Source organism: Euprymna scolopes, chromosome 19, assembly GCF_053919585.1.
Source record: "Euprymna scolopes isolate OS-2025 chromosome 19, ASM5391958v1, whole genome shotgun sequence".
NCBI classification, from domain to species: Eukaryota; Metazoa; Mollusca; class Cephalopoda; order Sepiida; family Sepiolidae; genus Euprymna; species Euprymna scolopes.
In genome coordinates this window covers 140,448,501-140,576,100 of record NC_136500.1, presented here as the reverse complement: position 1 = coordinate 140,576,100, position 127,600 = coordinate 140,448,501, and the positions used below count along the sequence as shown (strand labels likewise).

The 127,600-nt window shown below is 34.9% G+C and overlaps 2 protein-coding genes and 1 pseudogene across 7 annotated transcripts in view; all 3 read left to right on the top strand.

The window, feature by feature from the left end:
• Nucleotides 1-6,861: 6,861 nt before the first annotated feature.
• Nucleotides 6,862-79,749, top strand: LOC145240007 (transcription elongation factor SPT5-like). The gene is made up of 15 exons (XM_080103603.1): nucleotides 6,862-6,982; nucleotides 21,628-21,722; nucleotides 24,075-24,153; nucleotides 29,287-29,419; nucleotides 30,890-31,015; nucleotides 33,569-33,668; nucleotides 39,433-39,567; nucleotides 45,604-45,720; nucleotides 51,892-51,993; nucleotides 57,519-57,592; nucleotides 61,477-61,582; nucleotides 66,295-66,361; nucleotides 72,209-72,333; nucleotides 72,825-72,977; nucleotides 78,675-79,749. The coding sequence occupies exons 2-15, from the start codon at nucleotides 21,657-21,659 to the stop codon at nucleotides 78,792-78,794; spliced, it is 1,503 nt and encodes a 500-aa protein (XP_079959729.1). The 5' UTR covers nucleotides 6,862-6,982; nucleotides 21,628-21,656; the 3' UTR covers nucleotides 78,795-79,749.
• Nucleotides 65,856-65,982, top strand: LOC145240494 (U2 spliceosomal RNA; annotated as a pseudogene).
• A 42,896-nt stretch (nucleotides 79,750-122,645) lies between the features above and the next one.
• The window catches only part of LOC145240003 (E3 ubiquitin-protein ligase HUWE1-like), a 232,954-nt gene continuing 227,999 nt past the window's right edge, over nucleotides 122,646-127,600 (top strand). For all 6 annotated transcript variants that reach the window (XM_080103595.1, XM_080103593.1, XM_080103591.1 and 3 more), the window contains exon 1: nucleotides 122,646-122,882. The gene's annotated coding sequence lies outside the window, so the exon portion shown is untranslated. The remainder of the gene's footprint in view (nucleotides 122,883-127,600) is intronic.

Below are 127,600 nucleotides of genomic sequence, written 5' to 3'. Positions count from 1 at the left end.
AACCCTTATCCCTGAGTGGCTTCCGGTCCTTGATAAGTGGTGATCACTGTGTAAAAAAAAAAAAAAAAAAAAAAAAAAGGCATAATTTGTGAATTTTTTTAAAAAATAGCTTTTTATAATTTTGATTTTTAAATTTTTTTTATGAAAAATTGTTGATTGAATTTTTGCAAAAAATTTAAAACTCACTACCTCCCCTATTAACTCTCCAATTCGTATAGGAAAATTTTGAAACCCAATTGTTTATTTTACGAATGTCTTTTTTCATGATTAATTAATTTTTTACCTTATCATTTTCCCATAAGTTTTGGATGTGTTACTATTTGTGACATGACAATTACGTAGATATGTTTTACTTGAAATTCAATATTTATTTTGTTATTTTAATATAGAAGCACCATATATTTTGTTTAGTGAAGCCAACAACCGGTAAAAAAAGGGTAAAACAATAAAATCTATATATATAAAAGTGAAAATGTAGGTATGTGTGTTCGCTTTTTGTGTATGTCCAAGAAAGGTTTTTTTCAGAGAAGCGGTCGGTCGCCTAACAACTTTTTAAAACTTTTTATATCACATGTAAATCGTAATATCTCACAGTTAACAACGGAGCTCGCCTGTCTATTTAATTTGCTCGACTTCGGGAAGATAAATATTCAACAGCTTTCGCTCGCCGCATGTGGGTTAGGCCTTTTCCTATAATAAAAGCGACACTAATTGTCTAGGTATTTACCCCGCAGTCAAAAGTTGACCTCATTAAGTCATTAAAACGTGCACCTGCTAATTTAAGTAACTAAATAAATTCAAACGTGTTTCCGTTAGCGTCTCGCGGTGGCCCAATGGTTAACGTAGCACTCTTTTTTTTTTTTTCACACTTTAATTTCCAACTTTGCCTCAAGGGTTCGGGTTCGATCCTCATACTTACCTACCAAAACAGTTTTTTTTTTATTTTAAACCCCCCCCGAGTTTTGATTTACCCAAAACCACACACATCTCCAAACACTCGGGCAATGCTGGGTACCCCTCGCTAGTGTACAATAAATAAAAGTTACTTTTCTACCTGCATTCCCTTTTTTCTGTATTTCATCAGTTATTTCCTTTTTACGAGTTGGTAACTAACAAGATGGCTGTCAACATTCTTCTTCATGGAAATCTATATGGCTCTATAATTTTTTTTGTTTTTAAGTAGTTTTAAATGGTCTTTTTTCATCTCAAATATTCATTAAAAATGTCAGCAGCCATCTTTTTTGGTTAATATCTCGTATAAAGATATATTTAAGATAAAAAAAAAATGGCATTTAAAACTACTTAAAATATTTTTAAAATAAAGTAGTTTAAATGCCCCTTTTTTTAACTAAAAGCCTATCATATAACAACATGCTTTAAAGATGCGCAAAAAAGACGAATGTTACTGGTTAAGTAAAAAAAATATCAGTACTCAAAGTTAAGACGCCGGAAGTTGACTAGGTTTACCTAAATACATTTATTTTTTTTTTTTTACATGGTAGTCACCACTTATCAATGTTTAGGCTTAGCCACAGATAAAGAGTGGGGAAAATTATTGACAGTGGTTTCAGCCAGACGGGTGTTTTTCGTAAAAGATGAGCAGGGGAGACCAGAGATTGGAGCCCAGACGAGCACTTGTCATGGAAATAACAATAAAACAAAGATAGGCTCGAAACATCTCTTCTGTTTTTAGCAGCTCCTGCCCAGATGTGGCAGCAGTACTCCATCCTTGGATGTACTTGACTTTTATATAGATAGAGAATTGCATTAGCAGTGAGATATCTTCTGGAGCGGTAGAAGGATCCTACCATTTTTCCATCGACCTTGACAACAGATTTGATGTACATGTTCCATTTCAGATCAGGAGTAAAAGTCAATCCCAGAAGCTTGTCAAAACATGAGTCCTCCCCAAGACGAGAGCCATCCATTTCAATTGATGCCAGATGGGGATCAGAGCGTTGATGATGTAAAGATTGGAGCTTGGTTTTAGATGCATTAAAAGTAACCAGCCACCTCTTCCCTCACTGTACCACATGCTCAAGATCAGAGGAGAGAGAATCAGAGAGAACTTTGTCATTTACGGCCTTTGATGTGTTGCCATAGATGGTTGTGTCATTAGCATAGATGTCAATGAATGATTTAAGTATATGTTTTAGGAGATCATTGATGTAGATCAGGAAGAGAGCTGGGCCCAGGATGGACTCCTGAGGGACTCCAGCATTAATACTGTGGGCCTTTGATTTCTGCCCATCAACCACTACTCTTATGAGCCTATCAGAAAGAAACGATTTAATAATTGAGAAAACATTTCCAGTTATACCGTAGCTGGAAATCTTGTGAAGTAGGCCTTTATGCCATACCTTATCGAAGGCCTTTGATATGTCAACAGCAATTGCCCTAGAAAGGAAGCCTTTGTCAAGAGATTCACTAATCCTGTGAGATATAACCGTTAGCACATCTGCTGTATATCTAGCAAAATGGAAACCATATTGCATGTCACTAAGAAGGTTATTTCTGCTGAGGTGGTTGACTACTTCTTTATTTAATATGGATTCCAGAAACTTAATCATGATACACAGGAGATTTATTGGTCTGTACTGAGAGGGAGATGACTTATCACCTGGATTCTTAAATACAGGGCATACTGATGAGGTTTTCCAGGGTGTTAGGAAGTACTTCTCCTTAAGACAATGCTTAAGTAGTTTTGTAAGTATAGGGGTAAGTTCTGGTTGAAGCTTTTTCAACACTATAACTGGAATGCCGTCAGGGCCAGTTGCTTTACTGGAATCTAAGTTCTTGATTAGCTTGGCGACATAACGCACAGATATTTCTATGTTGCATAGCGTGTTGTCTGTTATAGGAGGAAATGCAGGGAGTTGATGACCTTTGTTGCATAGGGTAGAATTAGCTGCAAAGTTCTTGGCAAATAATTTGGCCTTGTCTGATGCTGACGAGATAACTTCAGGTCCATTGATGATGGTTGGGGTAGAACGCATGCTTCTATTTGATCCTGTTTGCTATTTGCCAACACTGGTGGGAACCAAGCCGCTGCTCAGCTACTTTGGATTTAACAGACTGAGCATATAGCTCTCTTGCATTTTTTATTACTCTTTTACAGTGGTTGCTGACAGTCCTGAAAGCAGCTTTAGTCTCAGTACATCTTGGTAGCTATGGGAAAAGTGATTTCTATGCGCAATGGCAGCAGCACATTCTAGGGAGAATCACGGCTGGCTGTTAGATTTTTGTTGGAATTGTTTGGATGGCATGAATCGGTCTATTCAATTATCCATTCGGTCAGGTCTGATACTATAGAGGACACATCCTTTTTAAACATGGAATGCAGAGGTAAATCAGATATGAATGTACGGTAGCTATCCCAGTCAGCCATAGAGTATCAATATACAGTACGGTGGAGAGGTACGTCTGAAGACTTATTACAGTTCATTTTTATCTTAACTGATACAACGGAGTGGTTGGAAGATTCCAGAGGAGATAGAACGGACCATGAACATAGCTCAGGGGAAGTTGTGAGAAAGAGGTCTAGAAGGCTTGCATACTGACCAGTAGTATCGGGCACACGGGTGAGTCGTGAACAATCTGAGTGAGGTCATAGGCAATGGTGAAATCATGACAGAACCTCCTCTCATCATCTGTCTTGCTTGAGTGGGTCAGCCATTCCACATTGTGGACATTGAAGTCACCACAAATGTGAATGTCAACCGAAGGATGACCAGACAGGATATGGTCAATTTTCTCAGATATACTCTTAAAGATAGTAACTCTGCTGTTGTGGGGGTGGGGGGGATAAAGGGCAAATATAATTGTGGTAGTGTAAGCAAGTGCAACCCAGAAGCACATACAAGGTAAATTAGGGTCTTCTCTGGAGATATCCCTACCACATGGAAAGCCATCTTTAATGTAGGCACATATTTCATGCCCACGGCGATCTTGGGGGTCAGATTTAGATGTTAAGTTAGAGTATCCATTGATTATGAACTGATCTAGGGAAGTGGTCGGCCCTATGCAAGTTTTGCTTAGGAAGAAAATGTCCGGTTTTGTCTCCTGTAATTGGAACTAAAAACCTGTCATATGACAACATGCTTTAAAGATGCGCAAAAAAGACGAATATTACTGGTTAAGTAAAAAAAATATCAATACTCAAAGATAAGACACCGGAAGTGGAGTCGGTTTACCTAAATATGGAATGTAAACAGCTTTTTGTTCAACATGAAACGAAATTTAAAAAAAAACATATGGAAATAATTTATACAATGAACTCTTCTCTCTTTCAACAAGTCTGTTTAATATTTAATCTATGTTTCCACACAAAAACATTTTCAGCTACTAACCTGTTTCTCTCCTACATTCTTACTAACGAAGATGACCCAAAAAGTTGCTTTTAAATATTAGAATTAGACTTCTTTTCTTGTTGTTAGTTCATGACTAAATATTTTCAAATAAGTTTTCGTGCTAATACCTTTTCTTTATATATCATTTTAAAGGGCGTTTTTTGCTCTATTTAATCACTTAAATTACAATCATTTTAAAACAATTATGTCTTCTTTTCAGAACATTGAATACAAGATGGAAAAAAAGCAAATTCACACAATTTTTTTTATTTCAATTCAAGCTAGGCCAAAGAGCTGCTGAAACAGCTCACAATATCAACAAAACATTTAGCCCAAGAACCGCTACTGAACACACAGCACAATGGTGGTTTAAGAAATTTTGTGGCATTGACAAGAGTTGACAAAAGAGTGAGGAATGTAGTGGTCAGCCATTGGATGTTGACAACGATCAAGAGTCTTAATGAAAGTCAATACATGCACAACTGTTTGAGAACTTGCTTCTGAATTAGACGTAACGTATATGACGATTTTCAACTATCTGAAAGGGATAGGAAAGGCAAAAAAAAACTTGATAAATGGGTGCCTGACGAACTGAACAATAATCAAAAGAAACACTGTTATGAAGTGTCATCTTCCCTTCTTTTACGCAACAAGAATGACCCGTTTCTTGACTGGGTTGTGACTTGCGCTGAAAAATGAGTTCTTTACAACAACTGGTGACATTCAGCTCAGTGGTTAGACACCGACGAAGCTCCATGGCATTTCCAGAATTGCACCAATAGAAAGTCATACTGACTGTTTGGTGGTTTGCAACCAGTCTCATCCATTCCAGTTTTTTGTAATACAGGCGAAACCATTATGTCAGAGAAGTACTGTCAACAAATGAATGAAATGCATCAGAAACGTCGACAACAACACCCAGCATTAGTCAACAGAAAACGCCCAATTCTCCTTCACGACAATGCCCAATCGTATGTTGCTAAACAGACCCTGCAGAAGTTGAACGAATAGGACTATGAAACTCTGCCTCATCCACCATACTCTCCAGATCTCTCACCTACCAAAGCAACTCAAAAACCTTTTTGTGTAAGAAATGCTTAAAAAATCTAAGCTCTATCAAAAACGCCTTCAGTGACTTCATCGTCACCAGAACGCAAGATTTTTACGTTACTGATATGAATACACTTGTTTTACATTGGCAAAAGTGTGTTGATTCTGATGGTGCTAACTTCAATCAATAAATAAGACGAGATATTTTCTTCTGAATTCAAAAGTTAAAAACCGCAAGACCTTTCTTGTCAACCTGATATTTTTACCCTTTCACGAATAATTAATTCTCTACCTTACCGTTTTCCGTAATTTTTTGATATGTTAGTATTTCCGACATGAAAATTACGTAGGTATCATTTGATTTACTTGAAATTCAATATTTTTTTCGTTATTTAATTATAGGGTAAATATCCAGATACGCTACTACAGAAGACCGACCACTCTAATTTGTTTTTTTATAGGTAATTGAGGTCGTTGACAACGAATCTGATAGTCAAACTTGGGGCAAATTTACCGTTTGCATGGTATTAACACCCGAACCCACGAATAACTTTCCACCATTTTGCAGCTTCCGTTTACGCTATGCGCGTGCGCTGCAGCATGAACAACGGCTTGCTTCACCTAGCAAACTGCCTTCTCACATGGCGTACCAATCAAAAAATTACGGACTGACATTTTTTTAATGACTTACAGTTAAAGAAAAGTACAACAAATTGGGGGACTTTTTTTTTTTTTGTCTCGCATAGTTTTTAATGTGGTTTACAAAAACATAAGCACCAAACATCTTTATGTTTTTCATTCTTTTTTTGCGGGGGGGGGGGGGTTCAATTATAGAACTTATGTGGCTTAATAGGTGCTTTTGCAGTTTAGTTAAACGTTTTTCTGGGGGCACGGATGTGATGTTGATGCGCGCGCCCCAACATCACATCCCCCCCCCTGCTCGCGCCCCCAATGTACACAGTAAAATCTTTGGAAAATGTTAAATGGTATTCTAATTGGTAAATGTCGGTGCGTTACTTTTTGAAAATTTGAAAATTCTATGTTCCAGGTAAAAAAAAAAAAACAAAAAAAAAACAGATAAATTACCCCTCCCCCCTACTCCAATTTGGAATGCTTTCCTTTTCTTGTTTTATTTCTTTTTCAGCTAATTTTAAATTTTCCATCCAAAAAAGTGCTATAATGTATTTTTGAAAATTAGAAAATTCTATGTCTTGGAAAAAAAAATCCCCTCCCCCATACGTGGTTTGCTTGGTGAAGCCGTCGTTTATGCTACAGCGTGCATGCGCGTCGCGCCGTCGCGTAGCATAAACGGAAGCTGCAAAATGGTGGAAAGTAGTTCGTGGGTTCAGGGGTAAATACCATACAAACGGTAAATTTGCCCCAAGTTTGACTATCAGATTCGTTGTCAGCGATCTCAATTACCTATAAAAAATAAATTAGAGTGGTCGGTGTTCTGTAGTAGCGTATCTGGATATTTACCAATTATAGAAACACCAAATATTTATATTCTGTAAAATCCGAAACTGTGGTTGTTCGTTCGCATAGCTTTGCTCATTTCGAAATCAACCTGAGAAAGTTTCTTTGTAAGTCTTTTTTGTTGTCCCAAATTTTTAATTTTGTAAAAGCTGAGAATGTCTGTTAAGACCGTTTTATATTCAACATATATTTAAATGAAAATAAAAACCACCTTTATCCTTTCAAACTAGCAACGGATAAAGGCGGTCTTTTTGCATTTAAATAAAACAATTGTGCACGCTCACGTATTTTTAGATGTTTACGAATTTTAAAGTAAAATTCCCGCGTTTTCCATTTTGATGAAGGGGGGGGGGCGTATAACGAAACCAGTACTTTTCTACCTGCATAAGTTCCTTATTTGGAATTACATTTAATTAAAAAACAAAACAGAAAACAAATCTTTATGATGTACGTACTTGTCATGGAACGAAGATGTCATATTCCAAAAATGACGGAGTTTGATCGGGTACTTTTTATATATTCAAAAATCATTGTTTTTCTGGTATTTTTTTTTTTTTTAACGACTTTTAGCGATTTTAAAAATAAATTGTAGCCATTAGGAGGCTCGGTAGTTCGAATTGAATTGTCTCTCCCTTATTAGTGGTAGATCAAAAAAAAAAAAAAATTGCGGATCAAAAATAGCGTCTCCCTTCGTAATAAAATTTGATTTTCTGAGTTTAAAAAAATACTTGATCAATTTATGTGATTTGTGGAATCTTCGGTTGTTTGGTTGTTTTTGTTTTACGGCATATCTACACTTTCAGGTTATTTAATGCCGAATCCAGTGATTTTAAAGAACAATTTTTTGATAGAGTATTTTTGTTGTTTTTTTTAAGTCGGTTTCTATTTGACCCATAGTTGGGACCCTAACAGGTACTACCAGTCCGAGTCCAGTAGGTGTGTCAGAATTTTTTGAAAATTTTTGACACCTCTAACACAAAACTGCGAATAAAATATTTAAAAAAAAACTCGTAATTTCTTTTTAACGTTAGTTGTTTATTTTCTTGGTATTTTTTTGGGTTAGGTCCACAAGTGACCTAGCAGTGTCAGAAATTTCGTGAAAATAGTGAATAATTCCACCCCATCTTTCCAAGCTTATAACTCCTCGAAAAATGTAATTCAAGCCCTAATTTTTTTTTTCAATTAAAGGAGCAAGGACCAAGGTTTAATTAAAAAAAAAAAAAAAAAAAAGACAAAAAAAACAAAACAATGTGTTCTTATAAAATAAGGTTTGAAACTTCGGACTTTACAGGTAAATTTCTAAAAAAGGGATTTTTTTTTTTGTTTTAAATTTGAATATATTATTTATTGACCTTTTCTCTTCAATTTGTGATATATATAAAACTCCACGACATAAATTAATTATTTACTTTTCAAGAGAAAGTTGAAAATGGGTGACACTTGGGGGGGGGGGGGCGTGAATTTAAAAAAAAACGTTTGTCTAAAATATTATATTCGGTTTATTGGAAAGAACATAAAATTTCACATTGACCCTGAAAATATCGTAAAAATAGAATCAATAGAAAAATTTTGATAGATTTTTAAAGTTTAAAAATTGAAAAATATTGAGTTCGGAAAATTCATTATTGTTTTTAAAAAAAAAAAAAAAGGTACTTATACAGTTTAATGACGACATTAAAAAATGGAAATATTGAAAAAAATTTTTTTTGTACGTACCTGTTATAGACTGAAGTTCTTCGAAAAAAAATTTCACTTCATTTGATCAAGTAGTTTTTTTTTTTTACAGCGAAAAACAATTATTTATCACGACGACGTCAACGTGCCCATTTTGGAAATGTACCTAGCAGAATACCTCCATTTTAGGCCAGATTTCGCAATCTAGCCTTTTTTTTTTCGCCAGAATGTGTGAGAAAATAAAAATAAAAATAAAAAAAGGAGATTGCTTACTTGGTGGCGCCGGCCTCGAGGGCGGAATTCTAATCTGAGTGGTTGAGAGAACGAGTCTCTTATAGACTTGGAGGAGTAGGGGGAGGCACTATTCTTCTGTTATAAAAGAATTGTGTCTCTGACTAGCACCAGTTCTGTTAACGACTTACTGGTGAACGGTTGGCACAAATTAGTTACTCGCTGCTCGCCGTACTACAAAACTTGTTACTCGACCCAGTAGGGGGGGTCGCATAGGGCATCCTTTGCAACCCCTCGGAGCTTACGCTATCACCGGGTAATCTACTTTACCCTCTAAATAGTTTTTTTTCCACATCTTGCAAAGGCTTTGCTGCTTACTCTTTCGTCGGTTAACTACTGTCATGAACGTCACGAAAGAGCAGCTCCTACGCAGAAGGGAGTCATTGACTCAGAAGATTCAGGGACGACTGAAGATGTGTCGTGATGGAGTTAGGCCATCGGCGTACTCATTCTTAAGGACGGAGATTCGACAATTCATTGTCGAGTTAAGAGACTTGTATCACACAGCTGGAGTTAGGCTCCTTTGATGAGAGTACACCTGCCGAGATTGAGGGTGCTTGGCTGCCTCAACTAAAGGATTATTATGAAGACTTGGGCGATTTGGATCAAGCATACCGACAGCCAGAGCCCAGCCCTTACTCGGAATCTGCCTTTGAGTTTTCAAGGGCTTCTGCAACTACCGGGAGAGGTTCTTCCTTCATTGTTAAACCCCCACGTATACAGATCACAGGGCCTACATTTAGCGGACAGGAAATGGAGTCCGACCGCATGAGTTTCAGAAACTTCTTGACTAGGTTTGAGAACTGCGTGATCGGCATGGCCAATGATGCCGAGAGGTTGAACTTCTTGAAGTGTTCACTCTCAGACAGAGCCTTGAGGCTGGTAAATCACCTGAGTTGCACTGACACCAATTACCAGCAAGCCATGGCTATACTGAAGAGGGAGTATCTGGACCTGGATGAAATCATTGACCAAATATTCCAGGATATTCTGGACTATGTACCAAAGAAAGGTGGAGCCCTTTTTGAGCTGGGGGACTTCGTTACCAGGACGGCATCGCTGTTGGAAGAGCTGGGGAATTCCTTTTCGTGTGACTTTTCTGTGGACGATTCAGACTGATGGCTAAAATTCTGTTTAGGAAATTTCCTCTCGAACTGAAAGGCGAGATAATAGCGCTAACAAATAGACGGGTGCCACCTTTGTCCTCCATATTGAGGCTAACTGGAGAAGCAATAAAGAGATTGCAGATTAAGGGCGGTGTCTCCACTGCATTTACATCAACAGTAAGACAGAATACGTCTCAAAAGTTTGGTAGGGGGAATGCTATTACTCCTTCTTTTCATGTGGATGTGAACAATGCAACTTCAACCGGGTATTCCAGCATGTTGCCACCCATTCTCTCAGTTACATTCTCTTGTGGACCAAAGACAGTGTCAGTGAATTGCCTACTGGACACGGGTAGCGGGCGGACATATCTGGCGGCAGATGTACTGAGAACTTTGTGCCCAATCGAAACCCTTGGTGTCAATTGTCAGCTGAGATTGTCTACCTTTCTAGGTGAGTGTCAGCGTGGGTTCACAGAGGTAGTCCTGGGAGTTGACTTGGGTTCTGGAAGGACTGTGACATCTCCTGTCTTGGTAGCCGATGGTATGGACTTGTCGGTTCGAGTGGCCAACCTGGAATCTCTATTGCGTGTCTTTCAGGATGCAAAATATGCTTTGGCCAGCCAGTTTGAGACCGGAAAGGATTTAATACCGATCAAGGGAATAATTGGGTTAGACCTGATTGAACACCTGGACTCATTAAAGCTGATCCCGTGTTTGAATGGATGGGCCTTTGCAACCCCGCCTGGATTGGTCCCGTTTGGAGCAGTGGACTCTTTTTTCTTGGAAGATAAGCCCCTCTCTGAGGTTACTCACCTCTCGTTTAATTCGGTAATGGAACATACCCCCCAGGTCGATTCATCACATTTATGTTTTGTCCTTGAAACACAATCAACATACCTGGATCCCATGGCGGAGTGCTTTCCTGACAGTATGGTACAAAGAGGACTAGAACAAATGTTTACGTTGGAATCTCTGGGGCTTCCCAGTCAGGAGGACTTTTCTGATTACGATAAAGTTCAGATGAAGCGATTTGAGGAAACGGTAGAGCTTCGGGATGGAAGCTATTATGTGGAGCTCCCCTGGCATCACGATAGATTAGCCAGAGTCCCCTCTAATCATGCAACTTCCTTGCATGTTTTAGACCGGGTAGCAGCAAACTTGACTAAAAGAAAAATATATGATGAATATTTGGAGGTGTTTCGTCAGCAACAGGATGACGGTATAATTGAAGAGATTTTTGTCTCCCCTCAGGAGTTCGACAAATATGTGTGGATACCACATAGACCAGTTTTCAAGTCGGACCCTACGGCAACTACCAGGATAAGACCAGTGTTCAACTGTAGTTTGAAGACAGGAGATGGATTATCGCTGAACGAAGCAGCATATTCTGGCGTTAACTTAACAGGGGACATCTTAAAGTTGTTGCTGGCCTTTAGAGCCAACAATTATGTGCTACTAGCAGACATTCGCCGAGCCTTCCTAATGATTCGGCTTAAGCTGGAGGCGGATAGGAACCGGTTTTGCTTTTTTCTTAAACAAGGAAATTGTTTGCGCTGCTTCCGCTATATCACCTTGATATTCGGGTTTACTTCCAGCCCATTTTGTGTTGGGGTGCATCTTAAAACTTGTTACTCGACCCAGTAGGGGGGGTCGCATAGGGCATCCTTTGCAACCCCTCGGAGCTTACGCTATCACCGGGTAATCTACTTTACCCTCTAAATAGTTTTTTTTCCACAAATGAGATGCGCACATCACATCTGCAATTTTTTTTCATTTTTATTTTTTATTTTTAAAGCAGAATACTATTGAATATGCCAAGAAATTGAAGAATGCAAAGAACTGAAGAATTTTTTACGCGATTATTTTCGAAACATGCGCAGTAGTAGTGTTTACCGATGTATTGGAAAATTCAAAATGGTGCCCGACACTCTCTTTAACATGGTAAGTTTGGGAAAAGGTGTTATAAATAATAAACTACACAAAATACTATTTAAAAAACACCGAATATATGTCAACTTATGTCACGGTAATATATATTGAGCGAATTTCTAACAGTACTTTGTCTAGTTTATTATTTATAACGTCTTTCCTGAAGTTACTGTGTTAAAGAGAGACTCTGGCGCCATTTTGAATTTTCCAATACATCGGTAAACACTGTATGCTTTTCGAGCTGAATAAACATGTTACATTGAATAAAAACACTAAAAACATATCCATATACAGTAATACAAACCCTAAGTTTTTTTTTTTTAATTCGAAAATTTCGGTTGCATATTTCTAATTTTTCTATTATTTTATTCTTTTTATTTTCTTTTGTTACAAATTAAAAAAAAAAAAAAAAAAAAACTCCAAAAATGGCATCTGTCTTCAAAAAAAAAAAAAAAAAAAAAAAATTTTCTTCCTGGTGGATAAAAAAGGGCTAGATTGGCCTAAAATGGAGGTATTCTGCTACGTAGGGCAGTTACCGGCCTTTGGGGAAAGTTACCTGCCCTTGGAGAATTCCTGGGCGCTGCAATAACATTTCCAAAATGGCCACCTTGACGTAGCCGTGATAAATAATTGTTTTTCGCTGTAAAAAAAAAACTACTTGATCAAATGAAGTGAAATTTTTTTTCAAAGAACTTCAGTCTATAACAGGTACGTACAAAAAAAATTTTTTTCAATATTTCCATTTTTTAATGTCGTCATTAAACTGTATAAGTACCAAAAAAAAATATTTTTATTACTTTTAAAACAACTGTAATAGTTTATTTTGGAAGTATAATCCATAAAGAAAATAAATAACCCACTTTTAACAGAGAAATTACGAGATTTTTATATTGTATTCGCAGTTTCGTGTTAGGGGTGTCAAAAATTCCTACAAAAATTCTGATACTGCTACAACACTCCACCACCACAATTTTCTTTTAAATAACAACTATTATAGGTTTTCGACTATGCTGAATACGAAAATCGTAGTGAAATTTTGCAGAAATAAGTAGTTACCGAGATATAAGAAGTTGTATTATGCATGGTGTTCTTTGGCGGCCATCTTTTTTACGCGCGTGCGCCATAAACAAATCTACTCATTTATGACACTGCACGCGCATAAAAAAGATGGCCGCCAAAGAATACAATGCATAATACAACTTCTTATATCTCGATAACTACTTATTTCTGCAAAATTTCAATGCGATTTTCGTATTCAGCATAGTCGGAAACCTATCCAAATTGTCATTTAAAAGAAAATTGTGTAGGTGGACCTATAGGTGTATCAGAAAGTGACCATTAAAAATGATGGTCAGAACTTTAATAATTCAACTTACTATTTTTCGAAGCTTATAACTACTTGAAAAATGTAATTCAAACCCTAATTTTTTTTTCAATGAAAGGAGCAAAGACCAAATTAAAAAAAAATAACAGGTTTAATAGCAAATTATGCAATTTAAAAAAAAATTTTTTTAAGTGGTTTTCTTTAAAAATTTGGACTTGCTTATAAATATATGTATATATATATAAATGCCAAAAAATCACTTACTTAAAAAATATATACTATTAAATGGGTAGTTCCATCCTTCATTGTTAAGAATTTATCCAAATTTATATTTTAAATTCCATGTATTTTTTAAATAAAAGGATTTTTTAAAGCGAGGGTTGCAGAAAAACGCATTTTCTCAACGTGTTTTGCGCGAAGCTGTAAAGAGCTGCTGCTGCTAAAATGAAATTTATGAAATACGGATTCGTCCAAAGGACATAAATAATGTCTCTTTTTTATTGCGTGTGTTAACCAAAATTAGTATTTTTCATCCTCCGTAGTTAAAAAGGAAACGCACATTCATTTATAAGTTTTTCCCCTAGAACAAAAAATCCGCTTCGATTTTTTTTTTTTTTTTCTTTATAATTCTTTTAATGAAATATACGAGTTTTTGATTGATATATTGTAATATTTCTTTATCGACTAAATTTTTTTTTTAAATATCTAAAAAAAAAAAAAGGAAACGTTCAATGAAATAGAAATATTTGCCGTCAGCGTCTGGTATTTACTTGACGATGTAAGCATAACATGAGCTTTCATTTAAAAAAAAAAATCAATATGTTTTTTTTTTAAAAAAAAATAAAAGGTTTTACACTTTGGACTTTACAGGTGAATTTCCAAAAAACTATTCTTTTTTTTTTTTTTTTTTTAAATTAGAATATTTTCTTTATTGATCTTTTATATTCAATTTGTGATATATAAAACTTTGACACATAAATCAATTATTAAAATTTTCATAGACATTTCAAAATGAGAGGGGAGGGTATTTGAAAAAAAACGTTTCTCTAGAATATTATATTTGGTTTATAGAAAAGAGCATAAAATTTCACATGGACCCTGAAAATATTGTAAAAATTGAACTAATAGAAAAATTTTGATAGATTTTTGAAGTTTAAAAATTGAAAAATATTAAACTCATAAAATTCTATTGATTTTATTACGTAAAAAAATGGCTGCATTTTGTAAACATTGTATTTTAAAAAATAAAAAATAATATTTCTATTATTTTTTAAACAACTTTAATAGTTTATTTTGGAAGTATATTCCATACAGAAAATAAACAACCAACTTTAAACAGAAAAATTATGAGTTTTTTATATTTTATTCGCAGTTTTCTGTTAGGGGTGTCAAAAATTCCTCAAAATTTCTGATACACCTAGCAGACCTAATCTGAAAATTTACCCTATTGGTTCAATTTTTAAGATATTTTCAGGTTCAATGTGAAATTTTATGCTCTTTCCAAATAACCGAATATAATATTCTAGACAAGCGTTTTTTTTTTATTTCACGCCCCCCCCTCCCATTTTTAAACGTCTATTAAAATGAAAATAATTGATTTTCTCACCTCAAATTTATATATCACAAATTGAAGATAAAAGATCAATAAATAAAATAAGCTAATTTAAAACAAAAAAAAATAGTTATTTGCAAATTTACCTGTAAAGTCCAAAGTGTAAAACCCTTTTCTTTTTTTTTTTAAGACCACATTGAATTTTTTTTTAAGTGAAACCTTATAATCTTGTTATGTTGTCCAGAAAATTTTGTACAATTACGACAATTCTTTCTATTTCATTCAATGTTTTTTTATTTATTTATTTTTTTTTTTAGATATTAAAAAAAAATTCACTCCATAAAAAAGACATAAAATATATTAAATCAAAAACTCATGTATTTCTTTGAGAGAAGGAAAAAAATCGAAAATTTGTTGAGTGTTTTTTTTGTTTTTTTTCTTTAAAGGCAAAAACTGATAAGTAAAATTTGATCATTTTTCATGTAAGGTGACCAATATTTTTTGACTAGATGGCTCACATGTATGTGTTGTTTTTACATTTTATAGCCTTTTTATCCATTCGTATTTCAAAACAGGAAGAAAGACAAGAAACACTGGTTTGCTAATTAATCACTCCTTTTTTAATGGCGACTTCTAACATACCTACCAGTTCGGGTCAGAGTGGACCTGGGAGCAATGGCAATTAAACGGTGGCTCCACACTCCCCAAAGCCCGCAAGCTGGGGCCTCACGATCAGATATAGTTTAGGGTCATATCCAAGACCTTGGAATTTTCGTTCTATGACATGTATGTACATTAGGCATCCCCACGGCATTGTGTAAAACGTCAGCATTGTACACATTCACAGCAACGTCATCATTTTGTGTGTTTGTCAATTTCTATGGATAGGCATTCATGTTATAATGGTTAATGGAAGTAACTTTTTTTTTTTTTTTTTTGCTATGGATAAAAAAACAAGACTTACCTTTTGTAAAACAAGTAGATTTACATTAACGAACTACACAGACTATACAGTTAATAAAATACAATTAATTTTAATGTCTTCTGTTGACACTTATGTATTTAAAAATAATGTTGCTTACAGGTCTCCATACTTGTTTGAAAAAAAAGGCACAAAAAAAGATCACCCTCTGTCAATTTAAATAATAAAATCAAAATGAATTTTTTTAGGCCGATTTTGGATTTGCAATTTTATCTCAAGAACCATATATTAAAATATATGAATATATTTTTTTTATTATTGGAAACCTGTTATGAAAAAAATCCTTGTTTCAAATTCATGTTGCATAATATTTGAATTTAATATCATTTAAAGCTTTTTAAAAAGAATTATTTTTTTAGAATTCTGTTTTTTTATTGTAATTTAAATAATCATATTACTGAGAAAAAAAATTATCAAGAAAGTGTTTTTTGGGGTTTTTTTTTTGTAACATAATATTGATTTTATGTCCCATTTTATTTACAACTTTAAGGTAAGTGAAATTAATAACGGGATTTTATATATATATATATATATATATATATATATATATATATATATATATATATATATATATCTATAACTATTTTTTAATTATTTGATCTTTTCAGCATTAAGAAATGTTGAAATTTTTATCAACCTACATTTATTTTGTTTAGTTTTCGTAACATGAAACATAGGGGAGTAGAACACATAAAAACAAATATTTCCTCTAATATATTTAACAAAACCTACTTTTATCATGTAAGTTTATTTAATAATGAATAAATATAAAACATTTCAGGAAAATATGACTTATTTGATTGTTGCTAGATTTTTAAAACATGGGTGTGTTTACGGCTTCAAAAACGTCACTACATAGGAACGTTGTGTTAAAGCATCTATAATGTAAACACGATTTTTGTCTCACGTTTTCATTATTTTTGTATGCTGTAAAAATTTTTAAAAAAATATTAGTTTATTTTAAGCTTCTTCTTTTAAATGGTAAAAATGTTAGAATGATAATATTAAATTAAACTTACATCGTGTTACATAAAGGGGGGGGTTAAAACTGTGGCGTGTGTTGGAGGTACCTAATGTACATTATAAAGATTTTTCGGTAAATCTTCACGTACTTTCCACCTTAAGAATCACCTTTAAAATGGCAACCTTCGGGGTAACGCAGATTCCATGAACAAAGCTTCTTTCTTAGAACTGCACGCCTGTGGAACTGTTTCGCCTGCCTGCTTCCCACTTGACTACAACCTGGATGTCTTCAAGTCCAACGTAAACAAATTCCTGATGAACCGCCCTCTTAAGGAGACACTTTAATAAATCTTCACACTAACGTACTGTACTTACAATAACCCTTATCCCTAAGTGGCTTCCGGGCCTTGATAAGTCGTGATCACCTTGTAAAAAAAAAAAAAAAAAACTGAACAGTTTTTATTTTAAAACTTAATTTGTCTCTTAATTGGTTTATTTTTGGGTGGAGGATATTCCATTTTAAAACTTGTGCATTTTAACATTCCAAAACAAATCTTATGTTTTTTATTTATTTTTGTACTTTTTCCAAAACTTTTGTTTGCAAACATTTTTTACACAATACAAACAGAGCTGCTGTTTAACTAGTACAAACAAAACAAAAAAAATTAAACAAGTGAGGGTTTGTTTTACAATCCACAAAGATTCGAAAAAGAAAGAGTTTGAGGCTCAATTACAAGGAGGTGGAACTTGGATTCCTTAGAGAAAAGAAAACATCAAAGAAGCTGCAAAGAATGGGGTATCTGAGAGACAAATATTTGTCTTCAGAACCGAGACTTAAATTCGACAATGTGGTCAATAAAATTGTACATAAATGACCACTGTCCTATTCCCTTTTTAGACAGTTGTCTTCTCTCAACCTAAAGCTGATGGCCAGATAGAATGTGGAAGACAATTTAAAAGTGTATTAAACATTCTTGTGCACAACAGGGAGCTAAAGGAAGAGGACTGTGATCCATCCATAGCCTCGACCCCCTACGGGGCATAGGCCATCTACAACTTTGTAGATGCTTTTGTAGCGACTGAGTTCTTTTTACGGGGTGAGGGTGCAGAAGGTACATACAGTGCCTAGCTTTCCCAAATGGTCACACATCTGGTACTGGCCAGGTTCAACATTGCTTAACTCCGGTTATCTGATGAGAACCGATGTGTATACGTGATTGTGCCGTACCATTGATAGTGTTATGCAACAATATATCACCTTTCTGGAGCAGATACCTGTGTAGAATAAGTAGTCGACAAACGTTTCATGTTTGCCATTACATTGGAAGTCACCAATATATAGAAACTAGCGGGGGTCCCCCAGCGTAACCCGGGTGTATGAAGGTGTAGTAAGGAACCCACCCTGTGTGTTGGAGGGGGGATAAAAAAAAGTGGTAGTAGCGGGGGAGGGGGTATCAAAACAACAGTAGGCAGTGTTTGGGTGTAGTGTTAAAAAAAAAAAAAGGTAGTAGGTAGACAGGTTGAACCTGTAACATGAAGGAGGGGGAAAAAAACGTAACGTGTTAGCCGATGGCTCTATCGCACAACCGGAAGTGACAAGCGTTGAATTTAAGCGTAATCAATAGTATGGAGACGATGACTTGCTAAAATGTCGGGAAAAAAAAAGCGACCACCTCCTTGTACAAAACGGTCGAGTTGAGGGTGAAGGAATTAATGTTTTGGGCCAATTTTTTTATATTTGTCATCCGAGACATCGAGCTTCAGAAGGATACTGATCTCGTGAGGATCCATCGCATGTGTCAAAAGTTTTTGGGACACTTGCACACACACACATTTTACCTTTTATATATTAGACGAAGAAAAGCAATCTCATTCTAACAATTAAAAACGGTCCTGGATATGACCTAAAACTATATCCGACGGTGAGGCCCCACCTTGCTGGCTTTGGGGAGTGTGGAGCCACCCTTTAATTGCCTTTGCTCCCAGGTCCACTCTGACCCGGAGTGGTAGTACCTGTTAGGGTCCCAACTATGGGTTAAATAGAATCTGACGTAAAAAAAAAAAATATACTCCATTAAAAATCGTTCCTCAAAATAACTAGATTCAGCATTAAATAACCTGAAAAGGGTTGATATGCCGTAAAACAAAAACTACCAACCAACAATTAAAAACAACTTTATTAGTTATCTTCATTAGTAAGAATAATGAAATGCGTAAGTTGTTAAAAGAGTTTCTGTGAAGAGACGTTGAAAGAGAAAAATGTTCAGTGGCTACATGTTGAAGTTGGTAGTCGTAGCGTGCATCCATATATGGACTGGTGCAAAAGATTAGAGAGTCCTGTAGAAAAAAGAGTGTGTATGTGTCGCATGTGGAGATAGCCATATTGGCTAGTTTGCATTTCGTCATAGTTGAATCCCGAGCCTGTAGGACGGATGTTGACTTGTTGAGTCCCAAGAGAGAAGCTGAGGGTGACAGGTCTGTTCCACGTAGAGTTGTTGTCTATCCAAGATCTGGGAAGAAAAAGAGAGTGTTGCCAATTTAAAGTTTTATAAACTCAGTCACATGACTGAGAGCTGACTTCTGATTGGACAAGCCAGGAAGGAAGTGTATTTCAAAATCTCCAGCCACAAGAATTTGCTCCTGTTTGTGTTTGTTGCACTTTTTCGTCTGCTGCGCCTGTCATTGGATCTGAAAAGTTTGTGTTCAATCACAAAAATTAGAAGCTCACGGTATTAATGCTGAAGTCCCTCAGGGGTCCATCCTGGGCCCAACTCTTTTCCTGATCTACATTAATGATCTTCCAAATCACATCCTTACATCATTCGTAGAAATTTATGCTGATGACACTACCATCGATGGTAGCACATCTAAGACAGTAAACGACTAAGTTCTCTTTGATTCTCTCTCCTCTGATCTTGAGCACATGGTACAATGGGGAAAGGAGTGACTGGTTACTTTTAATGAATCTAAAACCGAGCTTCTTTCTTTACATTATCAACTTTCTGATCCCCATCTGGCATCAACTGAAATGAATGACTCTCATCTTGGGGAGGCCTCAAGTTTTGACAAGCTTTTGGGCTTTACTCCTGATCTTAAATGGAACACGTACATCAAATCTGTTGCCAAGGCTGCTGGAAAAATGGTAGGATCCTTCTATCGATCCAGTAGATATCTCACTGCTGATGCAATTCTCTATCTATATAAGAGCCAGGTACGTCCAAGGATGGAATACTGTTGCCACATCTGGGCAGGAGCTGCTAGAAAGGACTTGTTCTGCCTTGATAGAGTTCAAAATAGACTTCGTAGCCTCATAGGAGATGTCCTTTTCTCTTTGCTGCAACCTCTATCTCAGAAGAGATGTTGCAAGTTTGTCTCTGCTTTATCGTTATTTTCATGGAAAGTGTTTGACTGAGCTTCAGTCTATGGTCCCCCCTCGCCAAACTTTCACAAGAAACACTCGTCTAGCTGAAAACACTATCAATAATTCCCCCCACTCTTTATCTGTGCCTAAACCTAAACGTAGATTCCATGAGCAAAGCTTCTTTCTTAGAACTGCACGCCTGTGGAACTGTCTTCCGTTTTCCTGCTTTCCAGCTGACTACAATATGGTTGTGTTCAAGTCCAACGTAAACAAGTTTTTGATGAGCCGTTCCATATAAGTTAACAAATTTACCGAATTTCCATTACTAACGAGTACTATATTGTCCAATTGACTACTGTACACTCTTAACCCTTATCCTCGAGTGGTCTCTGGGCCTTGATGACAGGCTTGACGAACTGTTCACAACCTACATAGCTTTGTTATGTCAAGCTGCTTCAAGTTGTGAAAACTGTTCGGGTGCTCTCTCATGATCAGGCCAGTATCAAGAGAAGATTCTCTGTAAACAAGGAAATAGATGTGGAGAATATGAAGGATGAGATTGTAGTGACACAGAGGATCATCTGTGGCCAGGTCAAGGCAGCAGGAGGGGTGTGTCAAGTCTTGTTAACCAATCCCCTCATCGTTTCATGCTCTATGGCAAGATAAAAGTATGACATAAACCTGGAAAAACAAAGAGAAAAGAGACACAGACATAAACTCAAGAGGAAGGCAAACTTTAAGCAGAAAGACTAAATAATAAGAAAGTGAGAGTAGAAAATGACATGTTTTAACTATCGGCAGATGTCGTTGCTCTGAAAACAGAATTCTAGGAATTTGAATCCGTTGACAAAGTCAAATGCTTTCAGAAATTCATCCTCTAAAAAAAAAAAAAAAAAAAAGAAAAACTGAACTGGCTAAGCTCAAAGAAATGCTTCAAACAATGCTTTAAACAAGAAGAACTGAAAATTATTAAAAATCACTGAATGACAAAGTGTCGTGGTGAGCTTAAGTTGTAAATAGTTGATCAGTTCTGTTGCTCGTTAAAGAAGTTCATGTAAATAACTGTGACCTATAAACTACTTTGTGAAATAAAGGAATAACTGAAAATGACTTTTCCTGTTGTTGATTAAGTTTTTTGGTTTATTATTATTATTTATATATTAAATTTTCTTTTGAGAACTTGAATTTTGTCTGAAGAAGACCTTGAAAATGGACATTGAAAATCTGTGCAAACCCTGGGTGACCGTTTGAGAATACCAGCTGCTGTAAAACTACATTAAACTAAATATATCCCACATTACCCATTCTCACACCTAGCAGCTGTGCCCATGAGTTTAACTTGTACAAACAAGGGTAGATAGACAGAAACTTTGTTTTACATAGACATGTTTATATATAAATGTGAAATTTGATTAAAAGTTGAAATGAGATTATTAAGATGAGGCTTAATAACGAATAAAAATGTATTGGATGTTTGAAAGTCAATTAAATTATTTTTATTTACTCATGTTATTTTAAACTTTATAATTTATTGTTTTTTCTTTTCGCCTTTTAATTTTTTTCTTATTAGGTTTTGAACAAAGAAGACAATCACCAACCATGTCTGACAGTGAAGAAAGTATTGTGTCCGATGCTGTCAGTGAGCAAAGCCCTTCTGAAGAGGAAGTATGTGGACACTTTTTATTCAATTGGATATAATTTTATTTTACTAATTATTAAAAAAAGCATTTAAAAAAAATCTTATTTTATTTTATAGAATTTTTCTCATTCAAAAAAATTATGGTTAAAACTAAAGTGAAATTGAACATAATTTGATGAAATTCTTGAAATAGTAATTAAAAAAAAACATGCTCTGCCAGTGTTCGCAATAATCTATATATCTATAAAAGTGAGAATGTGTGTGTGTGAGGACACTTCTCAACCTATATACTCAACGATTTTTGGATCTACAGACTTGAAATTTGGTATATAGGGTGTTCAGATATGTGGGAAACTTTAATTCATTTTCATCCGGAAAAAATTGGGGGGGGGGTCAAATTTTTATCAGTTTGTCAATTGTTTCATGATTGTGCATGTGTGAATGGTTCACATGACAGATTCCTTATACTAAGAATAAGTAGGTTTGAAAACACTTTTTAAAAATTGTGTTATGTTAGCCTAATTGTTATCGTACTTGACTCATTGTTATAATACTCGCATGCACATGTCTCAGTTTTCGTTTTTTTCTTTTTAGTTCATCTTTTTTAAAGGAATTTAATGTTACGTTTAATACCTACGGTATTTTTATTCATAATAAATAAAGAATCTGCATTAATTAAAATATAATATTTATTTTAATATTATCATCCTAACTTTTTTACCATTTAAAAGAAGCTTCAAACAAACTGCTAATATTTTTCAAAAATTTTTTACAGCATACAAAAATAATGAAAATGTAATACAAAATTTGTCTTTGCATTGTCAACGTTTTAAAATAATGATCCTATGTAGTGACGTTTTTGAAGTTGTGAACATACCCATGTTTTAAAAATCGAGCCAAAATCAAATAAGTCAAATCTTCCTGAAATTTTCGATATTTATTCATTATTAAATAAACTTACATAATAAAAGTAGGTTTTGTTAAATATATTAGAGGAAATATTTTTTCTTAGGTGTTCTACCTCCCCTTATATTTCATGTTACGAAAACTAAACAAAATAAATGTAGGTTGATAAAAATTTCAACATTTTTTATAAATAAAAATTGCAAATCCAAAATTGGCGTAAAAAAAAAAAAAAAATTTGTTTTAGTTTTATTATTTAAATTGATAGAGGGTGATCTTTATTTTTTTGTGCCTTTTTTTTTTTTTTTTTTTTCAAAAATAAATTATGGAGGCCTGTAAGCAACATTATCTTCAGATACATAAGTGTAAACAAGACATTATAATTAGTTTTCTCATCTGTATAGTTCGTTAATAAAAATCTATTTGTTTTACAAAAGGTAAGTCTTATGTTTTTTATCCATAGCAAAAAAAAAAAAGTTACTTCCATTAACCATTATAACACGAATGCCCATCCATAGAAATTGACACAAACGCACAGAATGATGATATTGCTGTGAATGTGTACAATGCTGACGTTTTGCACAATGCTGTGGAGATGCCTAATGTACATACATGTCACAGAACGAAGATTCCAAAGTCCTGGATATGACCTTAAATTATATCCGATGGTGAGGCCCCAGCTTGCGGGCTTTGGGGAGTGTGGAGCCATCATTTAATTGCCATTTCTCCCAGGTCCACACTGACCCGGACTAGTAGGAGGGTCAGAAGTCGCCATTAAAAAAGGAGTGATTAATTAGACTTGCTATCTTTCGAAGCTTATAACAATATGAATAATGTAATTTAAACTCTAATTTTTTTTCAATAAAAGGAGCAAAGACCAAACTTTAAAATAATAAAAGGTTTTATCGAAAACTATAAAATATTTTTTTTAAATCGCTTTTCTTTAAAAAAGATTTCACAAAATTCAACGAATTTTAACTTAATTTAAATATAATAAATATATATAAATTAAAAAAAATCACTTACCTATATAAAATACTAATCAATGGATGCTTCCATTCTTCATTTATGAGAATTTGTCCATATTTATATTTTATATTCCATGTATTTTTTAAAAAGAATTTTTTTAAACAACCATTTGAAAAGACTGCCACTACATAAACATTAACCACAGAAATTGACGCAGGCACACAAAATGATGGCGTTGCTGTTAATGTGTACAATGCTGACGTTTTACACAACATCACGGAGATACCTACTGCTCACTGTTTTTCTCCTACCTGTAATCTTGGTCTTTTGAAGGCTAAGATCACTAAGTATTTCCTGTCTTTGCGATAATCATCTTTTGTTTTTATTAGCTCCTTACATCAAATTGCTTCACACCTTATCTGGAGTGTTTTCCATAAAAAAAAAAATTCTTATTTTAAATTTTTGTTAAGGCATTTTACTGATTTATTTTTCTTTGAACTTTTCAGGATTATGATGATGAAGGGGATGAAGATAATGACAAACCAAACAGAAAGCGGAAAAAATTAAGTATCTTCGATGCTGATGGTAACTTAATTTTCTCTTTTTATCCATTTTTTGTGTTGAAATTTTTTTCTTTTCATTATTCAGACTACTGTTCTCATCTTGAGTGTCATTTACACAATTCAAATCTTGTCCGTAGCTGATTACTTAATGCTTCGCTAGGGCTATCAAGGGTATTTTTTATCGTGACGCCATCACTAGATGGGTTACCTACCATGGCTTAAGATAGACCCATCTACCCTCGAAAGAAGGATAGACCGCACTAGTTTCCCAAGCTGGTATTTTACCTCATGATACATACAGCAGCTCACCTTCCCAAATGGTCATCCATTTGGGAAGGTACTGTATGTACCGTGCCGAGTCGTAGAAATTTCTAGGTTGGTATCTGGGGGCACATTTAACTCACTGTATCAAGATGGAAAGCAATGGAAAAGTACCATCTTTACTTGTTTTCCCAAGATTACCATGGCTCTACAGTTTGGAGAGCCATGATCACTGACACTGTAAAAAGAAAAATGCTGGGCCGCTGCTGCTAAAAGAATATGCCTCAACATAAATATCCACGGCAAGCAGTAAAATGTACATATATATGAGTATGAGTGTGTATACATATGTATGTGTCTATATATGTGTCTATGTGTGTGTGTTTGTGTACATATGTGTATATATAAAATATCAGTATATATATATATATATATATATTGGTGTTTGCAGAGATACATATACATGTGTGTATAGATATATACACATGTATGAACATATACACATGTGCACACCTATAGATAAGTATGTATACATATATATACGTATATATGTGTATGCCTATATATATATATGTGTGTGTGTGTGTGCACATATAATTATTCCACCATATTAACCCTTATCCTTGAGTATCTCTTGGCCTTGATAAGTGGTGATCTGTTTTAAAAAAAAACTTTTATCACTTTCATCTAATCTTTCACAGTGAATAATCATCTCGATATTCTGTTCATCTTTAAGCTTTCTTCTAAGTCAACTATCGAGCAACCTCCAACCTCTGTCGCATCGTCACAATGTTGCATACCTGTGCCTGTTTTACAAGTACTTTAATAGCATCTGCTCTGATGAACTCATAGCACTTGTGCCCCTTTAATATAAATATCCACGACAAGCGGCAAAATCCCACCTCTTCACTATAGAGGTCTCTAGATTCCAGAAATCCTTCTATTTCAGTAGTTTCTTCTAACGAACTGCAAGACTTTTGAATACCCTCTCTGTTTTCTGCTTCCTTGACTGTATCTAATTTTGAAATTAAAAGTTTTCCTTTTAACTGCCAAGTAACGTTAAATGTGCACGCAAAAAATAAAGGATCTTCTTCTTCAGCTTACAACACTCTCGGCACACAAAAAAAAATTGCCATTCCTTTTTCTCTTCCTGTTTCCACGTTCCTAGAAAATCCGTCTTTCTTTCTTTCTTTCTTCCCACTAACACGCGACTTAACCGTACGTTCGAACGACCCCAAGTCAACAAACCATCCTCTTCAATGAAAGAAATACCAGCTTTTTTTATATGCTCAAATTTGACCGTGCCTTAATTTGCATATGTCACCTTTTTGTTTCCCATTGGTTGGGTTTCGAGTTTGAATGTCGATGACTTTTTTCAATATGCACACGCCACCATTGGACGCTTGTTTCTATGACTGTTGTCACACTGTACTAATATGCAGAAATTTAAATGTAATGTGAACAAATATCTTGCTGTCCAACTCCCTACATAGTCCCCCTGTAGACATGGTCCCAATATGCCTTGTTTCGGTTGAATAAAAGTAATAAAAAACGAATGACAGAAGAACTGTAATAAAACTCATTCAGAGATATATATTATTTTAATTGGAATTCATTATTGAGATGAGTATTATTTATATTTATTTATTGCGGACTATTATCCTCATCTTTATTATTTGTTGTTTCATGACGTTTCGATCAACTATTCCTGTGCCCTTCGTCAGGTGGTAACCGCGACAGATAGGAACTTCGAATCTCCTGACTGCATCCACTGCAATTACTGCCCTCTGTAGTTGTTGTCGTTTCACCTTCGGGGCCCGTGGCGCAGTTGATAGACGTTGAATCTCTATGGTTCCAGAAGAGAATTGTCTGAAGATAGCCGTTTCGATCCTACCCAAAGCCGGCCAGAGGCTTACTTGGCCAAAAACGTGGTGAGACGACAACAACTACGGATGGCAGTGATTGCTGAGAATGCAGTTGGGAGATTCGAAGTTCCTATCCATCACGGTTACCACCTGACGAAGGCCAGAGAAATAGTTGGCCGAAACGTCGTGAAACAACAACTAATAAAGATGAGAATAATAGTCCGCAATAAATAAATTAATACCATTCAGAGATATTTTCTCTTTTTAAAAATAAGAACGAATGACTACACACACACACATAGGTGTATCTCTATCTATCTAATCTCCTCTCCTATATGATAAAATGACTGCAAAAATTTCTCTCTGGACCAAAGTTTCGTAGGCTTACAACAACAGATGCCACATACAAATTCAATAATCTAGCCTAATAGCCACTATCTTACATTCAGTCATGATAATAAAATGCTACATTGCATCTGATGAGCAGCATCATCACAATCACAACATCGTTGGAGGAAGGAGTTCCTATTTTTCTCTCTAAATATTTATTCCTACTACCATTACCAGTTGTCATCAGAACCAATTCTACATGTTCCACAAATACTGTGGATCACACCTACCGTAACTGGCTCGTCGATACATACATATAACATAATCTTTCCAATTTCCGTTCTTGTATGATTTCTCCAGATGAAAATTATTAGAAAATCTTTTAGGAATTTTTGATCAGCAAAATTAAAAATTGTTTGGCGAGACAAAAATTAAAAGATCTTTTATTTGTAAGAAATGGAAATACATTTTAATTAAAAATGTAAAATATATTCCTGAACAGGTATTTTCACTTTATAACTTTTCAAAGAAACATTTCGATCGATGAAGGAGAAATCCTACTAGATTGACACTGTTTTTATTTTTATCCCACTTCACAGTGACCAACTAATGCCCTTGTGGGGAGATGATTAAATAGGAACATTGAAGAGCTTTATTTGAAGAAAACTGTCGTGCTAGTTGAATAGCTTAAGCACAAACATGGATTCCTTTTTGTTTTTAAACAAAAAGATATCCATGTGTGTGTTTAAGCTATTGTGGACTGAAGGTTTTTTGTTATGCAAGCCACCTTCAAAACAACTAGAGACAAGAAAAAGAAAGAGTCTTAATTTTAGAACAATGCTTGTCAAAAGCCTATCCCCATTTTAGGATATCCAGGAGCAGGCAGCTTATAACATTATAATAATTAATTATAATGTTATAATAATTGTTCTGTTTTGTATTTGTCAATTCAAACAAGTTGTTTTAGTCACCTTGTCACTGGAACCTGGCAAATATTTGCAGTTTAATTTTACTATTCGATATCTGAGAAATGCCACCCAAATTTTTTCAAATTAATTTTTTGAAAAGCTGACAAGAAAAAAAAAAAAACTATTCAAAAATATGTTTCATTTTGATGAGAATTGGTAAAAGCTCTTAGTAAAATTTTGTAAAAGTTTGTCTCTATGCGAAATTTCGATTTTAATTTTTATTTCAATTTAAACTGGAGTGGATGGGGATAACCAGCCTTCCTCGGTTGTAAAATACACTTGAATATATTTTCATTCATACAGATTTTGTATTTATTAATATAGAGCCAATTCTCTATTGAATATTAAAATGTACCAAATATATAGTACTGATTTCAAAAGTTTTAAAATAAAATGACTTGGATGCCATCAGCTAGAATCGAAATCAAAACATTTAGCACTCCAGCAGTGTTCCCTACCATTTGAGCTATGGACAGATAGATAAGAAAGATTTAAAGTTAAACCATTTAAAGTTATAAATGAATTTATGCATGGGAAAAAGTAAAACAAAATGTTTAATGAACATTTTACATTTCAACTTGCCGACATATTTCTGTATGCATTATTCGTCCATCCGAACAAAGATTTTCCTTGTACACACATACATACAGTTAAAGCCAAAATTATTGACACCCTTTCAATTTTTACGTTTTTTGGAGAAAAAAACATTTTTTCACTAATTATTTTTATTAAAGTGTTGATGAACATTTATATCGACCATCTACAGATCTCCTGAAGCACTTTTAGTTTATTATAAAATATTCAAAATAAATATTATTAATGATAACAAAAAACAAATTCAAATTTACTGGCACCCTTTATCAATAGCCACTTGCAAAGCCTTTGTTTTTAATAACAGCTTCCAGACATTTTCTATCTGACATTACTTAATCATAATAAACAAGTATTATTTTACGTAAAATATTGTGAATTCTATGATAAAAATCATTGGTGCCAATAAATTTGTATTTGTCTGTTTTTTGTTATCATTAATAATATTTATTTTGAATATTTTATAATAAAAGTAAAAGTGTTTCAGGAGATCTGTAGATGGTCGATATAAATGTTCATCAACACTTTAATAAAAATAATTAGTGAAATGAAATAAACGTCCTGAAGTGGCTAAGTCAAAGTCCGGATTTGAATCCAATGGAAAACTTGTGGGCTGTGGTGAAGGCGAACGTGAGAAGAAGGAAACCAAGGAACCTGAGGGAATTAGAAGATATCGCCAGGGAAGAATGGTTTAATATTCCTGTTGATGTGTGTAGGAATTTAGTAATGTCGTACAGAAAACGTCTGGAAGCTGTTATTAAAAACAAAGGCTTTGCAAGTGGCTATTGATAAAGGGTGCCAGTAAATTTGAATTTGTTTTTTGTTATCATTAATAATATTTATTTTGAATATTTTATAATAAACTAAAAGTGTTTCAGGAGATCTGTAGATGGTCGATAGAAATGTTCATCAACTCTTTAATAAAAATAATTAGTGAAAAAATGTTTTCTTCAAAAAACGTAAAAATTGAAAGGGTGTCAATAATTTTGGCTTTAACTGTACATACATCTACTTTTTATTTATACAGACTAACAGAACTATCTAATGTTGCTTAAAAAAATAGAAGCGTTTCTTTTTGAACATCTCTTCATATACAAACTTTAAAGAAAAGAAAACATTTTTGTTTGCTTTGTTTTGTAGATGTCTATGATGAAAGTGGTGAGACTGGAGAGAAATGGGAAGAAGGTGACGAAGACATAATTGACCACAAAACTGTTCATGAGGGTCCAAGTGCCGAGTATGTGAAAGAGAAGCAACAATCAGAAGCAACAAAGTAGTTATTTAGTTTTTTTTTTTTTGTTTTTTTTTTTACTTTATAATGTTTTTTATTTTATTTTTTTTAATATTTCTACTTTTTATTTTAAAGATTTTGATTCCATTGGGAAATATTTCTCCTTTCCAAAATAAAACTGAAGAAAATTATTACCAAAAATACACAGAATCCCCCAAGGAATTTGGCCAAGTTGAAGAAATGGCCGATGAAATCAGCCAACAAGAACTTTTACCTGGTGTTAAGTTAATATTTCTACCATGTTATCTGAATTTTCCGGGAGCAAGGAGGGGAGTATAACTGATCTAATGGATACCATTATAGACTATGAAATCGATTGGCTACGTCAAGTTCAAATCCCGTCAGATCAATCGTGTTGAATTTAGCAGTAATACTGTCAGGTAAAAGTATAGTAACCATCTCCATCCATATATTTATCTTTTAGATATGAAAGTATATATGGAAGCAGGGAATGAATGTTTTTTTGTTTGCTTCGTTTCGTAGATGATGAAAGTGATGAGACTGGGGAGGGATGGGAAGAAAGTGCTAAAAACATCATTGATAAATCTGTTCATGAGTGACCAAGTGCCCAGGATATCAGAAAAACAACAATTGGAGCATATTAAGAAGTTGTTTTTTTTACATACTTTACAATGTTTTTTTGTCCCCCCCAACAAAATGAAGGTGGATCTGTAAATTCACCCTTGTCTGTTCGTCTATCTTCTGCACTTTTCTCAATAACTACGCCTTGGAATTTTTTTGAAATTTTGCACAAACATTAAACATGATATGAGTAAAAAAAGTAACAGAACGAATTTTCCGGGAAAACGTTCGGGTTAAAATGGCTAAAATCGACACTTTTGTGCTTATTAAAAAAAAAATTGATGCCTTGAATCTTTATAAAACTTTCTAAAAAGTTGTAACTAACTGATTTCTATATAATTTTGTTTGTCTATACTTTGCGATAACTCTTAGGTGTGCTCACGGGGCTCTTTTAGGGCTAATAAAAACATTCCATTTTTGGGACAATTTTACCATATTTGTCCAAAATTTTCTGTGTATGTCTATTTAGCAGTTTTGCATGGTGCTGAACTCAAATTTAAATATGTTAAGGCCTTCGGAACTTTTGGGGCTAAATGGGGGTGGGGAGTGCAAATGATGGACTTAGTCCTTTTTTTTTTTTTTTTTTTTTTTTTCATGGTGCAGAAGTCAAATTTACATATGTTAAGACCTAAAACTGCACCGTTTGTTCATTTTCATCAGGATTTGACGTTACCTGGGGACTTTTGGGGCTAAATGGAGGGGGGGGAATGCTGAACTTAGTCATTTTATTTTTTTTGTGCCTCGTTCACTGTGCACTCACAGGGAACCATGCATGCTTCACTTGTTTGTTAATTTCTGCTTTTTTATTTATTTAGATATTTTGATTAGCATTTGTGTCCATTTTAATTTGGAAATATTTCTCCCTTACAGCTGTGATAAAGAAGACAAAAGTGAAGAAAACTATTGCCAAAAATTCACGGAATCTCCCAAGGAATTTGGCGAAGGTGAAGAAATATCCGATGAAATTAGCCAACAAGGACTTTTACCTAGCGTCCAGTAAGTAAGAGTAACATAACTGATCTAATGGATGCCATCACAGACTATGAAATCGATTGGCTACGTCAAGTTCAAATTCTATCGGCTCTGTCACGTTTAATTTAACAGTGTTACTGTTGTGTAAAAGTGTAAATTCACCATGTCCATCTTTATAAAATTATGTTTACATATCGGGCAATGTCGGGTACATCTGCTAATTATATATAAAATAGCAATTTGTATTCAATCAATTGTATACATTGAATTGTTTTCAATATGTGTTGCTTTGGTAATAAGTAATTTCAAAAGGTTTGATGTGCCGTAAAACAGACAACACTAAACACAATAAAAAGGCAGAATATTCGTTTTACAAACGAAAAATTAAATTGCTACAATTTTTAAATGGAAAAGAGACTTCATTTATTTAAAGAATATTTTGCTGGCAATGACCATTATTTTTAAAGAAGAAATATTGGTACTTGTACAGTTTAGTCAAGACATTAAAAAATGAAAATATCGAAAAAAGTTTAAATTGTATGTATCCGTTATGGAACGAAGTTCTCCGAAAAAATTTTTTACTTAATTTCATCAAGTAGTTTTTTTTTTTTTTTTTTTTTTTTTTACTACGAAAAAACAATTTGTTATGATACCGAGCAAAATGTTCGATTTTTAGGAAGAAAAGCTAGTATTAAAGATGGGAAGGGGTGTCAGCGCTTTAACTGGAGTTATCTCCCTTTGGCATTTCTAAAATTCAAACAAAATCTTTTTTTAAATCCAAGATGGCTGCCTTCAACGCGCTCTCATAAAAACGTGTTTTTCTGCTGTAAAAAAAAACTACTTGATGAAATTAAGTGAAAATTTTTTTTTTTTCGGAGAACTTTGTTCTATAACGGATACATACAATTTAAACTTTTTTCAACTTTTTTCAATATTTTCATTTTTTAATGTCTTGATTAAACTGTACATGTACCAAAAAAGTAATTCTTTTTCTTAACATTATTGTCCCTGTTTTTATTTTCCAGCAGTAGTCTGCCAACATTTTCTTTTAAAAGGTTTCTTCATCATTTAAGTAGCCTAATGGAATCTCTCGCCATATTCATGCTTGAACTAAGATTCTCTGTAAAATTCTCAAAAGTGTTGCTGTGTGTACAAAAATGCCCACAGATGTTCTGTACTTTTTTGCAAGTGTTGCACAATGTTATTTTTATGGAAGGACACAAATAATATTTATTGTTTTATAAAAAAATTAAATTGCTTCAATCTTAAATAATTAAATAAATACGAATGTTCATTTGGTTTATTTCTTACGAATATTAATCTGACGATGGTCATTATTTTTACAGAAGTAGACATTTTGGCGCCTCTACACTATTAAGGCAAAATTTTGTAGTTTTCAGATAAAAATTCAGATTTTGTAGTCGATAAATGGAACTTTCAGATAAACAATGGTTTCAACTGATTTTTTTTTTTTTGTCAAATTACAATGGTAGTTTCCAAATTATGCAGTAGAAATTACCTGAATATTACTGAATTATTATACAAAACTTTAATCGTGTTAGCAGATGAAAAATTGCCGCCATCTTTGTTTAATTCGAAACGGAAAATTACCTCTTTTTTGAACTCTGCTATGTCTTACGATCGTTTTCATCAAATACTATTTTTTATTTTCTTTAATAATTTTCTATCTTGTCGATTTTCGTAATTTTGGGATATAATTATCTTAAAAATACGAGGAATACGTAGATATTGTTTTCATGTGAAATTCAGTAGTACGAGTTCCGAAAATCTCATCCCAATTCTGCAGAAGCGCCCAAAAAACATTTTCTTTGTGTTGGGGCAATTATTCATTGTTTTGATAATGTCATTTCAATTCGTAAACTAATTCTCAAATCCTTCATAAAATAATCAAATGATTATCCGAATGACTTTAATATATTTGTTTCTTTTGAGCCACGAAATATATATTTTTCAAACGTTAATTTATTTCAAATGGAAACAATGTATCAAATGAACGAATCGATAACGATTGAAATTACCTGAATATAACTGAATTATTTTTTTAAAAAAGACTTTAATCATGGTAGCAAGTGAAAAATTGGCGCCATCTTGTGTAAATCAAAACGGAAAATTACCTCCCTTTTGAACTCTCCTGTGTCTTACAATCATTTTCATCAAATTCTATTTTTTATTTTCTTTAATAAATAATTTTCTACCTTATCGATTTTTGTAATTTTACGAGGAATATGTAGATACCATTGTTTTCATGTGAAATTCAGTTTTACGATTTCCGAAATCTTGTTTTGATAGTGTAGAAGCACCATCATTTTTCTTACTTATTTATTATTTCGAAAGGAATATTATTATTAGCAATAAATTATATACAGATTAGTGCAGAAAGCATTGTTGAATTTCTATGGGTTTTATATAGTTATCTGTAGCATAACAACTTGTATTCTATTAAATGTATACTGTGAATCGTTTCCAGTGTTCTGGCATTAAATAACTCAAAAAATTTTCATATGTCGTAAAACAGACAACAGCAAATCCAATTACGATTAATTTTTTTCGTTTTAGGGATCCAAATATATGGATGGTTCGATGTCGCATGGGTGAGGAGAAATCAACAGCTATGTTGCTGATGAGGAAATTTTTTACATATCAGTTTACGGAAGAAGTGAGTATTTAGCCACTGGATGACTTATTTATAAATAGCAGATAGACAAACTTGGGAGTCTGCAATTATGTAGATGTTTCGTTATCTTAGTGACGAGGAGAAACCAGAAGTTATTTTGCTGATGAGGGAATTCATTGCTTCGCAGTTTAAGCAACGTTGCGCCTGGTCAGTACTAAAATGGGTGACCATATAGGAATTCCAGGTGCTGTATATACTCTCTGCTTATCTCGGCATTGTTTCCAGTTGTCTAGCACTTCTTGCCACTCGATTCAAGCAGTGCCGATTCAGAAGAGGTGTGGTCTGAGTGTTCAATAAACTTTGAGTGAATAAAGACGTGAAGAACATTAATTTTCCTCTTCCCAATTTGCCAGTTAATTAATCTAGTCTGGTGGAGTATTCAGCTTTGTGATGTTTCTAGAGGCAACACCATCACTCATAGAAGGTGCACCATTCCTTGTATGAGCCAGTGTGTAGCGACGCTAAGGGGATCTTATTTTGGTTTCAAATGTGATTTGGAATATTTAGTCAGGGTTTACTTGTAGGGGGGGGTGTATCTTTATACCAGGTTGTTCTGACAAACTTCCATACAGAGAGATCTTAGACACTCAAGAATAGTGTCGGTACTCCTGCAGTATTTTACCCACCGATTTCACGATCTTAGCCGAGCGTGGACGAACGCTTTCGGCGTTAACGCCGACGAAAGCCGAGAATTCGGAGCTACGGTGCAAGAACGCTAAAAGTATGTGAATAGCAACAACATTACAAGGAAAAGATATTACACACACACAACAAAATGGATAAAATTAATACAAAAAATTTGGATAAAATAAATCACAAACACTTACTGTAAGTGTTTTTAAAGTAAAATAAATTTATTTTGTTGAATATTTTTTTTTTTTTTTTTTTTGGTTCATTTTGTTTTCCGATAGCTTTTTTTTGGGGGGGGGGGTAAGCAACAGTAATAAACACTTCAATGTTTTTTTTTTTTTTTTTTTTTTTGTTTTTAACAAAACGTTATTAAACAGTAACAACAATGTTTTTTTTTTGTTTTTTTTTCAGTAATGTTTGTAAGGGGGGGGGGGGACAACAATTACTGTTTATCTTTAGTTCCGACTGGAAGATTTTCTACTGACTGTAGAGGCAAAGTAGGGAGCAAAGGGGTTTTCAAAGGATGTGGAAAGATGATCCTTCCCAACCGGGTAGCCTTCCGCGATTTGATATCGCTAAATTAAATAGCTGAAATGAAAGGCTGTGTATTTTTACTTTGAACAATAAAATAACTGAAATGAAACGCTATGTGTGTAATTTCAATGAAAATTATTCGTCTGCTGCGCGTTCGTTTGAAGCGCCCTGATTGGCTGATAGAGTATCGTACCGCTCGCCATGTTCCGGCGTTTTCCGACGGATGTCGATCAACGCTCGGCTAAGATCGTGAAATCGGTGGGTAAAATACTGCAGGAGTACCATAGTGTCTAGTATACATGAATCTAATAAAGGCGATATCTTTAGCAGAGCAAACTTTATTAAATCATTTCTCTCTTATAGGTCCATAAGAGTTGTGGTTGATAGGCAGAAATCAGAAGTTTACAGTATTAATGCTGGAGTCCCTCAGGGGTCCAACTCTCTTCCTTATCTATATAAATGATCTCCCAAATCATATCCTAAAATTATTTTAGACATTTATGCTGACGACACTACCATCTATGGCAACACTTCAAAGGCCGTAAATGACTAAGTTCTCTCTGATTCTCTCTCCTCTGATTTTGATAACATGGTGGAATGGGGAGAGAGATGGTTGGTTACTTTTAAAGCATCTAAAACCAAGCTTCTATGTTTACATCATCAATGCTCTGATCCCCATCTGGCATCAATCAAAATGAATGGCTCTTGTCTTGGGGAGGCTCCATGTTTTGACAAGCTTCTGGGTCTGACCTTTACTCCTGATTTGAGATGGAACACGTACATCAAATCTGTTGCCAAGGCTGCTAGAAGAATGGTAGGATCCTTTTACCACTCCAGTAGATATCTCCTGCAATTCTTTACTTGTATAACAGCCAAGTACGTCCAAGGAGAGAGTACTGTTGCCACATCTGGCCCGGAGCTGCTAGAAGCAGCTTATCCTGCTTTTTCATGGCAAGTGCTCATCTGAGCTCCAATCTATGGTCCCTCTCTGTTCTGACTTTCACAAAAAAAAAAACACTCGTCTAGCTGAAGCCACTATCAATAATTTCTCTCACTATTTATATTTATTTATTTAAACCTAAACATAGATTCCATGGACAAAGCTTCTTTCTTAGAACTGCACGCCTGTGGAACTCTCTTCCATTTGCCTGTTTTTCAGCTGACTACAATTTTGTAGTCTTCAAGTCCAATGTAAACAAATTCTTGATGAACCGTCCCCTTAAGTAATTAAATTTACCATATTTCCACTACTAACGATTACTATGACATGTTCCCTTTGACCACTGTACACTGATTAACCCTTATCTTCGAGTGGCTTCCAGGCCTTTATAAGTGGTGACTCCCTTGTAAAAAAGAAAAAAAAAATTAAATGAAGCTAGTCAAGAATATATCAATAAGAAAACAAACTTATCAAGATAGAAAAAGCTCAACACGGTTAAGAGGAGCAATTATATTTAATAAAAGATGACAAATCTGTACAAAGATATGTTGAATGCTCAAGCGTAGGGTCTAGTAGGCATTCTTTGATTTGAATATTCCACTAAGATTTCTATATGAAATAATTTTGTCTTTGAATATTTCATTAACTACTCCTTTACGTCTCGAGTGTTAGTGAAAAATATTAATTTTTCATTCACTAATTCACCAATTAACTGTTATCGCAGAGATACACCAGATAACCGTCCATTAGTGTTTCCTGCAATTTTGCCACAAATTGTATTTCATTAAATAGATGTGCACACTAAAAAAAAATTTTTTTGCAAAAATTTCTGTTGCGTCCCCAGGGGCTCAAAAGACGTCAAAAATGCCCCAAAATGGCCCATTTTGCCCCAAAATGGCCCATTTTGCCCCATAACTTTTAATCCGTCCATTAGATTTTTCTGAAAGAGCCTATTGTTCTTAATATAAATCTAGTGTGGGTGACCCTGGCAAAATTCTTTCCCGGGTTTTTTTAGTGCTAAAGACACCCCTTCATTGAGCTAACCATTAAATACTCCTTTACGTCTCAAATGTTAGTGAAGAATATTAATTTTTCATTCACCAATTAACTGTTATTGTATAGATTTCTTGTGATCTCTTGGTCTTGCCGAATTCCAAGACTAAAATTCACCTGGTCTGGTGGAGTATCTAGCTTAGTAATGTTACTATAGGCAACATCACTTGAAGATGCGCCATTCCTTGTATACACCAGTATTTAGCAGCCATACTGAAGGGATCTTATTTTGGTTTTGAATACGTTATTTTTAATATTTGTTCAGGGTTTACTTGTAGAGGAAGTATCCTCATACCATTTTGTCGTGACAAAACTTTGTACAGAGAGACTTTATCGACTCAATAGTGTCAGAAGTATTCAACTTCTTTCCTAATTATTATTTTTAATGTAGGAGCCATTTTGATATTTGAAATAACTTTTCAACTATAGAGAAAAGCTTCCTTTTTTCTCTTTTAATCTCATAAGATAGAAAAAATATATATCCTGTTTATTTCAATAAATGAAAGCTAAAAAAAGTTTTTTAAAGACTTGAAATAACTGTCCAAGAAAAACTTATGGCAATTTAAACACATTGTTACAAATTTTGTCCAAGGAATTTTTTCAAAAATTTACATGAAAACAGACAAAATGCTAATTGTATGAACTGTCGTGTTTGTAAACAGTTAAGATTTTGTTCTTGAATCCTTTAAATCTATTCAAATATCTTATCAGCTATTATGAAATTTCTCTTTTTTTTTTTTATTATTTTACTTCCGTAAGTTTTAAGAGATTGCTTCTAAGTATTTCTGAAGATTCTTTTTTATTAAGCCAGTTATTCCTATCACAACCGGCCCTGTCGGTGGGGCATTAGAATATGCCGACTGCCCCCCTGCAGAGAGTAAAAATCCCTCAATGGGGGTCCTAGATATGACCTTAAACTATATCCAGTGGTGAGGCCCCAGCTTGTGGGCTTTGGGGAGTGTGGAGCCACCCTTTAATTGCATTGCTCCCAGTTCCACTCTGACCTGGAGTGGTAGTACCTGTTAGGGTCCCAACTATGGGTTAAATAGAAACTGACTTGCAAAAAACAAATATATTCTATTAAAAAAATTTTCTTCAAAATCACCGGATTCGGCATTAAATAACCTGAAAAGGGTTGATATGCCGTAAAACAAAAACAACCAACCAACTAACCTATCACAACCGGTATAGTGTTTATTTCTTTCAGAGACCATGTTTTTAGATAATTTTTTAGGTGCTGATATTTTGTTATCGTTTCCCGTTCAGCTCTATTAAGGCCAAAATCATTTGAGACTGTGACATCAATAATGAGCGCAGTTTTTTTGGGCTTGTTCCATATTACAATGTCTGGCTTGATGGCCTTGTTTTTTATGTATCTGCCCACCTGTAAGCCTTTGTCATAGAATACTGTCACTTGTTCGTTTGATGTTATCAGTGGTGGTTCATGTTCCCAGATGTTCGTCAATCTGTCGAGTCGCATCTTTCCACAGATCTTCCAATGGAGGTACTTACATACTTTTTTGTGACGGACAGTGTAAAGACCAACAGTAAAGATTTTAAACCATAGAGCATAGGATCTAGTAGGCATCCAAATTTTCTCTCTTACATAAATGGATTTTCTCCATACTATGAATTTATCGTGTGCATATTTGATATGTGGGCACCGTTGCTAACTGTTAAATACTAATTAGATATTTTTATTTGGTACTCTTGCAGAATTTGACCCAGATCCTCTAGATTTTCCATCAATTATAGTTTGGGCTCGACCAGCAATCACCAGATTAAACCAAGCAAAATTACAGAACAGACAAATTTCAAAACAAACAAACCAGAAAAAAAAAATAGAAATAAAATAAATAAAGAATAACAAAATCCTACTGTAAATTTACTTAATATTTATTTATTTTTTTCAAAAAAATTTGCATTTTGTTACTTTTATTTTTTTTTTGCAATTATTTTTTCAACAAAAGTGTTTTTTTTTTTGTTTTTTTTTTTCAAGAAAAGATGTTTTTTTTTTGCCATAAATTGTTAGGTGGAAAGTACAGTGGGTTTTTTTTTTTTTTTTTTTTTCCAAGAAAATTTAATTTTGGGGAGTTTTTTTTTTTAAAGAAAATTGGCAGTAAAGTTTTTTTTTTTTTTTTAAAACAGGTGTTTATTTTTTTTTATTAGAAAAGATGAATGATTTTATAAAAACTGTAAATTGTTAGGTGAAAGTACAGAAAGTTTGTTTTCAAGAAAATTTACAAATTATATTTTGTCAACAAATGCTTAAAAATTAAACAGAAAAATGTAAACCCTCCCATCACTCAAAATATAATTTTAAAAATTACATTTTTTATACAAAAGACAAAAAAAAAATGTTGATTTAGTGTTTCAACATTTGACCAACGCTTGACTTAATCCAGTGATTGTCTGTTGAGCCTGAGCTATAATTAACAGAAAATCCTGAGGATCTGGGTCAAATTCTGCGGGGGTACCTCTTATTTTGTAAACATCACTGGAGTTAGATGTTAAAATAACAAAATAATTAATGCAAGCTGAAGTCATTTAACATGGGATTTTTTTAAAATCTTTTTTTCTCTTTGTCAGCTTCTTCAAATCAAATCTGTGATTGCAAAAGAAGGTCTCAAAGGTTATATCTATATCGAGGCCTTTAAGCAGACCCATGTGAAACAAGCAATTGAAGGTGTCGGTAGTTTGAGAATGGGCCGATTCCGACAACGGGTCAGTGAAAGTTTTTTTTATATTCCTTGTTCAAATTCTTATCACAAATTAAGGTACGTCTTTACAATCACACATCTATGAGGGCAGAGTTAGATACAAGGTCGGTTTTAAATGGGGAGAAATTCAACCTCTCCCTCCCCCCCTCAAAAAAAGGAGCACTCTGGATTCTGTGAGAGATTGTGGAGCCATATGGTAGTGAACAAGTAGGGTTAACTCACTATGAATGCAGCTTTGGAATTTAAATAAAGAAAAATGAAGAATGTGCAAACAGTTATGATAATCTTGGACATCAAAGAGTTACATAATTGCCTAATTTCGGAAGAAGTCAGTTTTAAAGAACACAAAAATGAAAGGGCTAGATATATAGGTAACGACAGGAGCGGAGAGAGAGAGAGAATCAGGGAATGGAAAAAAAACGGACATTCCAATCATGTAATCAAGCAACAGCTGAGAAGCACATCAAGTTTATGTAGAATCGGAGTCCTCAAAAAATTACATGTCAGTTTGCTGCTCGACCCAACATCATTTAAACCTGGAACAAAAGAAATTTTCTTGTGGTGTTTGGATGTTGGAAAGGTCTTTTATTCTAGCGTCCACAAGACGAGTAGGAATTAAAAGCAAAAAACGGCAATAAAGTTTTATTTGGTGTTAGCAACCCGTTTAAAGAACTACCGATGTTTATTATAATTTTAATTCATGAAGATTTTGTATTTATTTTCTCTATTGAATATATATATACAGGGTGTCCACAAAGTCCGTGGACACCCTGTGTGTGTGTGTGTGTGTGTGTGTGTGTGTGTGTATGTATATATATATATATATATATATATATAATATTTATTTTCTTCACAGGGAGATAACTCCATGTAAAGCACCGGTACTCCCTCCCCATCTTTAATACTAGATTTTCTTCCTAAACATCCAACCTTTTATTCAGTATCATAACAAATTGTTTTTACGCTGTAAAAAAAAAAAAAAAAAAAAAATACTTGATGAAATTAAGTGAAATTTTTTTTCTGAGAACTTTGTTCCATAACGGGTACATAAAATATAACCTTTTTTCGATATTTTTATTTTTTAATGTCTTGATTAAACTGTACAAGTACCTGTTTAATTAATCTCTCAATGTTATGCAGTCAATTTTTTTTTTGTCAGCCAGAGAAAACTTGTAACACTTCGTTTTTGTATAAAAATATAAAAACTTTTATTTCTGTTTCTTTCTTTATTTCCTCGTGTGCTAGAGACTGAGAATGGGAGGTGGGTGGATGAAGCCGCACTTGTGCAATGTTGATTGCCAGTTGACTGTAAGCTTTTCTCCCCTTTGCCTTTTTCTCTGGGCTATATATGTGATTTCCTTGACAGCTGCAATATGCATAATGCACACAAGCAAATCCGATTACCAGATGGTGCCTCTATATACACCGCAGAGTTACAGGCTATTAAGATGGCTCTTGAACTGGTCCAGGAGTCTAGTGAAAACAAATTCCTTATCTTCAGTGACTCCATGTCCAGCTTAATTGCATTGAAAGGAGGGAAAGTAAACCACCCGTACATACTGGAAATTATAGAAACATGCCAACACCAAATAAAGAATAATAAAACAATAGTACTAGCATGGATACCGAGTCATGTCGGCATAAGAGGAAATACAGAAGCTGACAAACTAGCTAAAGAAGCAACAAAGCTGATGCCTTCAAACAGAAAAATCCCATACACGGATAGGAAAAATAAAATAAACTACTACATAAAAACGAAATGGCAAAAACTATGGGACAAACAACTAAACAACAAACTTAAAGAAATACACCCAAATGTTGGGCAAGAGAGAACCATAATACCAATAGGAAAAGTAGACACTATATTCACCAGAATCCAAATTGGTCATTCAAGACTAACACATGAATACCTTCTGAAAGCAGAAAGTATCCCTCAATGCAGAATCTGCCAACAACCACTAACCATTAAACATATTAATGAAATGTAAAAAATATGAAAATATTTGTACGAAATATTTCAAAGAACAAAACCTTAGAACAATATTTGAAAAAGAAACACCTTACAAAATATTAGATTTTCTGAGAAAAATTAAACTTTTGGAACTTATTTGAAAATAAAGCAAACCACTGCCTAAAGTCTCAAATGAAGAATATTCTCTTCACCTTTTATGGCATGAAATGACCTATAGGGTTGATGTGCCGTTAAACAAAAACTTACCTACCTACCTTGACAGCTGCGTGCGTCAAACAGTTGACCTTTCATCACTGACAATATCAATTCTGACATCCTGACTCCATCCTTCAGTGCATTGGCTACCAGCCATCATGCGTGCATTTGCGCGTGTACACCTTCAACGCATGAAGTGTATCCATCATACGTACATGATAAGAAGACACATCGATACTAATATTGATATACACGACAAAACTAAAAATTGCCTTGATCTAGAAGGATTTCTCCTTCATTGACTAGGTCCTGGATATGACCTAAAACTATATCCGATGGTGAGACTCCACCTTGCGGGCCTTGGGGAGTGTGGAGCCACCTTTTAATTGCCATTACTCCCAGGTCCACTCTGACCCGGAGTGGTAGTACGTGTTAGGGTCCCAACTATGGTTTAAATAGAATCTGACTTAAAAAAAATATACTCAAATAAAAATCGTTCCTCAAAATAACTAGATTCGGCATTAAATAACCTGAAAAAGGTTAATATGCCATAAAACAAAAACAACCAACCAACCAACCAACCTTCATTGACTAAGGACAGAAAAACCTGACGTATAATATAAGAACAGATACTACATTTTGTGATGGGCTGAGAACAACAAAATTTGTGATATTATGAAAAATAATTGAGTTCAGAAATAAAAAAAAAAATTAAAGCATTTAAACAAGAGAATGAGTGAAACAACAATGAAAATGAGGATAACAGACCACAAAAAGAATGAATGCATATTTAAACATGAATATCATTGCAAAACTTGCTTGGCTGTTTAATGAGGATAGGAAGGGTTGGATTGGGGTTTAAGTGACAGAAATATGAAGTGTGTTACAATATTTTTGGAATATAATGGGGTATGATCCCGCATAATCGGGAGATTCTATTTATAAACGATGCTGCTAGAAACTGACAAATCGAAGTAATTCACGTTCTACTACCAACCAATCAGAAACCAAAATTGCTCCACAAATATTAAACTTTTCTGTAGCAATTTCACATATGTTTTCTCTGTCTCAAAATCAAGAACTGTTTACTGCAAACCAGTCACCTCTCAGGACTTGTGTAGAACAACGAACCATCGGAAACTGTTCTGAAACTAAATATGGCTTACACTTCTAGAAAGTGCATAGAAACTGACAAATCTAATAAATTCACGTTCTACTACCAACCAATCAGAAACCAGAATTGCTCCACAAATATTAAACCTTTCTGTAGCAATTTCACATATGTTTTCTCTGTCTCAACACGGGAAGAATCTGTTGCCCTGTGGATTCCAGGACTTGTGTAGAACAACGAACCATCGGAAACTGTTCTGAAACTAAACATGGCTTACACTTCTAGAAAGTGCATAGCTAGTTGGTCTAAGCCATAACTCAAAATAAAATTGTTCGAAGGAAGTAATATATTCGACCCAAAAGTTTCCAAGAAGTCGGTTAAGTAATAGTATAAGGCAATTATTGTCCTTTGTTTCTCTTTCGGTTGGCTTATGTGATGTAATTACGATGTGATGCTTATGTTAAGGTGCTGCAAGGAGTTAAATGCTCCCCTCCCATCCCCTCACTTTCTCATTCACTTATCTTTGTAATTACAGAACCTTAATGAGATGATATGCAATGTCGGGTCAGATCAGACTTCGCACTACTGATCTAGAACCTGACTCAAAGTTGTGTTAACATCTTGCTGGCAGTTCAGGTAAGCTGCTGGAAAGAAACAGTTAGCAATCAACTTTTGTTAGTAGAAAAAAAAACATACTTTTTTTTAAATATTTTTCTTGAAAAAGAAATTGTTTTCGATCATAGTTGTTTCTTGCAGATAATTTGATTTTCATTCATAGTTGTTTCCATGTTTTTGTTTAAAAAAAAAAAATCTTACTTTGGAAACGTTTGTTGTAAAAAAAAAAAAAGAATTCTTTTTTTGAAAAGAAAACTAAAAATAATAATTAAACTTATGGTAAATCTTATCTTGTTTTTTTTTTGTTGTTGTTGTTTTGAATATTGTTATGGTGTTAAATGGTAATAAAATGAAAGGAACACAGAACTTTTAGAAACAAACATGTATTCACATATATTACAGGCAAGGTGGGTTGAGCAATACCATTCCTCAACTGTTGGGGGTTTACACACAACCTCCTTGGCCACATACCAATCTCTGACTGCCGGGCACCGGTACTCATTACTGGAAGTGATGTCATGAGATAGTCCATTAATCCCATGGAGGGGCGTTTCCAACAAATATATTTTCTGGCAGTGTTTACGTCTTTTTTTTTTTTTTATATCTGGTTATTTATCATAAACTGCTAAAACCTTGTGTCAGGTTCTGGAACAGTATCAGTGCAGTATGTTGACTCTGATACCCTGTTAAATTTACCAAAGCTGAACAAGTTTGTAATGGTTTGTAGGGTACGTTGGTTTGGCCATGTTGAAAACAATGATTCTTGAATAAGAAAATGCAAAGCTCTTGAGGTAGGATGACCCAAGAAAACTCGACGAGGGTTATAGACAATGGAATTTGAATTAAATCAATCCTCAAAACTGCCAATCTTGGAGACTGGAATTGCAGGTTGCTGGAAGACATCATATTTTTGACCAAGGGAAATAAGACGATAGAATGAATAGGATGAGTTACTGATCCTGAACTTGACTTAAAGTCACATTGGCATCTGTATTAAAACTACCACACCACATAAGACTAACCTTATTTGATGTTTAGGTGCAAAAAAATAAAGATCTACAAACTCAAATGTCCAGATAATATTTAATACATCATCATCAGTATTGATGGAGAACCTATCCCAAAGTCACATCTGCATCTTCCGGCAGTTTACAATAGTCAGCCAGAAAAGTTCCCCGAAAAAGCCAATGCAGACACTGCTAGATGAAAAATTCAAATCGCTGAAAACAAGACTTTAACACAAAAAGATAAAGTTTACCATAAGTTTAATTATATGAGAGAAATTATTTTATTTATGTTCTTGAATTTTTTAGATGAGGACTTGGATTCTTCGGACTACTGTTCACAATGTTTCAGTCAATGTAACCCCCCGACCTTCTCCACGTGTATCTTGTCGAACTCGAGAATTTGAATGGAACACTTTAATTTACTTCATGGGGTCAGCATACTTTTGTTCTGTCAGCCATGACTGGATAGACGCCCTAAATAATTTGCAATTGTATTTTTCGATTGCCCACACTAAGAATCGAACCGTCAGTGTTCAGGAGAATATCACTTTTGCAATTGATTTTTTTCAAGTACTCTAACCACGACGCCACAGGTCCTTGTACAAAAAGGTCGGAGGTTACATCGACCGAAATGTTGTGAAAATGACACTCAAGATAGGAACAGTAGAATTCAAATAATACAAAATTTCTTTTTTTTTTTTAAGGACAAATATAAAAAAAAAAATTTTGCAATTTTTTTTTTTTTTTTTTTGTCGAGAAATAAGATTTTTTTTAGAAATAAATTTGTAAAAAGTTTTTTAAGACAAAAACATAGACCACTATGAACAACATTCAAATGTTTTGGTTTTTTTTCGGGAAAGTATCAAAAAGATGCACAAATATAAAAAACCACTTTTCTTAAAAATAATTGTTTTCTATCATAGTTGTTTCCATGAAAAAAAAAAAAAAACAAGGAAAATGTTTCTTTGATACTGCCTAATGGAATATTCGCACATAAAATTGGACAGGCTAAAAGAAATAAGGCACTTGGTGGAAGGAGTGGGGGATTATGAAGAATTCTATTCTTCTAATTATGAAATTTTGATTCATTCATTGATTCTGGAAGTTGTTCATTTCTAAATAAAAGCTTTTTCTTCACAGATGGTGCCTATCCAGGAAATAACCGATGTTTTGAAAGTAATACACGAATCTACAAATTTAAAACCAAAGTCGTGGGTGCGCCTCAATAAGGGTATTTACCAGCATGACTTGGCTCAGGTAAGATCATCAAACCACTAATTTTCTTTTTAAAGTAACAATATTCCACCATTGTCTGGGAAAATTGAGGAAACTGTGATGAAATGCTTTAAAAATTGGTGCAAACCTGATTTTCTGCAGCCTGTAATGTCTGATGGCAGACAAAATTAATAAAGAAAAAAATGCTTATTGGTTCTATATATTATGTGGGTTAAATTATAAAAAAACGATTGTCGAAATTAGTAACATATCCAAGAATTATGAAAAGTGATTAAATGTAAGTTATTGGATTGATGTGTTTATAATGAACTGAATAGCCCAGATATAGTCTTAAAGTTAATATTTTAGTAAGAGGGGGTCGATTATGTGGGTTACATAATTAAAAATGATTGTTGAAATTAGTAACATATCCAAGAATTATGAAAAATTATAAAATGTGAGTTATTTGATTGATGTGTTTATATAATGAATAAACAGCCCAGATATTGTCTGAAAGTTTTTATTTTAGTAAGAGGGGGTCGATTATACAGGTTAAATCTTAAACAATGATTGTTGAAATTAGTAACATATCATAGAATAATGAAAAATGATTAACTGTGAGTTATTTGATTGGTGTGTTCGTAATGAAATAGACAGGCTAGAAGATGTATCAAAGTTGTTATTTTTGTAAGAGGAACGGGATCATATCGGTTAATGAGGGGGCGATTATTTGGGTTACTTTATTAAAAATAATTCTGGAAATTAGTAACATATCCAAGAATTATGAAAAATGGTAAAATGTGAGTAAATTGATAGGTGTGTTTGTAATAAAAAAAAAAAACAGCAATACAATGTCTGAAAGTTATTATTTTAGTAATAGGAGGTGGCGATAATGTGGATTAACTCTTGAAAAATTATTGTCGAAATTAGTAACACATCCAAGAATTATGCAAAAATGAAGTTTTAGTTATTTGATTGGTGTGTTTATAATGAAATAAACAGCCCAGTCAATGTAGCAACTTTATGATTTTAATAAGAATTGGGCGATTATATGTGCGCGCTCATTAAATTTGATTGTCGAAATTCATAACATATCCAAGAATTATGAAAAAATGAAGAAGTGTGAGGTATTTTATTGATGTGTTTGTAATGAAATAAACAGCTGAGAAATGTCTCAAAGGTATTATTTTAGTAAGAGGAGATGAAAATGACGGTTGAAATTAGCAACATATCCAAAAATTATGAAAAATGATGAAATGTGAGTTATTTGATTGGTATATTCATAATGAAGTAGACATACCAGACAATTTATGAAAGTTATTATTTTAGCAAGAGGTGGCGATTATTTGGGTTACTTCATTAAAAATAATCGTCGAAATTAGTAACATATCCAAGAATTATGAAAAATGATATAATGTGACTTACTTTCTTGGTGGGTTTGTAATGAAATAACCAGCCATACAATGTCTAAAAGTTATTATTTTAGTGATAGAAGGGGGCGATAATGTGGATTTACTTATGAAAAATGATAGCAGAAATTAGTAACATACCATAGCCTATGTATCAATGTTTTTATTTTAATAAGAGTGGAGGCGATAATGTAAGTTAAATCATGTGACATGGTTGTTGAAATTAGTAACATATCACAAATTATGAAAAATGATGAAATGTGAGTTATTTGGATGATGTGTTTGTAATGAAAAACCAACCAAGACAATGTCTTAAAGTTATTATTTTAGACATGTGAGCGATAATGTGGATTAAATTGTCGAAATGTGTAACAATCCAAGAATTATGGGATTCAACGAGATACGTTAAGATATATACTTACAGATTACCAGGAGTCACCCTGGATTCAATGAGATACATGCAAATGTATGCAAGCAGAATACATTGTCAGTTGGGATGTAATGAGATAGATGCAAATATATACTAGCAGAATACTTGGTGTTTCCTTGGATTGAACTAGATTGATTGAAATATATACTAACAGAATACCTTGCGTCGCCCAGGATTTCATGAGATTGATTGAGATATATACTAGCAAAACACCCAGCGTTGCCCGGGATTGAATAAATAGGTGAGAATATATATCAGCAAAATACCTGGCATCGCTTGGAATTTGATGAGATAAATGTGTTGCATATTACCTGTCCTTGCATATACATGCTGTAAATTACCTACCCTAGGTAAGATACAATTATTTCATATGTGTAATACCCGTCTTATGTAGGTAAAATATTCTTTTGCTCGAAATAGCAAATGATACATAAACATACAAAAATTCCTCTCTCATAAGAATAATAAATATATTACAAAACCAAATTCAATTTTTTCATTGTGTATACGGTCCCGCGCAACGCCGGGTTGCCCCGCTAGTCTATATATATAAAAGCGAAAATGTGTGTATGTTCGCTTTTTGTGTATGTCCAAGAAAGGCTTCTTTCAGAGAAGCGGTCGGGCGGCTCGCAACTTCTTAAAACTTTTTATATCACATATAAATTTTAATATCTCCGAATTAACAACGGAGCTCGCCTGTCTATTTAATTTGCTCGACTTCGGGAAGATAGATATTCAACATTTGTCGCTCGCCGCATGTGGATTAGTTTTTTTCGTATAATAAAAGCGACGCTAATTCTGGCGGTATTTTCCGTCTATCGGCGGAAATGTCCGAAAGCAATCAGATTTGATCAATGTGGAAATATTTTCCTTATATCAAACAATTGCTATTCAAATTGGACAAGGGGAGCTGGTCCCCACCCCCCACCAACATCTTGGGGAAACAAAAAAAAAAGCTTTCCGCAGTAAATGAAATACTATCCCGCAAAGTTGACCTCATTAAGTCATTAAAACGTGCACCTGCCAAATCTAAGTAATTAAATAAATTCAAACGTGTTTTCGTTAGTATCTCGCGGTGAGGCAATGGTTAACGTCGCACTTTTTTTTTTTCACACTTTAATTTCCAACTTTGCCTCAAGGGTTCTTGTTCGATCCTCATACTCACCTACCAAAACTTTTTTTTTTTTTTTTTTTTTTAACTACCACCCCCCACCCCCACCCTCGGAGTTTTGATTTACCCAAAACCACACACACCTCCAAACACCCGGGTAACGCCGGGTACCTCCCTGCTAGTATAAAATAAAACAATAAAATACATTATAAAACTAAGGAAAAATATAAATTAATATAAAGATAAAAATATAAAGATAGCCAAGCTCCTAGTTACAAGACTGAAAGAGTAAACAATTGTAAATAAAACAATAATCCCATCAAAACTTATAAAGAAAATACCAAAACATTAATTTCATATATATATATATATATATATATATAAAGTAGATTGTAGTTTGCTTGAAGCATTGTTGAAGAAAATTATAAGGTAAAATTAAAAGCCAAGAACAATGCGAGATTTTTTTTTTATATAGAGTAAAATTAAATGAAAACAAAAAAAAATAAATTTCTTTTTTTGTTGTTTGTTTTTTCTTTTTCACACAAATTTCAACTCTAAACAACAGTAATTTTTTTTTTTCTGTTGTATTCAATATATAACACCATTGAATACAACAGAAAAAAAAAAAAATGACTGTTGTTTAGAGTTAAAATTTGTGTGAAAAAGAAAAAACAAACAACAAAAAAAAGAAATTTATTTCTTTTGTTTTCATTTAATTTTACTCTATATAAAAAAAAAAATCTCGCATTGTTCTTGGCTTTTAATTTTACCTTATAATATATATATATATGTATATACTAGCATGGGTACCCAGCATTGCCCGGGTTGACATAAAATTCCGTTTTGAACACATATGCTATACTACCTCAACAACAATTTCAAAAATAAAAGAACGGATAAAAACTTGTAAATGTAATTGCTCAAAAAATAATTATGTGATACTCTCTCCACCAGATATTTCGGCAGAAGGGATACAAAGAGGAGAAGCTATTCTCCAGATAGTGAGCACTTTTTGTTGTCCATGCGTTCGACCCCCCCCCCCAAAAAAAAAAAAATATAAAAAAAATAAATGAATCAAAACGACTTTTGTTTCAATAAAAATAGCAGCAAGTGCTTGAGCGACCTACAAAAAAAATCTTTTTTTTTAATTAGCCGCGTAGGCACTAAACTGAAATGCGAACGAAGGGAAAAGGTAATTTTCAAAAAGCATTTATCCGCTGTACCACGACGACTGATAAGCTCATAGACAGAAAAAAAATATTTATAAACAACTAGCAGGGGTACCCGGTGTTGCTCGGTTGTTTGGAGGTGTGTGTAAGGGGGAGGGGGATAAAGTTTAACCTAAAGGGGGGGGGGGGTAAAGTAAAGAATAAGCGGAGTAATAACCTTGTTTAAATATAAAAAAAAAAAAAACGATGTTAAACTTCTCTAAAAAAATCAGCAAAACCAAAACAAAAAAAACAGCGAACAAACGTAAAACTTCTTTAAAAAAATAATTGGAAAAGCACAAAGCAAAAATCGCGGAAAAACACAAAGCAAAAATCATAGAAAAACAAAAAAAACACAGCGAAAAGCAAAAAAATAAAAATAAAAAAATAAAAAATGGCATAAATAACCCTTTGATTCTGTTAAGTAAAATTCCATTCCAGTTTTTCTAAGCAACTATGAAATAAAAAAAAAACCCAAACCGGTGTTCTTTCATAACTGTCCCTTGTGGACGATCCTGCAGTGCTGTTAAGTGGTGGCAGGGGAAGGAGGAATTTATTAGAGAGAAAAGGTTTTACCACTTCCATAGATTTTAACCGAATTTGGCAGTGAACTCTCAGCAGAAAGAATATAGGAATCTACGATAATCGAGGAAGTGGAGAGGTAATATGCCTATAACACACCTCAGATAAAGTGCTGCAGTTTGTGCGTATTTCATTTGCATGAAATGTTTTTATTTTTAATCCTATTAAGGTCAAAATCAGAGGGGAAAAATGAGTTCATTTTATATATATAAATATATAGGGATAACGTGTACATGACATTTAAGTGAAGTTTAAGAAAATTCCTTTCACTGGCTAAAAACACAAATTCTGTCAGTTTATTTGTGTTTTTTTTTTGTTATTGTTTTTTTTTTTTGTTTAATTTTTTTTTTTTTTTTTCACGCTAGAAACTTAGTAAATTATTGGGTGAAGAGTTTTTACTTTTTATGTTTAGAAGTTTACAGGGGAAATAACTCTGTTTCTAAAAAAAATCTATGTTGGAAATAATAATCTTCTATATAAATAAAATGAACTCATTTTTTCCCGTCTGATTTTGACATTAATAGGATTAAAAATCAAGATATTTCATGCAAATATAATATGCACAAACGGCAGAACAATATCTGAGGTGTGTTATAGGCTTATTATTTCTCAAATTCCTCGATAATCTTAGATTTCTATACTTTTTCTGCTGAGAAGTCACGGCCAAAATCGGTTAAGATCAATGGAAGTGGTAAAATATTTTCTCTCTAATAAATTCCTCCTCCCCCTGCCACCACTTAACACCGTTTGGGGATCGTTCACAAGGAACAGTTGAGAAGAGAACACCAGTTTGGCTTCGTAGTTCTTTCATGTGAAGTTATTTAAAATCACTAAACTAAGCTGCAGTGTCTGTGGCGTAGTGGTTAGCGTGCTGGACAATTCACATTATATTTTCACGTTCGCGCCGACCTACCGTAGTCGTTTTATTAAATGTCAAAAAAAGACCTACCGTAGTCGTTCTATTAATGTCAAAATCAGACGGGAAAAAATGAGTTCATTTTATTTATATAGAGATAATAAAGTAATGGATTTTTTGTATATATTAATAAAATTGTGAACAAACAAACAAACAAGAATACAAATTTATATATATATATATAGATTACATAGTAGCCTAATGATACATAATATGCACTTATAGCTACGAATTTTCATTCCCAACTGAAAAAATACAAAAATATATAAATCATAAAATCATACCTACATTAGTCAGCTGGGGTGACTGGACACCCCAGAAGGACAAAGCAATGTCTACCTCCAAGGAAAACTGAGATACAATTGTGCCACACCACGTGTTCTATACCCTCAGTGAGTCAGGAGAGTACTAGGAAGGAGAAAAAGAAATAAGTTGCCAAAAAGAATTATGAGCACTTGAACAAAATTGGGGGTGGGGGTGACAAAACACCCTATGGGACTAACGCAGGGTTAAGAGCTGATTCTATACATTCAATCTGTTATTATAACTTTTTTCAGGTTGTTTATGCGGAGCCGGATATGAACTTAATCCATCTGAAACTCCTACCACGTATTGACTATAGAATTGACCGTAGTAAAAGGAGAAACCTCAATTCTTCAGTAAGTTTTATTTATTTATTTATTACTAGTATAGTCATCAAGCATTGCCCGGGATGGGGGGGGGTATAAGAGTTAAAAATTGTGTGTAACATCTTTCATTTAAAATTTTTCTCTCCCTATCTCTATCTATGTCTATCGTGTCCTATCCATTAACCCCTATATCCCTATAATCCGTACTCTCATTTTCTCTTGCAACTGGACATTGCCAAATAACATTAAAAAATTGTTTAAATGTAAACCCTAAGAGTAGACAATGCTTAAACCCCTGTGGAGTTAAAGTTTGGGAGGAAGAGAAGGGGGGGGGTTGTAGTTTGTCAACCTTACAGGTAATAATTTTACACTAGCGGGACCTGTGGAAATTCCACAGCAGACTCTTTCACATGTAATATATTAATGTTGGCATTCTGTGGATGTTCAGCATAAATGGAGATGCCCTGATATTATTGTAGCTCTTTTGTTAAAACTGCAAAAGTATTTTATCTAAGCTAACAGAGAGACTCCATGTAACCCGGTCATAAAATACACTTAAATATGATATTTTAATGTATGCAGATTTCGCATATATACTCTATATATAGAGTCAATTTGTTATCGATTTTTATATATTATAAAGTTGTGATTTCAAAAATTAAAAAAAAATATATATCCATATGATTTGGGTGCATCAGCTTGAATCGAAACCAAAACTTATGGAGAATATATATAACTTGAGATCCTTCAGCAATAATCGAAACTTAAACTAAAACTTATGAAGAATATATATAACTTGAGATCCTTCAGCAATAATCGAAACTTAAACTAAAACTTATGAAGAATATATATAACTTGAGATCCTTCAGCAATAATCGAAACTTAAACCAAAACTTATGAAGAATATATATAACTTGAGATCCTTCAGCAATAATCGAAACTTAAACCAAAACTTATGAAGAATATATATAACTTTAGATCCTTCAGCAATAATCGAAACTTAAACCAAAACTTATGAAGAATATATATAACTTTAGATCCTTCAGCAATAATCGAAACTTAAACTAAAACTTATGAAGAATATATATAACTTGAGATCCTTCAGCAATAATCGAAACTTAAACTAAAACTTATGAAGAATATATATAACTTGAGATCCTTCAGCAATAATCGAAACTTAAACTAAAACTTATGAAGAATATATATAACTTGAGATCCTTCAGCAATAATCGAAACTTAAACTAAAACTTATGAAGAATATATATAACTTGAGATCCTTCAGCAATAATCGAAACTTAAACCAAAACTTATGAAGAATATATATAACTTGAGATCCTTCAGCAATAATCGAAACTTAAACCAAAACTTATGAAGAATATATATAACTTGAGATCCTTCAGCAATAATCGAAACTTAAACCAAAACTTATGAAGAATATAAATAACTTGAGATCCTTCAGCAATAATCGAAACTTAAACCAAAACTTATGAAGAATATATATAACTTGAGATCCTTCAGCAATAATCGAAACTTAAACCAAAACTTATGAAGAATATATATAACTTTAGATCCTTCAGCAATAATCGAAACTTAAACCAAAACTTATGAAGAATATATATAACTTGAGATCCTTCAGCAATAATCGAAACTTAAACCAAAACTTATGAAGAATATATATAACTTTAGATCCTTCAGCAATAATCGAAACTTAAACCAAAACTTATGAAGAATATATATAACTTTAGATCCTTCAGCAATAATCGAAACTTAAACCAAAACTTATGAAGAATATATATAACTTTAGATCCTTCAGCAATAATCGAAACTTAAACCAAAACTTATGAAGAATATATATAACTTGAGATCCTTCAGCAATAATCGAAACTTAAACCAAAACTTATGAAGAATATATATAACTTGAGATCCTTCAGCAATAATCGAAACTTAAACCAAAACTTATGAAGAATATATATAACTTGAGATCCTTCAGCAATAATCGAAACTTAAACCAAAACTTATGAAGAATATATATAACTCTAGATCCTTCAGCAATAATCGAAACTTAAACCAAAACTTATGAAGAATATATATAACTTGAGATCCTTCAGCAATAATCGAAACTTAAACCAAAACTTATGAAGAATATATATAACTTGAGATCCTTCAGCAATAATCGAAACTTAAATTAAAACTTATGAAGAATTCTTGGTAAAACTATTTATTACAAGAAATGGAAGTACATGACAATTAAACGACCCGGATGCAAGCGCGACACAGAAAATAACACACATGCTATCGTATTAATATATAGATTAGTATTTAATGCAAAAATAAGCACAAATTCAACCATATTCAACCATCAATTTAGCATAAGACACTCCTACAGTTTTTAATAGGCTAAAAAGTCTAGTTTTAATCAATAATTTGTATTTTAAGTAAAATTGCTTCTTTTTTTTTTTCCACCCCAAATAAGGCACAGTGCTACTTGGGTGTAAGAGGCTATTAATTGGGACCAAATTTGCAGGAGACACTATGTAGGGAGTGAAGCAGCAGAATGTCTGATCACATTACACTTCTGAATGTTAGTACAGTCAGGGAAGCAAGAGACCGGGAAGGAATTCCAAAGTCTAGCAGTTTGAGTTAAGAAACTATTTGAGTCAAAGGTTTTCCGGCATCTATGGATTTATACAGTGTAGGGGTGGGATTTTGCTGCTAATGACCAAAGGAATTCAGATTCATTTCATTTTGATATCATTATATTATTGATATAATTCGACTTTATGTTCCGTAATTATATTATTATATTTTTTTGGATTATTATTATTATTATTATTATTACTAGCATTTCAGCCTGGCGTTGCCCGGGTTTTTGGAGGTGTATGTTGAGCAAAAAAAAAAAAAAAATCAATTTTTTTAACTTTGACCTCTATTATGACCCCTTAACATTTATTGTTTTGGGCTCAAATTGAGTTATTAAGTTAGGGCCATGTCCAAGGAACCTATATCTAAAATTTCAAGTGTTTAGACTTAAAATTGGCAGAGGAGTTTGGTAGAGTTCTCAAAGGTCAAATCGTTGAACTTTGACCCCCTTAACAGCCAAATTTCTGACCGAAAACCGATAACAAAGATTTTCCCAAATCTCAGTACCTTGTATATCAAATTTCAAGTCTGTAGACTGAAAATTGACAGAGATATTGCATAGGGAAATGTACACAGACACACATACACACGCACGCACACACACACATGCACAGAGACAGACAGACACGTTCACTTTTATAGATATATAGATTATTATTATTATATATCTATAGAAGGAGAATTACATTCTTAGTTGATGTTATTTTTTTTTTTTTTTAAATCATCACCAAAAATAGTCTTTCCGATCAAGGAGTAATATTTAAAAAAATTACATCATAATTAGTTTTGGTATTTTTAATTATTGAGGAGTAAAAATATTCTACTATCACAGATTATTATTGTTAAGGGTACTAGATTGGTAGGGATCTCCAACACATGCGACAGATTTACCCCCCCCCCCCATATGTAACACGATGTAACTGTTATATAATTTAATATTATCATCATAACTTTTGTACTAATTAAAAGAGGCTTCAAATAAACTAGTAATATTTTTGGTCCCCCGACAAAAGGAGGGTGGACCTGTAAATTCACCCTTGTCCATTCGTCTGTCGTCACTTTTCTCAATAACTACGCTTTGAAATTTTTTGAAATTTTGCACAAACATTAAACATATGAGTAAAAAAGTAACAGAACGGATTTTCCGGGAAGACTCTGGTTGCCCCACCCCCTTGGGATGCCATTCAGGCTAAAATGGCTAAAATTGACACTTTTGTGCTTAATAAAATTTTTTATCTATATAAGAGCCAGGTAGCTGAAAACACTGTCAATAATCCCCCCCACTCTTTATCTGTGCCTAAACCTAAACGTAGATTCCATGAACAAAGCTTCTTTCTTAGAACTGCACGCCTGTGGAATTGTCTTCTGTTTTCCCGCTTTCCAGCTGACTACAATATGGTTGTCTTCAAGTCCAACATAAACAAGTTCTTGATGAGCCATTCCACTTGTTAACAAATTTACCGTATTTCCATTACTAACGATTACTATATTGTCCAATTGACTACTGTACACTGTTAACACTTATCCTGGAGTGTTTTCTGGGCCTTGATAAATGGTTATGCCTACGTAAAAAACAAAAAAAAAAAAAAAGAAAAAAACAACTAACTGATTTCTATATAATTTTGTTTGTCTATAGTTCGTGATAACTCTTGGGTGTGTCCCAGGGGCTCTTTTAGGGCTAATAAAATGCTGAACGTAGTCATTTTTTTATTCACACTATCACAGTGTCATGTTGAAATTAGTATAAGTTCCAAAAATTACAAAAAATGATCCAGTAGAAAAATAATTACAAGTAAAAATAGAATTTCGCAAATTGTCGAGCTTTATCATATGTTTTAATGTGAGAAAATGGGCCGACCAATTCAGTATGACAAACAAGGGAGATAACCCTTGACTTGAGTTAAATTAAGGGTTCGCCATTATCAAACATACTATCTGGGAATGTAATTGTCACTGATAAGTACATGACATTGCCAAGACTGCTGCAAAGAAAGTTGACCCCCCCTCCCTCTCTACCGAGCTAGAAACTTTTCACCCTTGCCAGTATTCTATATACCATTTACCCATGCACGTTTGTCACAGTGCATCAACCACTAACCTCCCACTCTTCGGTAGAATGCAAGAACGAATTCTTAACGCAATATGTCCCACATTATCTGTCGAGCTCCAACCACTGTCACATCATCAGTGTTCCATTGCTGTGCTTGTCTGTCAAGTATTTTTTACAAACTGTGCTCTGACGAACATAGTACATCTGATTCACCCAACAGCAAAATCCCACCCCTTTCACTGTCAAAGTTCTTAGATGCTGAAAGATTTTCAACTCTGATAGCTTCTTTCCTCGAATCGTTCACCTTTGGGTTTTCATCCCTGCTCCCAGGTTTTCCTAACTGTACCAACATGCAGAAGTTTAAATGTAACATGAACTAAAATCTGCCCCCCCCAATCTGACCTCTATCACAGTAGCCTCTTTGCTTGAGTTACCAGATGCCTTGTTTGAGGTGAAAAAAAGTTGTCAAATTTCTTGTTCAGAAATCCCCCTATATTAAAAAAAACAACAACAATAAAGAAAAATATATGATGCGTGTACCTGTGGTGCTATGAAAATGTCATATCCCGAAAATCATATAAATTAATCAAGTAGTTTTATTTTTAACTAAAAAAAAATCAGATTTTATGAGTGTCATTATTTTGAAAATAATCTCCAAAAACACAGGTGATAACTCAACAATAATTCAAATTTGCAAGATTTTTTTTTGTTGTAATGCCTATGAATTCCTATTAATGGCTTAAAAATGATCTTGGGTATGTATATCATACACATTTTTATGTTTTAATATGGGGTGGGGATTCTGGACACGAACCAAAAGTTCTTCAAAGGATTTTTTTATTATTTTGAATTTCATTTGATTCAGAGAATCTACGATGAATATGTATGGCGTACGAGGCGACATGTAAAACAGAAACTCTTTGATGTTGATGCAATCAAGTAAGTTATTTATTTTTTTGTTTTTTTACTCATGTTCAATCCAAACAATGCATACAATTTGGAATCCAGTCTAACAGGAGATTCTGGGGAGTTGAGCAGCGAAATATGTTCACATTACATTTAAACTTCTGCTGCCTACTACAGTCAGAAAACAGGGAGGGAATTCCAAAGTCTAGCAGTTCGTTAGAAGAAACTCTTAGAGTAGAAGGGGCTTTCTAGCATCACGGACCTCAACAATAAAGGTGTGGGATTTTTCTGCTTGTTAGGTTAATCAGGAGTATGTACAGGGGCAATGGGACAGTTATTCTGTTTTTCAATCCCTAAAAATTAGATGTGTAGCATTACAAGGGTATGCTGTATTTTTGTGGACATCAGCAATATTACATACCTAATGTGCTTCAACAAGTCATATCTTTTTTATTTGTGGGTCAGTTTTTAAAAGAATTACATCGATGGAAAGAGAATAAAATAAGCATTCGAATTATGTTAATTTATTTTTCTTTTATGCGTTCAATGTTTTTATGCTCCAAGTTAAAAATGAAAAACCGGTAAAAAATGACGACGACAAAAATGGAAACTGTTTTCTCAATTTTTTTTCTCTCCCCACCCAAACTGCCTACTTTCCCCCCCACCCCTCCCAGCTACTACCAATTTATTTATTTTTTAATCCCCCCTCTCGGGGTTCCTTGCTCGACCCAAGCACCGCCGGGGAATCCTGCTACTGTACCACTTTTTTTTTTCTTTTTTTTTTTAACCTTCCCCCGGGAGTGGAGGGGGGTCATTACTCCACACACCTGGGCAACGTCGGGGAATCCTGCTACTACCACTTTTTTTTTTTTTTTAAACACCTCTCTTTCTTCCCCCTCTTCTGCCCAGGGTTCCTTCCTCCACACACAGGGTACCCCCACTAGTGAGATATAAAAAGAAATGCAATTTATTAATGTAGTTTTGTGAATTCATATTACCGTTCTCATCTTTAGTGTCATTTTCACATTTTAACTGATATAACCTCCAACCTTCTTCAGGTATAGCTTGTCAGACTCTGGAATCAGCACAGAATTTCAAATGGAAGCTCTCGTTCCGTCAGTCATGACTGGGTAGAAATCCTAAGTAATTCGCAATTGTATTTTGAGTGTCGCCCGCACTAAAGATTGAACCTTAACTCTCCAGAAGAGTGTAACTTTTACATCTGAATTTTTCCAAATACTCTATCCACTATGCCATGGATCCTTGCAAAACTGAAAGTAATTTTCTATTATCTTTTCGCTTTCTATAACATTAAACAATAGGTACCTCCAACACATGCCACACTTTTAACCCCCCCCCCTGTATGTAACACAATGTAACTGTAATTTAATGTTATCATCCTAACTTTTTTACCATTTAAAAGAAGCTTGAAATAAACTGCTTATATTTAAAAAAAATATTTTTACAGCATACAAAAATGAAAATCTGAGAAAAAAAATCGTGCTTACATTATTGACGCTTTAAAACAATTTTCCTATGTATTGAGGTTTTTGAAGCCATAGATGTACCCATGTTTTAAAAATCTAGCAAAAATCAAATAATCATCATATATTCCTGAACTTTTTTATATTTATTCATTATTAAATAAACTTAAAAGTAGATTTTGTTAAATATATATATTAGAGGAAATATTGGTTTTTTAGGTGTTCTACCCCCAACCCATATTTCATATTACGAAAATTAAACAAAATAAATGTAGGTCGATAAAAATTTCAACATTTTTTAAAGCTGAAAAGACCAAATAATTAAAAAATAGTTATTTTTATATATATATAAAATCCTGTTATTTATTTCACTTCAAGTGCTAATTAAAATTGGACATAAAATCAATATTATGTTAAAAAAAAATAAACACTTTTCTTGATAATTTTTTTTTTCTTGGTAATATAATTATTTGAAGTACCTAAACAAAAAAAACATTTCTAAAAAATGATTATTTCTAAAAATCTTTAAATGATATTAAATTCAAATATTACGCAATGTGAAGTTTAAACAGATTTTTTTTATATAAAAAGTTTCCAATAATAAAAAAATACATTCATATAATAGAATATATGACTCTTGAGATAATAAAAATTGCAAAAGCAAAATCGTCTAAAAAAATTTGTTTGGATTTAATTAATTAAAATGATAGAGGGTGTTAATCAATTTTTGCACCTTTTTTCTAAAAAAGTATGGAGGCCTGTAAGCAACATTATCTTCAGATACATAAGTGTAAACAAAAGACATTAAAATTAGTTTTCTCATCTGTATAGTTCATTAATAAAAATCTATTTGTTTTACAAAAGATAAGTCTTATGTTTTTTTTATCCTTTTTTTTTTGTACATTTTATTTATTTATTAATTGTAGCGCCATATAGGAATTGACCTGGACTATAGAAAACACACAAATTGATGACGTTGCTGTTAATGTGTACAATGATGACGTTTTACGCAGCAGTTTGGAGTTCGAAGAAGATAAATTTAAAAACGCCATTTGCATTCTCTAGAATTGAATCTTTTTCAATCTCCTCAAAATCGATCAAATATAAGGAGATAGCATTGGTAAATGACTAATAATGCAGATTAATGACATTAGTGTACTAAGTTTGAATCCTGTCAATTTCATAGCACTATTTTAAATTTCCGATGCTGGCAACCTTCATGTTATTCCGGCTGTAAGTACCTGATTCTAAAAACATCCATAATTGAAAATGGTGTTATGGAATTGACTAGATTCGAACTCTGTAGACTCAAATTGTCGATCTGCATCGCTATTTATTTTGCCACAGGCGCTTTTTATCGTAGAAAAAAAGCAATCATGTTTCTTATAACTTTTTACTTTATTTTTGTTTCTTTTTTCCAATAAATTCTTTAATAATATTCATCATTTAAATTAATCTCCCAACAATATTTCATCAATCTTATGTTCATTCTTGAAGATTTCATACTAATAAACATTTATTTGCTTCCCCACCAGAGCAGAATGCGACACAAGGTCGTTCTTAATGTGGAAGAAAACCAACTCCCCAAAAACGGGCACTCTGGTAGTAGGCAAAAATAAAAATTGCCTTAGTATAGAAGGGTTTCCCTTACATTGACTAAGAATAAAACGAACTTAAGTGTAGTATCAGAACAGATACTACACTCAGATCTTAGCCCGAAGGCCAGATCAACTTGCCAACATATTTCTGTACGGGTTAGTCATTCATCCAAACAAAGATTTTCCTTGGTATAAACGATCCTTGGTGTATAATTACTATTTCGTCTTAATTTCAGTAGTTTTAGAGTTTATCGGTTAAATATTTTCACACATGCACACATACATGCATCTGTTCTATTTATATAGATTTTTTTGTTTTTATATCTGATCCAAATGAGTCACTTGACATTCTAGTATCATTTAAGTTTGCTGTTATTCTTTCTCATTTCTTAGAGCAATTTTAATTAGCTAAGAATTCAAGGGAAGTAACTCTCAATCTCACATTTTTTTTATTTCACAGTTTTTATAAACATTTTTTATAAACATTGTTTTTTATGGTACTTGTACAGTTTAATCAAGACATTAAAAAATGAAAATATAAAAAAAAACGTTTAAATTGTGCGTATCCGTTATGGAACAAAGTTCTCTGAAAAAAAATTCATTTAATTTCATTAAGTAGTTTTTGTTTTACAGCGAAAAAACAATTTGTTATGATACCGAGCAAAAGGTTCGATTTTTAGGAAGAAAAGCTATTATTAAAGATGGGGAAGGAGTGTCGGTGCTTTAACTGGAGTTATCTTCCCGTGATGTGCTCCATAAGTTTCATAATTGTCTGTCATAAAAACGTGTTTTTCCGCTGTAAAAAAAACTAATCTTAATCTTTTTCATTTCTTAGAGCAATTGGTGGTAAAGTGACCATCAATGGAGACTTTTTCATTTTTGAAAGCAATCGCTACAACAGGAAAGGATTTCTCTTTAAGAGTTTTGCCATGTCTGCAATTGTAAGTTATCTCAGCAATTTCCCTTTTGTATTTTTCTCTATTTTGCAAAACACGAACAAAGCTTCTTTCCCAGAACTCCCTGCCTGTGGAACACTGTTCCGCTGGCCTGCTTCCCAGTTGAATACAGCATGGTAGCCTTTAAATCCTATGTAAACAAGTTCTTGTTGAGATGGCCCTATAAATAATCAAATTCTATACCATTAACGATTACTACACTACCACCTTATATTCATTAATTTTTATCCTCGAGTGGCCTTCGAGCTTTGATCAGTGGTGACTTCCAAGTAAAATATTAATTTCCAAAGTTCTGAAATTTTTAGATGAGAGCCAATTGTTTATATTGCTTGTATTGATTGGACTATTGTCCTCATCTTGAGTGTTATATGTGCAACGTTTCTGTCAGATTGCCCTTTGCCTATCTTCAGGCATATTGGTTGATGTTTAGAGAAGAAAAGAGAAAAGTTACTGGCTCCGTAGATATTTTCGTATTCTGTGAGTTAGTATTTATTTTATGGTTTTGGCTTCAAATTTGTGAAAAAATTGGTTGGCAATATTGGTTTCTATTTCAGAATATTTAAAAACTTTTATCATCTGGACTATGATTTTCCTCTCAGTTGTCATTTTCACAATGTTTCGACTGATGTAATCTCTCCACTTTTTCAAGCGCATCTTTTTAAATTTGTGAATCTTTATGCGGAACTAGGGAACCTATACAAAATTTCAAACTGAACACTTTATCTAATGCATGGAGGTATATTGTTCTTATTCCATCAGCCATAACTCGCTAAAAGTTTTTTTGTTTTTTTTTACATAAGCATCATCACTTACCAAGGCGAAGAGGCCACTCGAGGATAAGGGTTAAAAAGTGTACAGTAGAAGTTGGACAATATAGTAATCGTTAATAATGGAAATTCGGTAAATTTGTTAACTTATATGGAACGGCTCATCAAAAACTTTTTAAATTTGTGAATCTTTATGCGGAACTAGGGAACCTATACAAAATAAATTTCAAACTGAACACTTTATCTAATCCATGGAGGTATATTGTTATTTCATCAGCCATAATAGGTTAAAAGTGTTAATTTGTTTAATGTTATACTAAGTTATTGGACTTCTGTCATAGTGATTAAACTAGCAATACCACACCATTTTTTTTTTTTAGATTGAATGAACTCAAATCCAGCATTATTGAAAAGAGCATAAAAAACAAAGAAATATTATTTTTAGTTTTTTAAATCGGCCCAATAGAACTGGAGTTATGACCATTCAAAGTATCAAAAAATGTTTGGTTCACTGAACACTTTGTCTTAAGTCAGTCCTATTCAAATGCATATAAGCTTGTGACTAAAAATGGTAGGAAATTTGCACAATTTACAGACTAACCCATCTTTAAAAAGCTGTATCTTTAGATCTTTTTATGATATAATGAAATTTTGAACATATATCATGAAATTCAGTTGACTTTATTTATGACTATCTCACTTGGCAATCTATGGACTAATTCGCATATTCATTAGCATATGTCAGTTTTATTTTAACAGTTTTAAGTAGAAACATCATAAAAACAGCTAAAAAAAATGGTAAGTAAGGCTTTATCATCATAGGAAGTATTATTCTGATGGGCATTATCATTTGCCATTCTAACATCATGAAAAATCGAAGATGGCGACCAGGAAATCCAAAATGCCACCATGACATGATTCAAAGAAATTATTAACAAAATATGGCTTGTAGCATATCAAATTAAAGGAGCCATTTATTTAAGATAAAATCTAACTGGTCTCTGAACATTGAAACAAATGTTGATTTTTATTTGTTTTTTTTATTAGTCGCGTGCAATTAGTCACTCCGACGGTCGGTCGGTCCGTCAGTCTGTCCATAACACTTTTGTGCTTGGCCTTTTTGGTTAAGATCAAAGGTCTGTTGTTAATAGATGCTGCTGTTCTCAGCTTTACCGACGAGTTGGTTGAACCGGAACAGAACTACGCTGTTAAGGGGAAATCGATTCAGAACAACTTGCACCTGATCCGCACGATCCTAGAGGTGGGAATAGATGACAACACGGAAGCCGCGCTGATCAACTTAGATCAGTCCAAAGCGTTCGATAGGGTTGACCATGGTTTCCTGGCTGGTCTTAGAGGCAAGTGGATCTCTGTGATGTATCGACAGCCCACGGCTGTCGTGCAAGTCAACGGAAAGGGCCCGAAACCCTTTGTTATCTCTCAGTCGGTTCGTCAGGGTTGTCCGCTGTCGCCCCTGCTTTACGTCCTGGCTTTGGAGCCTCTGCTCCGCAAGCTGAGACGTGGGGGAGGCAAATTCGGCCCTGCACAGAATGCCTCTGCCTGGCGGCTCAGCTGCCAAGATATCCGCATTCGCCAATCATGTCACAGTCTTCGTGTCAAGCTTCAGAGACATCGAGATCATGTCGGAGGCGCTTACACAGTATGAAAGAATCACGGGGGCCAAGATAAACCGCAGTAAGTCTGTCGGACTGCGGTTGGACGGCTGGAGGAGCAACACAAACCTCCCGGCACCCTTCAGTTGGATGGATGGCCCGGTTCGGATCCTTGGCGTGTGGTTTGGACCAGGTCTCCAGCTTGATAAGAATTGGTCGGAGGTACGGTCAAAAGTGGAGTCTGCAGTCAACGCGTGGCTTCCTAGGAAACTTTCCTTAAAGGGTAGAGCTGAGGGGTGCACAACATACATCTTCACTCTTATCCTTTACCGACTGGCCATACTTCCCCTGCCTGCACAACACCTAAAAGCTCTTGTCGAACTCTTGTCCTCGCTCCTTTGGGACAGAGGAAGACACTGAGTGAGCAGACAGGTCAGCATTCAACGTCCGTGTGATGGAGGCTTGGGAATGCCGGACTTGAAGTGTCATCGAGACGCTGAGAGGCTGGCCTTCCTGAGCCACCTTCAAGAAGATCAACCGTGGCACCCTGCGATTACTGCCGCCTTTCCCGACCTCATTCTCGACCCCGCTATCAAGAGTTGTCGCAGGCTGCAGGGAGACTCAGCCTTCCTGAAAGAGTGCAGAGCCGCATTAAAACGACCACCAAGGTCCAGCGACCTTGTGACTGCTACCCGTAGGGAACTCCATAGGGATCTAGTGAGGGGGGGGGGCCGACGGCCCGCTATGCGCACGTTTGGGTTGGCAGCAGAGTGAGATTCACTCCGCATGGAGTTGGGCACCAGGTTCGAGTCATTTGAACAATTCGGAGTTCTCTCTGACCTGGCAATTGGTCCGAAATGCACTTCCACTTAACAACATACAATGCAGTTCTGGGTTTTTGGAGTCGCCTGCTTGTCCCCGTTGCAGGACAACGGCCGTAGAAACGACTGATCACACTTTCTTCGATTTCCACGAACTCCGCCAGCACTGGTCGTAGGTCAGCGATCCTGAGCATCCTCGCCCGATTACCGTATCCAATATTGTTGACAACGTGAGACCGCCGTGGGACCGGGAAAGACAAATGGTCTACATTACGATCCTGGCTGTGGCGAGAATGGTGATTTGGACGTCGCGTCTGCAAGGTTTCCGGAGGGGGCGTTGTCTTTTTCTGATCAGGATCTGAAACACCAACTACGGGTGAAGATCAGATGTGATAGAAGAAGGCTGCATTGCATCCCCACTTAGAGACTGACTCGCAGAAGCGAGGTTCCTTTTACAAACCTAATGGAACGGGCAGTCTATCAACTAGACGAGGTTGGGAGGGTCCTACTAATCACCTTTTGTTTTTTTCTTCCCCCCCCTCGACACAAATGAGTTATTGTACCATTTTTATTGTCATCTTTTTGTTTTTACACATCAATAAAAAATGTTTTAAAAATTGGGAGTTAAGTAGGACGTCCCCCAGTACAAAAGGGTGAATGCGGTATTATGGTGAAAGAAGATACTAGCTGGGAGAAACTTTTGATTTTGTTAAGTTCTGGAGTGACAAGGATGACCAACGACCCCCATAATCCCCCCGTTTGAGTTGGCCATGTGCCTAAGTTTTTTATTCATTGTTGATTTTCACTGTATTTTTAACATGAATAAAGGATTTAATATCTCAAAGTGTAGTATCTGTTCCAGCAGATACTGCAAGCAAAGACCATATGTGGGGGCGACTCCCCATATAAGACCTTGGTCAATGTAGGGGCAACCCTTCATACCAATTGTCATTATCCAGCTCCCCTACTCCCCGGGGAGATGGTCCCCATTTCCCCTTTTTCCTCACATTAAAAATTGGCCTTGTGCCTAATTTGCTCGGTGGGGGAGCAAATAAATACCCTTTTCTTGGCCTTTTGGCCGAGATCAAAGTGTAGTATCTGTTCTTACTACATGCTGTACTTATTGTGATATAAAGTGGGGGATCACCTTTCTGTATTAATTTAATGTAAAATGATCACCCACTTTACAACCAGTCAGTCTCAAAGCCATTCAAGTCATTCTCCAGATCATTCAAGTTGTTTTTGAAGGATTCCAGTTATTTTTTAAGCGTTCAAGTCATTCTTAAGGTCATTCAATTCATCCTTAAATTCATTAAAGTCATTCTAAGTTATTTATTTTTTATTTATGTAAGTCATTTCAGCCCATTTTTCGGTCATTTTAGTTTATCTTTAAGAATTTCATGTCAATCCTACATTCACACATTCATTCATTACACGAGAGCACGCGACTAATGGCTATCGGCCTTGTTATTAAAATCTTTACTTTCTTTTCCCAGACTGAAGATCCAGTTGAACCAACAGCATCTGAAATAGAAAACTTTGAAAAAGGAATCGTCATCAATTGTATCCTTTTTTTTTTTTTTTAATCTATTTTCACATCTGTCTGGGGGGGGGGGGGACTTTGTTTATCGATCGGTCATGCTTCAATTCGAAATAGCTTGTTTGTTGATCATATCATTGTATTTGGTTTAAATGTATTAGACGGTTAACTTCTCTCTGGCCAAGTCTTAATTTATTGCTTCTTCCCATGTTCTGACACTGTTAATTCAACTGTACTACGTCTACTAACACTCATCCATTTCTTCAACGTGACTAAACCAACGAGAAATTATTATTTGTTTATAATTATAAAACTCTGTGAACTTTGCTTTCTTGCTTGCTTACATCTTCGACGATTGGGCAATTTCATCTTCTATATATATAAAAGGCAAAATGTGTTTGTTTGTCTATTTGGATGTCTCGCAAAACTTTCGACAGAGGCGACAAACCTGACAAAATTGGTATCGTTTTAAAGCTTGACTCTCCGAACAACAACTATTAGGTGCTATGACAGATAGGGAATACTGGAAGTGTGAGTTCTATCTCGGCTGAGGCCGCATCATCATCATCATCTCTCTCACTCACACACACACACACACACACACACACACACACAGATTTCAACTGATATATATATATGAATCATCCACGTCTGTTTTTTCCTGTATTTTTTGTTTTGTTTTTAGACTTGTGGAGCCGTGTGCATCCCCATCAACTTTTGTCAGTGAGAAAATGATAATATGGTCATTAGAAGAACTTAAAGATAAATGAAAAATCCATGGCACATACAACATTTGGGGTCGGCAACTTGGGACCACATGGGGTCACAAGTAATTCACCAGTCATTTATATAATACACTTGCAGGGGGCGTCATAAAATACACTTAGTTTTTAATTTTTAATTTTTTTTCAATTTTCCCCCCAAACAAGGCACCGTGCTACTTTGAAGTAGGGGGCTACTATCAGACACATAATTTGCACGGATATTATGAAGGGAGTTTACATTACATTTGAACTTCTGCATGTCAGTACAGTAAGGAAAACAGACTCCCGGAAGGGAGTTCCAAAGTCTAGCAGTTCTGGGGAAGAAACTATTGGAGTAGAAGGCTTTCTTACACCTAGGAATCTCTGTGTAGGGGTGGGATTTTGCTGCTTATTAGGATTATCGGTAGTATTTACGTCAAAGGGGTACAAAGGCTGGTAGTTCGTCAGAGCATCCACCAGATTTCATATTTAATATTACAAAGCCTTTTTTTTTCTACAAACGAGTCACCACTTATCAAGGCCCAAAGCCTACTCGATATTTGAATGTTATATATATATACGACATAATAATTTGACACACTGGTCCCATTAGATTATCAAAGTTAAGCCATGTTGAGTCTGATCAGTACAAAAATGGGTGACCATTTGGGAATTCCAAGTGCTCTCCACTTATTTCGACATTGTTTCCAGTCATCCTGGACTTCTCCTTGCTACTAAACTCAAGCAGTACTGACTCAGGAGAAATGTGGTTGGTGATTTCACAACCCTTGCCACATGTAGCTACCTTTACAGGGAGTATCCATTGTCTCTTGAAACTGAATGAAGGCATCGATTGATCATAGATATAGTGATTTCAAAAGTGAAAAAAAAAAAAAAAAAATTGGGTGCCATCAGCTAGAATCGAAACCAAAACATTTAGCGGTTCAGCTGCGTTCCTTATCATTTGAACTATCAACAAACAAATATGAAAGATTTAAAATTAAACCACTTCAAGCTGTGAATGAATTTGCGCAAAAAATAATAGAAATATGGCGGCAAGTTGAAATGAACATATTTCTATATAAGTTATTCATCCATCTGAACAAAGATTTTATTAGTCGTAGACCATCCTGTGATTACTATTTCCTGTTTATTTCAGTGTTATATGACCAGTAGTTTAAGAATTTATTGGTTAAATATTTACATAAACACACACGTGTATACATTGTTTGATTTTTTATAGATAACATTGGAAAAACAACCCCCCTCCTAACGAAACTTGGCCCAATTGATCCCCAAAGAATGAATCTTTTTTTTTTTTAATTTTAGATATTATACATCTGGAGCAATACCAATCATGAAAATACCAACTTTGCAAGTTTTATAATAAACTAGCCTGGGTGCCCGGCGTTGCCCGGGTGTTTTTAGATGTGTGTTGAGCAAAAAAAAAAAGTGGCAGGCAGGCTCGAACCCACGACGCGAAGGCGGAAAAGAAAGTGAAAGAAAATCTGACGTCTTACCGCTACTCCATGATGCGACCGGAAGTGTAAAACGTTCAAATTAAATGTAGTCAATCAACAAGATTTTTTTTTTTTTTGTTACAAGGTGATCACCACTTATCAAGACTCGGAAGCCACTCAGGGATAAGGGTTATTGCATGTACAGTACATTAGTGTGGGGATTTAATAAAAATGTCTACTTAAGGGGGCGGTTGATCAGGAATTTGTTTACGTTGGACTTGAAGACATCCAGGTTGTAGTCAGGTGGGAAGCAGGCAGACGGAACAGAGTTCCACAGGCGTGCAGTTTTAAGAAAGCTTTGTTCATGGAATCTACGTTTTGATTTGGGCACAGATAAAGAGTGGGGAAAATTTTGGACAGTGGTTTCAGCTAGACGGGTGCTTTTCGTAAAAGATTTGCGAGGGGGGACCAGAGATTGGAGCCCAGACGAGCACCCGCCATGGAAACAACGATAAAACAAAGATAGGCTCGCAACGTCTCTTCTGTGGGAGAGAGGCTGCAGGGAAGAGAAAAGGGCACCCCCCACCAAGACACGAAGCCCACCTTGTACTCCGTCAAGGCAGGATAGGCTGTCTCCAGCAGCCCCCGCCCTGATATGGCAGCAGCACTCCATCCTTGGGCGCACTTGGCTTTTATATAGATAGAGAATTGCATCAGTAGTGAGGTATCTTCTGGAGTGGTTGTTGGAGAAAAGTTGTTTTTAATTGGGTGGGGGGACCAGCTCCCCAAAAAAGGGGGGTACTCTGGCAGTATCCAAATAAATAGTAATTGTCTCAGTATGAAGGGTTTCCCCTACATTGACCGATCCTGGATATGACCTAAAACTATATCCGATGGTGAGGCCCCAGCTTGCAGGCCTTGGGGAGTGTTGAGCCACCCTTTAATTGCCATTGCTCCCAGGTCCACTCTGACCCGGAGTGGTAGTACCTGTTAGGGCCCCAACTATGGGTTAAATAGAATCCGGCTTAAAAAAAATATACTCCATTAAAAATCGTTCTTCAAAATAACTAGATTCAGCATTAAATAACCTGAAAAAGGTTGATATGCCGTAAAACAAAAACAACCAACCAACCTACATTGACCAAGGACTAATTACAAAACAGATACTACCCGGCCCAAAGGCCAGGCTACATTCGAGTAGTTTTGCTTTATTTATACTAAACAGACAAAAAAAAAAAAACACTCAAAACGACAGAATTTTTTAAAACTCGATCATAAAAAAGGAAAGGAGCTGTGTCTGTCTGCAAATGCGAGATATTACAATCTTGGAACTTCTCCCGGAATCTAACCGACACAAGAACCCCCGATGCAAAAAGCTTTTTGTGGACATACACAAACGCGTGCACCCATTTTGCCTTTTTGAGTAAAAAAAAGAAAGAAAAAAGTGGTAGCAGGCAAACAGGCTCAAACTGGTACCGTGAAGGAGGCAAAAAACGATGTCTTTGTTGTTGCATCCATCACCTAAACGGAAGTAGTGAAGGTTTAAATTAAGGCTAGTCAATCAAAAAGAGAGGATGAATTTCGAAAATATTGGTGAAAAAAAGCGACCCCCCTCCCCTCCTCGTAGAAAAGTGCCCAGTCGAGAGTGAACGAATTTATGTTTTTAGACAATTTTTTTATATTTGTTGTCCGAAAGGTTGAGCTTCAAAACGATACCAATCTTGTGAAAATCTGTTGCCTCTGTCAAAAGTTTTAAGCAGACATACAAACATACATTTAAACAGACAGGTGAGATTTATATTATAGACCAGTGGGGGGTACCCAGCGTTGTCCGGGTGTTTGTAGGTGTGTGTGTGTTGAGGGGAGGGGTATAGATCAAAACAACCCTGTTTAAAAAAAAAAAAAAAAACGTTGTTTGGAGGCGTAAAAGGAAAAAAGAAGTTTTAGTAGGAAGGTAGGCTCGAACCCAAAGCCTTGACGCGAAGGTTGAAACGAAAGGGAAAACAACCGAGACACCTAACCATCTCGACCACAAGGGGAGAGGAAGTGAAAGCTGTCGTAATTTAACGTTTATAAAGTGAAATTCACAGGTACAAGAAAGTTAAGTCGCGTGATATTTGACCTAGTTTGGCGCTGCAAGCCAGTTTCTGTTTCCCCCGCCCCACCATTCGCTTTTTTTATTCTGAAAAGCGTAAGAAAGATGCGGCGATCAAAAACATCTAAAAAATAGCGCGTAAAAATTGGGCAAATTAACGATGGACTGGACCCCCGTTCTTAAGTCGTAGATATGATTTAGACAGCATATAAAAAGTTTTAAGCAGTTAGCCGACCGAGCGCCCTCTCGAAAAAAGCCTTTTGTGGAATACGCAAAAAGGACACACACACACACAGTAACACACATTTTCGCTTTTATATATATATATATATATAGACTAGCGGGGGGTACCTGGCATTGCCCAGGTGTTTGGCAGGGGTAGATCAAAACATGGTCGGGTGCTTGGAGGTGTAAACAAAAGGGAAAAAAAGCCAAACACCTAACCATCTCGGCCACGAGGGGGGAGGAATTGATAAGCGTGTTAAGTTAACGTTTATAAAATGAAATTGATAGGTGCGAGGAAGTTAAGTCGCATGATGCTTGACCTTGAAACATGACGTAAGCAATGGCTGTTCAGCAGTTAAGATTTTGTGCGGGACAGTTTTTATCGAACTTTGGGGTAGGAAAATGAGTGTCTCGAAATGAAAGCAACTGTCTGATATGACGGTGAAAAGCCGACATTGACCAAACGTTTACATTGCTTTCTGGAGACCACTGGCCATGGGCCGCGTAGGTGGCTATTCAAATCGAGTTTCGCTTTTTTTATACCGAAAAACGAAAGCAACACGTGGCGATCCAAAAATCTGGGATATTTAGCTTTTCAAAGTCGGGCAAATTAAATAGACAGGCAACCCTTGTTGTTAACTTGTAGACATTATGATTTAGAAATAAAAAAAAAAATGTTTTGGTTGGTGAGTATGAGAATCGAACCCGTACCCTTGAGTTGGAAATTAATGTGTGAAAAAAAACCCGTGCCACGGTAGCCATTTGGCCACCGCGACATACAGCGTAGACGTGTTTGAATTTATTTATTTAACTATAAAAACAGGCGTGCACAATAAAAGTTAACTCTGCTGCTTCCATTTGACCTAACTAAGAAGGTCAAATAGAAGTCACGCAGTTGTTTACCCAAATTTGACTGTTTTTTCCCCAACAGATGGAAACCAGCTCCCAATTGTCCAGATTGAATAGCAATTGTCTGATGTACAACATTGATAAAAGCTGATTGCTTCTGGACATTTCCCGGCGCAATGCCGAGGAATTGTTAATTTTGAATTAGTTTCGCTTTTTATACGAAAAAGCCTCATCAACACACGAGAAGCCAAAATAGCAATAATTTTGTAAAAGTCGACATAAATAAATCTAGATGCGACGCGCTTTCCCAAATCATACATATTATTATTTAGGACCAATATAAACAGTTGTAAGCGATCGTAACGACCCCGGAACCGTGTGCGAGAAAAGCCTTTTGAAGACATACACGAAATGATTACACACGTTTTGCCTTTTAGATGAGAACAGCATTCACTTTGATTTTAATCCAAAATGTATTTTTCCTTAAATGCTGCTTAGTGGATCCTTTTATTGCAGGTGATAAGGTTGAAGTCTATAAGGAAGGGTTCACGTTTCTTGAGGGGAAAGTGATAACTTTTGACGCTAACAAAGTTACCATCATGCCTAAAAGTGAAGATTTCAAGGTAAGAAATAGATTGTCCTCAATAAATAATTCTGCCATTAAAATCCAGGTACTTATCCAGTTTACGGCCCAATCTCTGGCAACTTGGCATCAGCATCTTCTGACGAAGCAGGCAGAAAAGACTGGTGCAAATACTGTTAGATGATACAAAATCTACCATCTTTGCCTTTGCCATGTTAAGAATGGATTTCTATTTGGAAAAACATTGGGAAAAACATAAGGAAGTGAGGATTTGTTGAAAGTCATTTTAGGTTTAAAGTATTTTTTCCTGATGTAAAGAATTTTATGCTTTTATTGAAATTTGTTGTTTTCTGACAATTGGATAAGTGCTTCAACATCTTCCGGCTGTTATATAACCTTTAGGAAGATGCTAACGTAAAGTTGACAAAGATTGGGTCATAAACTTAAGTACCAAAATCCGCAGATTCTAATTGCAATCGGGATAGATCCGCTCAAACTGAGAAGAATTTTTGTTTCTCTTTTCTTTTTAAGGAACCATTAGAATTTCAAATTGATGACGTTCATAAACATTTCGAAGTGGGTGACCATGTTAAAGTGATTCGTGGTTGTCATATTAACGACACTGGTATCGTTGTAGATATTCAAGATATGGTTATCATTTTCTCTGATTCAACAATGAAGGAAGTAAGTTTCTTTAATTTAATATCTTTTTCGAAAAATGTGAATGTGTGACAAAAAAATCTATTATTACTACTGAAAATACAAAATAATTCTGGGGCAACTTATAATATTAGTGTTCCTCATCAGCGTAGCCTTGAGTCACTGGAGGAGCATAGGCCATCCACAACAGCCCATCAGTGTCCACAGTCCTGTGCGATTTGCTACGGCTCTCCCCTGGAGTAGCCGGTCTGCTTGGCATCTACCTCCAGGTTTCTTCTCCATTTGTTCTCTAGTTGACCTCTCTTGCTCTTTTCCTGAGGGTCCCATGTCAGTGCCTGATGTGTGATGTTTGTTGGTTGTGTCCTCAGCATGTGCCCGATCCATCGCCATCTTCTTCTTTTAATCTCTTCCTCTGCTGGTACTTGGTTGGTTCTCCCTCAGAGATCTGTGTTTGGACAACATATATATATATATATTTAATAGAAATTATATTAATAAAAACTGAAGAAAGTGCTCAATACTGTTGTAGAGCAAATATGCATTTTATTTTTTATTACCGTATCTTTCTGTTAAGTTACATTATTGTTTCAGCTACCCAGCCGTTTTTTGGGGGCCGTCTGTAGCTTCCTCATACTTTTACAGAAATGTTCGTTATGATGTGATGAAAGAGTGAATGATGTCAGGGGAGGGGTGCGAGAAGAGCGGAATAAAGAGGAAGGGAACAAGGGGGAAAAGTGGGAGGGGGTGCTTGGTATGTCGGTAATGTTTTAGTTTTGGAGTTTAAGGACCTTGTGGGGGAGGGTCTGGGAAGTTCATTTCTGGTGTGGTGTATATATATATATATATATACACACACACACGCATACGGTACTGGGCTATTCGCTCCAGCTCCCTCCCCACCCCCAAGAATAGCCGGTCTGCTTGGCATCCGCCTCCAGGTCTCTTTTCCAAATGTTCTTTAGGCGGCCCCTTTTCCTCTTCCATTGAGGGTTCCATGTCAGGGCCTGACGTGTGATGTCTGTTGGTTGTTTCCTCAGGGTGAACCGATCAATCACCATCTTTTTCTAATCTCTTCCTCTACTGGTACTTTTCTTCTTTTTTTTTTACGCAGGAATCACCACTTTACAAGGCCCGGAGGCCACTCAAGGATAAGGGTTAATGGGTATACATTAGTTAATGTAATCATAGTGTTGCAATATTTTGGACCTATTAATGGGGTATGATCCCACACAGTCAGACGATTCTATTTATAAACGATGCTGCTAAGAACTGACGAATCAAATTAATTCACGTTCGGCTACCAACCAATCAGAAATGTAAGAAGCCCCCAGACGTACCCCTCCACCGTACTGTATACCGATACTCTATGGCCGACTGGGATAGCTTCCGTACATTCATATCTGATTTACCTCTGCATTCCATATTTAAAAAGGATGTGTCCTCTATAGTATCAGATCTGACCGAATGGTTAATTGCAGGCATAGACCAATTCATACCATCTAAAAAATTCCAACAAAAACCTAACAGCCAGCCATGGTTCTCCCCAGAATGTGCTGCTGCTATCGCGCACAGAAATCACTTTTTCCATAGCTACCAACGTAATAGATGCACTGAGACTAAAGCTGCTTTTAGGTCTGCCAGCAACCACTGTAAAAGAGTAATAAAAAATGCAAGAGATCTATATGCCCAGTCTGTTAAATCCAAGGTAGCTGATCAGCGGCTTGGATCCCACCAGTTTTGGCAAATAACAAATAGGATCCTGAACAGAAGTGTGCGCTCTATCCCAACCATTTTCAATGGACCAGAGGTCATCTCGTCAGCGTCAGACAAGGCCAAACTATTTGCAAAGAACTTTGCAGCTAATTCTACCCTATGCGACGAAGGCCATCAACTCCCCATATTTCCTCCTATAACACAGAACAAGCTAGGTAACATACAAATATCCGTGCATGAGGTCGCCAAGCTAATAAAGAACCTAGATTCCAGTAAAGCAACTGGCCCTGATGGCATCCCAATTATAGTGTTAAAAAAGCTTCAACCAGAACTTGCTCCCATACTTACGAAACTATTTAAGCGCTGCCTTAAGGAGAAGTGCTTTCCGACTCCCTGGAAGACCTCATCAGTTTGCCCTGTATTTAAGAATTCAGGTGATAAGTCATCTCCCTCTCAATACAGACCAATAAGTCTCCTGTGTGTTATGAGTAAGTTGCTGGAATCCATATTAAATAGAGAAATAGTCAACCACCTCAGCAGGAATAACCTTCTTAGTGACACACAATATGGTTTCCGCTCTGCAAGATCTACCGCAGATGTGCTGACGGTTATATCCCACAGGATTAGTGAATCTCTTGACAAAGGCTTCCTTTCTAGGGCAATTGCTCTCGACATATCAAAGGCCTTCGACAAGGTATGGCATAAGGGTCTACTTCACAAGATTTCCAGCTACGGTATAACTGGAAATGTTTTCTCAATCATTAAATCATTTCTCTCCGATAGGCTCATAAGAGTAGTGGTAGATGGACAAAAATCGGAGGCCTGCAATATAAATGCTGGAGTCCCTCAAGGGTCAATCCTGGGCCCAACTCTCTTCCTGATCTACATCAATGACCTCCCTAAACACATACTTAAATCATTCGTTGACATCTATGCTAATGACACGACCATCTACGGCAACACATCAAAGGCTGTAAATGACAAAGTTCTCTCTGATTCTCTCTCCTCTGATCTCGAGCGCGTGGTTCAGTGGGGGAAAATGTGGCTGGTTACCTTTAATGCATCCAAAACCAAACTGCTATCCTTACATCATCAACGCTCTGATCCCCATCTGGCATCAATTGTGATGGATGGCTCTCGTCTGGGTGAGGCCCCGTGTTTTGACAAGCTTCTGGGTTTGACCTTTACTCCTGATCTGAAATGGAACACGTACATCAAGTCTGTTGCCAAGGTCGCTGGAAAGATGGTGGGATCCTTCTACCGCTCCAGAAGATATCTCACTACGGATGCAATTCTCTATCTATATAAAAGCCAAGTACGTCCAAGGATGGAATACTGTTGCCATATCTGGGCAGGAGCTGCTAAAGACAGCCTATCCTGCCTTGACAGAGTACAAAATAGACTTCGTGGCTTAGTGGGGGATGCCCTTTTCTCTACCCTGCAACCTCTCTCCCACAGAAGAGACGTTGCGAGCCTGTCCTTGTTTTATCGTTATTTCCATGGCAGATGCTCGTCTGAACTCCAATCTCTGGTCCCCCCTCGCCAATCTTTCACGAAAAACACCCGTCTAGCTGAATCCACTGTGAAAAATTTCCCCCACTCTATATCTGTGCCTAAATCAAAACGCAGATTCCATGAACAAAGCTTCTTTCTTAGAACTGCACGCCTCTGGAACTCTGTTTCGTCTGCCTGCTTCCCTCCGGACTACAACTTGGATGTCTTAAAATCCAATGTTAACAAATTCCTAATGAACCTCCCCCTTAAGTAAACATTTCATCAAATCTCCTCACTAACGTAATGTACTTGCAAGAACCCTTATCCCTGAGTGGCTTCCGGGCCTTAATAAGTGGTGATCACTGTGTAAAAAAAAAAAAAAAAAAAAAAAAAAAAGAAACCAGAATTGCTTCATAAATATTAAACCTTTTCTGGAGCAATTTCACATGTTCTTTTCCCGGGTTTCGACACGGTAAGAATATTTTGTTCTGTGGAACTGTCTACTACAAACAAGTCACCTCCCAGGACTTGTGTGTAACAGCGAACCATCTGAAACTGTTCTGAAAGTCAAAATGGCTTACACTTCTAGAGTAATAAACATAAGTGGTGGGAATTTTGTAAATTGGATTACTTAGGGGGACTGTTCATCAAGAACTTGTTTACGTCGGACTTGAGGGCAATCAGATTGTAGTCAGCTGGAAAGCAGGCAGTCGGAAGAGAGTTCCACAGGCGTGCAGTTCTAAGAAAGAAGCTTTGTTCATGGAATCTACATTTAGGTTTTTGGTTAGTTCTGCTCCAGAGATCTGTGTTACTGATGGTAGTTGGCCAGTGGATCTTTACCCTTCTTTGAAAGCATGAGTTGATAAAAGTTTGCACTTTTCTTATTGTGGTCTTTGTTGTTCTCCATGTTTCTGCTCCATACAGTAGGAGTGATAATATTGCTATAACTGATATTAATAAACATTTGTCAGGTAATTAATAATATTACTAGCACTGATAATATTTATTAGGTCAGGCTACACAAAAATTGGTATTAAGCTTTCCTGGCATAATAGGTTATATCTTGATATATAGTACTCTAGCGAGGGGTACCGGGTGTTGGAGGGGGGGGTTAAAAAAAAGTAAGTATGAGAATCGAACTCGAACCGTTGAGGCAAAGTTGTAAATTAAAGTGTGAAAAAAAAAAAAAAAAACGTGCGATGTTAACCATTGCCCCACCGCGAGATGCTAACGGAAACACGTTTGAATTTATTTAATTACTTGGATTTAGCAGGTGTCTGTTTTAAATGAGGTCAAGTTTTGACTGCGGGATAGTATTCGTTTACTGCTGAACGCTTTTTTTTCCACCCCCAAGATGTTATAGGAAAAAGACTAACCCACATGCGGCGAGCGACAAATATTGAATATTTATCTTCCCGAAATCGAGCAAATTAAATAGACAGGCGAGCTTCGTTGTTAACTGTGAGATATTACCATTTATATGTGATATAAAAAGTTTTAAAAAGTTGTGAACCGACCGACCGCTTCTCTGAAAGAAGCCTTTTGTTGACATGCAGAAAAAGCGAACACACATACATACATTTTCGCTTTTATATATATAGATGACCAATTTGTGTGAAAGAGTAAGATAAATGAGAATTCAGATCGCGATTTATTTATTACTTTGAATTATTTTATAGCAACTGTTTAAATCGTTGTTTTACTATATTGATGCTGTAGTATTGGGAATCCCAGCTTAATTGCTATATAGGTAGTTTTAGAAATAGAAAGTTATGTAAGTATATTTTTCATTTCCCATTAGCGAGTTGGCAGGGTCACAAAAGGTTAGAGAGAATGCACCGGAAATTAGGGGTAACACGGGAATTATGGTCATAGGCTTCTGGTTGACGACTACATGGGCAGAGAGTGGTTTAGGCAGAAGAGGAAGCAGATCGGAGATTTCAGGTCTCTCCCGACAATCAGGGTTCGCGATGATAGGCTTGCCTTGAAATGAAAGATTGAAACTTCAAATCCATCTTGTTGTTTATCGATGCATCTGTCTGCTGTGACCACTCCCCACGAGATGGAGACCAGCGTCCAAGAAGGCATCATCCGCTGGCCACGGCAACCAGGTATGTACGCATTATACATGGCACATACACGTCTCAAAGGCTTTCGAGGCAAGAAACGGTGTAAAAATAAGAACACAGACACATATAACATGAACTGGACGTAACATACGTAAGAGCATACACACCCACGCCCGTATATGTAAGAACACAGGCTCTTAAAAATACCCGTAAAAGTAACAAGAAAAAGGAGAAGTAAACGAAATAATAACGTGAACAATTAAATAATAAATAGAAGGACCCAAAAGCCTTCATTTAACAATGCTAGCTCTCTTTATTTCTAAGTATACTTCAAATTATTTAAGGAATTAAACTTCTATTTTAATTTGCAGGTGAAAATAGGAGTTATCTTACACATTTTCTTCGTGTCCATTTTAAAAAGTTTTTTTTTTTTTTTTCATTTTAGCTGAATTTCTGGCACGATGACCTCCAACTTTGCACAGATTTAGAGAATGACGCTGCCGTGCTAGCATCAAATTGCCGTATCTGTTCTGTCCTTGCTTTGGATAGAGAAGATTCTTCTTGACGGGGGCAATTTTAATTTTTTTTCCTCATTCAGAGTGCTGGATATCTTTACATAAAAAAAAAAAAAAACAACACTGTGTCTAACTTTGCCCTCATCGGGAGGCAATAAACAGGGGCAATTTCAGTTTGGATATTTACTGCAGTTATTAAGAGTAATTCTTCGGTTCAGTTTCACAAAACAAAAAAATCCCTCATGCTTGATTTGACACTACAGCTAAGCTCAGCCCCCTCCCCCCTGGTTGAGTTTCACCTTTACAAGGAATACTACTATGTGATAAATTGAGTGATAAAAGAATTCACACAACTTAATGGGGGGGGGGGGTAAGAAAAGTGAGTAAAGCCGTAGTTTAGTGGCCTGAACATAATGCAATGAAAATGTGCACATATGCTGATAAATTATTGCTGATAAAAAGCACAGTGGAGTCTTAATATAAATGGAAGTGGAGCTTTACTATATATAGCTAAATAAGTCACGATTAATGTGCGACTAATTGCTGCTGCTGCTAATGATTATTATTCTTTCTTCTTTTTCTAGCAACTTTGACTCAGGCGATCTCCTTGCTCCATTAACAGAAAATATCGTAGGTCCACACCTAAAATGATATTTACAAAAAATAAACTTTTTTCTTTCAAGTATTCTCTCATAAGCCTGAAAAAAAAAAGAAATACAATAATGTTCAGACAATTTTCTTAACCCTTAACCGCCAGAATATTTTTTATGCGATAAATAAAAAATTTTAATCATGAAATCCACACGTGATGGAGGTTAGCATGCAATTGACGCACGAACATAAACAAACCCTTCATTTCATTTGTTGAACCATATATAGCCATGTACTTTGAAGACCAGTTAGGCTGACAAGCAATAGGAGTGAGAAATGTTTCCTATATATACTCTTCAAGGCTGGTAAAGGGTTATAACAATGTAACGGTAGAAAATATTTGTAAAAAAAAAAGTAAATAGAAACACAAGTATGTGTATGTAATATATATATATATATATATATATATATATGATGATTGCAATGTCTTGTCAGACGAGTGCCACTCCCTCAGACACTTAAAGTCCATGAGCCCAAAAATGACTTCCATCGCCATTTTTATAGACAAATCCCTGAGAGAGTATCTATACATAGATGATGTTACAGAGTCTTAACTTTGTACGACAGCTAAATCTCTCTCTCGGTTCAAAATGTTGAGATCCAGCAACAAGCAAGAGCGAGGTAGCCAGCAACAAGTTAAACTGCAGACCAGCTTAATGCGGGTACTGGTCTCCCGCTTTATGGTTTTTTAAATCAGAGATTCGCTTCTCCTAGAAAGGCCGCCTTCACCACGGCTTACAGGAGCCCTCTCCACCCCAACACATACATACAAACACACACGGTGCTAGTTGGCCGTTGACCCCGAAAAAGGGTTCATCCGCCCTTTGGAAGGTCTTGCTTTTAATCCTTCAGGGAGACTAGCCACCCTCCTCACCAAACAAGTTTGGTGGGGGAACCAGTTTAGTCGCCGGTGACCTGACCATGAGGCAGGTAGTACTGGGTTACATGGTACCAGCAGCATATAACATGACCTGACACACACACACACATATATATATATATATATGTTTGTATATATGTAGAAATCCTTAATGACTGAGGCAATTTTCTTTTTTCAATCCAGTGTGCTACTTAGTGGAGAACTGGATTTTTTCCTACATTTAAAACTGACCTGGTGTCTAACCTGGTCCTTATGGGGTGGCAAATAAATAACTATTCTTTTTTAAACGAATGTTTGGCAAAATCTCCAAAATTAACACTCAATTTGTTTTAAATCTGAAAAAAAATAAAATGAATTCTTTAAATATAATAAATCTACATAAAATAAATTAGATTCCTATTTACAGTAGTTTTCTGAGATTTTTTTTTTTTTTTTTACTTGGGAATCACCACTTATCAAGACCTGAGGGCCACTCGAGGGTAAGGGTTAATGATTATAAGATGGTAGTGTAGTAATCATTAATGGTGTAAATTCGGTAGAATTTGATTTTTTATGCAGATGGCTCAACAAGAATTTGTTTACATAGGATTTGAAGGCTACCATCTTGTATTCAACCGGGAAGCAGGCCAACGAAACAGGCGGGCAGTTTTGGGAAAGAAGCTTTGTTCATGGAATCTGCAATTAGATTTAGGCGCAAATAGAAAGTGAGGAAAATCATATAGTGGTTGTAGCTAGTTGAGTGTTTTTTTGTGAAAGTTTAGCAAGGGGGTATCATAGATTGGAGTTCAGTTGAGCATTTGCCATGAAAATAACAATAGACCAGAGACAGGTTCGCTACGTCTCTTCTGTGTGAGAGACGTTGCAGGGAAGAGAAAAGGGCATCGCCTACTCGGTTTTGAAGCTGGATAGGGCATGCCGAGCACCTCCTGCCCAGATGTGACAACAGTACTCCATTTTAGGGCATACCTGACTCTTATACAGGTAGAGGATTGCATTGACAGTGAGATACCTACTTGAGTGGTAGATTGATTCAATTATTTTTCTAGTGATTTTGGCAACAGATTTGATGTATGTGTTCCATTTTAGATCAGGAGTGAAGGTCAGTCGCAGAAGCTTGTCAAGACATGGAATTTTCCTGAAACGAGAGTTTCTTATGTTAAAAACAAGAAGCAATTGATTTTTCATAACAATTATGTTCAAGCCACTAAACTACGATTTTACCAAAAAGTGTTAATACTGTTTTCTTGAGTCTCCATGAAAAGGTTTTAAACTGATCAGAATTTGTTTAGGTTGTCAGAATCCACCAAATCTTATGTAATTAAATTATAGTTTGTAATGGTGGAGGAAGGAAGTGGAGGGGAGGGTTATGTCATCTTGAAGTCAACCTCTATTCTAATTATTCAGGAATTTTTTTACTTTTATTTTTTTATTTTTTTTCCTTTTCTCATAAATTTTTGTAAGAAAATATATTTTTTTGAAACAATTTTAAAAAAAAAGAATGTTTTTATGTAATAAAATTCTTTCAGATATTTTCTGTAAAGTTTTGAGTCTTTTTATTGTTTTTTTTTTTTTTTTCTTTTCGTAATTGTTTTGCTTTTTCTTTTAAATTTTTTGTGAGATCATATTTATAGTTTATATAAAAAAATAATCTTCCAAATGTCTTCTGTTGCAATATTTTTGACTCATATGGTCCCTTAGTGTTGGGAGATTCTATTTATAAACGCTGCTATTAGGAACTGACAAATCAAATTAATTCACATTCTGCTACCAACCAATCAGAAACCAGAATTGCTCCATAAAAATTAAACCTTTTTAGCAACGTTGCACATATTTTTTTTGTGTCAACACGAGAAGGATCTTTTGTTCTTTGACTCCAAAATTATAAAGTCCAGAAATTTTACAGAACAGCTGCCCACTGAGAATTCGTCATCTCCTGAACTTGTATAAAATAACTACCCATCGGAAAATCTTCTGAAACTAAACACGGCTTACAACTCAAGATCTTCCATTTTAGGATTTTCCCAATTATGTTTGGTAACAAAATAAGTGACACCAACAAGAAGAAAGAAACACAACACAGTTGTAAATGCTATAAAAAATATTGTATTTACAGAGAAAGAGTGGAAAGAAAAAAAGATGTTTGCAAACACTCAGTTGGCGAGGAAACTTATCTCAAAGATATACTTGTTTAGCAGTTTTATATTTCCTGTGTCTTTTTGGCTGGTTTGAAGAAATAGTCTTGAGTTCTGTGTTGCAGTTGCTAACCTTTCATAGAGTTTGGTGTAAATCTGAAAAGGTAGCCTCTGATTAGTTGTTTTTTATCTAATCATAGGACACCCAGTTAGTGACACCGTGATAATTTCAATATCCGAAACCTATTAACCCTATTAAAAGTTTTTAGGGTTTTTTAAAATTCTTTTTATAATAAAATAAACATGAAATGTGTATTTTTTCAGACAAACATTATTTTCTCTCGTAATTTGTTTTTATAATGAAATTAGCAGGGAGACCCAATGTTGCTCGGGATTGGATGATGATCAATAAATTTTTCACACTCTTATATTTTTATTGTCATCGAAAACTGTGAAATCGCCCATTTCCAATCAAATTGATTGATTGCCTGCTCTAGTTGGGGACCTATCGTGATGCATTGTGAGGAAACCTCACGTGCCTCCTTGCAGTGACTTAGTCCACAATACATTTTAGTCTACATTGCACTGTAGAGAACCGACAATGATTTTATAAAATTATTATTATATATAATAGCTTGAATTAAATTTGAAACTAAAAAAGCCATTTATCAAACTACAATTGTGCTCTAAACAGAAATATTCATTTTGAATGTGCCCCTATCATATCAAAGAACTTACTGTTGATTTTATAGACCTGGCCTTTTTGCTTGCATGGTGATACTGGCTTGAATTTAAGTTAAAAGGTCAAGCGTTATAGTTCAATTGTGCTTTAAACAGAAACATTCATTTCAAACGTGTCCATCATATTAAAGAACTTACTATTGATTTTATATGCCGGGCCTTTCTGCTTGTGTGGTAATAAAACTTCTCAAATGCACTTGTGATGTTAGGCTGTATAAGGTGTTAACTTTGATCAAAATCACTTGTTCCTTCTTTCATTAGACTTTTTTGAAGACATTCCGATATAAAATCTAAGAACACTGCCAGGCACAGAAAATACCTTTGTGTGAAATTTCATATAAATTGGCCCAGCTCTTGTGGAGATTATAGGGAAAGACACACACATGCAAACGCAGACAAAGGTCCTTATATATTATAGTAGAGATAGAGATATATGCATGAAAAATGTTTTAATTTAAATCCCATAAAAAGTGTTAATCATATTACATTTCAGTCCTTTAATCCCGTTTATTTAAAATCTGATTTTCCTGATGTTTGATTAAATTGTAATATTGTTTTGTCATTACATTAATTGAATAAAATTGTTTAAAATCATGCCATACTTTAAAAAGAGTTAATATAAAAAATGTTTGAATATTAATTGTCACATACAGACGATATATTGTGTTTTTAATTTTATTATGTAATGTTAGTATACATTAGTCTAGAATGAAAACGGCCACTAAGTTTGAGTTTTCTGTAAAATCTTAAACAAAATTAAAAAAAAATGAAACTTGTGTAAATATTTTTTTAAATAAATTTGTTCAAAAGAAAATGTTTATTTTAAAAATTATTTTTATTAAAAAGAAAATTATTTTAAAAAATTATTTTTATTCAAAAGAAAATGTTTATTTAAAAAAAAAATTATTTTATTCAAAGGAAAATTATTTTTTTAAAATCTTTTTTTATTCAAAAGAAAATTTTTATTAAGAAAAATTCGAAAATTTCTATTTAAAAAAACTATTTTCTCCATCTGACTATACTGTTATATAGTTTCTTTCATTATTATTATTATTATTATTTTATTCTTGTTGTTGGTGTTATTTGTTATTGTTAGAAAGTCTTATTAAGAGAGATGTTGTGTTCTGTGTTCGTGTTATGAAGAGATTCATATATATAAAATGTTCATACTTAGAAGTGTAGAAGCTCTTTGAGTGTTGAGACAGTCTTAGTGTTCACATTGTAGATATGAGATGTGGAGACATTGTGTATGTAAAGACATTTTAAAACACAGGATATATAAGACATATAATGACAATTTTCACTTTACCTTTTGGTAGAATTACAACACAAAGACGACGTTTATAAAAACACATGATGGGTTTATTTCTTCTCCGACCGGTTGTGGTTTTCTTAGTCAAGAATTAAAAGTTTTACATTCTATGTTTCAAAGGTGACCGTCTCGCTTCCAGACATTCGACTGTCCATGTCTGGACTCCAGACTGTCATCTCTCGTCCTCAGACTCCCCCTGCTTAACTATAAAGTTTCTAACTATATCGAGAACTTCCCATTTTCCATGACGTCATACATATGTTAAAACGTGTCTTCTTTCACGTGTTCTGGAAATGCGTGTCCAAAACTTTTTCCTTTGTTTACAAAAGGAATTCTAACCTATATTCCCAGTAACCTATATTTCCAATATGTTAAAAACATGTTTATTAAATTATCCTATAGTTGCATTCCTTTTCTTAAAACTATTTTATCTCTAAGCTAAACAATGGTTTGTTTTACATTCCATTTGCTAATTCTCTCTCGTAATTTATTTCTAAACCTATTTCGTCTATTCTATTTCATTTTCATTTTAACTAAATCTCTCTATTTTTATACTTACATGAAAAGGGGACAGCCCTTATCATGTAACAATACCAACACAAGTAAGAAAACAATACATGTAAAATATTAACTAGCAGGGGGACCTGAAGTTGCCTGGGATTGAATTAAGACCAACAAATGTATACTTTATAGGTGAAAGTTACAAGTTATAGGTGAAAAATAGCTTTCATATCGACTGTACATTATTACTTACATAGTACTGATGTTTAAATATTAAAAAAAAAAATGATGTTTAAATATTGAAAAAAAAAAAATGATGTTTAAATATTGAAAAAAAAAATGATGTTTAAATATTGAAAAAAAAAAAATGATGTTTAAATATTAAAAAAAAAAACTGATGTTTAAATATATATAAAAAAAAAATGATGTTTAAATATTGAAAAAAAAAAATGATGTTTAAATATTAAAAAAAAAAACTGATGTTTAAATATATATAAAAAAAAATGATGTTTAAATATTAAAAAAAAAAATGACGTTTAAATATTAAAAAAAAAAATGATGTTTAAATATTGAAAAAAAATGATGTTTAAATATTAAAAAAAAAAACTGATGTTTAAATATATATAAAAAAAAAATGATGTTTAAATATTAAAAAAAAAATGATGTTTAAATATTAAAAAAAAAAACTGATGTTTAAATATATATAAAAAAAAATGATGTTTAAATATTAAAAAAAAAATGATGTTTAAATATTAAAAAAAAAAACTGATGTTTAAATATATATAAAAAAAAAATGATGTTTAAATATTAAAAAAAAAAACTGATGTTTAAATATTAAAAAAAAAATGATGTTTAAATATTAAAAAAAAAAAATGATGTTTAAATATTAAAAAAAAAATGATGTTTAAATATATATAAAAAAAAAATGATGTTTAAATATAAAAAAAAAACTGATGTTTAAATATATATAAAAAAAAATGATGTTTAAATATTGAAAAAAAAAATGATGTTTAAATATTAAAAAAAAAAGAACTGATGTTTAAATATATATAAAAAAAAATGATGTTTAAATATTAAAGAAAAAAAATGATGTTTAAATATTAAAAAAAAAAAAATTGATGTTTAAATGTATAAAAAAAAATGATGTTTAAATATTGAAAAAAAAAATGATGTTTAAATATTGAAAAAAAAAAAAAAAGTTTTTGGTTTCCCTTTGTTTGACCGGTTAGTAAAGTCAGTCTCAAACTAATTTTCTTGACCAGGTTTTAAAGGAATTTCTAAGTTCACACTGGCTTACTACATTCACATATAGGTGTTACTTTTTTGAAGGGGTTTCTAATATTGGTTGGAAAATACTTTGAATTAACACTTTCCTTTTAACAAGGCCAATAGCCATTAGTCTTATGCTCTTGTGTAATGAATGAATGCGTGAATATAGGATTGACATGAAATTCTTAAAGATAAACTAAAATGACCAAAAAATGGGCTGAAATGACTTAAATAAATAAAAAGTAAATGACTTAGAATGACTTTAATGAACTTAAGGATGATTTGAATGACCTTAAGAATGACTTGAATGCTTAAAAAAATAACTGGAATCTTTCAAAAAAAACTTAAATTATCTGGAGAATGACTGTAATGGCTTTCAGACTGACTGGTTGTAAAGTGGGTGATCATTTTACATTAAATTAATACAGAAAAGTGATCCCCCACTTTATATCGCAAAGTTACAAACGTAAGTACAGCATGTAGTAAGAATAGGTACAAGAAAAGGGTATTTATTTGCCAAAGGCCAAGAAAAGGGTATTTATTTGCTCCCCCACCGAGCAAATTAGGTACAAGGCTGATTTTTAATGAGGAGTGAAGGGGAAATGGGGACCAACTTCCCGGGGAGTAGGGGAGCTGGATAGTAACAATTGTTATGAAGGGTTGCCCCTACATTGACCAAGGTATTATGTGGGGCTGCCCCCACATATGGTCTTTGCTAGCAGTATCTGCCGAAACAGATACTACACTTTGATTTTCATATATAATTTATTTTGTGAAAATGAAAATTATAATCAAGATAATTCAATGTAAAATCAAAATAAATTAAAAGTAAAATTCCAATTTACAAAACAAATTTAGGCACAAGGCCCTATAAGATCTGGGAGGGGGAGTGTTGTAGGGTCTTTGTTACTGAAGTGAAAATGGAGTCTTTGGCGACTTTACTCTTGACTGGCAACATTTACCACAAATACCTCATTCACTCTGTGGATTCTAAGCTAACTAATGAAACCCCAGCGTTTTTGCAAGAAAGGATATATATATACAATTTCTGTGTGTGTGTGTGCAAAAAAAAAATTTTCTTTTATTTATTTATTTTTTTTTTTTAATTAAAATGTGCATGTGAAAAAAGTTCAATTCATTGGAAAATAAAAAGTTCCTGAATTTGGAAGAGAAACAGTTCGTGTTGGGGAGTGGGGAATCTAGAAAAAATATACAAAAAATAAAATTGCCTAGTGCATTGTTAGTAAGGTTTCCTCCTGAGCTAATCTAGAAAGTTAGATCACTTACTGTTTTCCGGGGCACTGAAAACAAGCGGGAAGATCTCTAGTGGGGATTGGGAAGAATTCTTATCAGGTGTAGGAAGGAAAAATAAATATATTTGTCAAAGACAAAGAGGGGGGGGGGTAACTACACTTCTGGGTTAGTGCATCTACCACTAGTCTCTCCCTCTCAAACAGGGTTTAAAAAAGAGTCGCCAACCTAATAGGTCCCACACCAGCAACCAAACTCCAACTTATGTCCCATCACTGAAATGTTGTATACCTGTACCTTTTTTACAAGTATTTTGATGGAATGTGTCTCAACGAACTCCAAGCACATGTATCTCCTCGACAAGCAGCAAAATCCCACCTCTACATTGTTCAGATCCCTAGATACTAGAAAGTTTTTTATTCAAATAGTTTCTTTCTTTGAACTGCTAGACTTTGGATTTCCACTCCTGTTTCTTCTTCCCTGACTGTACTGACATGCAGAAATTGAAATGTCATGTGAAATGACATATTGCTGCGCAACTCCCTACATAGTACCTCTGCAAACTTGGTACCAAATAGAAGCCCCCTTACACCAATGTGGCACTGTGCCTTGCGTGGGGTGAAAAAATTAAAGAAAAAAATTACATTCAAGATTAAAACAACATCACCTTAACTCTAACTCTAACTCTAACCTTGACGATAATTATAGTTTCCTTTTTTGTTATTTTTTTACAAGAGAGTCACCACCGATCAAGGTCCAAAGGCCACTCGAGGATAAGAGTTAAGCGTATAGTGGTCGCATAGACAACAGCGCACTCATCGTTAGTGGTTAAGATTGAGTAGACTTTGATGATTTAAGGGAGAAACTCATCAAGTACTTGTTTGAAGATGACAATGTTGTAGTCAGCTGGAAAGCAGGCTGGCGAAACAGAGTTCCACAGGCAGGTAGTTTTAGGAAAGAAACTTTGTTCATGCAATTTGCATTTAGATTTAGGCACAGATAAAGATTGAGGGAAAATTGTTGATAGTGGTTGTAGCTAGACGAGTGCTTTTTGCGAAAAGTTTGATGGTGGGGTATAGTTTTATAAGAATTTGGCTCAATTAATGCAATGACCAAACCATATCGTAATCATTAAATTTAACTTTAAAAATCATATTTAAAAAAAAAAAAAATTGGGAGGTTATCTATATACCTATAAAAGTGAGAGTGTGTGTGTGTGTGTGAGGACACTTCTCAACCTATATACTCAACGAATTTTGAATCGATAGACTTGAAATTCGATGTATAGGATATTCAGACATGTGGGAAACTTTTTAATGCGTTCCATCTTCAAAAAAGGACTGCTAAGGAGTCAAAATTGAAAAACTGGTATGTGGGAGTCATCAGTTTCATCTGTTTGCTAAGTGTTTCACGAATGTGCATGTGTGAATAGTTCACATTACAAATTACTGTTAAGAATAAGTAGGTTTGAAAACACTTTTTAAAGAACGTGTCAAGCTGGTCTAATGGTTATCGTACTTGACTCAATGTCTTTAGGTTTTGGTTTCGATCTCAGCTCAGTTATTTTTTTTTTTTTACTTATAAGAAGTGAACGGTTTAGAAAAAAACATAATACTCGCATGCACATGTTTCAGTTTCTGTATTATTTAAAATATAATATTTATGTATATTTTATGACCAGGCAACGCCGGGTGGCCTACTAGTGTTAAATAAGACTGCTTCTCTAAGTGAGTCAGAAATTTCGTGAAAAATATTGAATAATTCCACCCCGTCTTTCCAAGCTTATAACTCCTTGAAAAATGTAATTCAAGCCCTAATTTTTGTTTTCAATTAAAGGAGCAAGGACCAAGGTTTCATTTTAAAAAAAAAAAAAAAAAACGTGTTTTTTTTTAAAAAAGGTTTTAAACTTCGGACTTTACATGTAAATTTCTGAAAAACACTACTTTTTTTTGTTTTAAATTTGAACATATTATTTATTGATCTTTTATCTTCAATTTGTGATATATAAAACTTTGGTGAGTAAATTAATTATTTACTTTTTAATAGACACTTGAAAATGGAGGGGGCGTGAATTTAAAAAAAAACGTTTGTCTAAAATATTATATTCGGTTTATTGGAAAGAGCATAAAATTTCACATTGACTCTGAAAATATCATAAAAATAGAATCAATAGAAACATTTTGATAGATTTTTTAAGTTTAAAAATTGAAAAATATTGAGTTCGTAAAATTCATTACTGTTTTTTAAGAAATAAAAAAAAATATTTCTATTACTTTTAAAACAACTTTAATAGTTTATTTTGGAAGTATAATCCATAAAGAAAATAAACAACCCACTTTTAAAAGAGAAATTACGAATTAAATTTTATATTTTATTTGCAGTTTCATGTTAGGGGTGTCAAAAATTCCTACAAAAATTCTGATACACCTACTGCTTCTCTTGAAATGTTTCATTTTCTTTATCTTTAATAAAGTATATTTTTTATTTTTATTAAAGTATAGTTTTTATTTTTATTAAAATATATTATATTAAAAATATGTTTTTTTAATCTCTATTTTGATTTTTTTTTTTTCAGAATGGTTTTAGATCATTAAAAAATATATTTTAAAAGTTTACATAAAAAATAGTCTTTACTTTGAAATATTTTTTTAATATCTTGTAATGAAAATATATTTTTTAATCCTTACTTTTGTTACGTTTCTGTCCAAGGATCTGAACAAATTAAAACGAAAAACAAAACTAATAAAACTCAGTTAAAATAAAGAAATATTTATTTTAATATAAAACAAAACATGCAAATAATATTTACAAGTACATACACTTACTACTACTACTGCAACTAGCTTTGAAAGTGATTTGAAGGTCTATAGCGTTGACAGTGAAAGTGAAATAATAAGTACTAGCTTTGAAAGCGAGTTATAAGACCGATTGTGTTGATGGGGGAAGGGAGATAACTACTAACGTCAAATCAAATGTTTTATATATGGGTAAATCTAAAATTAAAAATAAATCAAAATATATTTCTTTGGTGAGTGAGAAAATATTCAGAAATCTTTGTATTTACAGAAATAAATATCCAGAGACCTTTGTATTTCAAGTTCCCATATTCAGAAATCTTTTAAAATATCTAAATATCCAGAATATAAAAAATATTTAAAATATTTAAATATCCAGAAATCTTTGTCATTCAAGTTTATTCAAATGATGCAATGGTTGGCCTTTAAGGAGTTTCTTTTGGCTGGATTTTTATTTATCTTAAGTATTTATCTTAAGTAAAAGTCATTGATTACCCGACAGGGGTATTGAGACCATATATCAAGGTTTGACCATCTTCCTTCGAAGAATGTCAAATGGTATTAGTTATATCTTCATGAAAATACACACACACACACACACACACACACACACACATATATATATATATATATATGGCAATCACTGATTCAGTAGGAAAATTGGTAGTGGAATAGGTCCTGGTGGTTCTTCCATTCCGTTGCGAGGCAAGACTTAAAGGCAATAACTGAAGGAGCATTAACAATGTGAAAACTTAGCCCATTCCAAACAGGAGTAACTCTGCTAGAGAAGAACTGACCACGAGAGCCAGGATGATGTTGTATGTGCATCTTTAGATTGTGTCCCCTGGTGGATGAATTGAGGACTGGAGCGAACAGGCTACTGCCACATGTGGTGCAAGGTCTATTATAGACGTTACCGAAACCCCTTATTATCTTGTAAGCCTGTATTATGTCAGTGCGTTGTCTGCAGAATTCAAGAGTAGGGAAATTGAGGTAGGCAAGGCATTCCGAGTAGGGCAAATTGGAAATGCTCTGTATAAGTTTTGTTGCTGGACCCGTTCCAGGGCATCCTTTTCTCTTTTCAGTTTCGGGTACCAGACCAAAGAGGCGTATTCCAAGTGTGGGTGGATTAGGGACTTGTAGAGAAGCAAGAAAGATATTTTGTCCAGATCTATGAAAGTGTGTTTGATGGCCATCCTAGAAACATTACGGGACTTCTTAACAATGAGTAGCAACTTTGTTAACAAACTGATGTGGCTTCTAGTGCAGCATCTTTATATAGTTTCTGCATGTAATTTTCTTGATTATTCCAAATTGTTCTGAAAACATTCTAAATTAATTTAATGTTGCATTCCAGATTGTTTCGAAAATGTGTAGTGAAACCAAAATTATAGTAATAATAACAGTGAGAATGACGATGATGATGATGATGATGATGATGACAATGACGACGAAAATAAATAGATATAAGTTTTTTAAAAAAGCGACAACACTTAATTTCATTCTTTCTTTCCCTTTCCAATGACTAATTAATCACAGCTTCCTAACCCCTAAGAAACAAGATCTAAGAGACATACCTGGAAAAAAGAAGATAATGACAAGGGTCCTCTGTCTTTCAACCAAATGAGCAGAACCAAAATAAATAAATAAAAAAACGGCAAAACAAATGATGGCAGTTCGCGAGATAAGGATAATAAGGAATAAACCGTAGTTTGTTGTGAATATGGATTATCTCCTCCTTGATAATCCAAGCTATAAAAACTGTACATTTCCGCTTGTCAAGTAGACGAGTAATAAGATTTGTAGCAGTCGAAACTTGCTACAATCACCAGCAGGAGCTAATTCTCACAGCTCAAGATTTGAAATCCATTTTCTCTTTGGCTTGCCCAATCACAAGCCAGCTCTCAATCACGTGACCAAGTACATAAAAGGCGAAATCGACACACCCTCTTTCTCTTTCCTCTCTGCTCTGCTTGGCAGTAGACCTCGCTTGGCGCCGTTGACCCCAGGCCAACGTGAGCACAACAAGCCAACATGGCGGCCTTCAAACTCCCATTTGCTTCCACGATCGCTTCACTCTTTGCTACCACGAGACTCCAACCCTTTGTCCCGTCTCTACTATCATACACACACTGCTACCAATAGATAATCACAATGAGCACTTTTCTCTCTCTTTCAACAGGCCTAACCTATATCTAATTGTCAGATATCTAATCTACATCGCCACATCAGAAACTCTTTTCATGGCTACTATAAATACAAGCGTGCATTAACACTGAACTCTCCTACTAACACGTTTCTCTCTGGTACACGCTACTGACGAAGATGACAAATAAAGTCCCTTTTGAATATAGCATGAAACTCTATTTTGTTGTCACTTATTCTATAGATTCTTAATTCAATAAAAGATTACTAGATGGAAACTCTAGTTCATTTATTCAATTAAAACAATTTATGCGAACTGTTGCGGACTAGGATATAAATACCCAAACTCGCTACAAGAAAAAATAATGAAACGAATTGAATGAAGGAAACAAAGAACTCAAATGCTGGAATAAAATAAACATGTCGTTTATTTTCTGTTGAGAAATGAAAGTCTTGGGTGTACACATGTTCATTCGGCCATTAACGACTACGCACATGGAAGGAAAAGGGGAAGGCAATAGAGAAATGCGAAGTGGCAAGCCAGCCTGTAGAAAGAGAGGGTTAAGCTCAGTAGAGAGTCGCGCACATGTCTGTGTTGATGGACCAAAACCGAAGGGGAGATAGAGTGAGAATGTCAATCCATTTCATGGAGAGAGAAAGCATATAAAGTGTACGTACGGTCTGTTAGCTTTTTGTCCCACATAGTAGCAAGTGGTGTGAAAAGGCACGCTGTCGGTCTGTAGACTGTCCAGCTAGGAGGCTGGTTTGAAAAGGGCTGGAAACAGCTTGTCTCTTGCTTTTATAGGTGTTTCCTGTGAACTTTTGCGCATGTTGGGTTTCCTTGTGTGCGTACGTGTGCGCGTGTGTGAGTATATGTGTGTACGTTAGCGTGTGTGTGTGTGTATACACGTGAATGTGAGTGTATGTACGCGAACATGAATATATGTACGTGTGTGGACGTGTGCGCGTATGTTTGTGTGCGCGTATGTATATGACAAGTAATATAGCTTGAGATGTGAACTCGTGTTTTTGTATGAGACTAGAAAAGGATCGTGCAGACCGGAGCGATTTACAACAGATCCAGAAAGTGATTCAGCTGACAAGTAATGGAAGCATTGGCAGGAGACATTTACAAATTTGGACGTCCCATCAATAAGCATGCACTCTGTTGGGGCCCTGTCACTTTAGATGGACTAACACCTGAATCCCTGACAGATGAAAGACTATCATCGAAAAAACATGTTCATCGAGAGACTGACTCTGACGCAGAATGGCCTGCTCCTCTGAGAAGGAAACATTTCAGAGCTAAGTATTTTAGAGCCCACAGATATGCTTACACTGAAGAGCCTTCCTGTTTGCGTACTCCGACCCCGAATCATGGACTGCCGAGGTGGCCACTGCAAGCTCGTAGGGAGCCTGGACATTTAAAGGACTTTCTTCCCTATCAGTTAGAAATTTGGTTGGGGAGAATGTTGTAAATATAGATTATCTCCCCTTGATAATCCAAGCTATAAAAGCTGTACATTTCTGTTTGTCAATTAGACAAGTAGTAAGAGTCTTAATTGAATAACAGATTACTAGACGGAATCTCTTGTCCTGTTTTTATTACACAGATTTCATTCTTATTCCTCCTAGCTCACCATTACAACAGTTATGGAATTTTAAAAGAAAGAAATTTGTTGAAAATCAACAAATACCAAAGCAAAAAAGAAATCTGATTTTGGTCAAGATCAAAGTGTAGTATCTGTTCTTCAGATGCTGCAAGCTATGACTAGCTAGGACTAGCTATGACTAGCAAAGACCAGATGTGGGGGCAACCCCACATGCCTGACCTTTAACCAGCTCCCATTTCCCACCTCTCGGGAGCTGGTCCCCTTTTTCCCTTCCCCCTCCCTTCACTCCTCACATTAAAAATTGGCCTTGTGCCTAATTTGCTCGGTGGGGGAGCAAATAAATACCATCTGTTCTTCAGATGCTGCACTTCCATTTCTTGTTCTCTTTCGGTGGAGGAGAAATCCTTCACGACTGAAACAATTTTTATTTTTGTACCTTTTCTCCACGTTAAAAAACGACCCTGGTGTCTAACTCTGTCCCGTGGGGAGGCATTGTAAATAGGTACATCAACATTCCAAAGCGCATGAACAATATGAAATTGACATTTGTCATTTTTATACACATACAGAAAGTCTGAAAAGAAATGATAAGTATGACTCATCATAAAAATATTATAAACATTTATTTATTTTGTAGAAAACCCCAATATTTTTGAGTCAGAAGTAAAATATATTTGAATTATAAAAAGTGGTAAATTTTCAATTACTAAAATCAACCAATACCACAATTGTTCGGAAAACATTTTAAATAGATTATTTTAATATTCTATTTCTTTTTATAAGGAAAATGGAATGTCAGAACACTTTGAAATGATTTTTTTAAGTTTACATGAAAAATATTTTATTTAAAAATTTCAAATTAAAACATATATTTTTATTACAAGGTATCAAAAAACATTAAAAACTAAAGACCTTTTTATGTAAAGTCTTAAAATATATTTTCAAAGTAAAGACCCGTTTTTTTTTTAAATGTTTTTTTTAAAAGAGTTTTAAAATTAACCTGGCAAGGCTTCCACTAAACAAAAAACGGAAGTCAAAAAGAAACAGTTTTATTTAACATAATCGTTTTTTTGGTACGTGCGCAGATTTGGAACCAGATGTATTTGCTCGGTTTTGCTTGAAACATGACATCAACTGTAATCTGGCATTAGATGTCAACCAGCCAATTACAATGCGAAGAAACGAGCAGACGACTTTTGAATAAATATTGGAAGAGAAAAAAAAAAGAAACTAGATGTTACATGGAAAGCATGGAGACAGACAGTACTATGAATCATTGTTAGACAAATAACTGCAGACGAATCGAATCTCCCAAAAGAATCGCATTACATATGGCATTATAGATGCATCATTGCAAAGAGAGGATCTGTAAGCAACAGATATGGTTGGAGGTGCACAAATCTTTTCTTGCATTTTTTTGTCAAAAAACACAAAACATTTTAACAAAACATAAAAAAACATTTTTACAATTTAATTTTTTTTAAACCTTTCCTTGCAATTTTCTTTGAAAAAAAAAAAAAATTGAACAAAACATAAAAAAACCTGAAAATAAAAACTTTTTTGCTTCTTCAAACCTTTTTTTAAAATAAAATTTGACCCCCCTCCCAAAAAAAAACGTAATTTCTCTCGAAAAATAAAACTTTTATTTGCTAAATATCATCCATCAAAACTTAAAAACAACAAATATTTAAAAAATGGTTATAGCAAATATCTCCTCATCATAAAAAATATGTTTGCTATGAAATATTAAATAAATAAGTCAAGTCCAATGTAAACAAATTCTTGATGAGCTCCACTACTAACGATTATTACGATAGTGTTCCATTGACTACTGAACACTAATTAACCCTTATCCTTGAGTGGCCTCCGTGTCTTGATAAGTGGTGACTCCTTTGTAAAAAAAAAATTCTTTTTAAAATAAATGAAAAAAATGTTTTTAAATTACAGTAGGTCGTCGTTTTCTTTCTTTCTTTTTTTATTTCTACGATTTATTTTATTATTTTTCTGTTTTGTACCGTTGTAAAGATTTGATCATTGGCGACACTCGGCATAGTCCAGCGATTGGCGAGTGGACGGTTCAAAATTTGCACCGTTTTTTTTTTTAATTTTGGTAAAAAAAAAAAAAAAAAAAAAAAAAAAATGATATACTTAAAAAAACAAAAAACAAAATGAAATAAAACTGGCATAAAAAGAATCCCGGGCAATGCCGGGTTAGTTCAAGTAGTAATTAACAAGGAAGCAATAAATCTGGCTTTCTCTGATTAATGAGAATATCGATTTCCTAATTGGTTTTATTTATACGTTCTGTATTCTTTGAAAAGCACCTGGTGACTTCGAGATTAAAAAATTCCGCTATTGTTTGTCGAATGTTGTCGGCTGTTGCTCTAAGGTAATTAATATTTGTAGGGACTGAATTAGCCGAATGATTTATGTATATAAAAATCTATCTCTACAATAATATAAATGCAACTTTGTTTGTGTGTGTGTGTGTGTGTGTGTGTGTGTGAGTTCCTTACAGACTCCAAAACGGCTGGACAGATTTTCTTTAAAATTTACAGAACTTTAGTGTATAAGTCTGGGAGTGATCTTAGTAAAGTTTTGCCGTAGAATACCCCTGATAATTACCGATAATTGATAATCAAAACCGTTGTTTTAATTTGTCTATCATTGGTAAAGCCATTTTTTCCATGTCATTGCTTAGTAACAATGGCAGAACAAGGGCCGTGAAAATTCTGCTGTTGATAAGTTGATACCATACTCTTTTTGCATGACATAGTCTGTAGGTTCAAACTCCACACATAAATTTAATTACTTTTTTTTCAATAACTGCAAAGAATTTTATAAGACTTGAAAATTTACGTGTTTTTTGGCAGCGCAAAAGTAAATTATGTTTTTGTTTTTGAATGTCCATTGAACAAGCAACTGATCCTGAAGAAATTACAGAGCAGTCTACACACATATTTAGTGAACATGTGATTCAGAGGTTTCTTATATGTCGATTTAACAAAACATAGGCCCCAACAAGCAAACACAAGTAGTATGCCCGGCAACATAAGATAAGGAATTTTTCGACACAGTTGACTAATTGTAGAACTATACAACGACAACCACATAAATTCTTACAACGAATAGATAGTCAATGTTGTTCCTGTGGTTTCTTTTGCATACAGTTCCAGAAATCATCAAAGTAGTTGGTTTTGAGCTGAAAGAATAGTCACTAAGGGGACAAATAAGAGAAATTGAATTGTTGCTGGCATGTTGCATCCACTGACAACTTCGATGGTTCTATTGTCTAATGTTATTATACACTTGTTATTTTGTCCCTCTGTAAAGCGGATGACTTCATGTTTTTTTATGTCATCTATTAAAACAGAAATAGGAATAACCGTGCACAGTTGATGATGTCAGTAATTAAAATAGTGAGATGGGACATGTGACAGTGGATGATGTTGCAAAATGATGATGTCATATATAAAAACATAGAAAGGGAACAAATCCTTTATGACATTTTAGCTAGATTACCTCAAAGGAGTCTAGTATATATAAATACTAAAGAATACACATCTTGGGATGTGAAAAATTAATTACCCAAACAGAACAGCTTTGTACCACTTTTATGTCCCCTTATGGCGATTAAAATAAAAATATGATGCTAATAAACATTATGCCTAGAATCCTTATTCTAATTTTGATTAAAAATTCATTACAGGATTTTGATTTTAGAAGATGTCTAAAATTTAAAGAAAAAAAAAACTTAACTTTAGAGAATCCTGCTAAATTGGTGTCTAATGAGTTTGGATCAAATTTAATGTAAATCTAAAATATTTGCCTTCTAAAATCCCTTTAAAATAATCTAAAGATCTACATTGATCAGTTATGTGTCGATGTAACCTAAATCATTACAAAAAAAAAACAAAAAAGAAAATATTGAAATTACCAAAGATACAGATCAATATGAGAATAAAAAGGCATCAAAGCAAACCCCGAGCAATGCCAGGTAATACTGCTAGTATATCTATAAAAGTGAGAATGTGTGTGTGTGTGTGTGTGTGTGTGTGTGTGTGTGTGTGTGTGTGTGTGTGTGTGTGTGAGGACAACATATCTTTATTTACAAACTAAGACATGTGGAAAACTTTTTAATGTTTAGGTCTTCTGGGCTTGACAATTACTCCTGATCTTAAATGGAACACATACATCAAATCTGTTGCCAAGGCCGCTGGAAAAATGGTGGGATCTTTCTATTGATCCAGTAGATATCTCACTGCTCATGCAATTCTCTAAGAGCCAGGTACGTCCAAGGATGGAATACTGTTGCCACATCTGGGCAGGAGCTGCTAGAAAGAACTTGTCCTGCCTTGATAGAGTTCAAAATAGACTTTGTAGCCTCATAGGAGATGTCCTTTTCTCTTCCCTGCAACCTTTATCTCATAGAAGAGATGTTGCGAGTTTGTCTCTGATGTATCATTATTTTCATGGAAAGTGTTTAACTGAGCTTCAGTCTATGGTCCCCCCTCACCAAACTTTCACAAGAAACACTCGTCTAGTTGAAAACACTATCAATAATTTCCCCCACTCTTTATCTGTGCCTAAACCTAAACGTAGATTCCATGAACAAAGCTTCTTTCTTAGAACTGCACGCCTGTGGAATTGTCTTCCGTTTTCCTGCTTTCCGGCTGACTACAATATGGTTGTCTCCAAGTCTAACGTAAATAAGTTCTTGATGAGCCTTTCCATATGAGTTAACAATTTTGCCGAATTTTCATTACTAATGATTACTATATTTTCCAATTTCTACTGTAAACTCTTTAACCCTTATCCTTGAGTGGCCTCTTGGCCTTGATAATGTGGTGATGCCTGTGTAAAAAAAAAAAAAAAAAGGTCAGTCTAACGACGATAATGTCGCCTATCGTCTTAGTGGTGTAATGATATAAATGTTGTTTTACCATGTGCTTCATTCATGTATATGTAACTAACACCCCCCCCCTGAAAAATGGTACGGTCTGGTGACTTTATTGATGAGTAAGTGAGCTGACGTTGTCATTGAGGAAAAAAATGGCAGCGCCCATGAATTCCGGTGCTGAAGTTTGACACAGTCAGAGAAATCGGCGATTATTGTTCAGTGTAGAGGAAGTAGTAGATATTTTGTATGACTGATGACAATTATGATTCCGGGAGTGGAAGTGATGTTGAAAGAAGTGATTTTGAGACTGAAACTGATGATATTTATAAACCTGTTGATTTTGACTCACCGCAATCCAGAAATGATGCTGACCCCTCAGATACGATGTTGGTGATCAGCCAACTCCAGTGTGAGCACATACGCCTACCCCAATTAATGTCCCTGCGTGACAATTAGGGATCTACAAGCTGACAAGTCACCAATCTTCCATGATTTCCACTGCCCACTGTGGACCAACCAATATCAACTACTTCCCCAGTGACATATTTTGAGCATTTCTTTAGGCCCATTGGTGATGACACTGATTCTCTCAGGGACTTCTTGATAAATGAGACAAATAACTATTTTGTCTGTCAAGCAAAATCAGGGGTTCTGCAGCAGCATTCCAAAATGTGGTCCTGGAAGCCTGTTACCATTGAGCAAATGCGTGCATTCATTGGTCTGTGTTTGAACATGGGGCTTATCCAAAAACAAACAATTTGTGTTGTTTGTAGGAAGAACCGAGATGAAGGCTTCAAAGGCACAAGGATTACAACTTGGTGTTGTGAATGTGGAGTCAGACTATGTTGAAAAGAATGCTTCCAGGGATACCATTCATAATGAATGAGGACATATAGAGCTTAAGGACATTCTATAAGTCAAGGACAGACAGTTTCCGAGAGGTTGGTTGGTTGGTTGTTTTTGCTTTACGGCATATCAACCCTTTTCAGGTTATTTAATGCCGAATCTAGTTATTTTGAGGAACGATTTTTTAATGGAGTATATTTTTTTTTTTAAGTCAGATTCTATTTAACCCATAGTTGGGACCCTAACAGGTACTACCACTCTGAGTCAGAGTGGACCTGAGAGCAATGGCAATTAAAGGGTGGCTCCACGCTCCCTAAGGCCTGCAAGGTGGGGCCTCACCATCGGATATAGTTTTAGGACATATCCAGGACCATTTCCGAGAGGTAATATGGTAATATTTCATTTTATTTTGGCATCTTAAAGCATTTTCATGATAAGTCACAAAATTCACTACTTTTGATCCCCAGATTGACCGAAACCATTGTGTCTTCCGGGTGTTCTTGACCGACCAAAGGGTTAATCGGTTTTCATCCGGAAAAAAGGGTTGCTAAGGGGTTAAAATTGAAAAATTGCAACCTAATCGTCATTGGATTTTTATCTGTTTGTCAACTGTTTCACGAATGTATGCATGAATCGTTCATGTGACAGATTACCTATGTTAAGAATAAGTAGGTTTGAAAACACTTTTTAAAGACTATGTCAAGCTGGCCTAATGGTTATCTTACTTGACTCATTTTCTTTAGATTTAAGTTTCAATCTCAGCTCAAATTTTTTTTTTTATTACTTACAAGAATTGAACTGTTGAGAAAAAGCATAATACTCGCATGCACATGTCTCAGTTTCTGTATGAATTAAAATATAATATTTATGCACATCTTACGACCAGGAAATGCTGGGCAGCCTGCTAGTCTATATATATAAAAGCGAAAATGTATGTATGTATGTATGTATGTATGTATGTATGTATGTATGTGTGTTCGCTTTTTCTGTATGTCAACAAAAGGCTTTTTTCAGAGAAGCGGTCGCTCGCTTCACAACTTTTTAAAACTTTTTATATCACATATAAATCGTAATATCTCACAGTTAACAACGAAGCTCACCTGTCTATTTAATTTGCTCGATTTTGGGAAGATAAATATTCAATATTTGTTGCTCGCCGCATGTGGGTTAGTCTTTTTCCTATAACATCTTTCAGCAGTAAATGAATACTCTCCCGCAGTCAAACTTGACCTCATTAACTTATTAAAACGGGCACCTGCTAAATCCAAGTAATTAAATAAATTCAAACGTGTTTCCGTTAGCATCTCGCGCTGGGGCAATGGTTAACGTCGCACTATCTTTTTTTTTCACACTTTAATTTACAACTTTGCCTCAACAGTTCGGGTTCGATCCTCATACTTACTTTTTTTTTATAACACACCTCCAAACACCCGGGCAACGCTGGGTACCCCTCGCTAGTATGTATATAAAATACAATGTTTATATGTTTGTGTGCTTTTGTGTGTGCGTGAGGCCACATGCTTGCTCATTCGCAAACAAATACTGACCCTAACGCTGTTTCTATGGTTTTCTTGTCTTTTTTATTCTCTTCTGACCATGTCGTCATCTCTCACATTGATGGCTGCCAAAGGGATGTGTACAGGTTTACAAGTATAAAAATTAAAACAACTCATTTGATGTTAGTCGGGTTAGAGTTAGATACATGTGTCACACCATCGTGGGAAACAACTATTAAAACGTTAAGGTCTACATCTAGGTTTTCTATCAATGTTTGTCAGTTTATGTCAACTCATCACGATCTGCTCCAAATCACAACGTGCGTTCAATTTTCAAACTTGCAACTATCCTCAACTGTCGCAAACCCAAAACTATCTGTATCTGTCCATAAACTGTTGCAAAATTCACTACCACGCCTCTGCTGCTAGTCTCTTGCTCCTAGATAAGGTTAAAAAAAGAGTTGATAACCTAATAGGTCCTGAACTGTCAACCAAACTCCAACCTCTGTCTCATCGCCAAAACGTGGCATCCTTGTGCTTGCTTTACAAGTATTTCAATGGCAAATGTTCTGACGAACTTTGAGCACTAATACCCTCTCGACAACAATACCCCAACAAACCCAACAAGCAGCAAAATCCCACCCCTGTAAAGATCCGTAGATACCATAAAGCCTTCTACTTGAATAGCTTTTTCTCTCAGACTGTTGCACTTTGGAATTCCATCCCAGGCCCCTGTTTTCCTGACTGTACTGACACGCAGAAATTCAAGTGTAATGTGAACAGGCATCTTGCTGCCCAACTCCATAACTAGTATCCCTACAAATCTGGCACCAAATAGTAGCCCCTCACGACTAAGTGGCTCTGTGCCTTGTTTGGGGTGAAATGTCAATAAAAACAAAAATTCCGTAAACTCTAAATATATTGATTTCTATTATCTTGTCCTTTTGTCCCAATCACTGCCTCACCTTGATTAACAATCCTATTTCAGCTTTGTAACATGTCCATTACGCCCAAACCATGTTTGTTACAGTTCAAACCTTGCTCAGATGCAGAAATTCAAGTGTAATGTGAACAGGCATCTTGCTGCCCAACTCCATAAATAGTATCCCTGCAAATCTGATTCCAAATAGCTCTTCATGACTAGGTGGCCCTATGCCTTGTTTAGGGTGAAACGTCAATAAAAATAAAAAGTTCAAACCTCTCTCAGACCCCCACGCTGTCTGGTACCATCAAAAAGGAACAAACAAATAAAAATAAATAAGTCTGACTCGGCTTTTTTTTATCTGTTTTAGAAAAGGCATTTATTACCATAACTTTCCATACAATGCCTGCCTTTTGTTTTTCTAACTGTTTATTTTGTCATTTGATTAATAAAATCCAGCTTAAAAGTCTCTCAATGACACTATGAGTCCACACATCCATCTCACCCGGTCCCCGTTTTTTTTCTTTCTGCTCCTCCCGCTGTCCATAGCCAGCCATTTTTTGTCTTCAACTTTACATGTCCATCTTTTTTGAGACACCCTTTGCTTCTGGTGTCCTTTTTTCTTTATCTTGTCACACAAGCTCGGGCACACTTCCTAATTTGCATATGTGCTTTTTCGGCTACTGCTGCTAATATCTTCGCAAGCCAGCTATCCTACACCTCTTGCTCACATTTTCTCACGTGCTCACACGTGCTCTGTTACAGCTTTCCTTTGTGCATGTTGGTAAACAACTTCCTATACCTTTATTCTGCTGATAAACTTATTTCCTCTTTTTTTATTTTCTTTTCCTCTTTTTTCTTTTAGTTTTAACATTCGGGGGGGGGGGGTGAGACGTTGATAGTATCGCATGTACAACAATAACTTTTTCAGTTGAGCAGGTACAGAACTGAAATTTTTTCCAAAATACACATTCGCGAGTTGTAATGTGTTGAGACAAAAGCCGACGTCAGGAATCTTTTCTTTTTTATTTTGTTTTAATGGAAGACAAGTGTTCATTCCAGAAATTTATTAAGAGTCATTATTCTGTTTGAAGTGCGTCATTGTGACCCATTTTTTTTTTAAAATAAGCTGACGTCAGGGAATTTTTTACTTTTATTTTTATGGAAATCACTCCAGACAATGCGCAAAGCCACTTAATGTAAGGAGCTAACAAGAATGAAAGATGATTATTGCAAAGGCAAGAAATGCCTATTGACCTCAGTCTTGAAAAGACCAAGTCTGTAGGTAGGAGGAAAACAGTCAGCAAAAAGAGAATTCCACAAAAGCAATTAATTGATGAAGACCACTAGACCAATGAGTCAAACGAGCTGGAACAAAGGAAGCAGGTAATAAAACAGACGATTCTGAAGTATAATAATAGTATTTATAAAAAAAGACTGAAAGAAAGGATGGAGCCAATCAAATCATAGACACGTTTCTACACTTTATCAAGAACCCTCAAATGGGGCAGAGATTCACGAGCCCAAATATGACAACAATACTCTATACATGGGGTCTGACAGTAGATTTGTACAGATAAAGAATAGCCTCAATTGTGAGAAAATGATTAGAACGATAGATGAGAAGAGATGTTGCCAGCCTGTATCTGCTCTATCGTTATTTTTATGGCAAGTGCTCGTCTGAGCTCCAATCTATGCTCCCTCCTTGCCAAACTTTTACAAAAAAAACAATCGTCTAGCTACAACAACCATCAACAGTTTCCCCCCACTCTATCTGTGCCGAAATCTAAACGCAAATTCCATTAACAAAACTTCTTTCCTAGAACTGCCCACCTGTGGAACTCTGTTCTGCTGGCCTGCTTCCCAGCAGACTAAAATATGGTCGTCTTCAAGTCGAATGTAAACAAATTCTTGTTGAATCACCACTCTAATCCATTTCTACCACATTTCCACCACTAACTATTAATGCGCTGTTGTCTCAATGACTACCGTGCACTCAGTAACCCTTATCCTTGAGTGGCTTTTGGGCCTTGATAAGTGGTAACTCCCATGTAAGAAACAAAAGAAGCAAAAAGAGCAGTGGATCTAATATATGAACTGCAAGAAAGATTTGATGAGAAAGAAAGACCAAGAATTAAGTAAAGGCATATGGTGTTCACCTTTATTAGCTGTTTTTTGTTTTATTGTTTGCATGTATGAATGCTATGCTGGACGTAGAGAAAGCTCTTTCTTATCCCTTGTGCGATGCCATTAACCCTTGGGTTAGGATGGTATTTTTACACACATTACCTACGATGGGTGTGAAGTTTTTCACATCACATGAAATCAAGTCTAAGGTCTTTGAAAACGAATTTTCTTATTAAAAAAAACAATACAAGCATTCAAACATGGGTTTCAGTTAGGGCAAAGAATAATTCCATAGTCCTTGAAGACACCATTATTGCAGTTGTTTGTAATAGAAAACTAGGTGTTAAAAAAGAGACAATTAATTAAAAAAAATTAACAGCCAGCATAGCCTAAGGGTTAAAGAGTTTCATAAAGGGAGACAATTTATAATCGAGAGTTGAATAAAGAGAAACAACTTATAACTGAAATAACTGACATTACAAGGGTGCTTATGCAGAATAGGGATTGCATCATCGCTGGCATATTCCGAGCATGACCAATTTTAAAGAACATGCCAAGTGAAAACTTCCCGTTTCTTTTTTTTTTTTTTTTTTTTTACCGAAAAAGCTGTTTAATGTTTAAAATGCTAGCAAACGGTTAAAAATTAAAACAAAAGCATAATTATAATCGAAAACAAATATGGTAATTTCATTAGTGCTTTGCCATTTTGTCACTTACATGTGTGCAGGTGTGAGTGTTTAGCATATCCATAAAACAAAACGTATACTTAACATTCACAAGACATAAATACACAATTAATGTTCGGTAACGGACTACTAATTTCAGCAAATACTTTTTACAACTTGTTTTTTTTTTCTCTCTGATGGTTGGTACTTGTTTGAAGCTTTATAATATACTTCCATACAAAGCTGCACCAAGACAATCAAAATAAGTATAAAAGATCATAAAAAGTTTATGATCGTTTTATGATCTTTTTATACTTTTTTTGAAGAGCTCCTTTTTACCTTTTTAATTTCTCTCTAATCTTTCCCATTTTTCATTTTGGCGTCGAGAGGTTCTGGGTCGCCTGAGGAAGTCTCTTTGACTGAAACAGATGCCTATTTATAGCGACCATATGTAACTGTTTACTGTCAAATAATAATAAAAAAATATTTTGATCTTTTTATTGAGCACTATTTAACAACCTCAACAACATAATTGCCGTTTGGTAACGGACTACTAATTTCAGCAAATACTTTTTACAATTGTACATACCTTGCTTTTTTTTTCTTTTGTTCTCTAGTGGTTGGTACTTGTTTGAAGCTTTATAATAGAAATACTTCCATACAAAGCGAGATCATGGGGGTGAGCATATGTCCTTGCATCTTTCTGTGCGAGGGGGGGGGTGAAGGGCCACATGATAAAACCAAGGGCGATTCTTATCTCATCCGGTTCCTCCTCTCACTTCCATTTTTAGATGCATCAAGATATTTCTATAATTAACTCTGCTCACCGAAAGGTCAGATCAGTTGGTTTTTCACGGTTCACGCTGCTAGTGCTAAATGCACAGATTGAATGGACGTATCTTATTGTACATATATACCATTCACTGGACAAAACAGACGAGGTTAGAGCGGTAGTCCTTGATATATCTAAGGCTTTTGACAGAGTATGGCATAATGGTCTTCTAAGAAAAATTAGATCATATGGTATCACTGGAAGAATACATAATGCAATTAAATTCTTTTTAGATAAGAGAAAAATCCAGGTTGTCCTCGATGGTCATACATCTAAACAATATGATAGAAATGCGGGAGTACCTCAGGGGTCTATCCTTGGACCTTCATTATTCCTGATATTCATAAATAACCTCCCTTATCAAATTGTTTCGGAGATGGGTATATTTGCTGATGACACCACTCTCTATAACAGCCACAAGGGGAAAACAAATGAACACATATCTAAGGAAATGGCAGAAAAGGATGACCTCCTGTAGTGGAATGGGGACAAAAATCGATGGTCACATTCAATGCTGCAAAGACTAAGCTTGTTTCCTTCAATAACTACAAGAAACCTTCAATAACTACAAGAAACTACCACCAATAGCAATGGCCAAGAACACATTACGCAAAAGAACTTTCTTTAAACTCCTTGGCCTAACGTGTACAGGGAACATGAACTGGAATAGATACATTGAGAGTATTGCCAAGGTTGCTGCGAAGAAGGTAGGCTCTCTCTACTGTGCTAGAAACTACTTATGCCTGGAAGTATCCTGTACCTCTATAAGGCCACCATTCGCCCATGTATGGAGTACTGTTGTCACATTTGGGCTGGTGCATCTGCTACTTGTCTCTCACTCCTAGACAAGGTTCAAAAGAGAGTCACCAACCTGATAGGTCCTGAACTGTCATCTAAGCTTCAGCCTCTATCCCATCGACAAAATCTTGCATCCCTCTGCCTGTTCTACATGTACTTTAATGGTGAATGCTCTGACGAACTATAAGCACTTGTACCCCCTCGACGTGAATACTCCAACAAACCCGACAAGCAGCTAAATCCCACCCCTACACAGTAGAGACCCCTAGGTGTAAGAAAGTCTTCTACTCCAATAGTTTCTTACCCAGAACTGCTAAACTTTGGAACTCCCTTCCGGGATTCTGCTTTCCTAACTATACTGATATGCCAAAGTTCAAGTGTAACGTGAACTGGCATCTTGCTACTCACCTTCCTTCATAATACCTCTGCAACTTATGTCCCTGATAGTAGCCCCCTACTTCAAAGTAGCACTGTGCCTTTTTTGGGGTGAAAATTGAATTTAAAAAAAAAAACATACATCATTCAATCTGTGTACCTAAGGCTATGGTGTGTACAAAATGAAGAAAACTTGTATATGAGTCATTGAGTCCTTTTCAACTTGCTTCTTCTCACCTTTTGGCCCCACTGGTGCAATCTCTGTAGAAAACTGGTTTTGTTAACCAGGAGTTTCTAAGTTCACAATGGCTTATTACTTTCACAAATATGTGTTACTTTTGGAGTGGGTGTGTGAAACGATTTCATTGGTTGAAAATAGTTTGAGTTAGACGTTCCTGTGAAAACTTACTTGCTTTTGCGAATGAAGAGGAAAGCTGACTCCAACAAAACGGACAAAGAAAGAGTGTAGCAATTAGAGCTTTGCAGCGTTTGTTGGAATCAACTCACCATTTATTCACAACAACATCACAAAAATGATGTCATCCATTTATGATATCATAATGGACCCCCTCCCTCTTCTCGATCAGTTGTGACAGGCATGATCGTCTTAGTCTAGTCTGCCGGGAGACCTTCACATGGATTCTTAGCGTCTCAACTCTGTGTTTATTTCTACTGAAAAGCAAAAGTAAAGCTTTGCATGTGCGCCGGAAAGGAAAGAAGACAGACTCAGGGTTTCTAACTACGAAAAAAGTTAATTTCACAAAGTTACTTTTTACATATGTACATCGTTCAGTTCACCAAAACATTTTAAATCTCACAAATCTATTCTTCGTCCACTGGATGGCAGTCAGGATGGGGGGGGGGGTCTCGGGCGTTCTGGGAGTGGGTTTCTTTCTCGAGAATTGGCTTCAATCTGCTTAATTCAGTCTGGCTGCTTGCTTAAATATTCAGGGATGGGGGAGGGTCTGGCGATTTGTCAGACCAACCAAAATCCAACATGTCAATCCAGCCAGTTTGCATGTGTGCACTTCTGGAATCCGTCCACAGTTTTCAAAAGCTGGGACAAAAAATGAAATCCTTTCACACGACATCAGGGGTTAAATCTTGTCATTCAGAAAGCTATAGTCTGAACAGGTGTTCTCCAGGCTAGCATAGGTCTGTTTTCATCTCCATATTATTCTGACATTTACTGTCTTTTGGTTTTTTTAAACAATAAAATTTATGTCTGTTTTTCATCACTTTTGATAGGTCACCTGCCGCTGTCCGGGATTCAATTAACGTTCAACAGACAATCTCAGCATATTTACCCGCCTCCCTCAAGGTTTAGGGGGGGTCTCAATCTCTCCAATGGGGAGCAACATCGCTCCCTCAAGACGATTATGTCACACAGTGTCTTCTGCCTGTTTCAATGAATGACATCATTTCCCAGGGAGTCAACCTTAACATAAGGGTTGCTTTTTATACCAAATCCTGAATAGACGTGTCGCATGTTGAGATTGTGCACACACACACATGCAGGCAGTCAGTTGGAAGTGAATATCGCCTGGTTACTTGGTTGATGAACGTCTTGAGAATGCAACCAGCTGCTCGGGGGAATAAACGATAGACACATGTTGGAAACATCAATGAAAACGGGTCGATACGTCGTTGGCTTTAACTGTCTGGCATGGGTCACATCTTGTGCGGTCATTGCAGGCATCTTCCCATCGTCGGCATTAAATGGTATGCTGAAATCGAATACTTGTATAAAAATAACGAAGAAATGCATTTTTATAAAAAAATATATAATTTATTTAACAGTTAACCAGTAGGAAGCATATTTAGTCGACCTATCGCATATAGCACACAAGCCTCAACTGTTTTAAAACAATGAAATTATATTTCATTTCTCTCTTTCAATGAAGAAAGAGAGAGAAAGGGGAGTGAAAGAGAGAAATAGAGAAAGAGAGAGAGAGAGAGAGAGAACGAGAGAGAGAAATATGCGTTTCATACAATGCTTTGTTTTTCAACTTTAGATATCCGCGTATAAGTCTGACCTTTCTTGAATAATTTTGACACTGCTAAAAGTTTCATAACACCTGTCATTCAAATCCAAACGACATGATCTAACGTTCCCAAACCCACAAAACACCTGTATAAAACGTTTTTAACTTCATCACAAAGTCAGACAGTCAGGCGCAAGGTTAGAAGCTAGATATAGGGGTTATTAATGTAGAAGCCCTCAGCTCCCTTAAAAAGGGGCTACCCATTAAGCCACACAGCTGCTGGGGTTAAACACCTGCAAGAGAACAGGTCGATATAAACAAGTGAGGCGGTTTATCCACAACAGCATCACAAAAATTATGATGTCACCCATTTATGATATCATAATGGACTCCCTCATCTCCCGCAGTATTTTCCACCTGTTTCAATGGATAACATCATTTCCTAAAGAGTCAACCTGATCATAAGGCTGGCATTGCTTTTCATATCAAGTCTTGGATATATCTTCGACAATTAATCTGACAGAATTTCCTTCTCTCTTTGAAAAGGGATTATTTATTACTAATCATCTGGGGCACCTTCTACTGGGAAATGCCGATGGAGTGCTTGGTTCCAACTTTATGTCACATTTTTCTACACTGGGAGAGAGATAAATACTAAATTCACTTTGTGACATTAACCAGTTTGCATGAAGACAAACAAGATGCAAACTTGCCTGAGCAGTCCCGTCGGCATTCCTCAGTTAGGGCGTCTCAGCAATAAACTAACTCCCTCTCAAAGGGTGAAGTCAAAGCCTGGGAGAGTAGACCTTCTAGAACTGCATAGGACCATAGGGACCATAAACTACAGAGAACAAGCTATCTCAACAATGGCTGAGAATTTGGTGGCCTTTGGATTGAAGGAAAGCAAGTTAGGTTGATGACCTATAACCTGTTGGATCATTTCTCTCTCTCTCTCTCTCTCTCTCTTTCTCTCTCTCTCTCTCAATTACTTTTGCCATTTGCCTCCTATTTCTCTTACTAATAACCCTTTAATTAGGTCATTTGACTTTGTGACGCCTTTTGCAATATCATTGACACACATGATGATGACATCCTTTCGTGATGTCATCATCATATGCATACAAGCAATCAAGAAAGAAAGAAAGAAAATCAAGATGAGATCTAGAGTCTTTATATTAGATAGATAAATAGATAAATAGATAAATACATAGAAAAGTAGATAGATAGACAGATCGAAAGATATATATATATATATATATATTATTTGAGGGTCAACAGTTACATATGGTCGCTACAAATAGCCATCTGTTTCAGTCAAAGAGACTTCCTTAGGCAACCTAGAACCTCTCGACGGCAAAAGGAAAAATGGGAAAGATTAGAAAGAAATTGAAAAGGAAAAAAAGGAGCTGTATGTAACTGTTTTCCCTCAAATGATAATAAAAAAATATTTTGCTCTTTTTATTGAGCACTATTTAACAACCTCGTTGTCTTCATTAGTCCCGACTTTTGAACACCTCAAACCTGAATATATATATATATATATATATATATATATATATATATATATATATATATATATATATATATAATATAACTACTTCATTTACTCACATAAAATTAATATACGAAAGTATAGATTTATGGGTAAACTTTAAGTATTTACTTCAAAAGTGCTCAATACGTAGGTAGAGCTAGTTAGTAATTTATAAAATATATATGGCGATTAAACTACACTGAATATTCGGTGTTTCATCCACTATAGGATTCGTCAGGCTTATGCACCTAAGGCGCCTAAGGGCGCATAAGCCTGACGAATCCTATAGTGGATGAAACGCCGAATATTCAGTGTAGCTTAATCGCCATATATATTCTATAAATTATTATATATATATATATATATATATATATATATATATATATATATATATATATAAATCCCCAAAACAGTGTTTCCTGGTAAACAACTGATGATCCCTTAAAAAATAAATTATTACTGGTACTATAGAAAATTCGAGAGCGAGTTGATGCAGTGATTGCAGGTGATTAAATGACTTACTGACTAGATGGTTTTCTAACGAATCATAAAAAATATTTTTTTAATTTTTTTGTATAGTTTTAAAGGTTAAAAACTTCAAAGATTATATATATATATATATATATATATATATATATATATATATATATATATATATATATATATATATATATATATAAAATAAAAATTACAATTAAATTTGCCAAAATGATCCAAGATGGTAAAACTAAAGTATATTATAAATATTAAAGAATTAATATTTATAAAGTAATCTCAGCCAGATTGGATTTTTTTTACCTTTCACCAGACTATCCATTCACGTGTAATTACCTTTTTCTTCACCATATTCCCTCTGCTTCACTTTTTTGTTATCAAGTAAGATCTTTGATTTACTTGTTGTTTCATCAAATACTTTTGTATGCCAAATCCGATCCCGCATTTTGCTAATTCCTACCCTCTGATGAGAAGGAAAGTATTTCTTCGAAACTCCGCGGATTAAGGACTATCCACTTATCAAGTGTTGCCTTTTCAGATTAAATATGTTTTTTATCTCTTTTACAAAGTGTTTTTAACATGTTTTATTAACTGTTTGATCGTATAAATAAATATATATATATATATATATATATATATATATATATATATATAGACAGAGAGAGAGAGAGAGAGAAAGAGAGAGAGATAAATAAATAGATAGATAGAACGAAAAACAGATTTATATATATATATATATAGATAGATAGATAGATAGATAGACAGAAAAACAGATTTTTATATATATATATATATATATATATATAGATAGATAGATAGATAGATAGATAGATAGATAGATAGATAGAAAATAAATAGAAAGATAAATAGATTGAGATGGAAAAGAAAAGTCTCAATGTAATGAATTTGGAATTAGTAAATAATTATAGGATATCTTCTCCTCTGTTATACAATAGGGACTAATAATAAAGATTAATAGGTCAATAATAGGGTCAATTCTTTCATCAAAATGTGATGAGGAAGATTTTGTAATGAAGCTGCATTGCTTTTCTCTCTGGATTTATTATTGATTTTATGTCTCGTTATTCAAGTTAAGCAACAATGCTCTAATTGAAAGCAGTTGAGGAACCATTAACATGATTGTTTCAATAATGGTCTTTGTTTCTCCGTAGTTTGTAGTTTTCATATCATTTTTTCTGGCTTAGTTTCGTTTTACAGCATATCAACATTTTTGGGTTGAATGCAAAATAAAAAAATGAAAGTTTATTATTTTTTATTGTTTCATGAACTTATTATTTATTTGAACTTAATGGACTGTTTTTTTTTTTTTTTTTTTTTGTATTTATTAACTGTTTTATTCTTTTTTATCAAACAAAAATAGAACTTTTATAATGAAATATATATTATGGACTGTTTTTCAAACATAGAAATTTTAAAATTAAAGTTTTATTCAAAAAGAAAAAAAAGAAAACAAAAAAGACGAGGTGTTTTTTCTTTTCGAGATATTTTTTTTTTCACCATTTATCATTTTGAAATTTTATTCAACAATGAAATTATAAAAAAAAAACATTTCGTTAAATATAAACTAAAATAATTTTTTGAATTAAATTATTTCCATATGGTTTCGTATTTCGTTTCATGTTTACTGACTTCTGTTCAGTTTCATATTTAAACCAAATCTACTTCCAGCGTCTTAATTTTGAGTACTGAATTTTTGGACTTAACCCAAGTTTTTATGCTTCAAGTTCTTCAACCCCCAACCCCTATCTCATCACCGCAATGTTGCATCCCTCTTCCTATTTTGCATGTATTCTAATGAAATGTGCTCTGATGAACTCTTAGTGTTTGTACTTCTTCGATGTAAATACCCTTGACTAACCTGACAGGAAGCCAAAATTCTACCCCTTTACTGTAGAGATTCCTAGATACCAGACTGCTTTCTACTTTAATAGTTTCTTCTCTTGAACTGCTGGACTTTGGAATTCCCTCCCGGTTTCCTCCTTCCCTGAATGTACTGACAGGCAGAAGTTTAAATGTAATTTGAACAGACGTCTCGCTGCTCAACTGCCTCAATAGTGTCCATGTAGATATGGTCTCAAATAGTAGCCCCCATGTCCAAGTGGCTATATGCCTTGTTTTGAGGGTAAATGAGAGTAATAAATAAATAAATAAATATTTAATCACTGTGTTTGGTTTCATTGTTTTGGAGATGAAAAATTGCTATTTTTGTTTTTTATTTTGCAGAACATGATTGAGTTTTGCAAACGGAACAGAAAAAAAAAAAAAAAACATCAATATTTGGTGTGTTTTAGGTTCGAAGCCCAGTATCTTCAAAGAGCCTGATCGGATAGTAACAGTTTTTATTTTCAGGTAGACAGAAAAAAAGATATTAAGGTAGCAGATGCGGAAATATCACTCAAAGTACTTTTTCTTACCTCGACAGAGTAAAAAATTAACTTTGCAATCTAGCAGGATATGATCTTTTCTGTTCCTTACAAACCTTTTTTTTCACAGACGAGACTTTGCTAGACTCGATCTTTACAGAACAAAGCTTTTTAACTTCTTATACTCATTCGTCATTATTCAATCAATTTATTCGTTACTAACAGGACCCGTTAACCGGTGTTGCCTGGTGGAAGCCCCCCCCCCTCCCTTGCAAAACAGTAACCAACGATTGTTGTTGTGACCACTGCCATCCCTGAACAATTGCGGACAATAATCTGGGTGATATGTCGTGTATAACGCTAAGTAAGCGTTCAACAACCATCTGTTCTAGTTGGTGTCAGTTTATAAATATGAGCTATCTGCTCATATCTAAATTTTTTTTTTATATGGAGGTCACCACTTATCAAGGCCCGGAGGCCACTCAGGGATAAGGGTTATTGCGTGTACAGTAATCAATGGGATAGTATTGTAGTATTGGAGATTTGATAGAGTGTCTTACTTAAGAGGGCAGTTCGTCAGGAATTTATTTATGTTGGACTTGAAGACATCCAAGTTGTAGTCAGGTGGGAAACAGGCAAACGGAAGAGAGTTCCACAGTCGTGCACTTCTGAGAAAGAAGCTCTGCTCATGGAATCTACGTTTGGATTTAGGCACAGATAAAGAGTGGGGAAAATTATTGACAGTAGTTTCAGCTAGACGGGTGTTTCTTGTGAAAGATTGGCGAGGGGGGACGAAAGATTGGAGCTCAGATAAGCACTTGCCATGGAAATAACGATAAAACAAAGACAAGCTCGCAACATCTCTTCTGTGGGAGAGAGGCTGCAGGGAAGAGAAAAGGGCATCCCCCACTAAGCTACGAAGTCTATTTTGTACTCTGTCAAGGCAGGATAGGCTGTTTTTAGACGCTCCTGCCCAGATGTGGCAGCAGTACTCCATCCTTGGACGTACTTAGCTTTTATAAAGATAGAGAATTGCATCAGTAGTGAGATATCTTCTGGAGCGGTAGAAGGATCTCACCATTTTCCCTGCGTGCTTGGCAACAGACCTGATGTATGTGTTCCATTTCAGATCAGGAGTAAAGGTCAAACCCAAAAGCTTGTCAAAATATGGAGCCTCCCCAAGACGAGAGCCATCCATTTCAATTGATGCCAGATGGGGATCAGAGCGTTGATGATGTAAAGGTAGAAGCTTGGTTTTAGATGCATTAAAAGTGACCAGCCACCTCTTCCCCCACTGTACCACGTGCTCATGATCAGAAGAGAGAGAATTAGAGAGAACCTTGTCATTTACAGTCTTTGATGTGTTGCCATAGATGGTCGTGTCATCAGCATAGATGTTAACGAATCATTTAAGTATGTGTTTTGGGAGATCATTGATGTAGATCAGGAAGAGAGTTGGGCCCAGGATGGACCCCTGAGGTACTCCAGCATTAATACTGTGGGCTTCTGATTTCTGTCCATCAACCACTACTCTTATGAACCTATTGGAGAGAAATGATTTAATGATAGAGAAAACATTATCAGTGATACCGTAGCTGGAAATCTTGTGAAGTAGGCCCTTATGTCATACCTTATCAAAGGCCTTCGATATGTCAACAGCAATTACCCTGGAAAGGAAGCCTTTGTCAAGAGATTCACTAATCCTATGAGATATAACCGTTAGCACATCTGCTGTAGATCTTGCAGAGCGGAAACCATATTGCATGTCACTAAGAAGGTTGTTTCTGCTGAGGTAATTGACTACTTTTTTATTTAATATGGATTCCAACAACTGACTCATAATACACAGGAGACTTATTGTTCTGTACTGAGAGGGGGGTGAGTTTTCACCTTAATTCTTAAATACAGGGCATACCTGATGAGGTTTTCCAGGGTGTTGAAAAGCACTTCTCCTTAAGGCAACGCTTAAACAGTTTTGTAAGTATGGGGGCAAGTTCTGGTTGGAGCTTTTTCAGCACTATAACTGGAATGCCGTCAGGGCCAGTTGCTTTACTGGAATCAAGGTTCTTGATTAGCTTGGCGACCACAAGCACAGATATTTGTATGTTGCATAGCGTGTTGTCTGTTATAGAAGGAAATACAGGGAGTTGATGACCTTCATCGCATAGGGTAGAATTAGCTGCAAAATTTTTAGCAAATAGTTTGGCCTTGTCTGATGCTGACGAGATGACCTCAGGTCCACTGATGATGGTTGGGATAGAACGGACGCTTCTGTTCAGGATCCTGTTTGCTATTTGCCAAAACTGGTGGGAACCAAGCCGCTGCTCAACTAGTTTGGATTTAACGGACTGAGCATATAGCTCTCTTGCATGTTTTATTACTCTTTTACAGTGGTTGCTGGCAGTCCTGAAAGCAGCTTTAGTCTCAGTACATCTATTATGTTGGTAGCTATGGTAAAAAGTGATTTCTGTGTGCGATGGCAGCAGCACATTCTGGGGAGAACCATGGCTGGCTGTTAGATTTTTTGTTGGAATTTTTTGGATGGTATGAATCGGTCTATGCCTACAATTTATCATTCGGTCATGTCTGATACTATAGAGGACACATCCTTTTTAAACATGGAATGCAGAGGTAGATCAGATATGAATGTACGGAAGCTATTCCAGTCAGCCATAAAGTATCGATATACAGTATGGTGGAGAGGTACGTTTGAAGCCTTATTACATTTCATTTTTATCTTAACTGCTACAATGGAGTGGTCAGAGGATCCCAGAGGAGATAGAACGGAACATGAACATAGGTCAGGGGAAGTTGTGAGGAAAAGGTTTAGAAGGTTTGCATACTGACCGATAGGTATCGGGTGGGTTCGTGAACAATCTGAGTGAGGTCATAGGCAGTGGCAAAATCATGACAGTATCTCCCCTTGTCATCGGTCTTATTTGAATGGGTCAGCCATTCCACATTATGGACATTGAAGTCACCGCAAATGTGAATGTTAGCCGAAGGATGTGCAGACAGGATGTGGTCAATTTTCTCAGATATGCTCTTAAAAATAGTAACCCCGCTGTTGTGGGGGCGATAGAGGGCAAATATAAATGCAGTGGTGTAAGCTAGTGCAACCCGGAAGCACATATAAAGTAAATTAGGGTCTTCTCTGGAGATATCCCTACCACATGGAAAGCCATCTTTGATGTAGGCACATATTCCATGCCCATGGCGATCTTGGGGGTCAGATTTAGGTGTTAAGTTAGAGTATCCTTTAATTATGAATTCATCTAGAAGTGGTTGGCCCTATGCCAATTTCACTTAGAAAGAATAGGTCCGGTTTCGTCTCCTGTAATTGTGTTTCAACCTCTGGAAGGTTGGAACGCAAACCCCTGATGTTGGAGAAAAAGATCTGATAGTAGGGGTCTCCGTTGGAGGATAGGGTTCTGGGTTTATTTATTATTATCAGCGATGCCATTGACATGTCGTGTATAATGCTAAGTAAGCGTTCAACAACCAACCTGTTCTAGTTGGTGTCAGTTTATAAATATGAACTATCTGCTCATATGCAAATTATACTTAATTTGCATATCACTACACTGGCGATTAGTGATGGTTTGGGGCGATAACATAGAGGTACTGTTTGAATTAAAAAAAAAACAATTAAGGGAATGTGTAAATTGGTATGAATTAATAAAAGTGTGAAAAATAGTCCATTAGAATAATAATGGAAAATAAAAACAGAAGTTTTAGAGGTTAGGAATTCTCACTGTATATGGACTGTTTCAAGTGATTGAAATCGGTTGTAGCAGTCCTAGCTGTTTCCTATTCTTTTCAACTCTTCCACTAATAGTATTAAAGTAAATTCCAGTTTTATGGCATCTTTTTTAATGTTTAAAACAAAACAAAACAATTAAATTTTAGATTTATGTCGTTTTTTTTTTTAACGTGTAAAACAAAACAATTACAATTTTTTTCACTTCACTTCTTTGAGTATTGCCATGTTAAGAATGGCGTTTAGAATAGACATCCAAAGCTCCCTATGTTAAGAACGGTTTTCGGAATAGACACCACCAACTTCTCCATCTAAAGAATGGCATTCAGAATAGACACACCCAACATCTCCATGTAAAGAATGGCTTTTGGAGTAGACAACCCCCTTTTTATTGGGGGGGGGGGGAATAATTCTAAATGCTAAAAAAAGAAAAAAATTGTGGGTAGGAAAGAAGTAGATTTTTTTATCACGCGTGCATACAAACCTGGAATTACAATTATAATACAGGTCTTTATATCTCTATAAGTACTTGTCTTCGCAAAATTTGAAGGAGATTTTCTTAATCAGCATAATCGAAAACTTTTAAAAGTAGTCATTCTAAAGAAAATTGTTGAGGTGGACCTAATATACAAATTTACCCTCCCGCCCCACAAAAAAAACCTCAAGAATCAGTCCAGAAAAGAAATTTTAATAAAAATACTCCAGCGAATTCAATTCCTTATGTAATGAAAAATGCATTAAAATTGTAGCATAGGTAATCAGTAATTGTGACTAAAACCAAATCCTAACTTGCTTGTGAGTCTGTCAATTAAGGTGTGGAAGCAAAAAATTGGAAAATATCTAAACAGTTTGACAAAATATATAAGATAATAACTTAAATAAACATTTGAAAAGATATGCAATAAAAAACTATAAGATCAATTGCTAAAAAGGTTACGTATTTCTATATTTTTCATTATAAGAGTGGTGAAAAAAAAATAAGCATAAAATATAGTTCAGTATAAAAATAGTTTAACAGTTTTAAAATGGGAAGATTATATACAGTAAGATACAAAGCAAGCAAGCGAGCAAGAGAGAGAGAGAGGAAATAAATGTTTTTTTTTTCTTCAAAGCAGCAAGAGAGAGAGAGAGAGAGAGAGAGAGAGAGAGAGAGAGTTAAAAAGAATATATATAGCAAGGGAATTCAGTAGATCGCACAGGTTTAAATATAAAGTATATATAAATGAATTAAATGTACAAAACAAGTGAGCGAGAAATTTACTCAAAGGGCAAAAGTATGTATCATTGTGATGCCATGTTTGACTAGTACATTAGCATTCATTTATCATGCTAATACCGTTAATCCGAAATATAGGAATGGCCAGAGCTCATCCAATCAGAAGGAGTGGAATTAGTCTGGGGAGACTTTATTATTTTTGTAACAGAAAAGGGATAGATTATATTATGTCAATGGGTTTATGATCCAGTTATGAAGGGTGAAACTCCATATCTGTCGAAAGTGCAGAATACCCCTAGTGATAGAATCTCAAAATTCTCCGCCCAAGTCACACTCAAATACCATTCAAGATTAGCTCTATTCACTTTGCACGGACACAAAACTTTCACTCACCTTTCATTAAAATTTGCCAAGCTTAATAGGCATTTTCAAGTGGTATTTGAAAATGAGGCAAGCTGGAGAGCAGTGAAGGGCTCCTCTCCGTAAACCTCCTTCTGTCATATCGACCAAATCATGCCTCTCATAACCACTAGCAAGCAAAGAAAAATGTAGCGATCTTTCTTCATGGTCGGTGCCCAGTTGCAACATCAGGAAACTGAATTCAGTACAAAAAAAAACGTCTGTCCAGCATGCGGACTGTGAAGCCTTCAACTACCTCACACAACAGCTGAAGGATAGCGCAGTGGAAGATAGCGTGGTCAAAGTCTTCCTCCCAGTTTCCGCATCTGATACAACTAGGTGTCTCTACCAAACCCACTATGAAAAGTCTTTTACCAACTCAGAGGGTATTACAAATTACCAGCCAGATGAGTCATATCGAGTGATGCACCTTGTTTGTAAAACCAGACCTCTCAATCTTTTAGTCTTGAACAGATCCCCTCACCATAACCCTATATAGTGCCTTACAGGACAACACTCAGGTGTCAGAGAGGCTTTCTTCCACCCACTGAAGGAATCTCAAGGACTGTCAACACTTGTGATAAAAGGAGCACTCATTTCGGGGCAACCTGAGTGCACCCTTTTCAAAACCAGAAAGGCTTTGTTAGTGCCTTCTTTCCAGAAGCCACTGTTTCCCTCAAAAGGTGTACACATTTATTTCAAGTATATCAGTCTAAGCGTGTGCCAATGAATCTCGACCAAGACCACCTTCAAACGGATGCAGGGAACAGACCTCCCGGCTAACCATCTTGTTTCCGCACCATAAGAATGCACAAAGAGTACACACTAGATCAACTAGAGAGGTCTCCGGGAGTGGAAGCACTGATAGACGGTAAAAGATGAGGGGGTAAATGTGCAATGTTAGATCCCTCAAGGACCATAAATGGGATGTGGCCTCAACCAATTCCAATACAACATATGTTAAACCGATGCTGTTGCTGCTGATGATGATGCTGCTGCTGCTGTTGCTGATAATGATGATGATGGCTTAGGCAAATAAAGAATGTATACAACAAAAAATGGCTCGTTTAAGAACAGTAATTCAATTTTTTTTTGGGGGGGGGAAATAAAGTAAAAAAAAAAAAACAACCCAAAAGTTTGTATGATGTACGTACCAGTCATAGAACAAATATAAAATATTCAAAAACTCATGTAATTTAATCAAGTAGTTTGTTTTTTTTTCACAAAAATTAAATTTTAGTCCGTGTTGATGTGGGGGGGGGGTAGCGGCTATTGTAGAATCAAGGGCAGACAACCGACTTTCATTTCAATTTTTAAGATTTAAAACGAAACAATGATTTATTAACATAATGTGTATATTTTTATCATTTTTTTTTTGTCAGAAAATAAAATTTTCAAATTATGAAAACATAGGTTGAGTGGCAAAATACTCTCAATTCCTATATAAAATGAAAAGAACCAAATCACTGATTAAAATTGAATCACATGATTATTGAAAATTGAATCACGTGATTATTTATAAACGATTTAAATTAAAATTAAACACATGTATTCTGTTTTTCAATTTTTTGACAAAGTTTTCAATTTCTTAATTTTTTCTTATAATGGATTATGCTAGCAAGAAGGCGATTGTGGATCATGTGTTTACCTTTGATGATGAAATTATTCATGAAAAAACTTTGACTCGTTGATGCACAAATAAACCATAGAAGGTTTATGGTCGTATTTTACAATTGAAATTGTATTACAATGAGTTATCAAAACAGCAAATTGATGTAAGGAGCTAACAAGAACGAAAGGTGATTATCACAAAAAAAGGATATGAAAAGACCAAGGCTGAAGGAAGCTAATGGAAGAAAAAGTTGTATTACAATGAGTTATCAAAACAGCAAATTGATGGAGACCACTAGACCAACGAGGAAATAGATATGAGAATTTTTAAGAACACATGCCATAAAATTATTTGTAGAAAAGACTGAGTCTAGTAACATCACATCTGTGAGAGAGAGGCTGCAGTGAAGAAGAAAGTGTGGAGTCAATGAAATTACAGATACGCTTCTGCAATTTATCAAGAGCCTTCAAATGGGACACAGATTCACAAGCCCAAATATGACGACATTACTCTATGCATAGTCTTATAGTAAATTGGTAGAGATGGAGAATAGTCTCAGGTGTTAGAAAGTGTTTAGAGCGATAGAGAGAACTGATTTTATGAGAAGCAGAAAGAGCAACGGATCTAATAATGAACCCAGAAAGATTTGATGAGAAAGAAAGACCAAGAAGTTTTCGAGTCGACTTTCTTTCCAAAAGCAGAACCACCCATAAAAATCTCAGGGAGAAAAGGGACATGCCTACAATTGAAAGAGATACGCTGAGTCTTAATAGGATGAAACAAAACAAGCCATTTCTTATCCCAATCCATAACTGAACCCAGATCAACTTCTAGATCCAAGGGAGATTGGAAAGAAAGGTGATTATTACAAAGAGAGGATATGAAAAGACCAAGGCTGAATGAAGCTACTGGAATAAGAAGCTGTATTAAAATGAGTTATCAAAACAGCAAATTGATGAAGACCACTAGACCAACGAGTCAAATGAGCTGGAACAAAGGAAGCAGGGAATAGATATGAGAATTCTTAAGAACACATGCCATAAAATTATTTGTAGAAAAGACTGAGACTAGTAACATCACATCTGTGAGAAAGAGAGGCTGCAGTGAAGACCAAGAAGTTTTAGAGCCGATTTCCTTTCAAGAGTAGAACCATCCATAAAAATCTTAGGAAGAAAAGGAACACACCTACGATTGAAAGACATAAGCTGAGTCTTAACAGCATTAAACAAAATAAACCATTTCGTATCCCAATCCATAACTGAACCCAGATCAACTTCTAGATCAACTGATCCAAGGGAGATGGACAAGAAGCAATACTTGGGCTGTGATAAGAGGTTATTCCTTTGTAAATAAAAATTTTGTTAAATCAGCAGAGCATTTTTTTAATAGTATAGCAGGGATGAGTTTAGGGCCACATGCCTTCAAGGTGTCTAGGGTTTTATGACATCTTGAACATGGGAAGGGGTCATTTTCAAGTCATAGAGTGTGGTTTCTGTTTGCAAAGGGGAATTTGGGAAGGAGTGGTTTGTTAGATCTAAAGCGGAGTTCAAGGCAAACTGCCGGAAAGAGCCTTTTTGGTTGCTGTGCAAACAACTTCAAGGTTTTTGTTGTGATGGTGTCAAACCTGGTTCAAGATGGTAGAGTTACTGGGAAAGAAGGCAAAGAAAGCTGGCTGGCTGTAATGACCCCTAAAAGAGCAGTAAATGCTAATATTGCAAACACGTAAGTTATGGTAAATTTCATTGTACACGTGGAACACCAAAATGAAAAGTTGCCAGTAAACATATATAAACCAGTAGAGAATGAGTCTAGCTAAGGAAAGGTGATAATCCTAGCTGATATTTTTTAGTTAAAGGTATGCATCTTCCTTAGCTAGCCATTTTATGAACTTGTTTATAAAGATGGCGACTATATTTTTCCTCGTCTAGTTTTCATTCTAACGTGTACAATGAAACTTAGTGGTTTTAATCTTATCTTTTTTTTTTTTTTATTACTGAAACATGTTTTTACAAAGAATAAGTTGCTTGGGAGCAATGCCAAAATCATGTTGGAACCTAAATTTACGTCACTAAAATAAGAATTGACCTAACCACACTGTCACTTAGATAAAAAAAAAAAAAAAAAAGATTTTTTAATGAATTTAATATTACTCTATGGCTCCAACATTAAGAACAGCAAAAAAAGTTATGATAAAAAATGCATGAAAATTCTATGAATGTTTTGCCGGAAGTTTGCGAAGGTTCGCGAAACTGAGCGGAAACTGCCGGAAAGAGCCGGAAGTAGCCGAATATTCAGAAAGAGGCTTATCCGGGTTCTGTTGAACGCTTTTTTTCAAGATGGCAGCCTTCTCCTGAGTCGAAGTGTTCAGCATTAGTTTTCTCTTTGCTGATTAACCATTCCGACAAACAAACGTTGCTGCACTATGGTCTTTTATTACCGATAGACGACTACGGGGACACGCTCATCTTTTCCCACTTTTTTTCCTCATTTCCGAGGAGAAAGGTAAAAACGCTTTTACAACTTCTAAAGCTTGAATGTTAAAAATTGCGATCTCACTTCGGCTGGACATAGTCTTGTATTATTTTAAGCCTTTATTAAATGATAGCTGCATTTTTCTTTTGTAAATGGTTTTGCTTTCCTCTTGTTTCAATCTTTAAACCTTTTTCTATATATATTTTTAATGATGTATGCGTTTTTTTTGTTCGTTTTTTATTTTTTCCAAATCAGTGTCACATTTATTAAAAACGATCTACCGCGTGTCTCATGCGAGCCTTTGTGTTTAAAACCAGCTAGTCACAACTCGTAATTAATTAAATACAAAATAAAAATGTCTAAAACGACATTTAACTATACTTTAAAAATCTTAAACGTTTTAATATAACTTCTTCACTTGCAAACCAAAGTAAATTAACTTTGTACTTAGTAAAACAATTCCAGTAAAAGCAGACGTGTATAAATTGTAACAAGCCATAAGTCATTTGGTTTTTGTACATTTATTAAATCTTTTAATATTATATATTTTAAGATGTTTTCCCTCTATAGATAATTGATTTTCTATTTAAAAATCAAGCGTCTCTTTTCCCCCTCCCCAATAAACCTTTTCCCCTCTTACTGGTGCTAAATACCCCCTCTCTTATAATTCCATGTCTCTCCCCTTTACTCTCCCTCTCCGTAACAAACTATTCCCCCTTTCTTTTCTCTTAAAAAATTGTTTTCGTATATTTGAAATGATTTTTAAGAATTAAAATTTGAGATTAATGAATCTCTTCTATTTAAATCGAGTTTATCCCCCTCCACAAATTACCCTCCACCTTTTCCATACGCTCGCCATTTCTCACATTGTTTATTTGCCAATAGTTGTGGATTATTTATTTATTTGTTTTTTGTAGAAACGCATTTTACCTCCTTAATACGAAATATTGAATCAATTTTCTATATAAGAAAAAAAAAAGGCTCTATAATTACCACTCTCATGCAAACCTTTTTCTCTTCCTCACTCCACCTCTCTAACAAATATTTTTTCACCCTCTCACAAAATTTTTCTCTTACTCCCACCTCTCTTACAAATCCTATTGCTCTCTTTCACCCTCTCTCACAAACCTTCGTTTCTCTTTACTCCCACCTCTCCTACAACTCATATCGCTCGGTCACCCTCTCATAAACCCTCTTTCCTCTTTCTTACTCCTCCCCTCTCTAACAAATCTTACCTCTCTCTCCCTCTCTCTAACAAACATTACCTCCCCCTTCCTTTCTCTCTTCGCGTACCTCGATGTGGATTCCGCCATTTTTCACTCGTCGTACGCTGCAATTTTTTTCCTTGTTTTTATTCCTACCAACGCAAGGCCAGCGTATCTTCACTTCGATCACGTTTCTTTACTCCTTTCCTAATAAAACAATGACGGCATCTTCTAGAAACGTGACTGTTAAATCTGTATTTTGAGGAAACTATACCCCTCCTTTAAAAAAGCGCTTTTTTTTTTCTTTGTGTCAATTTTTATTTGAAGCTAAATCTAGTTGCCTCTTTTTGCTTCATAAGATTCGTTTAATTAAAAATTTAATTTGGTGCTAATGCACTTACTGATCCGCGATATATTTTTTAAATCGTATTTCCAAGTTTAATTATAGTTTTTTTTTTTTTTGTTTTTTATTCAATTGTAAGGTTAAAGTACAGAATAGGTACAAAACACCCTCTCCTCCCCATGTTAAGAATGGCTTTTTAAATAACGTTATTTCAGCACAGATCAATAAGTGCATGACTGCATGAGTACCTTAATTTTAATAGGTAATTAAAGCTCTATCAATTAACTATATTAACATCGTTTAATACTTAATTTTTTAAAAGAATTAAAAAAATAATTAAAAACCTAAATATAAAGGTATACGTTTTCAGCGTCGCAAATCCTTTCTCAGAAACGTAATTCTACATAATTATCTCAAGAATAAAGACAAAAAATTTGAGGGTGGTTGTGCAGTGGAGCCAACAAAGGGGAGGGGGGGTCGAATTAATTTATACAATAAGTTACTTTTTCACCTTAACTTTTTTTTTTTTACTAGTCTTCAATGTTCATGACATCGCAAATATTCACTTTTTACGAGTTATTAGCCAACAAATTTGGGCTTGCAGATACGTTTTTCAGGGTTCTGATTTCAGATTTTGAACTGCTCTGTTTGATTATATACGACTTTAGCGTCCCAAATTCTCGTTTCAGAGTACACACGATCATTCGATTTTGTAATTTTATAACTACAGTGAAATTTGAGAATATAGTAATTAAAAAAAAATCTTTAATGCTTACTCTTTCGTCAGATAGCACTCCCTCCCCCTCCAATATCTAGTAGATAGCAAATTGTTGAACATTTCTTACTTCAGTTTATTTATTAAAACTTTCAGTTGTTAGGCACTTGTGCAGTTTACGAACCGAGCTGAAATAACCTTATTTAAAAAGCTAATCTTAACATGTCGAATGGGGGGGGGGCTTTAACTATTATGTACTTTCTCCTTAAAATTTTAATAAAGATACCGGTAAACTTGAATTGTTTGAAAATGCTATATAAAAAATAAAAAGCAGGATCCATAAACTGCAAAAGCAACTACTTTTATCATAGAAAACGTTATATCCCCCACATTTGGGGGGGGGTGCATTTGGAACTCTGACACTGTACACACCCGAATATATATATAATTTCCCAAATATTTCCCCACTCCCGAGTTTTCCCGTAGATTCAAAATTTATTTTAACATTTTTAAAGTTCTTCGGCTTGCTTGTCTTGCAAATTTATCCATAACAAAAAAAAGCGTTTATTCCCCGAATTTAAACTCCGTTCTACTCCACGTGGCTGTGAACATTGATAGGCCTCTATCATCTTTCTTCTTGCTCTTCTTTTACGGTAAACTAAGTCAATTCAATTAATAGATAACTGGGTTTGTATTACAATAAACAGATGTACGAAAAAGTGGTAAAAAATAAATAACAAATGTTACCAAAGGAAAGATAAGTTACTCTTCTACCTATCTGGAAAAGGTTTTGGTGGTTTTACTCACTTTAAAATGTTTAATCAATTTGAAAACCAGTGTTTATCAGTATGTGGAAAATACAAATGGCGGCAAGCTTTGTTTAAATACGTTAAGTTTGGGAAAATGAGTTCAAACTAAAAAAAAAAACAAAAAACAATACAAAACTTGTTAGGCTGACATATTCGATGGGTCACGGTATTGTAACACAAACCCGCCTGGAGAAATCAAATAAACAGACGAAAAAGTGGTAAAAAAACAAATGTTATCAAAGACCAAGATAAGTTATTCTTTTACCTAATCTTGGCGCTTCTACACTATTGAGACGAAATTTCGGAAATCGTAATACTGAATTACGCATGAAACAATATCTACGTATTTCTCGTATTTTTATATCCAAAAATTATGAAAATCGATAAGATAGAAAATTAAATAATTTGAAAACGATCGTAAAATTTTCAGTTTTGATTTAAGATGGCCGCATTTTTCACCCGATTAAAATTGTTTAATTCAGTAACATTCAGGTAATTTCGATCGCTTATATTGGAAGCTACGATTGTAACTTATTAGAATTAACAAAAAAAAAAAAAAAAAAACCCAAAGAAACAATGGTTATAACTGATTTTTTTTTTTAATCTGAAAACTTCATTTATCGACTACAAAATCTCGTCCCAATTCTGTAGAAGCGCCATAAACTTTTGGTGTTTTCACTTTAAAACTATTTAGAATCTTTAGATTCTAAAACAACTCCTAGATTTAAATTAGTATCATTTGGTCGGATGAAATGAAAGCAAATTGTTATAAAAGTATGATCTTGTTTCGATGGACACTTTCCAATATAGTCATTCATTAACAAAAACTAGTAAAAAAAAAAAAAAAAAAAAAAGTTACTCTATTTAGATAAGTTTTGTGTTGTATATCCTTAACTAATGTGAAAGAAAACTAGTTAGAACCAAAAAATTGGCTGACATGGGGTGGTCATCCGGGGAGTTTTAATAATTGTCCCAAAATCGAAAATTAAAATACTACAGTAAATGTTGACCCATTTAATTGTCGATTTTTGAGCGATTATCAAGACTCCACAGATGACCATCTCAAGTCAGCCATTTTTTCTTGTTCTAACTACACTTGTTTCAAAAGCAAATAAATGCTTTAAAATAAGTTAAACCACTAAACTTATCCAGGCAGGTAAGAGTATCTTGCCTTGGTAACATCTGTTAGTTTGATCACTTTTTTGTTTTGTTGCCTGTATTGGAAAATGTTTGTTTCCATCTTTCTAAAATTTGGCTTCCAGCGCAAAACTAGGTCAAACATCACGCGACTTAACGTTCTCGCACCTGTTAATTTCGTTTCATAAACGTCAACTTAACACACTTATCAATTCATCTATTCCCGTGATCGAGATGGTTAGGTAGGTCGCAGGGTTTTTTCCATTTTCTTTCCACCTCCGCGTCAAAAGTTCGAGGTTCAAGCCTACCTTTCTACTAAAACTTTTTTTTTTTTTTTTTTTTTTTTTTTTTACAGGGTTGTTTTGATCTAACCCCCTCCCCCCAACACACACACACACACCTCCAAACACCTGGGCAACACTGGGTACCCCCCCCCCCCGCTAGTATAAAAAATTAGTTTTGGTAAATTTTTATGTGCCCCAAAACGTATTATAAACACCCCAACCTCTCCATGCTAAGAATGGCTTTCAGAATAATCC

Excerpts from the sequence above, each read along its gene's own strand:
- LOC145240007 (XM_080103603.1), top strand. The coding sequence starts at position 21,657 with ATGTCTGACAGTGAAGAAAGTATTGTGTCCGATGCTGTCAGTGAGCAA. Across the intron at positions 61,583-66,294 it reads GTTTTGCCATGTCTGCAATT|ACTGAAGATCCAGTTGAACC; the intron begins GTAAGTTATCTC and ends TTCTTTTCCCAG. Across the intron at positions 72,334-72,824 it reads CTAAAAGTGAAGATTTCAAG|GAACCATTAGAATTTCAAAT; the intron begins GTAAGAAATAGA and ends TTTCTTTTTAAG.